At 44.0% G+C, this 143,112-nt stretch overlaps 2 protein-coding genes across 6 annotated transcripts in view; one reads left to right on the forward strand and one right to left on the reverse strand.

The window, feature by feature from the left end:
- Positions 1-16,851: 16,851 nt before the first annotated feature.
- On the forward strand, positions 16,852-73,542 carry PRKCQ (protein kinase C theta). Its single transcript, XM_083366189.1, has 18 exons — positions 16,852-16,893; positions 38,423-38,547; positions 40,885-41,084; positions 42,405-42,465; positions 46,755-46,917; positions 48,322-48,353; positions 50,594-50,679; positions 51,663-51,792; positions 53,442-53,551; positions 54,647-54,746; positions 55,870-56,024; positions 57,643-57,816; positions 59,370-59,461; positions 63,551-63,613; positions 64,989-65,127; positions 67,332-67,520; positions 68,483-68,611; positions 70,245-73,542. Exons 2-18 carry the CDS (start codon positions 38,430-38,432, stop codon positions 70,398-70,400), a joined length of 2,097 nt encoding a protein of 698 aa, XP_083222315.1. The 5' UTR covers positions 16,852-16,893; positions 38,423-38,429; the 3' UTR covers positions 70,401-73,542.
- A 30,979-nt stretch (positions 73,543-104,521) lies between these two features.
- PFKFB3 (6-phosphofructo-2-kinase/fructose-2,6-biphosphatase 3) overlaps positions 104,522-143,112 on the reverse strand; it is a 76,737-nt gene continuing 38,146 nt past the window's right edge. For 2 of the 5 annotated variants that reach the window (XM_083366120.1, XM_083366117.1), the window contains exons 2-16: positions 132,399-132,524; positions 131,566-131,662; positions 128,341-128,407; positions 126,636-126,710; positions 126,094-126,150; positions 125,202-125,326; positions 123,954-124,161; positions 123,255-123,401; positions 121,879-121,983; positions 120,780-120,909; positions 119,203-119,265; positions 117,337-117,401; positions 115,339-115,515; positions 112,394-112,416; positions 104,522-106,475 (exon numbers count right to left, since the gene is read on the reverse strand). In XM_083366120.1, coding sequence (XP_083222246.1) covers positions 106,469-106,475; positions 112,394-112,416; positions 115,339-115,515; positions 117,337-117,401; positions 119,203-119,265; positions 120,780-120,909; positions 121,879-121,983; positions 123,255-123,401; positions 123,954-124,161; positions 125,202-125,326; positions 126,094-126,150; positions 126,636-126,710; positions 128,341-128,407; positions 131,566-131,662; positions 132,399-132,524 — 1,472 coding nt within the window. In that variant the 3' untranslated portion in view covers positions 104,522-106,468. Of the gene's footprint in view, positions 106,476-112,393; positions 112,417-115,315; positions 115,516-115,829; positions 116,134-117,336; positions 117,402-119,202; positions 119,266-120,779; positions 120,910-121,878; positions 121,984-123,254; positions 123,402-123,953; positions 124,162-125,201; positions 125,327-126,093; positions 126,151-126,635; positions 126,711-128,340; positions 128,408-131,565; positions 131,663-132,398; positions 132,525-143,112 lie in introns of those variants that run through there. The other 3 variants (XM_083366118.1, XM_083366119.1, XM_083366121.1) reach the window with 3 other exon arrangements.

The raw sequence follows: 143,112 nt of genomic DNA on the forward strand, positions 1-143,112 counted from the left end.
AATATGCCTAAGTGTAGGCTAATCAGAGGGAGGCGGCAGCACAAAGTGTATTTTAGCAAAATGGCTTTTTAGGACCATTAAACAAAACTCCGCTGTAATAAACTCTTCTGCACCAAGGTAATATTCAATAAACAGGGCGGTTTATAAGCAATCAGGGACTTGGGATGGCAAAGCGGTGCCATTTCAGCAGAACGGGGACTGTGATGAATTGCACGAGGCTAGGCTAACCGCGCAAGGAAGAAAGCGGTCTTTAACAGGGCTGTTATTTTCTTTGGGGGCGGGAGGAAAAAAATACTTAAAACGTTTTGCTTTGTTTAAAATATGCTAAATATTTTCCCTCATTTATTTAAAGTGCCTCGCTTTAAATAAAAAATAAAACGGGTGTGTTTTGCAGTTCTCATCTGCCTCCCACTTCAACACAATGTGTCTTTTCCCAGCCCAAAAGAATGTGTGAAATTATTTTCTGAAAACGATAGTAACGTTTTTTGGTTGCAGGTAGTCCTCGACTTATGACTCTTGGAATATTGAATTTAGTCGCTGGAACGGTAAAGTGTACAATGGGCCAGAACACACCGCTGTAAGTGATTGGTGGAGAGGGCTGGCCTCTGCGTGAGGCAATCTATACTGTGATTGGTTGCTGTGGGTGTAAAGGGGGAGTTTCCCTTTTTCTATTTTCCCAATTTTTATTTCTGCTTGGTGGACGCATATGGTGCTAAAATCCAGAATTAATGTTCCTTATAAGCCACATGGAAGAAACCTGAACAGCCTAACTACAGTTGGTTTTCAGTCCGAGGGTAGAGATAAGTGTCATTCTTAATCCAATATTCCGTTTCCTTTTATATTCTCCTCTCCCCTTCTCTTTTCTTTCTCCTCTAGTTCTTCTCTATCCTTCCTTCCTTCCTCTTCCTCTTCCTCTTCCTCTTCCTCCTTTCCTTCCTTCCTTCCTTCCTTCCTCTTTCTTTCTTTCTTTCTTTCCTTCCTTCCTTCCTTCCTTCCTCTTTTTCTCCCTCCACTATTTTTCTCCTTCCTTCCTTCCTTCCTTCCTTCCTTCCTTCCCTCCCTCCCTTCTTTCTTTCTTTCTTTTTCTTCCTTCCTTCCTTTTCCTTCCTCCCTTCCTTTGTACCTCTCTTTCTTTTTCTTTATTTCTTCCTTCCTTCCTCCCTGTCTCTCTCTTTCTTTCTTTCTTTGTCTTCCTTCCTCCCTTCCTCTTTTCTGTCCCTCCACTATTTTTCTCCTTCCTTCCTTCCTTCCTTCCTTCCTTCCTTCCTTCCTTCCTTCCTTCCTTCTTCCTCTTCCTCCTCCTTCTCCTTCCCTTCCCTCCCTCCCTCCCTCCCTCCTTTCTTTCTTTCGTTCTTTCTTTCTTTCTTTTTCTTCCTTTCTTCCTTTTCCTTCCTCCCTTCCTTCGTACCTCTCTTTCTTTTTCTTTATTTCTTCCTTCTTTTTTTCTTTCTTTCTTTCTTTCTTTCTTTCTTCCTTTCTTTGCCTTCCTTCCTTCCTTCCTCCCTTCCTCTTCTCTGTCCCTCCACTATTTTTCTCCTTCCTTCCTTCCTTCCTTCCTTCCTTCCTTCCTTCCTTCCTTCCTTCCTCCCTCCCTCCCTTCCATCCTTCCTTCCTTCCTTCCTTCCTTCCTTCCTTCCTTCCTTCCTTCCTTATCTCCCTCCCTCCCTCCCTCCCTCCCTCTGTCCCTTTTGATAGACTATCAATGAGTGCCTCTCGGACAATTAAACCCTCCAAGCCAGACAATTTGCTTTCTCCCTGCCGGCTCTTTTGCATTTAAAAGCCACCCCACTCTCGGTCACCTAGCTTAGCCATGTGAAATTAGAAATGATTAAGTGTTTGACTGATAGGGCAGGATTTATGGACTGCTCCAATCTGAAGGGCACTCTGGATGGCTCACGGCTGCAATCCAAGCTCTGAGCACAGATTCAAAACAGCTCACCCTCAACATAGTTAGGAGAGGTAAAACCAACATATAGAGTGAAACACAAGACAATTTTGTTATTTTGGTAACCTGGTGGGCAAGAACAGACACATCTACGGCCTGTTGAGCTGTTTGGGGTTGGGAAGGGGGCTGCTTTGTACCTTCTTCCCCCCCCACACACACACACTTTCCTCTAAATCACTTGTATTCTTTGTCCTGGCTGAACTTGTCGGTGTGCGGTGAAATTAATGAGGCTTCAAATGGAGGTGCGAACAGCTCCGATCACAACATACTTCCTTTGCTCACACACCAGCTAGCTCAGGGGTCTTCAGACTTGGCCCTTTTATGACTTGCGGACTTCAACTCCCAGAATTCCTCAGCCACCCACGCATTCATCCCAGTTTTCAGTTGCAAATCTTTCCACACAAAAGAACGGCTACCTACACCACTGTTTCTCAACCTTGGCAGCTTTAAAATGGGCGGACTTCAACTCCCAGAATTCCCCAGCCAGCATGGCTGGCTGGGGAATTCTGGGAGTTGAAGTCCACCTGCCTTAAAGTTGCCAAGGTTGAAAAACAGTGATACCCTACACCAGGGGTCTCCAAACGTGGCCCTTTTATGACTTGTGAACTTCAACTCCCAGAATTCTTCAGCCAGTGTGCAAGTTATAAAAGGGCCACGTTTGAAGACCCCTGAGCTAGGTAAACAAATGATGGCATCCTTTGGACATAACAGGACCTGAAAAAAGATGTGCCCATCACTTAGTAGTGAAGGTAGCCCTTGACCTACACCATTTATTTAGCGATCGTTTTAAGTTGCAATGGCAGTCAAAAAAGTGTCATGGCTGTTTTCTCACACTGATGACCGTTGCAGCATCCCCAGGGTTACGTGATCAAAATTTGGACACTTGGCAATTGATTCGTGTTTATGGCGGTTGCAGTGTCCTGGGGCCACGTGATCCCTTTTTTGTGACCAATGGGGAAGCTGGATTTGCTTAGCGACCTCATTACTAAGTGATGCAGTTAACAGCTGTGGTAAGGTCCTAAGGGAGGTAGGAAAATGGTGCAAAACTCACTTAACAAATGTCTCACTTTGCCAGAGAAATTTTGGTCTCCATTGTGGCCTAATTGTAATTGCTTATTTTCTATTTAATGCAGTGTTTCTTTCCCTTCCAAGCTGCTGTACTACAAAGCCCAGCCTAGGAACTAAGAACACAGTCCTGGCCTTATGGTCAAAAGTGGATGGGACAAAGGGTGAGTTAGTAATTGAGTTAGTAATTAAGCTGTAGATCAACAGGTTTATTCTGATGGTTTTATGGTGGCTTTGGCATCAGCCCACCTTCTGAATGGACTGGATTTAAAAAGTGTGGTAAGGCCACACTTGGAACACTGCATCCAGTTTTGGTCATCACGATGTAAAAAAAGGTATCAAGACTCTAAAGAGGGCACAGAAGAGCAACAAAGATGATCGGGGAACTGGAGGCTAAAACATACAAAGAACGGTTGCAGGAATTGAGTATGTTTAATTTAATGAAATAGGGACGCGGTGGCTCAGTGGGTTGGGACGCTGAGCTTGTCAATCAAAAGGTCGGCAGTTTGGCGGGTCGAATCCCGAGTGCTGCGTAACAGAGTGAGCGCCTGTTACTCGTCCCAGCTTCTGCCAACCTAGCAGTTCGAAAGCACGTAAAAACGCAAGTAGAAAAATTGGGACCACTACGGTGGGAAGGTAACAGCGTTCCGTGCGCCTTTGGCGTCTAGTCACGCCGACCACATGACCACGGAGACGTCCTCGGACAAGCGCTGGCTCTTCGGCTTTGAAACGGCGATGAGCACCGGCCCCTAGAGTTGGAAACGACTAGCATGCATGTGCGGGGGAACCTTTACCTTTACCTTTAATTTAATGAAGAGAAGGACGAGGGGGGACATGACAGCTGTGTTCCAGTATCTCAGGGGCTGCCCAAAAGAAGAGGTAGTCAAGCTATTCTCCAAAGCCCCTGAAGGCAGGACAGGAAACAACGGATGGAAACTAACCAAAGAGAGAAGCAACCTAGAACTAAGGAGAAACTTCCTGACTGTTAGAACAATTAACCAGTAGAACAACCTGCCTCCAGAAGCGGTGAATGCTCCAACACTGGAAGTTTTAAAGAAGAGCCATTTGTCTGAAATGGTATCAGGTTTCCTACTTGAGTAGAGGGTTGGACTAGATGACCTCCAAGGTGCCTTCCAACATTATTATTATTGATCATCGCGCAGTCAGCCAGACTGGATTTGGCATTTTTGTCTACCTATCGAGTCCTTCGCAAGGACCTGGGATAGGCAGATGTGGATGTTTGATGGGATTACAGATCTCGTTGCAGGATGGAAGCAGTTCCTAGTAAGGCCGCCTTTTGCAATTGACTAATGGCGAATTTGTCAATGCCAATGATGGTGTTCAAGTGGTGCTCCAGTTTTTCTGGGATTGCACCCAAAGCACCTATTACTATTGGTACTACCCTTAAATGGTATCGGGTTTCCTACTTGAGTAGAGGGTTGGACTAGATGACCTCCAAGGTCCCTTCCAACATTATTGTTGTTTGTTGTTATTATATAAAAAGATTGAGAGTCTTGGCTAAAAAGAGATGTTTTTTTAAAGGGGAGAGCGGGTCAGAGCAATGCTCTGGACTTGATTAGGCATCTTTTCCCAGTTGCTAAATTAGGATAATAGCAGCTTCATTTTCCTGGCTCTGGATGGTTGCCTGGGGAGGTCGGGAGAAAGAGACATGCTGAAGTTGTCAAAGTAAATTAGGGGAAACATGGCAAAGGGCTGTTGGAAAAACCAGATTTTTTTTCCCCAGGGCACAGTTGGAACAAGAAACCTGATGATCCTCACAAAGCCGCTTTAAAAATGCGGATGTGATCAATCAATCGCTTGGTTTCTCCCATGCTTAGATACAGGTAGTCCTTGACTTTACGACCACAATTAAGCCCCAAATTTTTGTTGCTAAGTAAGACATTGCTTGTGAGTTTTGCCCCATTTTACCACCTTTTTCTTTTTTTTTGCCAAAGTTGTTAAGTGAATCACTGCAGTTGTTCAGTTAATAACATAATCTGGCTTCCCCCATTGACTTTGCTTGTCAGAAAGTCACAAAAGGGGATCACATGACACACACACACACACCCGGGACACGGCAACCGTCATAAGTAAGAGTCAGTTACCGAGCATGTGAATTTTGACCATGGGGATGCCGCAACGGTTGTAAACGTGAAATGTGGCCATATGTCACTTTTTTCAGTGCCGTTGTAACTTTCAGTGGTCGCTAAATGAACTGTCGTAAGTCGAGGACTACCTGTGTTTCCTTAAGAATGAACTGGGGTCCAGAATGAGCGGTGAAATGGACGACATCAGAGGCCACTGCCAAAAAAAAAAGTCTCACTCCCATCTCCGTTGAGGTTGCTGCTGTTTGTAAATCCAAGCAGTTCCATGTTTAATGGAAGAAGAACATGGGATATTTTTTCTGTTTAAATATGCCTTTGGAATTTGCTCTTCAGACTAAACATGCTCGCCAGCCAACACTTTTCATTTCATTTCATTTTTTCATTTATTAAATTTATATACCGCCCTTCTCCCGAAGGACTCAGGGCGGTGAACAGGGCATATATAAATAGAAAATACAAAAATTAAAAGAGAATTAAATAATTGCCCAGATAAAACAGTAACAATATAAAAACCCATTAAAAACCCTAACATCCCCCATCAGGCCAGGCCAGCTTGTTCAAATAAATGGGTCTTCAGACCGCGCTGGAAGGAGCGAAGGTCCGGTGCCGTCCGGAGCTCAACCGGCAGTTGGTTCCATAAAGCCAGAGCGCCCACAGAGAAGGATCGCCCCCTGGGGGCCACCATCCGACATTCTCTGACCGGAGGCACCCTGAGGAGGCCCTCTCTGTGGGAACGCACAGGGCGGAGGGGAGTTGATGCTGGCAGCAGGTGGTCCCCGAGGTATTCCGGACCCATGCCATGTAAGGACTTAAAGACCATAACCAAAACCTTGAATCTCACCCGGAAGACAACTGGTAACCAATGCAGCTCGTGGAGCAAAGGTGTAACATGGGAGTACCGGGAAACTCCCAAGACAACTCTCGCGGCCGCATTCTGTACCAGTTGGAGCCTCCGAGTGGTCTTCAAGGGGAGCCCCATGTAAAGAGCATTGCAGTAGTCCAGGCGAGAGGTCACGAGCGCATGAGTGACCGTACACAGGGCATCCCGGTCCAGATAGGGCCGCAACTGGCACACCAGGCGAACCTGGGCGAAAGCCCCCCTAGTCAAGGCTACAATATGGTCTTCCAGGGTAAGCCGTGAATCTAGTAGGATTTCAGGATTTCACCTCCTGAAACTTTAAGTTGGCTCACAGCATATGCACAAACGGAGGGCTATTTTTGTCCAATAGGTTAAACTGCACTGAAATGAGTTTGGCTCGTTTGCGGTTGTGGGAACCCTTCCATCATACTGTGTTGTGAGAACGAGGTCATCATCCTCATGTCCATCCTTAATAGGGTGCATTTCTTTGGGCATGTGAACCCAAGAATTGCGGTCTTTCTAAGTTTAGTAAACTGTTTTGATAGGAAGGAAGGAAGGAAGGAAGGAAGGAAGGAAGGAAGGAAGGAAGGAAGGAAGGAAGGAAGGAAGGAAGGGGACGGAGGGAGGGAGGGAGAAGGAAGGAAGGAAGGGGAAAGAAAGAAAGAAAAAGAAAGAAGAAAAGAAAAGAAAGAAAGAAAGAAAGAAAGAAAGAAAGAAAGAAAGAAAGAAAGAAAGAAAGAAAGAAAGAAAGAAAGCATTTTAGCATTTAGCATTTATTGAACAAAGCAAAACAAGAAGCAATGGATGGAAAATAATCAAGGAGAGAAGCAACTTAGAACTAAGGAGAAACTTCCTGACAGAACAATTAACCAGTGGAACAACCTGCCTCCAGAAGCTGTGAATGCTCCAACACTGGAGGTTTTTAAGAAGAGACTGGACAGCCATTTGCCTGAAATGGTCTAGGGTTTCCTGCCTGAGCAGGGGGTTGGACTAGATGACCTCCAAGGTCCCTTCCAACACTTCTGTTATTCTGCTACTCTATTAAGAACAATTTTTATTTTTCCCTCCCCAACAGGGAGAACAATTTTTACTGGACATGAAACCCACCTCTGCAGAATTAAGGGATGACCAGTTTCTGACCATATTGCTTATTTTTGCAAAATAAGCTTATTCTGACCATATTGCTTATTTTTGCAAAAACCCGCATGGCCTCTTCGTTCTATTGAGAGAGGGGAGGGGGGAAACCCAACAACAAAAAAACAAATTTCTTGTGACAGCAGAACCAGGGGTGGGTGGGGGTATTCAAAGGGTCTCCGAGCACAATCTCTTGGAAAAAGGGGTTGTGTTTTCATGGCATGCTTGAAAGGAGATGTAAAAAATAAGTCTGCTTTTGTTTCTGGATCTTGTTTCTTAATTTCTTAGCTGTCACTTGCTTCTCAGCAGGGTGGGGACCTCACACAGTAAATTGTTGCCTCGAGAATAGTGATTTAATCTCTCCACATCCTGAATGTCGAATGACTCTGGCATTGCTCAGATCCAGCTGTTCAACATCTGTCTATGTATGTGTGAGCCGAGGAAAGAATGGCCCTTTAGGGGGGGTAACATAAACCTTCCCACCCATTTGGGAACGGGTCTCACGACGTCCCACAGAAGCCCCCAAATTTCTGCAACAAGGGGATGCTTGTTGCGTCGGCAAAAACAGTGGGAGCTGATGGAGAATCCTGAGGTCTTCTCCAACACAGCATTTTCCTTCTTCATCTCAGCAGCTTCTCCATTTTGAATATAATGTAATGTAAAGAGGGACGCGGTGGCTCAGTGGGTTAGGACGCTGAGCTTGTCGATCAGAAGGTCGGCAGTTTGGCGGGTCGAATCCCGAGTGCCGCATAACAGAGTGAGCGCCTGTTACTCGTCCCAGCTTCTGCCAACCTAGCAGTTCGAAAGCACGTAAAAATGCAAGTAGAAAAATAGGGACCACTCCGGTGGGAAGGTAACAGCGTTCCGTGCGCCTTTGGTGTCTAGTCATGCCGGCCACATGACCACGGAGACGTCCTCGGACAAGCGCTGGCTCTTTGGCTTTGAAACGGAGATGAGCACCGGCCCCTAGAGTCAGAAACGACTAGCACGCATGTGCGGGGGAACCTTTACCTTTACCTTTAATGTAATGTAATGTAATGTAATGTAATGTAATGTAATGTAATGTAATGTAATGTAATGCAATGCAATGTAATAATATAATATAATGGGAAAGAGAACAGAACAGAATAGAACAGAATAGTATAACAGAGTTGGAAGGGACCTGGGAGGTCTTCTAGTCCAGCCCCCCGCTTAAGCAGAACCTACACCATCTCAGACAGGTGACTGTCCAGTCTCTTCTTAAAAATTTCCAGTGATGGAGCGCCCACTATTTCTGCTGACAAGCTGTTCCACTGGTTGATTATTCTCACTGTCAGGAAGTTTCTCCTTAATTCCAGGTTGCTTCTCTCTTTGGTCAGTTTCCAACCATTGTTTCTCGTCCTGCCCTCTGGTGCTTTGGAGAATAACGTGACCCCCCTCTTCTTTGTGGCAGCCCTTCAGATACTGGAACACTGCTATCACATCTCCTCTATTACTTCTTTTCTTTAGACTAGCCAAACCCAAGTCCTGCAGCCGTTCTTCGTACGTTTTAGTCTCCAGGCCCCTGATCATCTTAGTTGCTCTTCTCTGAATTTTTTCCAAGGTCTCAACATCTTTTCTGTAGTATGGTGACCAAAATTGGTTGCATGAAAGTATCTGCCAAATCAAGGAGGGGTACGGCTTACAAAACTGTACATAGCAACAGCTTACCTGTAAATGATTTTTTTTAACTCGTAATGTAATGAGATTTAAGGTGCTGGTACTTACCTTTAAAGCCCTACATGGCTTAGGTCCAGGATACTTGCAGGACCATCTACTGCCGGGAACGAATTCCCATCGCCCAGTACGCTCACACAGAGAAGGCCTCCTCAGGGTACCGTCAGCTAGGCAATGTCGGCTGGCGACCCCCAGGGGAAGAGCCTTCTCTGTGGGAGCGCCAGCCCTGTGGAACCAGCTCCCCCCTGAGCTTTGGATGGCCCAAGATCTCCAGTCCTTTCGCCGTGGCCTCAAAACACTCCTGTTCCACCAGGCTGACCTGGACTGACAGGCATTTTAATTAATTTATATTTAGAATTTTTAATTTATTTTTTAATTCTTTAATTTTAATTTATTGCACAGATGATTTCAATTTTATTTTTATCTTGATTTCTGTACTTATTATGTGTTTTGTTGTTAGCCGCCCTGAGTCCTTCGGGAGATAGGGCGGGATATAAATCCCATCAATCAATAAATAAATAAATAAATACAGGCAGTCCTCAACTTACCACAGTTCATTTGAGCTCTCGGGCCCAGGTTGAGGAGAAATTTTTAATTGGGGTTTTTAAGAGCACAGGGTTAATTTAATATTTTTTAATTTGGTTTTTAACTTTTGTATGTTGGATTTTTTAATTCCCTGTAAACCGCCCTGAGTCCTCAGGGAAAGGGCGGTATATAAATGTAACTAAATAAATAAATAAATAAATAAATTTAGTGACTGTTTAAAGTTGCAACGACACTGAAAAAAGTGGCTTCTGACCATTTTTCACAACTATGACCCTTGCAGCATCCCCTTGGTCCTGGGATCAAAATTCAGACCCTTGGCTACTGACTCATATTTATGACGGTCGCAGTGTTCCGGGGTCACCTGATCCCCTTTTGTGACATTCTGATAAGCAAAGTTAATGGGGAAGCCACATTCACTTAACAATCATGTTATTAACTTAAGAACTGTAATGATCCCTTTAACAACTGTGGCAAGGAAGGTTGTAATATTGAGCAAAATTCACTTAACAACTGTCTCGATTTGTGGCCGTACAGTACTTGCAAGCAACCGCTTTAAACCAGGGGTAGGCAACCTTGGCTGTTTTATGACTCGTGGACCTCAACTCCCAGAATTCCTGAGCCAGCCATGCTGAGGGGAAAGGGAAACGTTTCCATGCTTAGTCATGCCGGCTCAGGAATTCTGGGAGTTGAAGTCCACGAGTCATAAAAGAGCCAAGGTTGCCTACCCCTGCTCCAGGCCATGCAAGAGAAACAAAATCCACACAACTTAAAACCAAACCACCCTTTTCTGCCACTATTGTCGTGTACACTTACCATATTTTGTTTTGGTGTGACTGGAACAGTTTTCAGGGCAGTTTTCGGTGATCGGGAGAGGGCTGAATAAATTGGGGCAGCATTCCAGTTTCGCACAAACCTTCCGGCAAAAATCGGGAGCCAGCCATGCTGAGGGGAAAGGGAGAGGTTTCCAAGATGAGCCATGCTGGCTCAGGAATTCTGGGAGTTGAAGTCCACAAGTCATGAGGGGGCCATAGTTCCCCCATGCTGGCTCAGGAATTCTGGGAATTGAAGTCCATGAGTCATAAAGCAGCCAAGGTTGTCTACCCCTTTAAACTCAGTTGTAAAAAATTTGATTTTTGTAACAGAGTTGTCAAAATCTGGCATATCTCAGTGGTCTCAGCTAACTTTCTCAAGTTTTGATTCCAACTTAACTTATGTGGATCTCATCCCATAGTCAAGAGGTTTCTAAGGGGGTGTGTATGTAAGTGGACTAACGTGGCTATCCTCCCTGTCACATTTTAATTTTGTTCATTGTGTTCATTTGAATTTGTAATTTTTGTTTGATGAATAAATAAATAAAAATAATAATGAAGAGGGGAGCTGAACTTGAAGGATCGTCACGGGATGTAAGGTGTTTCGAGTAAAGCTGCCTTTTGTAATTGACCGATGGGGAGTTTGTCAATGCCGATGGTGCTCAAGGGATGCTCCTGTTGTTTTGGGATTGCACCCATGGCTCCTATCACTATCTTTGCTTTCTTTTGCCACAGTTGTTCTATTTCTATTTGCAAGTCTTTGCATTTTCTGATTTTTCTCCAATTCTCTTCCGTTCTATTCTGCTGTCTGCCACGTATCAAATTTATTTGCCGTCCGTCTCATGCTTCAAAGGCAACTCTGAACAACCTCTGAGAAAGTTTGTTCTTCTCTCAGTCTAATTCTAGGACCTTTTCTTTTCCCTGCAGAAAGGTGAAAGACAAAAGACCACCAGTTTCCTATCCTGGCTTGTCCAAAAAGAAGGTCATTTGCACTTGAACCGTAAAACAACTCAGGCGCCCAGCTCTGCTTGTCTACTTTCCTTGTTTCGCCCTGAAATCGAACTCCTGCTCCAGGTTTAATTTCATCAACTCTTAGAAAGTTGCAACTCAGATCATGTTGCCTGTTGACTTCCTCAAGTACGACCAGCAGAATCATATTTATGGCAGACTTGACAAGGGCGTCCAAATGAATTGAACTGCTGGAAGAAGAGGGAACTCGGAACACACAGAATCCTGAGGTCCATAAACCTTAATGGACACAAGTACGTGCTGTAAATTTTTCCCCAAAGAGAATATTTTGTTGTTGTTTGCTGCGAAGTCGTGTCTGACCCATCGCGACCTCATGGACAATGTTCCTCCAGGCCTTCCTGTCCTCCACCATCTTCTGGAGTCCATTTAAGCTCCCGCCTGCTGCTTCAGTGACTCCATCCAGCCACCTCCTTCTTGTTGTCCCCTTCTTCTCTTGCCCTCAACCTTTCCCAGCATTAGACTCTTCTCCAGTGAGTCCTTCCTTCTCATTAGGTGGCCAAAGCATTTGAGGATATTTTACAGCAGATTCAGGGAGAAAGCTTAGTTTAAGGGCTAGTGAGTTATTAAGTGGCGAAGCTCAAGCCTGAAGACACTCATTCTGCTCTTTAAAACCCATCCTAACAGAATGATGCAGAACAACACGCTGTAAACCCCAAAGCTGTTTTCAAAAGGCAACTGGACTTAGTTTTGCTTGAAAATCTTTCACTTCTCATCCAAGAAGCTTCTTCAGTTCTGGGATGAGAAGCAAAATGTTTTCAAGAAAAAAAAGTAAGAAAGTCCACTTGCCTTTTGAAAAGCACCTTTGGGACAACGATGACCCGGGTGATTGAGAATCTCCGTAAACTTGCTATGAATGTTGCCCCCATCTTGCTAGGAAAATCTCTAAGCTAAGGGCTATGAAACAAGAGTTAAGAGATTGCAAAACTGGGAAAGAAAGAAGAAAGAAAGAAAGAAAGAAAGAAAGAAAGAAAGAAAGAAAGAAAGAAAGAAAGAAAGAAAGAAAGAAAGAAAGAGCAGAGAGAGAGGGAGGTAAAAGGAGGAGGAGGAGGAAGAGGAAGAAGGAAGGAGGGAGGGAGGGAGGGAAGGAAGAAAGAAATAAGAAAGAAAGAAAGAAAGAAAGAAAGAAAGAAAGAAAGAAAGAAAGAAAGAAAGAAAGAAAGAAAAAGCAGAGAGGGAGGGAGGCAAGGGGAGGAGGAGGAGGAAGAGGAAGAAGGAAGGGAGGGAGGGAAGAAAGAAAGAAAGAAAGAAAGAAAGAAAGAAAGAAAGAAAGAAAGAAAGAAAGAGAAAGCAGAGAGAGAGGGAGGTAAGAGGAGGAGGAGGAGGAAGAGGAAGAAGGAAGGAAGGAGGGAGGGAGGGAGGAAGAAAGAAAGAAAGAAAGAAAGAGAGAGAGAGAGAAAGCAGAGAGAGGGAGGTAAAAGGAGGAGGAGGAGGAAGAGGAAGAAGGAGGGAGTGAGGAAAGAAAGAAAGAAAGAAAGAAAGAAAGAAAGAAAGAAAGAAAGAAAGAAAGAAAGAAAGAAAGAAAGAAAGAAAGAAAGAAAGAAAGAGGAGGTAGGGAAGGGAAGGAGGAGGAGAAGGAAGAAAGGAAGGAGGAGGAGGGGGCAGGAAGGAAGGAAGAAAAAGGAAGGAAGGAAGGAAGGAAGAAAAAGAAAGAAAGAAAGAAAGAAAGATAGATAGATAGATAGATAGATAGATAGATAGATAGATGAAAGAAAGAAAGAAAGAAAGAAAGAAAGAAAGAAAGAAAGAAAGAAAGAAAGAAAGAAAGAAAGAAAGAAAGGAACCAGAAGACATCTCAACCAGCAGTCAACATCCATGTAAGCAGGTATTAATACCAGACAAACAACCAAGCAGAAAACAATACCCTATTGAAGAAAACTACCAAGGTGAAAGTCAGCCCCCACTAACGCTGGCGGGGAAAGCTTCTGTATAAAGACAAGGAGCAGACCCACACGTGCTCTTAATCACATGTTACTTAATCAGGTAATGAAAGGTTCCGCAACCAAACCACCAGTTTAGAGGCGACCAAGGACTTTATTATACTTTACTGGAATCTCTTTCTCAAACGGATGCTGGAAAGCCTGTCCTACCAACAGACTACACTGCGGCGCCCTCTTGTGGCGAACGGTTGAATAGCACCTTCGTGAAGCACACACGCTTGAATAAGCCCAGAATCAATACATTATTTATTTTATTATTTTTTATTTTAATTCCATTTATATCCCGCCCTTCTCCGAAGACTCAGGGCGGCTTACAAGCTTAGCAGTAGCCTTCATTCTATGTATATGCCTGCTTATTAGGGCTTTCACACACACCCCCAAGCGGCATTATTACAAAGTCAGCTTAATTGCCCCCAACAATCTGGGTCCTCATTGACAGATAAAAGAGCGAGGAGGGTCCCATAAGATTTATTTCCCTTTTCCATAAAAGCCTCCCCCCACACTTCCTTTTAATTCCAGAGAATCAATGTGGTTGCTGTTATTGTAAATCTTCCTCCACTACCCTGGGAGGTATTTGCTGAACTGACCCACTTATTCAAATATGAAGGATTGGGGGATTAGGATTTGGCCAGTTCTCATGCATCTGATACATATTTTTTTAAAAAAAAAACACATGCAGCATGATCCACAAGGAGGAGATCCTGTTGGGCAGCAGCAAAACAGATCACGTCCAAAGAGAGGAAAATAGAGGTGAAATAGATTAAACAATAAGAGCAATGGAGAATGGAATGAAGGCTGCCGAAATCTGGGATACAGGAAGTCCTCAAATTACAAGCATTTCTTTAGTGGCTGTTCCAAATTACAATGGCTGCTGAAAAAAAATGACTTAATGACTGGTCCTCGCACTTATGACTGTTATGCCATGTCTGCGGTCACGTGATCAAAAAAAAGTGAGAAAACACAACTTTAGCTCAGGACAAGCAAGGATAGCTTTTGGTTATATTACCGTGGCTGGGGATCAAGATGAAACCATGGTTGTCTGGGGAATTCTGGGAGTTAAAATGCCCAAGTCTTAAAGTTGCCATGTTTGGAGACTCGTGGGCTAGAATAAGGGAGAAAACACGACTTGAGCCCAGGACAAGCAAAGATAGTTTGGGGCTGTATTACCATGGCTGGAGATCAAGATGGAGGCCACTTTCTGGGCCTGTGCTGGCAAAGATGGTGGCCCTTGAAAGTAAATGCCTGGGCCCCTGTGAAAACCATCTTTATCTGCTCAGCAGATCTGTAAAAACTCTATGCGCAGAGGGCAAGAGGCAGGCACTGGGTAGGCGTAGGCACCATAAGCTTCCTTTCTTTCGTAAACCTCATGTAGGAACCGAAGAAAAATCTGTTCAGGTACGTTTTTCTAACCACAGACGCCCACACAACTCTCGGCTTCCTAAGTAGGGGAGGGGAGAGCTGCGTTCTCCTGCCTCCTCGCCTGAGCTGATCTCCAGGCAGAGGACCCCATGCATGGGCTTTGTAGTCTCGCTAGCCAGGCTGACGTGGACCACCTCTTAGACCAGGGGTAGGCAAGCTTGGCTCTTTTATGACTCGTGGACTTCAACTCCCAGAATTCCTGAGCCAGCCACGCTGAGGGGAAAGGGAGAGGTCTCCAAGCTGAGCCAGGTTGGCTCAGGAATTCTGGGAGTTGAAGTCCACGAGTCATAAAAGAGCCAAGGTTGCCTACCCCTGTCTTAGACTTAGAACATAGAATCAATCATAGGGCTGGAAGAGACCACAGAGGTCATCTACACCGACCCCTTGCTCAAGGCAGGAGACCTTGTACAGGCAGCCCTAGACTTGCGTCCACAACGGAGCCCAAAATTTCTGTGGCTGAGAGATTCCTTAAGTGGCTTTTGCCCTATTTTATGACCTTTCTTACCACAGTTATTACGTGAATCACTGCGGCCGTTAAGTGAATAACACCATTGTTTCCCGTTCGATTTTGCTGGTCAGAAGGTTGGAAAAGGGGGACTGCATGACCCCGGGACACTGCAACTGTCAGAAATACAAGTCAGCTTCCAAGTGTCTCCATTTTGATTATATGGCCACGGGGATGTCGCAGTCGTCATGTGAAAAATGGTCCAAAGCGTGTGCGCGCGCTCAGCCGCCACTTGTGCACATGCGTGCTTGCCCACCGCTTCCACAGCCCAGTTCTGAGCAATTCACAGCCTGTAGTGGGCTGCAGAGCAGGAGTTGGGGACCCCTGAGCTAGATGATTTGGGGCCAGTCACCAGGAGATGGAGAGTTCTAGTCCCGCCTCAGGCATGAAAGCCGGCTGGGTGACTTTGGGCCAGTCACCAGGAGACGGTGAGTTCTAGTCCCGCCTTAGACATGAACGCTGGCTGGGTTAAAAATAAATAAGAAAGGTGGGATAAAAATTAAAGAGAAAAAGAGAGAGGGAGAGGGAGAGGGAGGGAGGGAGGGAGGGAGGAGAGAGAATATATCAAAACAGAAAGAAGGCATTTTATCTGAAGCCTGAAACACTTCTTTATAACAAACCCTGCTCCAGTGTTGTATATTTTTTTACAACTTAAGCCATCATTAAGATAAATAGGAGGTGAGCAAGGCTGGTTATTTTTATTTCAGTCTGCGATCCCAGCTGGGAATGGGCAATGGCAAATCATCTGGACACACAGACACACCAAAAATGTAGGATTTTTTTTTAAAAAAAAATCCCTGAGAATTTCAGATTTCCCTTAATTTTAATTTTAGCTTCCCAATAATTCCATGGATTGAGAGAGAAACTATGTCTTCCCAGATAATCTTCCTTCCTTCCTTCCTTCCTTCCTTCCTTCCTTCCTTCCTTCCTTGTCCTCCCTTCCTTCTTTCCTTCTTCCTTCTGCCTTCTTCCTCTCTTTCCTTTTTTCTTCCTCATTTCTTTCCTTCTACTTTCCTTCTGTCTTTTTTCTTTCCTTCTTCCTTCTTCTTTCTTCTTTCTTTTCTCCTTTTTCCTTCCTTCCTTCCTTCCTTCTCTTCTTGCCCTTCCTTCCTTCTTTCCTTCTTCCTTCTTCCTTCTTCCTCTCCTTCCTTTTTTCTTCCTCATTTCTTTCCTTCTACTTTCCTTCTGTCTTTTTTCCTTCCTTCTTTCGTTCTTCTTTCTTTTTTCTTTTCTCCTTTTTCCTTCCTTCCTTCCTTCCTCCTTCCTTCCTTCCTTCTCTTCTTGCCCTTCCTTCCTTCTTTCCTTCTTCCTTCTTCCTTCTTCCTCTCCTTCCTTTTTTCTTCCTCATTTCTTTCCTTCTACTTTCCTTCTGTCTTTTTTCCTTCCTTCTTTCGTTCTTCTTTCTTTTTTCTTTTCTCCTTTTTCCTTCCTTCCTTCCTTCCTTCCTTCCTTCCTTCCTTCCTTCCTTCCTTCCTTCTCTTCTTGCCCTTCCTTCCTTCTTTCCTTCTTCCTTCTTCCTTCTTCCTCTCCTTCCTTTTTTCTTCCTCATTTCTTTCCTTCTACTTTCCTTCTGTCTTTTTTCCTTCCTTCCTTCCTTCCTTCCTTCCTTCCTTCCTTCCTTCCTCCCTCCCTCCCTCCCTCCCTCCCTCCCTCCCTTCCTTCCTCCCTGGCCCCGGGCCAGCCGGGATCAGCCCCTCTGCAGCGCCGGCCCTGCCAGCGGAGGCGGCGACGGCAGCGCGAGGTCGCGGCGGGCGCGGGGGCGACGGGCTGGGTGGGTGACGGAGAGCAGCAGCTGCCGCCGGGGCCGCCGGACACGTTGACCGAGGAGGACGGGGCGAGGAGCAGGTAAGGGGCCCCGGGGACCCCCGCTGACCCCACCGAGCGGGGAGGCGGTTGGCGCCGACTGTGGAAACTCTCGCGGGCGCTTTCCACTTCGCCAGTCCGGCGTCCTACTCGGAGCTGCCGCTTGCAAAGGCTGCGGAGGGGAGCAGGGGTGTTTTTTTTTCCCCCGACTTTACTTTGCAGAAAGAAAGAAAGAGAGAGAGAGAGAGAGAGAGAGAGAGAGAGAAAGAGAGAGAGAGAGAGAGAGAGAGAGAGAGAGAGAGAGAGAAAGAAAGAGAAAGAGAGAAAGAAAGAAAGGCAAGAAAGAAGGAAAGAAGGAAGGAAGGGAAAGAAAGAAAAAAGAGGGAAGAAAGAAGAGAGAGAAAGAAAGAAAGAGAGGGAGGGAGGGAGGAGGGAAGGAAGAGAGAAGGAAGGAAGGAAAGAAAGGCAAAAAAGAAGGAAGGGAGGAAGGAAGGAAGGAAGAAAAAGAAAAAGAGAAGGAAGGAGGGAGGGAGGGAGGAGGGAGGGGAGGGAAGGAAGAGAGAAGAAAGGAAGGAAAGAAGGAAGGAAGGGCAAGAAAGAAAGAAGGAAAGAAAGAAGGAAGGGAAAGAAAGAGAAAAGAGAGAGAAGAAAGAAAGAAAGAAAGAAAGAAAGAAAGAAAGAAAGAAAGAAAGAAAGAAAGAAAGAAAGAAAGAAAGAAAGAGGAAAGAAAGAAAGAAAGAAAGAGGAAAAAAAGGAAAAGGAAAGAAAAACAGAGGAGCTGTGTTTGGAGCTGGGGGTTGGGAGGAGCAATCTCTCCCATCGCAAACCAGGTTAGAATCAGGCGGAATTAGCTTTGCCTTGTTTAGCAGGGCTGCCTGGATCTGATCCAGCCCTGCATGACTTGATTGATGCCCAGAGGAAGGATTGCCGGTTTTTAAATCAAGGGTCCTTGATGCTCTCTGAGCTTGGTTGCTTTCTTGCAGACGTTTCATGACCAAACTAGGTAACATCATCAGGGCTTGGGGTTTCTTTGGTTGGGCTGTTTCCTGTCGGCTTGGTTGGCAACTCCTTGATTGGGGTATGGTTTACTCCTTGACTGTTGGTCTGATGTTAATCTTGGTGTTAATCTAGGTTTATCTGGCTTCTGGTTGGTGGTGTGGAGGTGTTTGGGTCTTTCTGTTTCGTTTTTGGCTTGCTGATTGCCTCTTTCGCATAACGTATAGTAGATATTGTTTGCCTCTATGTGTCTATTGATAGCTAGTTTGTCAAAGTGCCCGGCTTCTAGAAATTCCCTGGCGTTTTTAGACTTGGCTTGGCCTAGGACGGTCCCAGTTTCCCAGTTGAAACGGTGGGGAAGTCTGTCCATCTGTTGTGAAATTAAAGATGTCTCATCCTGTCTCATCCTGACTGCTCATTAGTGCTCATGGATGCGTCCTGCCAGCTTTTGAATCAGCCTGGGCTACTGGTGCTTTTTTCACCAGAGACTTGATCACTGTGATGATTTTTTTAGCTGCCTCAAGGTATAGGTATAGGGTTTCCTGCCTGAGCAGGGGGTTGGGCTAGATGACCTTCAAGGTTCCTTCCAACTTTACTATTATTATGAAGGGTGGAAGCTGCCGTTTTCGGTGCTCCCCCCAGGTTCTGGGAAGTTGGCCACCATCCTTGCATGATGGTTCAGGCTGGGAAGTTTTGTCAGGGTCCTCGTTGTAAGAGAGACAGGAGCTTGGAGTAAGACGAAGGAAATGAGTCCTGTTCTTCATCATCTTTGGTTCTTTATAAATGTTGATTTTTCAAGAAATGGATGAAAGGGATGGCTGCTCAAGGCTTAATGGTCCCTTAATCATTTCCTTAATGATCTCCAGGGGGCTGGACTAGAAGGCCTTCAAGGCCCCTCCCAGCTCTCTTCTGATTGATTGAGAATGAAGAGATTAGCAATTGGGGACCAATGCCAAGATGCCTGATCTAGGCTGCGTTCACACGTTAAACAAGACTAGCCATGATTGAATGGCTTAGCCAGGGTATCTATGTGATGTAAGTGAACATGCTGTGGTTTTCTTTTGAAATTTGCCTGGTTCCGCACCATCACACTCATCCCTTATAGGGTGTGTTTCACCCCTTATAGCAGGGGTCCCCAACCCCCGGTCTGTGGGCCGGTACCGGGCCACAGCATGCCAGGAACTGGTCCGTAGAAACAAGCAAAGCCCCATCCGCAGGATGCAGGCAGCACACAAAACCACGCATCCTCCGGTCTGCGGAAAAACCTCTCTCCATGGAACCGGTCCCTGGTGCCCAAACGGTTGTGGACCTCTGTCTTATAGGGTGTGTTTCCTTGGGCACAGCAGCTCATGTGAATGGCCATAAGTGTCCTGTTAACCTGCATTTCAGGTTAAGCACGTGTGAACGCGGTCGCAAAATACCGTTCTGTATTTTTTTTTTTTAGATGAATTTGGATATTGAATACTGGTTACTGATGTTTGTAACACAGGACCCGGATATTTGCATTACTGCTGATCCCCTTATTCTTTCTCCTACCCAATTAAATCAAGAAAAGAGGATTTTCTCCAAGTTCCTTCTTTTAAGAGCTCTTGGGGGAGGGGTGCATGCCCCCAGTTTTTGGAACAGCAAAAAAATTCGACGTTATTGGGACATCGGAAAACAATCCGAATCAGAAGCTATTACGACAGGCTTTTGAGGAAGAAATAGATTTATTTGGGGTAAGAAGCCTAGGCAGAAGCCAGCTTTTAGAAATGCAGATATAATAATAAACCCAGTCAGGAGGGTTGGAGCCTTCCAGCTAGGAACTGAAGAGATTAGGAAGTCAAAGAGACCTAAAATCTACATAAACCCCACCACCACCACCCAAATTCTAAGGACAGGAGACATAATAGGATTAACGCACCAATACCGAAAGGGCACACTCAGACTCAGGTCAAAGTGCACGACACAGGAAGTACAAGGCCTCAAACAGGAAAAAGGAAAGAACCTCAAGAGTCCCAGAAGGTGTAAAAGCCCACCGCTGTGCTCCATGTGGTCACCTTTTTTTTTCTTTTCCAGAGCCATTTTTCTGTCTGGCTCTCCTCTTCAATAAACTACAAGCTTTTTTCTAAAAGCAGTCTCCATGTCGTTTATTCCCGGCTTGGACTGCACCATGATGAAGACTTTTCCTTCAACACAGGGAGCAGAAAAATTGGTTTTCAAAGGAAGCAGTTTAAGATCTCCCATCTCAATCCCTTTGGGAACTTGTAACTTATTTCCTAATTTTCTTTATCTGAGGCAATTGATATTCTCTCATTTTCCAAATTGCCACAAAGGACTGGCACTTTGAACGTGTCCTACTGTGGGATCCAATTAACAGGCCATCTCTGTCATTATATCTGCCCTATGGACCCCCAACCTGTCCTCAAATGGCTGTCCAGTCTCTTCTTAAAAACCTCCAGTGTTGGAGCATTCACAGCTTCTGGAGGCAGGTTGTTCCACTGGTTAGTTGTTCTAACTGTCAGGAAGTTTCTCCTTAGTTCTAGGTTGCTTCTCTCCTTGACTAGTTTCCATCCGTTGCTTCTTGTCCTGCTTTCAGGTGCTTTGGAGAATAGCTTGGCTCCCTCTTCTTTGTGGCAGCCCCTGAGATATTGGAAGACTGCTATCATGTCACCCCTCACCCTTCTCTTCGTTAAACTACACATACCCAATTCCAGCAACCGTTCCCTATATGTTTTAGCCTCCAGTCCCCTAATCATCTTTGTTCTTCTCTGTACCCTCTCTAGAGTCTCGACATCTTTTTTACATCGTGGTGACCAAAGCTGGATGCAGTATTCCAGGTGTGGCCTTACCAAAGCATTGTAAAGTGGTATTAGTACTTCACTTGATCTTGATTCTATCCCTCTGTTAATGCAGCCTAGCACTGTGTTGGCTTTTTTGGCAGCTGCAGCACACTGCTGGCTCATATTGAAGTGATTGTCTACTAGGACTCCGAGATCCCTCTCATAGTTACTAGTATTGAGCAAGGTACCACCTATACTATACCTGTGCATTTGATTTTTCCTGCCTAAATGTAGAACCTTACTTTTTTCACCATTGAATTTCATTTTGTTAGATAGTGCCCAGTGTTCCAGTCTGTCCAGATCCTTCTGTATCTTAAGCCTATCTTCTGGAGTGTTGGCTATTCCTGCCAGCTTGGTGTCATCTGCAAATTTGATGAGTTCCCCATCTATCCCCTCATCCAAATCGTTAATGAAGATATTGAAGAGCACTGGGCCCAGAACAGAGCCCTAGGGCACCCCACTACACACTGTCACCCTGTCACCCTGTGGCAAAATGGACAGTCAATAAATTTTACAAATAAATAAATAAACTGGCTATTCCTTCAGGCCTTGTCCCGGGGAAAATTTGTGATCCCGTCCAGTTTGATGCTTTCCTTTCTTGAATAGCCTTGGCAGAATTTCCGGTATAAATTTTCTATAGCTTTATTTCTGTTCCTTTTGTTCGTTCATTTGTTTGTTTTTTTAATGGTGCACCATCCCAAAGTGGTGCAATTTGGAGAGGACAGCTGCATAGATCAAATAAATATTGCGTTACATTGCATCGCATCTCATGCTACTCTTCCTACAGAATTCTGCATCCGGTTCTGCGTGCTGAATGAAGAGGGTGGTTGCAAAAATCAGAAGGGAAAAACTCGGCTTCAGGGCTTGGAAGGTGGGGGTGGGGGTGGGGTGAGCAGACAAAATCCTCCATTTCAAATAATTGAGTGGCTGAAGGGTTTCTCAAAGTAGAAAAAAGCATTTCTCCACTGTTGCAGGATTAAAATTACAAAAGAGTTGGTTTCAGCTGGTCTGGCAGAGAGGTAAAATCTGGATAAAGATGGCTTAATGCCGGAATTTGGGAAATTTTGGAGTTTAGGGCTCTCCATCCCTGGGGGAAGGGGAAATTTTCTTTGGAGTATATATTTCCCCATTGCAACTGGGAATCCACCGTTAGGGGCTGTGCATGCATGCAATTTTGCTGCAATATCAGGGCCGTGCAAACCAATTGGGTCTCTGCTAGATGTTTAACCAGCAGACATGCAACCGTATCAAATGTGGCTGAGGGAAATGTAATCAGAGAAAGTGAATATTGCTCACGAAGGCAGTTGGTGGTAGGGAAGGGATCTGACAGACGTGGAAAGTGTGTCTTTGTTGAATCTGAGAGTGTGATGAAGCAGGCAAATGGCAAATGGTCGTAAAAAATGGTATTCAGCAAACATGAGAGAGCCAGTTTGAGACAAATGGTTGTCTGATCTCTTCTTAAAAACCTCCAGTGTTGGAGCACCCACAACTTCTGGAGGCAGGTTGTTCCACTGGCTAATAGTTCTCACTGTCAGGAAATTTCTCCTCAGTTCTAGGTTGCTTCTCTCCTTGGTTAGTTACCACCCATTGCTTGTTGTCCTGCCTTCAGGTGCTTTGGAGAATACCTTGACTCCCTCTTCTTTGGGGCAGCCCCTGAGATACTGGAACCCTGCTATCATATCACCTTCTCTTCATTAAGCTAAACCAGGGGTAGGCAACCTTGGCTCTTTTATGACTCGTGGACTTCAACTCCCAGAATTCCTGAGCCAGCAAGGCTCGGCTTGGAAACTTCTCCCTTTCCCCTCAGCATGGGGAAAGGATAACTTTGGGCCAATCACCAGGAGACTGTGAGTTCTAGTTCCACCTTAGGCCTGAAAGCTGGCTGGGTGACTTTGGGCCAGTCACCAGGAGACTGTGAGTTCTAGTCCCGCCTTAGGCCTGAAAGCCGGCTGGGTGACTTTGGGCCAATCACCAGGAGACTGTGAGTTCTAGTCCTACCTTGGGTATGAAAGCCAGCTGGGTGACATTGGGCCAGTATCTGTCTGTCTTTTTGTCTGTCTGTCTTTCTCTCTCTCTCTCTCAGAGGATTGTTGTTATGGGATAAATGGGAGGAGAATAGAATACAGCTGGAAAGAGGGAAGTGTGTTGGATATGTTTACTGCCCTGAGTTATTTGTGAAAAATAATAAAGCCTGGATATAAATAAATAAATAAAGTTAATAAATTGAATTACAGATAGTCCTCAACTTGCGACAGTTCCTTTAGTGCAAGGGTCTTTAAACTTGGCAACTTTAAAGACTTGTGGACTTCAATTCCCAATTCCTGTCACGGTTCCGATAGATGAAACCGTTTAAAAGAACTTCAAGGCAAGGCTTTCTTCCTTAAAGAACATTTTATTTAGGAAACAAGAGATCGGCACGTACGAAGGCGAACCCAAGACTAATTTTCCCTCCCTCAGTCTGCAAAGTTGCAAGTTGCAATTCCCATCCCAAATTGCTGTCATCAATCACATTCACCAACTGTTTCAAATCGTGGGCTCTCCTCCCAGCACTTTTGCCCGCCAAAATGTTATCCGCGTTGACCTTGATTCTCACACACAGAAGTTGTTTTAGCTAACCGAAAACTACACCTTCCCCACACACACACACCCTTCTTCCTCTAGCTAAAAAAAATCTCTAAACTAATTAATATGTGGCGATGAAGACAAAAACGGAAAATGGCTTCGGTTCTGTTTGTCAGAGCGTTGACACCCGTGTCAATTGCAGGAGATTCACTTAAACCACTGCGGCAAGAAACATCGTACAACGAGGCCAAACTTGCTAAAACAAAAGTTTCGCTTAGCAGCAGAAATTTCCTCTTCTGCTCATTCGGTCTTGGGCAGTCTTGTGAATTGGGAGGCCTCGTTGCTGAAACGAAGACCCGACTGAGTGTGTGGAAGTGGTTGGGCCAGGAAACCCTTGTCAAAGGAAGATACGTTCCAGGAAATCGAACTGTTTAAATGAAACACGAGAAAGAAATGTTTCTGCTGCCAGCCGTTCGTTCTCTGGTTTTTGAAAAAGTATAGGCGTAACCGACGGGGTAGTAAAAAAAAAAAAACTCTCTCAAAATACCAGCCAGTTCAATCATTCTTTGCACCATTACTATTAGTAGTAGTAGTAGTAGCTCGATAAGATCTAAGATGGCGGTGCCTGGAATGGCTGCGGCTGCATTGGCTCTTGAAGGCAAATAGTTTTGGGAGGGATAGTAAGGGCTATAGGCCACATGATCAGGAAATTTTAATGTGTTTGAGCAACATGGTGGAACTAAGGTAACATACGACATACGACCGACAATCTTTGCTGGCCTGGCGAGTTTTTAGTTGTTTTGGAACTGTTGGTGAGACCATTAAAAGTCGTTGGCGCTGTTTGAATTTGTTCTACCAGCAGCAAGATCTGACTGCTGGCCCAGTGGTGGATTGTATTGCAAATCAGGGCTGTTTCTAGAGGAGGCAGAGGAGGAGAGGACCTGGAGCTTATGGAGCGAAGGAACTGGATGAGGCTGTCGGCAGGCCCAGAGGAAGAGAGAGAGGCTTTTGGAGGAGTTGGTGGCAGCGTGCTCCAGGGGTGAAAAGAAGCAAGGCCTCTTAAAGGAAAAGGTGGAAGAGTCAGCATCAGAAAAAGGAAAGAAGGCGAGGTTGTCGGAATACAAGACAATTTGAGGGCTAATCCACATGGAGCCCCATTTCCATCTGTCCTGTTTGCCATCGTTCACTCCCTAGAGACTAAAATGGACAATGTGAAATTTGAGCGGGCCACGAACAAGGAGTATATATCGGAGATGGTGACCCTTTGAGAGCTGTATGCAATGAAATTTCATTTTGATGTATGCCGATTGGTGTACATTCAAAGTGACAATAAAGTTATCATTATCAGTATGGTAAAATATCGCTATCAAAATGTAATTGACAAAGGAAAATATGTGAATATATATATATATCCCCTGCTGAGTATGGAATCCAAATTGAAGCATCTCCCAGTAGAAGAGATTATTGGCAGCTCGGTTTGAATTGTGGGGTCCTTGGTGGTCTCTGAGCTTTCATGACCCAACTAGGTAGCATCATGTGGTAGAAGGGAGTGGGGCTTGCAGAAAAGAAGAAGAAGAGGCGGAGGAGGTGGCCGTCTATGGAGTCCTTGGTGCTCTCTGAGCTTGGTGGTTTTCTTGCAGATATTTCATGACCCAACTAGGTAACATCATCGGTGCTAGGAGGGAGTGGGGCTTGCAGAGAGAAGGAGGAGGAGGAGGAGGAATGTGGGGTCCTTGGTGCTCTTTGAGCTTGATTATTTTCTTGCATTTATTTCATGACCCAACTAGGTAACATCATCAGTGCTAGAAGGGAGGCAGACTTGAGAAGGAGGAAGACTATGGGGTCCTTGGTGTTCTCTGAGCTTGGCGGTATTCTTGCAGTCGTTTCACGACCCAACTAGGTAACATCATCAGTGCTAGAAGGGTGTGGGGTTTGTCGAGAGGAGGAGGAGGACTGTGGGGTCCTTAGTGGGTAGCGTGTTGGTGATGTGTGTTTTTTAAAGGTAGTACAAAATGTTTCTGGACCCATAATTGTTAGGGCATAATGTTTGAGTAAGCTTTTCCATTTGCACCTGCCAGAATTCCCAAGGAAGGAAAGATGCTTGTTTACAATCCTCTGCCAAAACAGACCAGGATTATCCAGCCTTGCGGCTTCCAAATGTGTTGAATGCCTTCCCATAATCCCCAGCCAAACACCAGCTGTGGGTGATACCAAATTAGCAGACCCAATCATCCAGTTTCATGTCTATATGTATGATCATAATGTAGGTGGGTACTATTTCAGAATAATGCTGAACTGTTCAGAGGGAGGGAGGGAGGGAGGAAGGAAGGAAGGAGGGAGGGAGGGAGGAAGGAGGGAGGGAGGGAGGAAGGAAGGAAGGAAGGAAGGAACAGAGGGAGGGAGATAAAAAAGGACAGAAGAAAGGAATGGAGGAGAGAAAGTGGAAGAGAGAGAGAGAGAAAGAGGGACCAGAAAGAGAAGGAAGGAAGGAAGGAAGGAAGGAAGGAAGGAAGGAAGGAAGGAAGGAAGGAAGGAAGGAAGGAAGGAAGGAAGGAGAAGAGGGAACAGATGGAGGGAGGGAAAGAAGGACAGAAGAAAGGAAGAGAGGAGAGAAAGGGAGGAGACAAAAAGAAGGAGAGAGAGAGACAGAGAAAGAGGGACCAGAGAGGGAAGGAAAGAAAGAGAGAGAAATGGAGAGAGGGAGAGAGGAGAGAGGGAGGGAGGAAAGGAAGGAAGGAAGGAAGGAAGAAGCAATCAAAATCAAAGGAAGAAAGTGAGAAATAGAGAGGGAAGGAAGGAGCCAGAGGAAGAATGGAGGAAGGAAGCGATAGAAGAAGGAAACAGAGAGAAAGAAAGAAAGAAAGAAAGAAAGAAAGAAAGAAAGAAAGAAAGAAAGAAAGAAAGAAAGAAAGAAAGAAAGAAAAGATAAACTGCATGGGTCTTTACTTTCTTGAATGAAGAGGCAGAGTAGACTTTCAGTTCTGAAACTTGGAACAAGTCCAGAGCATCCCAGCAGGGCTGACCAGGCGTATGAAAACCAGAAGTCATACAAGGGGGAGGGGGGAGGGGCGTGGAGGGAACCAGGATGCTCAGTCTGGAGAAGAGAATCCGGGAAGACGGAGCGTGGGCGCCTGAAAAGTTTCCACATGAAGAAAGAGAAGGCATTTCCTGGGCTTTTGTGTGTTTTCAAAAGGGGTTGCCCACCCCCATTACAATCCACTTTCCCACGCCCCCTAAGAGAACTAGAATTCCCAAATAGAAGTCTCTACCATTCCTCTTTGCACCCACGCATTTATCCCAGTTTTCAGTTGCAAATCTTTCCACACAAAAGGACTGCCACCTACGCCGGTGTTTCCCAACCTTGTCGCCTTTAAGGTGGGTGGACTTCAACTCCCAGAATCCCCCAGCCAGCCAGCCTGGCTGGCTGGGGAATTCTGGGAGTTGAAGTCCACCCACCTTAAAGGTGCCAAGGTTGAAAAACAATGATACCCTATACCAGGGGCTCTTCAAACTTGGCCCTTTGATGACTTCTGGACTTCAACTCCCAGAATTCCTCAGCCAGGCACGTTGGCTGAGGAATTCTGGGAGCTGAAGTCCACAAGTCATCAAAGGGCCAAGTTGGAAGACCCCTGCCCTATACATTTATTGTGACATTAGGGAGCCAACAGATGCTCCCCCAGGGCTGCAGGACTCTGGGAAAAATGGTCTCGTTCACAGACTTCTACGAAACCTAGCTTGTTGGCAGAAGAAAGGTGGTTAAAACTAGCCCAGTTTCGAAAGAGAGGGCTCTTAAAGAAACGACACTGAGGGTTTTCCAGCCCTTTCAGTTGTTCCAGCAGCACCTACTCCCAAGGTGTGAAAATGAGATCCGGTGTCCGAAACCAGAGACACTGGCCTTAGTTAAAGCTGCTTTTTAATTATAGGAGGTACAGCTTATTTTTCACAGAAAGTGCTGGCACTAAGACTTCTACGCTCTCTTGTTAAAAAGAGAGAGAGAGAGAGAGAGAAACAGAGAGAGAGAAAGAGAGAAGGTGTTGAGATCTGAAAATGCTGAGTTTTTTTTTCCATTCTTGTTCTATAAGCCTTAAGTGCCAAGAGGACATGGGGGTGGGGGATATGCTTGTCATTGTACAGGTAGCCCTTGACTTAATGACCGTTTCAAATAATGAATAATAATAATAATAATAATAATAATAATAATAATAATAATAATAATAATAATAATAATAATAATAATAATAAAATAGTAGTAGTAGTAGTAGTAGTAGTAGTAGTAGTAACTGGGCATTGTGTAAAAAATACGACTTGCCTGTGTCCGAAAAGTGGTGGGAACATAGGGTGGAAAAAGTTGTCGAGAATGAGAGGGTGAAAATCTTGTGGGACTTCCGAATACAGACAGATCGCCATTTGGAACACAACAGGCCAGATATCGCAGTCGTAGAGAACCGAAGCGTACAGTTGATTGGTATCGCTGTACCAGGAGATGCCAGAGTCGAAGAAAAAGAAATGGAAAAAATTGCGAAATACCGCGACCTGGCCATCGAAACTGCGCGATTATGGATGAAACGTGTAACAGGGATACCCATTGTCATCGGGGCACTGAGAACTATGTCCCCAAATTTTGCAAAATACATGAAGAAACTGCAGCTTCCTGCAGTAACTCCAGCAATGTTACAAAAAACTGCGCTACTCGGAACATCTTACATTTTAAGGAGATACCTGGTTGATACCTAGGATGCTGGCAGCAACCCGTGTCAACCATTAGTGCCAGTCAATTTGAGTGTTCAATTGACTGAGGTTCTCTAATGAATAATAATAATAATAATAATAATAATAATAATAATAATAATAATAATAATAATATTAATATTAATACTTCACTACTCAGAACATCTTACATTTTAAGGAGATAACTGGTTGGTACCTAGGATGCTGGCAGCAACCCGTGTCAACCATCAGCGCCAGCCAATCTGAATGTTCAGTTGACTGAGGTTCATGTTTAATGAATAAAAGATAATAATAATAGAGTAGAAAGGGACCTTGGAGGCATAGAATAGAATAGAATAGAATAGAATAAAATAGAATAGAATAGAATAGAATAGAATAGAATAGAATAGAATAGAATAGAATAGAATAGAATAGAATAGAATAGAATAGAATAGAATAGAAAATAGGGAATAGAATAGAATAGAATAGGAGCTGGAAGGGACCCTGGAGGTCATCTAGTCCAACCCCCTGCTCAGGCAGGAAACCGTGTACCATTTCGGACAAATGGTTGTCCAGTCTCTTGTTAAAAACTTCCAGTGTTGGAACTTCCACAACTTCTGGAGGCAGGTTGTTCCACTGGTTAATTGTTCTAACTGTTAATCAGTGGAACAACCTGCCTCCAGAAGTTGTGATTCATGATTATTTTTCACACTTGCGACCGTTGCAGCATTCCCCATGGGGATGTGATCCAAAGCTTGGCAATTGGTTCCTATTTTTGACGGTTGTGGCTTCCTGGGGTCAGGCGATCCCCTTTTGCAATCAATCACCTGACGATGACTGGGAGACAGATGCTCAGTCGATTTTTTTCCTCTAGAGAAACAGCCTTGGGTCGCTAAATATGGCTAAGCCCCACTTATTTAATAACAAGCAGGGGGAAAAAAATCCTAGAATTAAGAAGACGTTTTCTGACAGCCGAGAACAATAAACCGGTGGAATGGCTTGCCTTCAGAAATTGTAGATTTTTAAGAAGAGACTGGACAGCCACTTGTCTGAAATGGTATAGGGTTTCCTGCTTGAGCAGGGGGTTGGACTAGATGACCTCCAAGGTCCCTTCCAGCCCTATTCTGATTAAATTGATTGAAGATGATAGATAGATAGATAGATAGATAGATAGATAGACAGACAGACAGACAGACAGACAGACACACAGACACACAGACACACAGACAGACAGACAGATATTTTAGATAGATATCTAAAGATAGATTTTTTCCAAACTCTCAACATCTTTTTTGTGATGTGGTGACCAAAATTGGCTGAAGTTTTCCAGATGTGGTCTTACTAGGGTTTTATTAAGCGCTACTAGTACTTCCTGTGATCTTGATTCTATGCCCCTGTTTATACAACCCAGGATTGTATTAGCCTTTTTGGCGGCTGCTGCACACTGCTGGCTCATGGTTAAGTGATCGTCCACTCGGACTCCAAGGTCTATCTCTTTTTAAGCCAGATAGAATATTATACTTCTCCTAAAAAAGAAGAGGAAACACAGGTTCTTAAAGGCAGAAAAGGTTCCCCGCACATGCGTGCTAGTCGTTTCCAACTCTAGGGGCCGGTGCTCATCTCCGTTTCAAAGCCAAAGATCCAGCGCTTGTCCGAGGACGTCTCCGTGGTCATGTGGCCGGCATGACTAGACGCCAAAGGCGCACGGAGCGCTGTTACCTTCCCACCGTAGTGGTCCCTATTTTTCTACTTGCATTTTTACGTGCTTTCGAACTGCTAGGTTGGCAGAAGCTGGGACAAGTAACAGGCGCTCACTCTGCTACGCGGCACTCGGGATTCGACCCGCCAAACTGCCGACCTTCTGATCGACAAGCTCAGCGTCCTAACCCACTGAGCCACCGTGTCCCTTCCTAAAGGCAGAAAGCAGCCCAATTATTCCTGCTATAGGAAAATCATCCTCAAGCAGAAGCCTGAAGTCTTTAGGAATGCAGATTTGATAATCCCATTCAGAAAGACTGGGGCCACCTTATTCATAAGCAAAACGCCTTCAGCCTCAGCTTCCACAGAAGGCTGGGATTGATGGGATTAACAAAGACTCCTAAAATATATATTTCCCCTACCCAGCTCCAAGGACAGGGCGTAAAGTGTTAATACCACTTTACAAGGCTTTGGTAAGGCCACACCTGAAATGCAGCATCCAGTTTTGGTCACCACGATGTAAAAAAGATGTCGAGACTCTAGAAAGAGTCCAGAGAAGAGCAACAAAGATGATCGGGGGACTCGAGGCTAAAACATGTAGGGAACGGTTGCTGGAATTGGGTATGTCTAGTTTAATGAAGAGAAGGACGAGGGGGGACATGATAGCAGTCTTCCAATATCTCAGGGGCTGCCCCAAAGAAGAGGCAGTCAAGCTATTTTCCAAAGCACCTGAAAGCAGGACAAGAAGCAACGGAGGGAAACTAATCAAGGAGAGAAGCAGCCTAGAACTAAGGAGAAATTTCCTGACAGTGAGCACAATTAACCAGTGGAACAGCCTGCCTCCAGAAGTTGTGAATCCTCCAACACTGGAGGTTTTTAAGAAGAGACTGGACAGCCATTTGTCCGAAATGATATAGGGTTTTCTTGCCTGAGCAGGGGGTTGGACTACATGACCTCCAAGGTCCCTTCCAACTTTATTATTATTATTATTTTGTTTGTTTGTTGTTGTTGTTGTTGTTGTTATACATTTCACAACAAGCAGGCATCCCAATCTCAAAGCCCCAAAAGATGCCTAGAAGCCCACCTACTCTCAGCTCCATTTTGTCAGCCACCCCAGATACATGCTGCGGTCACTTTAGTTTCTGGCTACCCAATAAATAAGAGATCTGCATTCCCGAAACGCAGCCTTCCTTCCGTTCATTTCTACAGCGTCTTTCTCCTGGCTTGGAACAGAACCAGATTTTTCTTGCAACACACGAATGAGCTAATATCACACGGTCTGTAAACTTCTTACTGAACCACTGACAAATTCATGTTTAAGAACAAAAGTGACTTCTGGAACGTCCCTTAAATTCAGTATATGTAACACAGGTCTTTTCTCCTTGTCCTTCAATGTTAAAATTCTGCAGGGTTTCCTAAGGATATGCTTTTTTTGTCCCTAGTTGCAACACCCAACTGTTCATTTCACGCCCTTTAAGACAAGGTTGTGCCAGCTGTCAGATATTTTCTCCTGGCTCTGGAGGGTCTTTTTCAACTGGTGCAATCCAAGCCAGAAACTCAGACTTGTCAGGGCATTTTAGAAGCAGCTGGCTGGCCAACTTTTGCTAAGTCAGCTTGTTGGGAAGCTAAAAAAGGGGAAATGCTGTGGGCATGGATAAGCGGCAACTGTGTTGTGTGTTTGTGCTGCTGGTGGCCGATAAAACTCCAGTGGTTTTTAGACCAATGTCTATGGAGATTCTCAGTCACCTGGGTCACGGTTGTCCCAAAGGTGTTTTTTTTCAAAAGGCCTTGGAAGACGTTTCGCTTCTCACCCAAGAAGCTTCTTCAGTTCTAACTGACTGGTGGGGAACGGAAGGATTTATATTCCTTGAAGTCATCTGGTCGTTAGTACTCTGAAGGTTGGCTCTTAGCTCTCGGAGAGTTGTGTAAGTCACTTCGAGGTTTACCCCTACTCTCCGTGTCACCTGAATCAGAGGGCAAATAGGCGAGGGACCTATTTGAGACTTTTGAAAGGACTCCATTGGAGATTGGAGATAGGTGATGTCATATTCCCCCCCCCCGTTGAGAGAGGGCTATTCAGTTTTGACGTGGACAGCCTCTTTGACCCCTCTTTCAAATCAGTGGCCCTCTCTGTATGTCTAGTATGTCTTTTCATTAATTAGTATGTTGAGTTTAATGAAAAGAAGGACTAGGGGTGACATGATAGCAGTCTTCCGATATCTCAGGTTGCCACAAAGAAGAGGGAATCAAGCTATTCTCCAAAGCGCCAAAAGGCAGGACACGAAGCAACGGATGAAGACTAATCAAGGACAGAAGCAAGCTAGAATTAAGGAGAAATTTCCTGACAGTTAGAACAATTAACCAGTGGAAGAGCCTGCCTCCAGATGTTGCAGATGCTCCAACTCTGGAAGTTTTTAAGAAGAGACTGGACAACCATTTGTCTAAAATGGTATAGGGCAGGGGTAGGCAACCTTGGCTCTTTTATGACTCGTGGACTTCAACTCCCAGAATTCCTGAGCCAGCCATGCTGAGGAGAAATGGAGAGGTCTCCATGCTGAGCCATGGTATAGGGTCTCCTGCCTGAGCAGGGGGTTGGACTAGAAGACCTCCAAGGTCCCTTCCAGCTCTGCTACTCTGACCAGAACGTGGACTTTGCTGTCTTCAATAGAGTGGCCTTTGTCTTTCAGATGCAGATGGGCTGCTGAATCCTATCCTTTTTTTTTTTTTTTTTATTAAATTTATTATTTAAAAACATTGGACACAGTACCAGCGAGCTGACAAACCTTTTTGTCTACAATGTTTAAATATATATATATATATACATGTATGTGGATCCTTGGTTTTTCGGGTTTTTCCCCGCGTAGAATTAAAGGTGTAGGCGCAACGTTTCGATGGAATCCCATCCATCATCATCAGGCTTCTGTTTCCTTCTTCTGGGAGAAGCATGTGGCTGTTTGTTCCTCTTTTTTAAACTGCCAGAGGGGGTGTGTTCTGTGGAGGTGTGCTCTGATTGGGTAGGGGACCAAGTGTGTTCTGATTGGGTGGGAGTGTGTTTTGAATGGTGGGGGTGTTCTGATTGGGTGGGGGTGTGTTCTGAGTGGATGGGCTGGTCTCAGCTGCCAGCTCCAGACCTGAGCTGGTGAGTTGTGCTGCTTTTGTTCGGCTTCGTGTTTGTGGTGGTGCCATGTTTTTATAGTGGGTGTCAGTTTGCTTATTGTGTGGTTTGGAGGGGTTTAAGGTGGCTGATGTTGCAGCTGTAGTTAGGTTTCTGTTTTGTGGTTGTGTGTCTTTATCGTTGTGGGTTCGGATTTGCTTTTTGAATGGTTGTGTGGTGGTGATGTCATGTGATGTTATCATGAGTTTGGGTCTGGTATCATTCTTGGTGGTTGGGCTTCGTCTGTCAATCAAGGCGGGTTTCCACTATAAAAACATGGCACCACCACAAACACGAAGCCGAACAAAAGCAGCACAACCCACCAGCTCAGGTCTGGAGCTGGCAGCTGAGACCAGCCCATCCACTCAGAACACACCCCCACCCAATCAGAACACCCCCACCATTCAAAACACACTCCCACCCAATCAGAACACACTTGGTCCCCTACCCAATCAGAGCACACCTCCACAGAACACACCCCCTCTGGCAGTTTAAAAAAGAGGAACAAACAGCCACATGCTTCTCCCAGAAGAAGGAAACAGAAGCCTGATGATGATGGATGGGATTCCATCGAAACGTTGCGCCTACACCTTTAATTCTACGCGGGGAAAAACCCGAAAAACCAAGGATCCACATACAGGCACCCGCGAAAACCTCAGAAAACAAATATACATGTATATATGTACATCAAAAATACACTTAAATACACTTAGATTACAAATCGGTGAAATACCACAATATTTAAAACAGTGAGCTAGTCTGTAAAACCTAATAGAGACCTTTCTTTTTATCCATCCAAAGATACAATTTGTTCCAAATTCTATAATAGTCTGATTGATCTTTATTCTTTAATTCCAAAGTTAATCTGTCCATTTCAGCGCAATCCCAAATTTTCCTAATAACCTCTTTTTGTCCTGGGATCTCATTCTTTTTCCATTTTTGCGCAAATGATATTCTAGCTGCTGTGATAATATGGATCGTTAAGTATAGCACATCTTTAGGATATTTCTCTTTCGTGATTCCCAACAAGAAAAGTTCTGGACTAAACTCCAGATCTTGTTTCAATATTTCTTTCAGCCAAATCCAAATCATTCTCCAAAATTTTTGTGTTTTACTGCAAGACCACCACGTGTGGAAGTATGTGCCTATCTCTTCAGAACACTTCCAACATTTGGGAGATACTGTTGTGTACATTTTTGCTAAGCGGGCTGGGGGGAGATGCCATCGGTAAAACATTTTAAATAAATTTTCTTTATACGATGAGGCCAGTGTTATCCTTTTATTCCTATCCCAAATTGTTTGCCAAGTATCTAGGTCGATGTTATGTCCTAAATTGTTAGCCCAGATCAACATGGGGTCTTTCACTTGCTCTTCAAACAGCTTATATCCCAAAAGTAATTTATAAAAATTCCTTATTTGTTTAGAGTCCGGTCCCAATAATATTTTGTCCAATGCTGTTTCAGAGGTATATATCCCCCATTCATTTTTATCCTTCCTAAATCTCGATTGGATTTGTAAGTAGGCCCACCAATCGAGTTTTATACCTTGTAATTCTAGTTCATTCCTAAGTTTCAATTCCCCCTCCTCATTCAGAATATCCTTGTATGAGATTATGTTACCCAAATCAAACAGATTTGGGTAAACTATCGCTTCAAGGGTGGATAGCCAGACCGGTATTTTGGTGTAATTGTGAGATCTAATTTTTTTCCAAGTATTGAGTAGCGCTTGCCTGATCCGGTGTCTTTGAAAATGCGAGAAAAGACCTTGTTTCTCCGTCCATAGGAAAGCATGCCAGCCATATTGCAAATCGTGACCCTCTAAAGTTAATAGTCTTCTATTTCTCAAGATTACCCATTCTCTAATCCAGCTCAGGGCCGCGGCGTGGTAATATAATTCCCAGTCTGGCAATCCAAAACCCCCATTTTCCTTCGTGTCTTGTAAATATTTCAATTTAATTCTTGGTTTTTTCCCCTGCCAAATAAAATTTAGTGATAATTTATCCAAATTTCGAAAAAATTTAGAGTCGAATTGAATTGGGATATTCTGAAACAGAAACAGGATTTTAGGCAGAATATTCATCTTAATGACAGCGATTCTTCCCAATAATGAGAGTTTTAGGTTTCCCCATCTTTCCAGGTCACCTTTTATTTGATTCACTACACTATCATAATTATCCTTTTTGAGTGAAGTGCATCTAGCCGTAATGTTAATCCCTAAATATTTTATTTTCTTGACTATTTCTATATCCGTGATTTCGGCCAGATTACCTTTTTGTTTATTGGTCATATTTTTAACAATCATCTTGGTCTTATTTCTATTTATTCGCAGTCCGGCAACCTCACCATATTTAGATAATTCTTCCAATAGCTTTGGTCCCGTCTGACATGGATCCTCCATAATAAAAACTAGATCGTCCGCGAAAGCTTGCAATTTAAAGGTTTCCTTTTTAATGGTTAATCCTTTTATCTTTGGGTCGTTTCTTATAGTTCTCGTTAATACTTCAAGAGTCAATATAAACAGCAACGGTGATAAGGGGCAGCCTTGCCGTGTTCCCTTTTGAATTTGAAACTTGCTAGATGCTTCCCCATTAATAATTATTTTTGCTTCCTGATTGTCATAAATTGCCCTAATTATATTTATAAATTTTTCACCCATATTCATAAAGCTAAGCTGTTGGCACAAAAAAGACCATTTAACATTGTCAAATGCCTTTTGGGCGTCTAAGAAAAGTAATGCCATCTGTTGTTCGCTATGTAATTCATAGTACTCCAATGTATCTAATATTATTCTAATGTTGTGCTTAGTGTGTCTCTTAGCAAGAAAACCATTTTGATCTGCGTGTATGAAATCATTCAGAAATCGTTTCAATCGTTCCGCTATAATTGATGTAAATATCTTGTAGTCCGAGTTAAGAAGTGATATGGGTCTGTAATTTTGGATTAATGTATGGTCTGTGTTATCTTTCGGAATAAGGGTTATGTTTGCCTCTAGCCAAGATTTAGGCGTCCTTGCGCCTTCTAATACTGCGTTAAATACCTCCACTAGGGGTTGAGCTAGGATATTTTGTAATTCTTTATAAATCTCTGATGGAAGACCGTCGGGTCCCGATGCTTTATTATTCTTTTGTGCATTAATAGCTTTTATCACCTCAGATAGTCGAATTTCCTCGTTTAACATATTTCTGGTATCTTCTGTGACCTTAGGTAGTTTGGCTCTTTGAAAATATTCCTCCATTTTCTCCACACTTGCCTGGCTATCTTCTTTATATAAACGTTCATAAAATTCCTGGGCTATAATTTTTTTTTTTTCCTCCTGGTGGAATATTCTCCCTTCCTCATCTCGTAGTTCGTGAATCCAGTTTTTCCCCTTTTGTTTTCCCAATTTGTATGCGAGCCACCGGCCCGGTTTATTTGCATTTTCAAAAAAATTTTGTTTCGTGTTTCTCAATTGTTGTGCCAATTTCTCTTTGTCTAGAATGTTAAGTTTGTGTTTAATCAGATCCATAGATTGCTTGATATTCTCTTTTTGTGGATCTTGTTGGAGTGTAACTTCTAAGCTCTTATATTCCTCTTCTAATCTTTCCCGTTGTTGTCTTTTCCCCTTATTTTTATATACCATATATGCCCTCGCTACCCCTCTCATCACAGCCTTAGCTGTATCCCAATTGTTTTGTACTGAGGTGTCTATAGCTTTATTTTCCTTAAAGAAAAAACTTAGTTCTCTCTCCATCTTAGATTTGAATTCGTCTTCTTTTAAAATTGCTCTTTGAAGCGTCCATCTGGATATTTTTTTGGAACCTTTCCAGATAAGTTTAATAGGATTGTGATCTGCCCAAGTACCTGTCGCTATATGTACCTCATCTATTTCTGAACTAATTTCTTTCGTCATCCACACCATGTCTATTCTAGACCATGAGTTATGTCGGTTGGAGTAATATGTATATTGTCTAGCCTTACGATTTCTTTCCCTCCAGACATCTTGGATATTTAGTTCCTCAGCCAAGTTAAGAAAAGATCTCGGTAGAGTTCTTCTCTTCTTTTTCCTAAGCGTCTTTCCCATCTAATCCAAATTTATATCTAGGATAGCATTAAAATCTCCTATTAAACAAATCTCCTCATAATCAATGCTACATATCTTATTGTGAAGTGTTTTGAAAAATTGTTCTTGGTTATGGTTTGGGGCATATATCTCTACCATCATGACCTTCCTGTGATTTATTATAACCTCGACTATCAGTATTCTACCCTCTTTATCGTTATAAATTAGTTTTGCAGTCAATTTTGGGTTTACATATAGTGCCACTCCTCTCTTTTTCTTGTGTCGGTCTAAGGAAACGAATAGGTTCCCTATTCTTGGTTGTACTAACAAATATTTTTGTTGTTCCTTTATATGGACTTCTTGTATTGCCACGATATCCAATTGTTGGTGAATAAGCCTATTAAAAAATTTCCGCCTTTTCACTGGCGAATTCAATCCATTAATATTCACAGACATAATACTACACTCACCTCCCTTCATCTTACTTATTTCTGGTTTTTGTGGATCTCGTGATTCGGGGCTCTCTCTCTTCCTTGTCTCTAGTTCCATGTTTCTCTGTTAACTCACCGGATTTGTTCCTTCTATCCTCTGTAGCTAAGATCTTCCCATCCATTGCCACACGTATTGTATCTCTTTCTCTTACCTCCCTTCCATCTTGATCTTCTAAATCTACTTCCTCTTGGCTATGGAAGTGGCGTTTGTAAAAATCTTCTGCCTTCTCTATCGTGTCCAGTCTATGCCTTCTATCCTGCCACGTAACAAGAATACCCTCTGGAGTTAGCCATCTAAAGTTTACATTTTCTCTTATTAGTTTGGATGTTAAGAATTGATAGCCGCGTCTCAGATCCCTCATCCTTTTAGGTATCTGTTTAAGGATGGTGATTGGTTGGCCCCGAAATTCTAATGGTTCCTCTCTAGATCTATGCAGAAGCTCATCCCGAATTGATTTTTTAACTAACCTTACATGTACTTCTTTTGGGAGGTTGTGCCTTCTCGCATAATTAGTTTGGACCCTGTATGTTTCATCAATTTCCGCCAGCATTTCCTCCTTCCCTACACCGAGTGCCTTTGCCATCAGTTCTGCCATCATGACCAACAGATCTTCCCCTCTTTTTTCTTGAACGTTCTGGAAGCGTAGATAATGAGCAGCCTTTTCTGCTTCCAGAAAAATGACTGTTGTTTCTAATTCCTTATTAGCCTGAAGGAGTGTTTCATTTAAATCATCTACTCTCTTTTCCTCTTTTTCCATTCTAGCTTCCATATCTTGAAGTCTTTGTTCATTTTTGACTAATTGCTGTTGAATCCCTTCAAATTTATCATCTATCGCTTGGATTTTCCCCTTTAATTCACCAGTGTCGTTTCTTATTTGGCCTATTTCTCTCTTCATCTCCTCGTGGTTTTTGGCCATTGCCTCGTGTAGGTTTTGCAAAAGGGCATGTAAATCTTTAAAGGAATTCGAGTTAGATCTTTCCCTTTGCCTTTTGCTGAATCCTATCCTGATGGGTGTGTCCTCCTCTGTTGTGCCAAGCCTTTGTGATGGGGTTGTTTAGTTTTTCGGCTGATCCGCTAACTAGAACTTTCTCACCCCCTCCAGAGTTGCCATGTCACCGTTCTTGAGGATTGGGCTGTCCAATTATGACAGCGGCCCCTACCTCCCATCGCAAGGAGACGTGATCGATCCCTATTGCGCCGTGATGGTGAAGGAGGCAGTGGAGGCCGGTAAGCAAACACCTCTTTCCACCTGGCCATCCTTTGTAGTTGGGTGTGAGACGAAGGTCTTGCAGTCCCTTGGATTTCAGTCAGAAATTAGAGAGTGTGATAGCTTAAGGTATTATTTTCTCTTGGATTTTGACCTTAACCCCAAGGGAGGCTCTGAATCCCAATGAGGAAAGAAGAGACAAAGAATGGCTATTTAATCTTTTATCATGCTGGTCCCTTTCCGGCTCAAAGTTATTCACTTCTCAAACTGTTTTAAAAAAAAACTCATCAGGTCTCCATTTACCAATAAAGGAGAATATCTGTAGTGGGTGCGATACCAGCACAGCTGCACAAATGGGGTGGAGCTTTTTATTGCTTCTCCATCCCTTTACTCCAGGGTCTTCAAACTTGGCCCTTTTATGACTCGTGGACTTCAACTTCCAGAATTCCTCAGCCAGGCACGAATTCTGGGAGTTGAAGTCCACAAGTCATAAACGGGCCAAGTCTGAAGACCTCTGGTCTGGATCCAAGCTTGCAGTTTCATCAAAATGGCTGACTGAGGAATTCTGGGAGTTGAAGTCCACCAGTCATAAAAGGGCCAAGTCTGAAGACCCCCTGCTTTACTTGTTCTGCGCATCTCCAACCAATATCTTTAATTGGAGCTCTGCAAATACAACCATACACGTCTAACGCTTCAAGTCAGGACCGCCGCCCCCAGGTATGCTCAAAATGGTGTCTGCAGTGGTGAATTCAAGGCTCCACCTACTTTTTAAAAAGTGGGTTGCAGGTTAGACACAGTTGTGATCACTCCCTCCTGGCCACCAGCTTCTTTTTTTGCACTAAGCCTGCTCAGAGTAGAGAGTAACATAAAACAGGCCCTCTTCTGTGTTAGAAATGTTTACAAGTAATCCTCGACTTACAACTGTGTATTTTAGTGACCATTCGAAGTTACAATGGCACCCAAAAAAATATATGACAGGATACTTTTCAGACTTACGACCACTGCAGCACGTGATCAAAATTCAGACACTTGGCCACTGACTCATATTTATGACAGTATCCTGGGGGGGTCACGTGATCCCCTTTTGCAACCTTCTGACAAGCAAAGTCAACGGAGCAGCCAGACTCACTTAAGAACCGTGTAACTCACTTAAGAACTGCAGGAATTTAATTAACGACCGTGGCAGGAAAAGTCGTAAAAAGTTAAGTGAACCACTCAACAGAAATTTTGGGCTGAATGCTGATCGTAAGTCGAGGACCACCTGTCAATCTTGCTGATAATAAAGTCACTGCATTTTGCTGCAGCCGGCTTGAGGAAAAAGCTCTCAAATAATGGACTTGCCAAGCTTAGTCAGTTAAATTGTAATTCAAGAGGGCCAACAGGCTAAAAATAACTCTAGTTAATGCAGAAAAACACTCGGTCGCGCAGCGAAAGGTCAGGGGACTTAATGCAATTTGCACACGCGGGTGCCTATACAGTACACATTCTCCACAACATCCTCCAGCCGATGAAAGAACTCACTAAGAAAATTTGAAAATCCTGTGGCGTTTACTAAAAGGAGTAACCACAGAACTAGGGGCAGGTGAATAATTACATCTGGCTTCTATCAAGTTCCTGGTTAGTTTTTTGTGTTTTTTTTTTGTGTGAACTTGACATGTTTCATTCATCAGATTTGAGATGATTTACACATTTTGGTTACATTTTTCCCCCCCCAAACATAAACATTTTCTGTGTTTGGTTTCAGAAAAGGCTACGAATTTGCACTGAGTTATCGCTAGTCCAGCTTGTTGTAAGTTCAAAGCGAACTGGGGGGAAAAAATAACTTACGACCGTTTTTCACACTCACCGTTGCAGCATCTCCTGTGGTCAAAATTCTGATACTTGGCAACTGACTCATATTTATGACGCTTGCAGTGTCCTGGGGTCACGTGATCACGTTTTGTGACCTTCTGACAAGCAAAGTCAATGGGGAAGCTGGGTTCGTTTTACAACCGTGTTACTCACTGAACAGCTGCAATGATTTGCTTAGCAACCAAGGCAAGAAAATAGGGGAAAATAGGGGGAAAACTGAACTTAACAGCTGTTTTGCTTAGCACTGGAATTCTAGTCGTAAATCGAGGACTATCTGTATTGGAAGTTTTCTCCAGTTGATGAGGAACTGGAAAAGTTTGGGAACAACTGAGAAAAATTGAGGGTGGAGAATATTGCCCACCCCTGAGACAAAGAAAGAGAGAGGGGTGGTGGTGGTAGGCATGTGGAGACCCAGAGTTACGCATTGGACTGTTGTTTTGCGATGTTCTGTATGTTTTGATGGCGTCGTGCGTATTAAAAAAATGGAATTACTGATTCGATTCTAGAGAAAGGTCAAGTGTTTGTCCAGAAGAAGCCGACAATGTATCCACCTTGGAACAGCACTTTCGATGCCCACATCCGCAAGGGCCGGGTTATGTACGTTGTGGTGAAGGACAAGAGTGCGGAGATGGTCTCGGAGACCACCGTGGAACTTAACCTTGTTGCTGAAAAGTGCAAGAAAAATAATGGGAAAGTTGAAATTTGGGTAAGTTTCAACCCCGTGGACCAGCATTAACTTTTAAAAACTTTCATATATTGGGCTTCCGTCATCCTCCCTCCCTCTTTTTCCTTCCTTCCTTCCTTCCTTCCTTCCTTCCTTCCTTCCTTCCCCCCTCCCTCCATCCATCCATCCCTTTCTTCTTTCATTTGATTTCTTTCCTTCTATCCTCCCTCCCTGACTCTTCCCTCTTTCTTTCTTTCTTTCTTTCTTTCTTTCTTCCTTCCTTCCTTGCTTTTTCTTCCTTCCTTCCTTCCTTCCTTCCTTCCTTCCTTCCTTCCTTCCTTCCTTCCTTCCTTCCTTCCTTCCTCCCTCCCTCCCTCCCTCCATCCATCCATCCTTTTCATCTTTCATTTGATTTCTTTCCTTCTATCCTCCCTCCCTGACTCTTCTTTCTTTCTTTCTTTCTTTCTTTCTTTCTTTCTTTCTTTCTTTCTTTCTTTCTTTCTTTCTTTCTTCCTTCCTTCCTTGCTTTTTCTTCCTTCCTTCCTTCCTTCCTTCCTTCCTCCCTCCCTCCCTCCATCCATCCATCCTTTTCTTCTTTCATTTGATTTCTTTCCTTCTATCCTCCCTCCCTGACTCTTCCCTCTTTCTTTCTTTCTTTCTTTCTTTCTTTCTTTCTTTCTTTCTTTCTTTCTTTCTTTCTTTTTTCTTTCTTTCTTCCTTCCTTCCTTGCTTTTTCTTCCTTCCTTCCTTCCTTCCTTCCTTCCTCCCTCCCTCCATCCATCCATCCTTTTCTTCTTTCATTTGATTTCTTTCCTTCTATCCTCCCTCCCTGACTCTTCCCTCCCTCCCTCCCTCTTTCTTTCTTTCTTTCTTTTTTCTTTCTTTCTTTCTTTCTTTTCTTTTCTTTTCTTTTCTTTTTTTCTTTCTTTCTTTATTCCTTTCTTGCTTGCTTTTTCTTCCTTCCTTCCTTCCTTGCTTCTTTCTTTCTTTCTTTCTTTCTTTCTTTCTTTCTTTCTTTCTTTCTTTCTTTTTCTTCTTTCTTTCTTTCTCCACTCCTCCCCTCTCTCTTCCTTACTCCCTTTCTCTCTTCTTTCTCTTTCTTCATCCTTCCCTTCCTCCTTCTACCCATCCCTTCCTCCCTTCCTTTCTTTCTTTCTTTCTTTCTTTCTTTCTTTCTTTCTTTCTTTCTTTCTTTTCCTTTCCTCCCTCCTTTCCTTTGTCAATTTGTAAAAAAACCCACTTCCATAGTAAGCCTGGACTGGGTGTACTATTAAAAAGAAACCTCTGATTTAAAAGAAAAAAAAAACTCTGATTGCATTCCAATTTCCACTTAAAATTCTATTTTACTGTCTTCTTTTTCAGCTTGAACTCAAACCCCAAGGAAGGATGTTAATGAACGCAAGATACTTTTTGGAAAGTACAGGCAAGTATCAATATTGCTCATGTTCGTTTCAGTGCTTTTTAGCATTTCACCCACATCCCCGCCCAACTTTAAAGCAAGAATATTTTGAAATAAAAATTAAAAAATTGATCAGAGCTGCAGAAAATTTTTCAGCACCCCATTTTTCCACGTCTGGGTAGTCCTCGACTTACCACCACAATGGAGCCCAAAATTTCCATTGAAAAGCAAGATAGTTGCTAAGTGAGTTTTTCCCCCATTTACAACTTTCTTGCCACAGTCGTTAAGTGAATCACTTAAGTTTTGCCCCATTTACAACTTTCTTGCCACAGTTGTTAAGTGAATCACTTAAATTTTGCCCCATTTACAACTTTCTTGCCACAGTCGTTAAGTGAATCACTTAAGTCTTGCCCCATTTACAACTTTCTTGCCACAGTCCTGAAGTGAATCACTTAACAATGGTTAAGGAGTTAAATTGTTAAGTTAGTAAAACGGGTGTTAATTGAATCTGGCTTCCCCTCATTGACTTTGCTTGTCAGAAGGTCGCAAAAGGGGGTCACGTGACCCCGTCATAAATATGCGCCTGTTGCCAAGTATCCGAATTTTGATCACGTGACCGTAGGGATGGTGCAACGGTCGTAAGTGTGAAAAACGGCCATAAGTCACTTTTTTCAGTGGTATTGTAACTTCGGTTACTAAATGAACTGTTTTAAGTCGAGGACTACCTGTTTTTTATTCATTTCAGTACTCCCTCTATATTTGCTGGATATTTCCTGCCTCAAGACGTACTTTTATCCAGACTGGGTCATGGTTTCTAGGAAAGGCTGAATCCCTTTCACACGACCGTCCCTTTTTCTATAAAACTCCGATGCGGTGTTGTTTTTTGTTTTTCACATGACCTCTGCTTAAGAAACCAAATTTCTTTTTTTTTATTGAAAAGTTTTACAATACATTTTATCCTTAACAATCCCTCCCCCCTCCCTCCACCCAACCCTTCCTAGCCCTCCCTATCCCTCCCCCCGCCCCTTCCCCCCTCCCCCCTCCCCGACTTCCCAGAGCTAAATACAAGGTATAAAGGTAAAAACAATCATAAACAACCATATGTTAACAACAATAAACTATTAAGTCTATCGCACTCTAGCTCATATAAAATGACTACAAGCAATACTAATATCATATCAAAACTTATACAAATGCTAAATGAAACTTTTTAGTCCCATATTTGTTCTGGATGTAATCAATCCACTTTTTCCACTCCACAATATATCTCTGTTGCGACTGGTCTTTCAAATACGCTGAGATCTTTGCCATTTCCGCCAGGTCAGAAACTTTTAGAGTCCATTCTTCAATAGTCGGCAGTTCCTCCTTCTTCCAATATTGACCTACTAAAAGTCTTGCTGCCGTAATTAAGTTCAACATCAACTTAGTGTCCACAACAGTAGTATCCGTAATTATGCCCAATAAAAACAATTGCGGACAAAACTGTATCCTTTGCTTAAATATCTTCTGCATATTCCACCAGATTTTAAACCAAATTTCTTAATGGGACGAGGGCCTCTGTTTTGATACCTCAATGCATTCCTGGGAACGGCTTTAAATCAGAGTAGAATTCCTTTTTCTTTTCTTTTTTTTAATCATAGGGCTTTTATTGTTTTATCTCTCTATATAAAATACAAAGAGAAACAGGCATGGGAAGTTAGGGGAAGGAAAAAGAAAGAGGGAAAGAAAATGTAAAGTACGAGAAAAATTTTTTTTTTAAAAAAAGGCACGGACTTCTGACTTTTTTTTGGCATAAAAAAGATAAAAACTGTCTATGAATATCACAGGAAGGCCTGGAGGGACGTTGTCCATGGGGTCGCGATGGGTCAGGCACGACTTCGCAATTAACAACAACAACAATGGATGTCACTTCTGGATTTTGTGCTTGGGATGAAAAAAAATATGAAACTTTGACCTTGGTTTTGTCGATTGCATAGATTTGTCGTTAAAGAGATGGCTAGTTATATACCAATGTGTAAAAGTAAAAAGTTGAGGTTGGAATGTTTCTATCTTGTACTGTGCTAAAGAATAAATCAGGGTAGAATTTCTGTAGCATGTTGGGTTAGACCAGGGGTAGGCAACCTTGGCTCTTTTATGACTCGTGGACTTCAACTCCCAGAATTCCTGAGCCAGCATGGGGGAACTATGGCCCCTTCATGACTCGTGGACTTCAACTCCCAGAATTCCTGAGCCAGCCGTGCTGAGGGGAAAGGGAGAGGTTTCCAAGCTGAGCGATGCTGGCTCAGGAATTCTGGGAATTGAAGTCCATGAGTCATAAAAGAGCCAAGGCTTCCTGCCCCTGGCTTAGACTAAAATGAGGTGTGGGAATTTGTGGGAACACAGCCAGAATAGTTTGCTTGAGCTGGACCATCAAATTAAGCTATTTAGGGAGGGGTCTTTGCAGGATGTGGTCAAAATATCAAGATGGCAACATTTGGGGTGGGAGGGAACACAGTGAATCATACAGACGTGGTTTTCTTAACCAGAGTTTAGGATTAATTTTTTAAGTTGTCTAGAGTCACTCAAAGTGGCAAACGGACTGAGTCCTTCGGGAGAAGGGCGGTATAAAAATTTAATAAAACCTAACACCTAAAGTGAGTGAGTGGCCATAGAAATCAATAAAACAAAATAATAAAATGAAATGAAATGAAATAAAATAAAATGTTGTCTACATACAGTGTCATCCTAGCTCAGGGGTAGGCAACCTCGGTTCTTTTATGACTCATGGACTTCAACTCCCAGAATTCCTGAGTCAGCATAGCTGACTCAGGAATTCTGGAAGTTGAAGTCCATGAGTCATAAAAGAGCCGAGGTTGCCTACCCCTGTCCTAGCTCATCTTTTGGTGCTAAAGACCCAATGAGAAAACAGAAACAAACCATAGTTTAGTGCAGACATGTCAAACGCGTGATGTCACGTGACATCACGTGATGTATCGGGGCTTTCCCCCCATTGCTGGCAATGGGGTGGGCACGGTCTGTTCATGTTGCGTCTGGCCCGTGGGCCGGCAATTTGACACCCCTGGTTTAGTGTTTCCCAAATCTTGGCAGCTTTAAGATGGGTGGACTTCAACTCCCAGAATTCCCCAAGTTGGCCGGAGAATTCTTTGAGCGGAAGTCCACCCATCTTAAAGCTGCCAGGATTTGGGAAACACTGTCCTAGTTTACAACTCAGTTTGGGAATTGCTGACTTCAACCATAATAGAATAACAGAGTTGGAAGGGACCTTGGAGGTCTTCTAGTCCAATCCCCATCAGCCTCAAAAAAATCAGTTAGGGGAATTGTGATCTGGCAACATCTAGAAAGGGTTTTGTGTTTTTTTTTGGGGGGGTGGTTTCAAGAAGCCAGCATTTTAGACAATGGAGATTTTGTTTAGTGCACCCGTCGTGAAAATATCCAGTTCATGAAGCCCCAGTCTAAACAACCCTTCTTCTCAAGATGCTAGTTTTTTCACAAGCAAGAAAATTAATCATCTCTTCGCCCCCATCAAACACATTGCTGGTTGTTGTTGTTGTTGTTAGTTGCGAAGTCGTGTCCAACCCATCGCGACCCTATGGACAACGTTCCTCCAGGCTTTCCTGTCCTCTACCATCTTCTGGAGTCCATTTAAGCTCACGCCTACTGCTTCAGTGACTCCATCCAGCCACCTCATTCTCTGTCGTCCCTTCTTCTCTTGCCCTCCACCTTTCCCAGCATTAGGCTCTTCTCCAGTGAGTCCTTCCTTCTCATTAGGTGGCCAAAGGATTTTAGCTTCAGGATCTGGCCTTCTAAAGAGCAGTCAGGGTTGATCTCCTCTAGGACTGACCGGTTTGATCACCTTGCAGTCCAAGGGACTCGCAGGAGTCTTCTCCAGCACCATAGTTCAAAGGCCTCCATTCTTTGGCGCTCAGCCTTTCTTATGGTCCAACTTTCACTACCATACATTGCAACTGGGAAGACCATGGCCTTGACTATACGCACTTTTGTTGGCAGGGTGATGTCTCTGCTTTTTAGTGTGCTGTCTAGATTTGCCATGGCTTTCCTCTACCTCCATTTCTTCCCCATCTATTTGCCACATTGCTGGTAAAGTCCAGAAATAACATAAGCACCGCTAAATTCTTCTGATGGTGACAGTGGCTCTAAAGATTTTAGGAAGCGTGCCTGGTCATTTTTATCAGTTGGGGCGTTTCTTCGCAGTTTTTCGAACTGTTTTAAAATATGTGTTATTTAAATTCATGGCCTGACCAGCAAATTTCTTCCTTCAGTGCTGTCCGTTTCTTGTCCTGCCTCTTACTCAGATGATCCAGAGTTTATCGACTGTGAAAAGGAGGGTTATTTCTCGCTACATCAACGGAGGGGAGCCATTAAGCAAGCGAAGATTCATAACGTCAAGTGCCACGAGTTTACAGCCACTTTCTTTCCCCAACCCACGTTCTGTTCCGTTTGCCACGAATTTGTCTGGTACGACCAAGGGGTTTCTTTGGGGTGGGGGTCTGTGAAGGACAGGATGCAGCTTTCTTTCCTGATGGGAAGATGCTTCCTGTGGAGAGCTGTTATGATCCATCGGTCAGAAGAACTGTTACGATCCATTGGTTAAAAGAGCTGCTATGGTCCATTGGTCAAAAGAATTGTTACGATCCATTGGTCAAAAGAGCTGCAATGATCTGTTGGTGAAAAGAACTGTTATGATCCGTTGATTAAAAGAGCTGCTAGGATCCATTGGTCAAAAGAGCTGTTATGATCCATTGGTCAAAAGAGCTGCTATCATCCATTGGTCAAAAGAATTGTTATGATCCATTGGTCAAAAGAGCTGCTACGATCCATTGGTCAAAAGAATTGTTATGATCCATTGGTCAAAAGAGCTGTTATGATCCGTTGGTGAAAAGAACTGTTACGATCCATTGGTCAAAAGAGCTGTTACGATCCATTGGTCAAAAGAGTTGCTATGATCCATTGGTCAAAAGAGCTGCTATGATCCATTGGTCAAAAGAGCTGTTACGATCCATTGGTCAAAAGAGTTGCTATGATCCATTGGTCAAAAGAGCTGCTATAATCCATTGCTAAGATTCATTAACGCTAACCATACATCCATAGCTACTTAGTCTTATTTGGGTTGAGTCGAAGCATCCTAACCCAGCCCCAAAGAGCTTTAGATAAGACCTCAGCAGCACCACTTTAGACCTGATTAATGGGTTATGGATCCATGGGCAGCTTCCTGCTGAGAGCTGTTAAAGATCCATTGGTCAAACGCGTCTACTGTTGTAGGAGGAAAAACCATCAGGAGCAGGTGGAGAATCTCCAGCCCTGAAAGAACCATGTATCCATAGATATTTGGTCCTATCTGGGTTGAGTTGAAGCATCTTCATCCCCACCAGGAACCAAAGAGCTTTAGATGAGGCCTCAAAAGCATCACTTGGTTGATCAGCGTTTGAGTTCTGCAGCTTCCTATTGCAAGCTGTTTACGTTCCAGTGGCATCAATTTTGAGTTCAAAAAATCAGACTAATTCCCCTCGAGGGTCAAAAACACGTCAGTTGGGAATCCTTCTTGATCCAGATCTGACCCATTCCAATTTGGTTTCCTAATCTGAACCAATCTTAGGGGTCACCTGGATTTAGAAAGTTGAACTGAATCATTAAAATTGGGTTTGCTTCACTTCATTTTTCCGACTGGATAAATCTGCCTCTTTCAGGACTTTTGATCCTCTGAATCAAATTATTTTTTTTTTAATTTGACAAGTTAAACTCAATAAGCTTGAACATGAATCACTGCACTTACTGATTTTTTTAAAAGTCATTTTTTCTCAAATGCAGACATGATTTGAAATCTTTTTTATATTAATACTATTTTTCCCCTTTTTATTCCAGGGGGCTTAACAAGCAAGGCTATCAGTGCAGACGTAAGATCTTTCAGTATATTTATATTTATATGTTGATGGTTATCATAACAGTGCAATGGTTCTTAATACTCTGCTGAAAAGCTTGAGAATGAATTAAGCATAATTAAGTAATTATAGAAATCCCTGCATGGAAACAAAGCAATTATTTTTTTTAAGTGTTCCTATCCTGTTCATATTTTCACTGTTTTCACAACCCAGGATGTTTCCAGATCATTGTCAATCCCTGAGAAAGAAAACAGACATTATGGGGTCTGTTTTTGTTAGGGTCTTCAGGAAGAAAAATTAGTTCAAAGAATAACAAGCCAGAATCAAGGGACAAATGGTTTCCTGATTTAATTGAAACCTTCAGCTTTCCATCTCAGTCAAAACACAGAGTTACTCGATATCATTTTCTGCCCTCTAAACTGCAATCATCTGAAACTGTAGAATAACTCAACCCTTTTTTCAGATTGACAGTCATAATTTGAGAACATGCTGGGAGCTGCACTCTCAGAGAGAATGAAAAGAAAACCTTGCCTAAAATTAGATTTAACCGACACTATTAATTAATTTAATATCAGGACTACATCTTAGCTGTAAAGATGTAATTGTGCTCTCCTTCCATCGTATCAAAATGACAATTGTGGGTGGAACTGAGCAGAACCCCACTGATTGCTCCTGAGACTGGAGAGGCTGGGAATCCTACACACACACACACACACACACACACACACACACACACACACACACACACACACACACCACAGACACACAAACACACTTCAAATTCCTTATCTATTTTTTTTAGCTGCCTAGCTTTGGTCTCTGAACTTCAGGAATTCTAGAGACAAATTTTATGCAAGGCTGAACTTGAAGGAAAAAAAAAACAGAATAACAAAGTCGGAAGGGACCTTGGAGGTCTTCTAGCCCAACCCCCTGCTCAAACAGGAAACCCTATGCCATTTCACACAAATGGCTTTCAAGGGGGATTTGAATGAATATCTCCCAGAAGAAGGGAAAAGGAACTATTCTTATGGTTTCTTCTCTGAGTGTGTCCTTGTGGCCCAGGGAATAGAATAGAATAGAATAGAATAGAATAGAATAGAATAGAATAGAATAGAATAGAATAGAATAGAATAGAATAGAATAGAATAGAATAGAATAGAATAGAATAGAATAGAATAGAATAGAAAATATGGAATGGAATAGAATAGAATAGAATAGAAAATATGGAATAGAATAGAATAGAATAGAATAGAATAGAATAGAATAGAATAGAATAGAATAGAATAGAATAGAATAGAATAGAAAATATGGAATGGAATAGAATAGAATAGAATAGAATAGAATAGAAAATATGGAATGGAATAGAATAGAATAGAATAGAAAATATGGAATGGAATAGAATAGAATAGAATAGAATAGAATAGAATAGAATAGAATAGAATAGAATAGAAAATATGGAATGGAATAGAATAGAATAGAATAGAAAATATGGAATGGAATAGAATAGAATAGAATAGAATAGAATAGAATAGAATAGAATAGAATAGAATAGAACAGGGGTGTCAAACTCAATTTCATTGAGGGCCGCATCAGCACTGCGGTTGCCCTCAAGGGGCCGGGTGGGTGTGGCCTGGGTGGGCGTGGCCTACTGGGTGGGCGTGGCCAGCTCTACATCGTTCGCATCAAGGGTGCCTACGGGGACCTGGGCAGGAGTGGGACAGATCTGAGGGTCTCTGGCAGAAGGAGGGTTTCTGGGCCAGGGCCATGGCAGTGGGGGCCGTTCCCTCACTGTTTCCAGCATGGCTTTGCGGGCTGCATGAAACCAGTTCACGGGCCAGATCTGGCCCCCAGGCCTTGTGTTTGACATGTCTGGAATAGAATAACAGAGTTGGAAGGGACCTTGCAGGACATCTAGTCCAACCCCCTGCTCAGGCAGGAAACCCTATACCATTTCAGACAAATGGTTGTTCAGTCTCTTCTTAAAAACTGCTGGGGATTTTGCTGGGCGTGGTCAGAAAAGTCAAGATGGAGGCGATGTCGGCACCCTCAAAAGCTCTGCCTCTTTTTTTTAGGTGGTATTTTTTGACCAAACTCAAAGTCCACCCCTGACTGGGACCACACAGAATTGTTTCCTTTGCCCCATCGTACTGTATTTCTGTCCAATAGTGTGTAAAAGAGTACACACTATTTCTGTTGTGGTCCTTCTGTGTCACCTGTAAAACGTGTTAGCGAAGTGGGCCTCTTTTTCCCCCCAGAATGCAATGCTGCCATTCACAAGAAATGTATTGACAAAGTCATCGCAAAGTGTACCGGATCGGCTATCAACAGTAGAGAAACCATGGTAGGTTTTGGCTTGTGTTATTTTTGTGACTTGTTGATTAGCTAGACTGAGTCACCCGACATACAAGGCACTAAACTTGGCTATAATAACCTTGATTTGAGTGACAGAACAGTCACTAAAGCAGGGGTCCTCAAATTTGGCCACTTTAAGACTTGTGGACTTCAACTCCCAGAATTCCTCAGGGCTGGCTGAGGAATTCTGGGAGTTGAAGTCCACAAGTCTTAAAGTGGCCAAGTTTGAAGACTCCTGTCATAGCAGGCTGCGTGAAGCCAGTTCTTTTAATAAGTTACTAGCTCGGGATACAATGAGACTACCCCACTAAAAGTAATTGTAACCTGGTTCCTGAAGTAATTCCCAATGCAATACCAGATAGTCCTCGACTTATGACCACAATCAAGCCCAAACTTTATGTTGCTAAGTGAGACATTTGCTAAGTGAATTTTGCCCCGTTTTATGAACTTTCCCACAGTCATTAAGTGACTCAACTGAAGTTGTTAAGTTAGTAACACAGTTGTTCAGTGAATCTGGCTTCCCCATGGACTTTTTGACTTTCAAATGGTCGCAAAAGGTGATCACATGACCTCCGGGACACTGTAAACATCACAAATGTGAGTCAGTTGCCAAATGACTGTCATAAGTGTGAAAAACAACTTTTTCCAGTGCTGTTGTAACATGAACAGTCCCTAAACCAATGGGTATAAGTCAAGGACTATCTATAAATCTTACAAATCCAACACTAACTAAGATTCAGCATATTGTGTGAACGCACCCTGCTGGAACTTTTATGTTGGATTGATTATGTTGTAATTTCTTTGATTGTTGCGAGTCTCCCAGAATCATTGAGAGTTGGGCAGTACACAAACATAGATTGTTCCATCTACAACAAAAATGGTTTTAATCATACGACAATGTGAAATCACAGCCACCTGTTCAAAGCTACAGGGATGTGTTTTCAAACTTATATCCCTCCATTTTTCTTCCAGTTCCACAAGGAAAGGTTTAAGATTGACATGCCCCATCGCTTCAAGGTATACAATTATAAAAGCCCCACCTTCTGTGACCATTGTGGAACGCTGCTCTGGGGCCTGGCACGGCAGGGCTTAAAATGCGACGGTGAGTTGGGACCGCTGGTGCTTTGGAGATAAATGTGGGTGAGGGGGTGTCTCCAGCATGACTTTTGAGCCACACGACAGGTAGTCCTTGACTTACGACCACAATTGAGCTCAAAAATCCTGTTGCTAAGTGAGACAGTTGTTAAGTGAGTTTTGCCCCATTTTACGACCTTGTGTCTAGTAGTCTTGGCATATAATGCCCTATAGCACCATAATGAAATGTGATGAAAAGTCTGCAAGAAAACAACCAAGCTCAGAGAGCACCAAGGACCACAGTCCTCCTCTTCCTCCACTTCCTCTTCCTCCTTCTCCTCGTCTTCTACTTTTTCTTCTTTTTTCTTCTTGTTCTTCTCCTCTTCCTCCTCCTCTTCTTGTTCTTGTTCTCCTGCTCCCCATTTCATTCTCCTCCTATTTGCAAACCCCACTCCCTTCTAGCACTGATGAGGTTACTTAGTTGGGTCATGAAACATCTGCAAGGAAGCCACCAAGCTCAGAGAGCACCAAGGAAACTCCTCCTCCTCCTCCTCCTCCTCCTTCTCCTCCTTCTCCTCCTCCTCCTCTTCCTTCTCCTCCTCTTCCTGTTCTTGTTCTCCTCCTCCTCCTCCTCCTCCTCCTCCTCCTCTCCACAAACCCCCCTCCCTTCTAGCACTGATGAGGTTACTTAGTTGGGTCATGAAACATCTGCAAGAAAGCCACCAAGCTCAGAGAGCACCAAGGACCTCCTTCTCCTCCTCCTCCTCCTCCTCCTTCTCCTCCTTCTCCTCCTTCTTCTCCTCCTTCTCCTTCTTCTCCTCCTCCTCTTCCTTCTCCTCTTCCTGTTCTCCTCCTCCTCCTCCTTCTCCTCCTCCTCCTCTCCACAACCCCCCCTCCCTTCTAGCACTGATGAGATTACTTAGTTGGGTCATGAATATCTGCAAGAAAGCTACCAAGCTCAGAGAGCACCAAGGACCACCTCCTCCTTCTTCTTCTCCTCCTCTTCTTCCTCCTCCTCCTCTTCCTGTCCTTGTTCTTGTTCTCCTCCTCCTTCTCCTCTCCACAAACCCCCCTCCCTTCTAGCACTGATGAGGTTACTTAGTTGGGTCATGAAACATCTGCAAGAAAGCCACCAAGCTCAGAGAGCCCCAAGGACCTCCTCCTCCTCCTCTTCCTCCTCCTCCTCCTCTTCTTCTTGTTCTTCTTCTCCTCCACTCTGCAAACCCCACTCCCTTCTAGCACTGATGATGTTACCAAGCTGGGTAATAAAACTTCTGTAATAAAACCACCAAGGACAGAGAGTATCAAAGACTCTACAGATTAACCATGAGCTACAGATGCTCTCTCCTGTGAGATTTTGTGCTCTTCAGGCAAATCTGAGCCCACTTTTTCAAGCATACTGTTCCCCCAAAATGTGCCTGTTATTGATTTTAGGGGGGCAGCTGGATGTTTCAGTCATCCTCTGCTGCAACCTTCTAAACTCAACATCCCACTTAAGGGCCACTGTAGCGGATGTCCTGTCAAGGCAGTGAACGATTTAGCAGTAAAAAGTTAGAAAATTAAAAGCAAAAAAAGCAAGGCTCGGCGTGGGGCAGGAGAAGAACAACCTCTCCCCATTTTAAAAAGCTGTTTTGAAGCCAGAAATCTGATCGCTGATTTTTGGTCTCTGCCTTGCAGCCTGCGCGATGAACGTCCACCACAAATGCCAAACCAAGGTGGCAAATCTTTGCGGTGTGAACCAGAAGCTCATGGCGGAAGCGTTGGCACTGATTGAGAGCAGGCAACAGGTGAGTAAGCAGGATGTTTTGACAAAGAATGACTGGATGCAATTTGGCAAATCGGTGTCTTTTTTCGATCTTACATCTCTTGGACACGGGGTCAAGAGCTGCATCAAAAGGCAGAAGCGTTCTCTTCTATCCCGAGGGTGCTTTTTTCAGGAGGCAACTGGACTTCCTTGTTTTTCTTTGAAGACCTTTCGCTTCTCATCCCAGAAGCTTCTTCAGCTCTGATGGGATGGTGGGGGAATGGAAAGATTTATACTCCTTGCAGAGAGCTGGTCATTTGCCTTCTTTTAGAGAGTCGTTGAGGCCACTTGGAGGTTTGTCTGTCTCCTCAGGGTCACCTGAGTAGTGCAAATGGGTATAGAGCCTTCATGGAACAGAAAAACCCCCCAAGTGGCCTCAACAATTCTCTAAAAGAATGCAAATGACCAGCTCTCTGCAAGGAGTATAAATCCTTCCATTCCCCACCATCCCATCAGAGCTGAAGAAGCTTCTTGAATGAGAAGCAAAATGTCCTCAAAGAAAAACATGAAAGTCCAGTTGCCTCCTGAAAAAGCACCTTTGGCATAACCATGACCTGGATGGCTGGGAATCTCCATAGACCAGGGGTGTCAAACTCAATTTCATTGAGGGCCGCATCAGCATTGCGGTTGCCCTCAGGGGGCCGGGTGGGTGTGGCCAGGGTGGGTGTGGCCTACTGGGTGGGCATGGCTAGAGTGCGTATGGCCTACTGGGTGGGCGTGGCCAGCTCTACATTGTTCGCATCAAGGGTGCCTATGGGGGCCTGGGCAGGAGTGGGACAGATCTGAGGGTCTCTGGCAGAAGGAGGGTCTCTGGGCCAGGGCCAAGGCAGTGGGGGCCGTTCCCTCACTGTTTCCAGGATGGCTTCGCGGGCCACATGAAACCACTTCGCGGGCCGGATCTGGCCCCCGGGCCTTGTGTTTGACATGTCTGCCATAGACGTTCTCTTCTATCCTTTGGTTGCCGATCGGTAGGGCCTTTGGATCGGCCCCTGATCCACCTCCGTGTGAGGTCAGCCAGCATGTCGCACCGATGTGTTATTATTATTTTTTCCACCCTGCTTGTTCTCTGTTGACTCAGGCTCGAAGTCTACGTGATTCAGAGCAGATTTTACGAGAAGGACCGGTGGACATCTCCTGCGTGAAAGAGGAGCAGCCAGAACCCCCAACAGGCAAAAAAGGTCTTGCCTTTTATTAATACCTTTTGCCAGTAGAATTTTCCTTACCTATACAGGTAATCCTCAACGTACGCCGCAAATGAGCCCAACGTTGCTCTGGCTAAGCGAGAAATTTGTTAAGTGAGTTTTGCCCCATTTTACGACCTTTCTGGCTACGTTTGTTAAGTGAATCGCTGCAATTGACTTTGCTTGTCAGAAGGTCGTAAAAGGGGATCACATGACCCTGAGACACTGCAACCGTCACAAATACGAGTCAGTGGCCAAGCATCTGAATCTTGATCACATGACTATGGAGATGCTGCAATGGTCGTAAGTGTGAAAAATGGTCATAAGTCACTTTTTCATGGACGCTGTAATTTTGAACGGTCACTAAATGAATGATTGTAAGTTGAAGGACTACCTGTATAACTGGTGTTTTAATTAAATCACACACACACACACAAACACACATGCCCAGCCAACCAGCATGACGTACTGAAGAATTCTGTGAACTGAAGTCCAGAAGTCTTAAAGTTACCAAGTTTGGAGACTGTTCTGTACCAGCCTGCTACCGGCCCTGCAGAAAAGGCAGGGCCAACCCCTTTTACAAGAAGGCAAGAGGCTGGAATTAAGCCTGCCAAATTTATTGCTACAAAAACAAACAAGACACGAACCAAGAAACAGGAGCTTTTCAAGTGGTTGCCTTCAGCAAACCAGCCCTCCCACGCATTCCCCTTTTATACAGTTTAGGGCGTGGCTTCTCTCTGCCTCCTTCCGAGGTGCCCCATTGCCTTCCTCTGTTTACTCCTGATTGACTGCCTCCTGCGTCGGGCGTCCTTGAACAGGGCCAGCTGTGGGACATCTTCATCCACGCTGTCAGGCTCACACAGCTGGGTCTCCGTCGTGACCAGGTGGGAGGGGCCTGGCTGAGGGGTCTCATCAGCAAGCTCTTCAACACCCCCTCCTCCTCCTCTGAGTCATCCGACCCAACTGCTGAACCCACAGGCTGACCCTGAATCACAACAGAGACCCCTGCTATAGTGTCATGTTGTAGGACTCTGCCTTAAGCTTAAGGGATGGAATGAAGATTTTTTTAAAATAAATTAATAAATATTTCAACATGAATGCTCTGGAATCTTTTTTATAGAGCCACAGGGAATTTCCTGGGAATCCCCAGCAGATGACATCCCAGTTTCGGATTCTCTAGTGGAACCGAGGAAAGACATCCAAGCAGAATTGCCAAAGTTAACCATAGATGACTTTTACCTGCACAGAACACTGGGGAAGGGAAGTTTTGGCAAGGTAAGGTGGTGGGGGCGGGAGGGGAGGAGAGTGCAAACTTGATTTTTAAAGTCTGCGGGAAAATGCGTGGCCCTTTTTGCACTTCTGCCCTCTCCTCTCTCCAATGCTCAAATCCTTCTCTCTTGAAAGGCTAGTATGAAGGGAGAGCTGAGGAACTGCTAAGCCACCATTCCTCTGTCATATTGAAAAGACCTTCTGAAATTAGAGCCAGGAAAGGAAGGTGAAACTTCCTGCCAATGGGAAACCAGCTCTCAGACAAACTCAGAGTTGAGGTGAAATAGACAAAAAAGTCAGTGGTGGGATTCAGCCGGTTCGCGCCGGTCCGTTAGAACCGGTAGCGAAATTTTGTTGAGTTCGGAGAACCGGCTGAACTCATACTGCTTCTGGAAGTCCGTTCTAGGCCTTGGAGGCCTGGAGGAGGTCTCCCAGACCTAGAACAGCCCACCGGAAGTGTGTGGATGTCACCTCTGGAAGTCCGTTCTAGGGCTGCTGAAGGCCTCCCAGGCCTAGAACGGCCCGCCGGAAGTGCGTGGATGCCACTTCCAGAAGTTCGTTCTAGGACTCAGAGGCCCAGGCCTGCATCCACGCAGGGAACCGGATGTTCAGGTATTTGAATCCCACCACTGAAAAAGTCCCGTTTTGTCACGATTTCAAATGCACCGTTCTCTGGCCCAGAAATAATTTGGCTCATCTGCTAAATATAGTTAGTCGACAATTGGGCCCAAATTTTCTATTGCAAAGCGAGATGTTGTTAATGTGAGTTTTGCCCCACTTTACAACCTTTCTTGCCACAGTTGTTAATTGAATCCCTGCAGTTGTTAAGTTAGTAAGTGAATCGGGCTTCCCCGCTGACTTTGCTTGACAGAAGGTCGCAAAAGGGGATCAGGTGACCCTGGGACAAGGCAACCGTCGTAAATACGAATCCGCGGCCAAGGGCCTGACTTTTGATCACGTGAGCGTGGGGAATGCTGCAAGGGTTGTAAGTGTGGAAAAAACCGGTCATAAGTCAACTTTTTAAAGTTTGAATGGCCACTAAACGAACCGTTGTAAATCGAGGACTACCTATACTCCCAACCTGGTGCTCCATACAGATCCACAACTGATTGCAAATTGATGCAAAGCCCTCAGGTTCAAATGCGTGAATTATCTTTCCCCTTTTATCCCAAAGGTGCTTTTTTCTGGAGGCAACTGGACTTTCTTGTTTTTCTTTTGAAGACGTTTCGCTTCCCATCCAAGAAGCTTCTTCAGGATCTGGGGGAATGGAAAGATTTATACTCCTTGCAGAGGGCTGGTCAATTTGTATTCTTTTTAGAGAGTCGTTGAGGCCACCTGGAGGTTTCCTCAAGGTCTTTTCAGCAGTTCTAAGAAGGCTCCACACCCATTTGCACTACTCAGGTGACCTTGAGGAACACAGATCCCCACCATCCAGTCAGAGCTGAAGAAGCTTCTTGGATGAGAAGAGAAACGTCTTCAAAGAAAAACAAGAAAGTCCCGTTGCCTCCTGAAAAAGCACCTTTGGGACAAGAAAGATCCGGATGACTGAGAATCTCCACAGACACTTCCACTTTTATGACTTTGCTCATCTAACCTGCTGGTCGGTGATATTTTTTTGCACCAGGTTTTCCTTGTGGAACTGAAAAACACAAACCAGTTTTTCGCCATGAAAGCCCTGAAGAAGGAGGTGGTCCTGATGGACGACGACGTGGAATGTACCATGGTGGAGAAGCGAGTCCTCTCGCTGGCTTGGGAACACCCATTTCTCACCCACGTCTTCTGTACTTTCCAAACGAAGGTAAAAAATATGCATCGGTCGGTCAACCAGTCGGTGCCAAATCATATGGCTGGTTTAGAGAAATAACGCTTGCTTTGCAGTTTGGGCATTCTGTGTTTGCGTTAAGATGGCGTTGTTTGTTTGTTTTTTGTCTTCTGTTCGGTCGCGTCCAATTTTCCAAGACTGCCTGGGATAAGTCCCTGCAGTTTTCTTGCTAAAGTTTTTTTAAAAAGTGGTTTGCCGTTGCTTCCTTCCTAGGGCTCGGAAAGAATGGCTGGCCCAAGGTCCCCCAGCTGGCTTTGTGAAAGACTAGAATTCACAATCACCCAGTTTCTAACCTTTTGTCAACGCTGCTAACATCGGATGTTCTTGCTTTGACAACCTATGGAGATGCAGCCATTTTCCTTTTTATGTTTTACTCTTAGAATTAGAGGATGCTGGGTGGGGGGGGGAGGAGGAATGTGCATGGGAGTTTAGCTAGACATAACAATACTGAACCTAGTGTGAGAACCAAGGTTATTGAAATAAGACATGATAAGAACTGGCGGGTTGGAGAACTTGGAGGAAAAGCCTGTATTTCAAACTAATTGGAGAGTGTGATTTATGACTGTTAATTAGAGGAAGGAATGGTGCTTTGATACTTATGTGCTCAGGGGAGGGGAATTCAAATTTTGGCGTTGACTATGTACGTGCCGATGCTATGCTCCTCGAATAAAGATTCTTTAAGATAAACAATGCCTCAAAGTTCTTTTGAAGAGTTTCATCTGTCGGAACCACGACACCTGATATCTTATCCACTGCACCAAACTGGCTTCTCGTAAACATGCTTAACTTAAGTTAAATTGCTGGATTCACTCATTGTCTGTGTTTGCACAATTCACAGTTCACTAAACAGGCTGAGCTCATGCAATAGGCTGAATGCCAAGAAAAACTAACCAGGCTTAGCACCAATTAAGCATAGCATGTTTCCAAATGCAGCCGTAGGCTAGGCAGATTTTGGCTTTAATTTCAGATGGGGGTTTCGGCACAAAGAGCGGCCACAAGGGTAGTCCATGGCTGCCACCCTTGAAAGCGGCTGCATCTTTTTCCTGGTGAAGGTACTGAGCAGGAAGAGCCAAATTTGAGTCCTCGTCACCCATGGAAGTTTCTTGGGTGACTTTGGGCCAGTCCTTCCCTCTCACCCCAAAGGTCACTTGGAGCAGTAGAGAATATGCTGGTCTCAGAGGGTGAGACCTAGTTTCTTGCCCATCTTCAGCCACAGGAGCTCCCTGGAGCACCTTCGACCTTCTCAACCCAACATGGTGTTGAAGTCAAGAAGGCCCAGTTTCAAATTCGCCCTTCGCCATAGAAGAGATGAGGCAGCGACTTGTTCTCAGTCTAATCTGCTTAGAATTGTTTTTCTACGCATTAGAGTTGTGTACTGAAAGTTTTACCAAATGAACATGGTCTCACAATTGCCTTCTCTGACGTCATCTGTTCCAGATATGTTGGGATGGCAGGTAAGGTAGTAGCTTCAAGTCTATCTCTAGGGCTTTTGCCCAAGTTCTAAAGGTCATCCTTCTCTCCCTTGCTAGGAGAACCTCTTTTTTGTGATGGAGTACCTCAATGGCGGAGACCTGATGTTCCATATTCAGAACTGCCACAAATTTGAAATGGACCGAGCAAGGTGAGGTGGGCCTGCCTTTATCAGACGCTTCCATCAATAGAGGACAATATTTGTAGCTCAGGTTTAAACGGTGGGGTCCTTGGTGCTGTCTGAGCTGGGTGATTTTCTTGCAGATGTTTCCTTGCCCAATTAGCTAACATCATCGGTGCTAGTAAGGAGCACAGCTGGCTCAGGAATTCTGGGAGTTGAAGTCCATGGGTCATAAAAGAGCCAAAGTTGCCTACGCCTGTATCTAGCAGCTTGCTGCATCAGTGTTGGTGGGGGATCATCTTAAGAGGTTTTACGTCGGGCTGTTTACTGCTGATTTGTTTGGCAGTTCCTTGATTGGGGTATGGTTTATTTCTTGACTGTTGGTCTGATGTTAATCTTGGAGTTAATCTCTGCTAATCTGGGTGCTGATTGCTGGTGGGGAAGTGTTTGGGTCTTTCTGTTCCTTTCTTGGCTTGTCGACTGCCCCTTTTGCATAATCTATCAACAATGTTTATATCTACGTGTCTGTCGATGGCCAGTTGGTCAGAGTCCCAGGCTTCCAATGATTCTCTAGCATTTTTGGACTTGGCTTGGTCCAGGACAGAGGTCACCAACCTTTGTCGGTTTTTCTGTTCCCTTCTTGGCTTGTCGACTGCCCCTTTTGCATAATCTATTGACAATGTTTATATCTATGTGTCTGTCGATGGCCAATTGGTCAGAGTCCCAGGCTTCCAATGATTCTCTAGCATTTTTGGACTTGGCTTGGTCCAGGACAGAGGTCACCAACCTTTGTCGTTTTTTCTGTTCCCTTCTTGGCTTGTCGACTGCCCCTTTTGCATAATCTATCGACAATGTTTATATCTATGTGTCTATCGATGGCCAATTGGTCAGAGTCCCAGGCTTCCAATGATTCTCTAGCATTTTTGGACTTGGCTTGGTCCAGGACAGAGGTCACCAACCTGTTGTGATTCAGGGTCAGCCTGTGGGTTTGGCAGTTGGGTCGGACGACTCAGAGGAGGAGGGGGGTGTTGAAGAGCTTGCTGAGGGGGTTGAAGATCTTGCTGATGAGAACCCTCAGCCAGGCCCCTCCCACCTGGTCACGACGGAGACCCAGCTGTGTGAGCCTGACAGCCTGGATGAAGATGACCCACAACTGGCCCTGTTCAAGGACGCCCGATGCAGGAGGCAGTCAATCAGGAGTAAACAGAGGAAGGCAATGGGGCACCTCGGAAGGAGGCAGAGAGAAGCCACGCCCTGAACTGTATAAAAGGGGAATGCGTGGGAGGGCTGGTTTGCTGAAGGCAACCGCTTGATTAGTTCCTGTTTCATAGCTCCTATTTCATGGTTGGTGTCTTGTTTTGCTCTGTTTTATGTTAATAAATTTGGCAGGCTTAATTCCAGCCTCTTGCTGTTTGTAAAGGGGTTGTCCCTGCCTTTTCTGCAGGGCCGGTAGCAGGCTGGTACAGAACACAACCTTTGTCGGTTGGTGGACTGGAGGAAAACGGAGGGGGAAGCATTTTACACGCGTGCATGTGTGTGCATGTGCGCACGGGGCCATGAGCACATGCGCACTGCAAACGAGCCAGGGCCAGCACCTGCGTGATAATAGCCCTGACCCATTCTTGCATGGCACAGTATGGCATTGCCCGTTTTTGCGCCCCGTGATATGGCGGTGGCCCATTTCCATGCCTTGCAACACGGTGGCATCTGTTTTTGCACCTTGCAGCGTGGTGGCGACCCGTTTTTGTGCCCCGCAGCTGCGGTGCTAGCACAATTGAGGGGGTGTGCGCTCATATATGTGTGCAGTGGCCAGCATGTCCTGCGGCCCAGTGGCAAGCAGGCGACGGCCTGCTACCGGGCCGCCGCCCACAAGTTGGGGACCCTTAGTTTAGGACGGTCACAGTTTTCCAGTTGAAACTATGGTTAAGTCTGCCACACGTTGTGAAATGAACGAATTTTCATCAGGTCTTCTGACGGCTAGTCGGTGTTCATGGATACGTTCTGCCAGTCTTCTGTCTGTTTGGAGAAAGTCTACTTGTGTGTATCAACGCTGCTAATATCGAATGGAGATACAACCTTTTTCTTTAACTTGTGTGTTACTCTTAGAGTTAGAAGTAGATGATAGTCGGGGGGGGGAGGAGGAAGAATGTGTATGGGAGTTAGACATGACAATATCGTAGTACTGCATGATTCAAGGCTGTTTGAAATAAGAGATGATAAGAAATGGTGGGTTTTATCCATCTCTTAATTTCAAACAGCCTTGAATCATACAGTACTACAATATTGTCATGTCTAACTAATTCCCATACACATTCTTCCTCCTCCCCCCACCCCAGTATCATCTACTTCTAACTCTAAGAGTAACACACAAGTTAAAGAAAAAGGTTGTTGTCAAAGCAAGAACATTGGATGTTAGCAGCGTTGACAGTGGCTGCTATGAGTCCACGATGACTTGATGGAACATCATCAATCAGTCAGCATCCCTTGCACAATAAACTCTGAACAGACGGACCACGCACCAAGCTGGGTGTCTGTAACAATAACCTCCATCTTGACTTTTTGACGTACGCACCAGAGACAACCCTTTGCTAGAGTCTCATTTCCATTCTGTGCTTTTAGTGAGTAGACGAATAGAAATGATAACAGATATTAATAATAATTGTAATTAAATATCATTAATAAGGAGGATATCTTTAGCTCAGGGTTGACGTGAGGGGTCCTTGGAACTTTCTGAGACAGCTTGTTTTCTTGCAGACATTTCATGACCCAAACTAGGTAACATCATCTGTGTTGGAAAGGAGTGTGGTTTGGGAAGGAGGAGGAAGAGGAGGAGGAGGAGGAGGAGGAGGAAGAGGAGGATGGGGAGGAGAAGGAGGAGGAGGAGTGTGGGATCCTTGGTGCTCTCTGAGCTTGGTTGCTTTCTTGCAGACATTTCATGACCCAACTAGGTAACATCATCAGTGTTAGAAGGGAGTGTGGTTTGGGGAAGAGGAGGAGGAGGAGGAGGAGGAGGGTGTGATCCTTGGTGCTCTCTGAGCTTGGTTGCTTTCTTGCAGACGTCTCATGACCCTAACTAGGTAACATCATCAATGTTAGAAGGGAGTGTGGTTTGGGGAAGAGGAGGAGGAGGAGGAGGAGGAGGAGGAGGAGGAGGAGGAGGAGGAGGAGGAGGGTGTGATTCTTGCTGCTCTCTGAGCTTGGTTGCTTTCTTGCAGACATTTCATGACCCAACTAGGTAACATCATCAGTGTTAGAAGGGAGTGTGGTTTGGGGAAGAGGAAGGAGGAGGAGGAGGAGGAGTGTGGGATCCTTGGTGCTCTCTGAGCTTGGTGATTTTCTTGCAGACGTTTCATGACCCAACTAGGTAACATCATCAATGTTAGAAGGGAGTGTGGTTTGGGGAAGAGGAGGAGGAGGAGGAGGAGGAGGAGGAGGAGGAGGAGGAGGAGGAGAAGGAGGAGGAAGAGGAGGAGGAGGAGGAGGAGGAGGAGGGTGTGATTCTTGGTGCTCTCTGAGCTTGGTTGCTTTCTTGCAGACATTTCATGACCCAACTAGGTAACATCATCAATGTTAGAAGGGAGTGTGGTTTGGGGAAGAGGAGGAGGAGGAGGAGGAGGAGGAGGAGGGTGTGATCCTTGGTGCTCTCTGAGCTTGGTTGCTTTCTTGCAGACGTCTCATGACCCTAACTAGGTAACATCATCAGTGTTAGAAGGGAGTGTGGTTTGGGGAGGAGGAGGAGGAGGAGGAGGAGTGTGGGATCCTTGGTGCTCTCTGAGCTTGGTGATTTTCTTGCAGACGTCTCATGACCCTAACTAGGTAACATCATCAATGTTAGAAGGGAGTGTGGTTTGGGGAGGAGGAGGAGGAGGAGTGTGGGATCCTTGGTGCTCTCTGAGCTTGGTTGCTTTCTTGCGGACGTTTCATGACCCGAACTAGGTAACATCTTCAGCATAGTATGCTAGCATTGATGATGTTACCTAGTTTGGGTAACGAAGCGTCTGCAAGAAAACAAGCTCAGAGAGCACCAAGGACCCCTTTAAATATAATTCTTCATATCATCTCATCCAGCCAGCATGGTTATACTTGTTATGATAAAAGAAATATCTCTACATTTTATAGGTTCTATGCTGCTGAAATCATTTGTGGATTGCAATTCCTTCATTCCAAAGGCATCATATACAGGTTTGGATTTTATTTTATTTTATTTTTTTAATCCTGAAACCTTCCCTGAAACCAAATAAAAGATTAGAGTGCAGAGAGCTGTAAACCTTGAGGGTTCCATGCAGATTCTGATTGCTGTTCTTGTTGTTGTTGTTGTTGTTGCCCAAATTTTGATCACCTGACCAGGGGGATGCTTCAACAGTTGTAAATGTGAAAAATGGTCATAAGTCACTTTTTTTCAGTGACATTGCAGCTTTGAATAGCCACTAAATGAGTGGTTGTTAAGTTGAGGGCTATCTCAATTATGTAGGTCCACAGCCAGGCGTTACGGTGGTACCATGGTACTCAACTGCTTTGAAAATCATTGAATTTGGTATTCAGCGCATTTTGGTTGGAAAAAACGTGCCCCGCTACTCATCGTTTTGTCTGATACTCAACGGACAATCTAGCACTTGTCGCTGTCCGCTGCCTTGTGACTCACTACATTGTTCCTTATGGGAAAGACTGGTTTGGTACTCAATGTTTATGGTACTCATTGCACCTCCCAAGCCAGTTAACGATGTGTACCGAATTACCACTGTGCTTACAAAAGAATTAATGAAGGTGGGATATAAATCAAATAAATAAATAGATTGTAGGCACAGGGAGTGGCAGCTGCAGTGGATTGGGAAATAGCAATAGCACCTAGAATACCGTTTCACGGTACTTTACAGCCCTCTCTAAGCTGTTTACAAAGTCACCATATTGCCCCCAACAATCTGGGTCCTCATTTGACCGAACTCGGAACGATGGAAGTCTGAGTCACCTTGAGCTGGTCAGGATCAAACTGGTGGCAGTCGGCAGAATTAGCCTGCAGTACTGCATTTTAACCACTGTGCAACCGCAGCCCTTCCTTCCTTCCTTCCTTCCTTCCTTCCTTCCTTCCTTCCTTCCTTCCTTCCTTCCTTCCTTCCTTCCCAATTACCAATAGCACTTAGACTTATATACCACTTCATACTGCTTTACAGCCCTCTCTGAGAAGTTTACAGACTCAGCATATTGCCCCCAACCATTGGGGTCCTCATTTTACCGACCTCGGAAGAATGGACGGCTGAGTCAAACGTGAGTCGGTCAGGATCGAACTACTGGCACTGGGCAGAGTCTGCTTGCAGTACTGCAGTACCCTTGTGCCACCATGGCCCATCCTTCCTTTTACTGACCTCGGAAGGATGGATGGCTGAGTCAAACTTGAGCCGGTCAGGATCGAACTGCTGGAAGTCGGCAGAATTATCCTGCAGTACTGCATTCTAACCACTGCGCCACCAAGCCTCTTAAATGGAAATGGAGACGATTATCTTAAGTTACCCCCCAAAAGGGACTTTTGAAGGAAAAGATCTAACTTTTCCTCCTCTTTCAGAGACCTCAAGCTTGATAATGTTCTCCTTGACAAAGAAGGCCACATCAAGATTGCTGATTTTGGAATGTGCAAAGAGAACATGTTAGGGGATGCTAAAACCAGCACCTTCTGCGGGACCCCCGATTATATTGCCCCCGAGGTAGGTGGGCCTTTTTCATCCAAAATAAAAGAACGTATAAAGGACAGTTGCTGGAATCAGGTCTAGTTTAGTTTAATGAAGAGAAGGACCAGGGGGTGACATGTTAACAGTCTTCCAATATCTCAGGGGCTGCCCCAAAGAAGAGGGAGTCAAGCTATTCTCCAAAGCGCCTGAAGGAAGGACAAGAAGCAACGGATGGAAAATAATCAAGGAGAGAAGCAACCTAGAACTAAGGAGAAACTTCCTGACAGTGGGAACAATTAACCAGTGGAAGGACTTACCTCCAGAAGTTCTGAATGCTCCAACACTGGAGGCTTTTAAGAAGAGATTGGACAACAATTTGTCCAGAATAGTATAGGGTCTCCTGCTCAAGCAGGGAACACCTCCAACATCCCTTCCAACTCAATTATTCTATGTTCTAAAACATGTCCCATCATTCTTGGGAACAATGCAAAATTATTAAGGGCTGTGTGCTTAGTACACACTGTACAACAATGGTATATCTTGCCTTCAGACGAGTTGATTCCAGAAGTTGTAGGTGCTCCATCACTGGAGGTTTTTAAGAAGAGATTGGACAACAATTTGTGCAGAGTGGCATAAGGCTTCCTGGTCAAGCAGGGGGTTGGACTAGAAGACCTCCAAGGTCCCTTCCAACTCTGTTATTCTGTTAAATTTATTCTGGTCATAAATGAGATTCAGAAAGAATCAGAAGGAGAAAGAAGGAGGTTGAGAATCCTACAAGATTCGGGCCATTTGTCTTGAATGATGTTGCTGAAATCTCAGGAGATTTTTTTTTTTATTAACCTCTTGCTGGATTCAGGATTTTTCCCCCCCATGATTTAATTGCAAGGTTTAACTGTTCTCGCGTGAAAAAACTTGCAAGATTTGGACGAATTGGAGAGGGGGGGGTGCAGTTTGGGAGTTGGGCAGATGTTCTATCATCGCCATTGATTAAGCCCCAACTTTCTGTTCCTAAGCATGACAGTTTTTAAGTGAGTCTCGCCCCATTTTGCGACCTTTCTTGCCACAGTTATTGAGTGAATCACAGCACTTCACTTCAAATTCACTTAACAGCCACGCTACTAACTGAAGAACTGCACTGGTTCCCTTGACATCTGTGTCAAGGAAGGTCGTAAAATTTATTTTTATTTATTTATTTATTTTATTTAATTTGTATACCGCCTTTCTCCCGAAGGACTCAGGGCGGTGTACAGGGCAATAAATACCAAAAATACAAAATACAAAAGTTACAAACAAATTAAACAATTATGCCCGAATACAATAAATTAATTAAAAACAGTAATTCAAACCCCAAACCCATCAGGCCAGGCTGGCTTGTTCAAATAAATAAGTTTTTAAATCACGTCGGAAGGAGCGAAGGTCGGGAGCCATCCGGAGCTCAACCGGTTCCATAGCTCCGGGGCACCCACAGAGAACGCCCTCCCCCTGGGGGCCATCAGCCGGCATTCTTTGACCGGTGGCACCCTGAGGAGGCCCTCTCTGTGGGAGCCCACTGGGCGGAGGGAAGTTGATGCCGGCCGCAGGTGCTCCCTAAGGTACTCCGGACCCATGCCTTGTAGGGCTTTATAGGTCATTACCAGCACCTTGAATCTCACCCGGAGGGCGACTGGAAGCCAATGCAGCTCACGGAGCAAAGGTGTAACATGGGAGTATCGGGAGACCCCCAACACAACAGGGCGGCTGCATTCTGCACCAGTTGGAGCCTCCCAGTGGTCCTTAAGGGCAGCCCCATGTAGAGAGCGTTGCAGTAGTCTAACCGAGAGGCCACGAGCGCATGAGTGACTGTACGCAAGGCATCCCGGTCTAGATAGGGCCACAACTGGCGCACCAAGCGAACCTGGGCAAAGGCCCCCCTAGTCACAGTTACTATATGATCTTCTAAGGAAAGCTGTGAATCTAGGAGGACTCCCAAGTTGCGAGCCCTATCTACGGGGGGGTAATAACTCACCCCCCATAGTAAGAGATGGAATGATCTGAATTTCCCGAGATGCCGGCACGCACAGCCACTCAGTCTTGTCAGGGGCAAAATGGGGCAAAATCCACTTAACAACTGTCTTGCTTAGCAAAAGATATTTTAAGCTCAGTTATGGTCATATGTCAAGGACTACCCTATATTAAAGTGTGCACCGTCCTTCTTTAAGCCGACTTTTTTTTTTAAACCCTCCCTTCTCTTTCCACGGCAGATTCTTCTCGGGCAGAAATACAACCTGGCCGCTGACTGGTGGTCCTTCGGGGTCCTTCTGTACGAGATGCTGATTGGCCAGTCCCCCTTCCACGGCCAGGATGAAGAACAGCTCTTCCAGTCCATCCGCATGGACAACCCATTCTACCCCCGCTGGCTTGACAAGATTGCAAGGGACCTCTTAGTAAAGGTGAGCTTGGGAGATTCCATTGCCCCAGAACAGGGGTGATTCCAGTTGAAAACTTTCAGTACAGTCCTAGGGATGGAAGCAAAATCACGTGACCTGTTAATCCCGCCTTATCATGCCACACGTGGAATTCTGCATCCAGTTTGGGTCACACAATACAAAAAAAAAAAGATGTTGAGATCCTGGAAAGAGTGCAGAGAAGAGCAACAAAGATGGTTAGGGGACTGGAGGCTAAAACATATAAAGAATTGGGTATGGAATTGGGTATATTGGGTACTGAAAAGAACTAGAGGTGACATGATAGCAGTCTTCCAGTATCTCAGGGGCTGCCCCAAAGAAGAGGGAGTCAAGCTATTCTCCAAAGCACCTGAAGGCAGGACAAGAAGCAACGGATGGAAAATAATCAAGGAGAGAAGCAACCTGGAACTAAGGAGAAATTTCCTGACAGTGTTAGAACAATTAACCAGTGGAACGACTTGCCTCCAGAAGTTGTGATTGCTCCATCACTGGTGGGTTTTAAATAGAACTTGGACAGCCCTTAGTCCAGAATAGTATAAGATCTCCTGCCTAAGCAGGGGGTTGGACTAGAAGACCTCCAAGGTCCCTTCCAATTCCGTTTTTCTGTTATTCTGAATGAAATTAAAAGAATGTCCAAAAGTGATAGGTTCAGATGAGGGATCTTCTTGGAAATGCAATTCCTGTAGATCAGGGTTCTTCAAACTTGACCCTTTTATGACTTGTGGATTTCAACTCCCAAGAATTCCTCAGCCAGGCAGTGCCCGGCTGAGGGATTCTGGGAATTGAAGTCCACAAGTCATAAAAGGGCCAAGTTTGAAGACCCCCCTGATCTAAAGTGATTGTTTTCTCGCTCTTTAAAGCCATTTTGCTCGGAGGGGACACACATTTCACATACCCTTAATATCAAATTTATCCATTTCCTTAAGGTTCGTTCTTTCGATTTCTAGCTTTTCGTTAGAGAGCCTGAGAGACGGTTGGGAGCGAGAGGGAACATCCGCCAACACGACTTCTTTCAAGAGATCCGTTGGGAAGCTTTGGAAAGGAAAGAGATTGAGCCCCCTTTCAGGCCTATCGTGGTGAGAATTGTTTCTTCGACTGCCTTTGTTTCCCGAAATAGCTTCTTGAAGCCCCAGTTACTTTCATTTAATTTATTCATTTGTTCATTCTGGGGGGTCTTCAAACTTGGCCCTTTTATGACTTGTGGACTTCAACTCCCAGAATTCCTCAGCCAGGCACGCCTGGCTGAGGAATTCTGGGAGTTGAAGTCCACAAGTCATAAAAGGGCCAGGTTTGAAGACCCCCTGATCCAGGTCATAGTTGTCCCAAAGCTGCTTTTTCAAGAGGCAACTGGGCTTTCTTTGTTTTTCCTTGAAGACGTTTCCCTTCGCTTCCAAGAAGCTTCTTCAGTTCTAAGCTGAACTGAACTGAATTGAGCCGAACTGAAGAACCTTCTTGGGTGTGAAGTGAAACCTCTTCAAGCAAAAACGAAGAACGTCCAGTTGCCTCCTGAAAAAGTACTTTTGGAAGATTCCCAGCCCACCCACCCCCCCACAAAAAAAATTAAGCTTGGGGTGTGAACCCTTCCAGGGACTGCATGCATACAATTGGCTTAACCATACCAGATCAGGTCCTGGCAGATGGCTTCACACAATACGCTAACTTTGGTTAACCTTAACCTTGGTAAATTTTCCTCTAACTGCAAATCCAGCTCAGGTGTGTTGTTTTTTTAATGCGAACCCACAAAACGAGAATTTAATAACCAGGGTAAGTATCTGCAGATGCGGGCAGCGTATGGGTGTGTGAGAGTGGCTTACGCGTGCATGCCACTTGATTGTGCAAATGCAGTGATGGTGAACCTTTTGGGCTCGGCGTGTCAACAATTTGGGAAATGCCTAACTTGACAATCCTGGCATGTCACTCCTCTGCAAAAAAAGAGAAACAATTCTTTACCTATTTATTTGTTTAAAAGCAATATATAAAATAAAATTAATTAGGGTGAATTCAGACAACAGTATAGTGATGGCACGTGTGTCATCACTGATCTTGGAAATGCTATCTAATCCAAGAGGAAGCATTGACCGAGGATACTTCTATTCTATTCTATTCAATTCTATTCTATTCTGTTCTATTCTATTCTATTCTATTCTATTCTATTCTATTCTATTCTATTCTATTCTATTCTATTCTATTCTATTCCATATTCTATTCTATTCTATTCAAAAATCCAACTCTATTCTCAATAAAGATTCTACTATTCTATTCTATTCTATTCTATTCTATTCTATTCTATTCTATTCTATTCTATTCTATATTCTATTCTATTCTGTTTAAAAATCCAACTCTATTCTCAATAAAGAATCTTCTATTCTATTCTATTCTATTCTATTCTATTCTATTCTATTCTATTCTATTCTATTCTATTCTATTCTATTCTATTCTATTCTATATTCTATTCTATTCCATTCCATTCTTTGCTTTCCTAGAGCGGCTGCATCTTCTTTCTGAAGTCTTCATTGTGGAAGACTTTCCACATTTCTCCTCGGAAATTATGCGGGAAAGGCAGGGGTAATCCCCATTTTTTTTCCTGGTTGTTTTTTTTTTAAAAAAAATCTCAGAGACTTCGTCTTCAGATGAGTGTCCCTCTTTACTGGCTGCTCGAGAGGGATTTTCCTCTTTTTTCTAACTCCCCTTTCTCTCTCTCCTTGAAAGAAATCGCCGGGAGACTGCAGCAACTTCGACAAGGAATTCCTCAACGAAAAACCCCGACTCTCCGTGGGAGACCGGACCCTCATCAACAGCATGGACCAAAACACGTTTAGGACTTTTTCGTTTACCAACCCCATGATGGAGAAATTGCTATCCTGAAGAACGACCTACGAACGAAGCACCCTTAAGCACCTGTGGAAGTCAACGCAGCAAAGGGGAACTTGACTTCCCGGGCTGGCTTGCACCTCTGTCGACATATTACCTTCCCTGAACACGCAAGTTTTGAGAGGGCGAAAATTTGTGAGATCCTTATACACGCCGTGTCTCCTTGTTCCCTGAGCAAGCAAGAGGACAGAAGGATCTGAAGACTCGAAGGGACTCCCAAGCCTGGAATTTACAACTGCACAAATATTTTCCAAGACAACTACTTCTGGGGTTTTTGACCTGCTGCATCTTATAATAATGTGCTTCTCATGCCCTACGTATGGTCACTCATGCACTCGTGACCTCTCGTTTAGACTACTGCAATGCTCTTTACATGGGGCTGCCCTTGAGGACCACTCGGAGGCTCCAACTGGTACAGAATGCAGCCGCGAGAGTCGTGTTGGGAGTTTCCCGATACTCCCATGTTACACCTCTACTCCGTGAACTGCATTGGCTCCCAGTTGTCCTCCGGGTAAAATTCAAGGTGCTGGTAATGGTTTTCAAAGACCTACATGGCATGGGTCCGGAGTACCTTAGGAATCACCTGCTGCCAGCGTCAACGTCCCTCCGTCCAGTACGCTCCCACAGAGAGGGCCTCCTAAGGGTGCCACCGTTCGGAGAATGCCGTCTGGTAGCTCCCAGAGGGAGGGCGTTCTCTGTGAGCGCGCCTGACCTATGGAACCGTTTACCGGTTGAGCTCCGGATGGCTCCCGAGCTTTGCTCCTTCCGACGCGACCTAAAAACACATCTGTTTAAGCAATCTGGTCTGGTCTGACGGGTTCTGTTTTAATAATTGTTTTAAGATAACTATTGTGCATTCTGTTATTTATGTTCACTGTTCACCGCCCTGAGTCCTTAGGGAGAAAGGTGGTATACAAATCAAATAAATAAATAAATAAATAAATAAATAAATAAATAAATAAATAAATAAATAAATAAATAAATAAATAAATAATTCCAAGATCAGGTGCCGGGAAACCCTTTGGCTAACTCTTCTCCAAGAGTTTGCAAAGCAAGCACGCTGCGGAGGGCCCTTGACTTGCAACAACTTGCTTAGTGATCGTTCAAAGTTACGACGGCAGCGGGGGGGGGGCAAAAAAATGACCAGTTTTCACACAACTACTATTGCAGCATCCCCATGATCAAAACCTGGGTGCTTGGCAGCTGGCCTCTATTTATGACGGTTGCGGTCTCCAAGAGCCATGCGATCATCTTTTGCAATGCCAACAGGGAATCCAGACTCATTTAACGACCGTGTTACTAATTTAATTTACTAATTTAAGGACCGCAATTGATTCACTTAAAAAACTCTGGCAAAAAAAGGCCACAAGATGGGATAAAACTCACTCAACAGCTCTATAAAGCACAATTGTGGTTATAAGTTGAGAACTATCTACGGTCTGTTTTCTTCTGCTGCATGAGAAGATTCAGAATTTCAACATTTAGGAAATATGGTCCTCCAGCAGACACTCAATAGCATATAGGCAGTGCTCAACTTACAACAGTTTCTTTAGTGACTGTAGAAAGTTACATCACTGGAAAAAGTGACTTATGACCGTTTTTCACACTTGCAACCTTTGCAGCATCCCCAGAGTGACATGATCAAAATTCAGGTGCTGGGCAACTTGCTCATATTTATGACGGCTGCAGCGTCCTGAGGAAGGAGGGATCACATTATCCCCTTTTGCGATCTTCTGACAAGCCATGTCAAGGGGGAAGCCAGGTTCACTTAACAACTGTGGCAAGGAAGGTCGTAAAATGGGACAAAACTTACTTTACAGCTGCCTCGCTTAGCAACAGAAATGTGGGGATCCATTGTGGTCGTAAGCCGAGGACTACTTGAAAATGGCTGGTGGCCAACATTTTATATTTTATTTTATTAAAATCCAACGACTATATTTTTCTAGACTCGGTGCACAGTTAAAACACCATCGTTATTGGAGCTGTGGTGGCGCAGTGGTTAGAACGCAGTATTGCAGTCTGACTCTGCCCACTGCCAGCAGTTCGATCCTGACAGGACTCGAGGTTGACTTAGCCTTCCTTCTGAGGTCAGTAAAATGAGGACCCAGATTGTTGGGAGCAATAAGCTGACTCTGTAAACCGGTTAGAGAGGGCTGTAAAGGCACTATGAAACAGTATATAAGTCTTAAGTGCTATTGCTAAGTTGAAGGAAGGAAGGAAGGAAGGAAGGAAGGAAGGAAGGAAGGAAGGAAGGAAGGAAGGAAGGATGGGCCATGGTGGCACAAGGTTACTGCAGTACTGCAAGCAAACTCTGCCCAGTGCCAGGAGTTCGATCCTGACCGGCTCAAGTTTGACTCAGCCGTCCATCCTTCCAAGGTGGGTAAAATGAGGACCCAGATTGTTAGGGGCGCAACAGGCTGATTCTGTAAACCACTTAGAGAGGGCTGTAAAGCAGTGAGAAGCGGTATATAAGTCTAAGTGATATTGCAAGGAAGGAAGGAAAGAAGGAAGGAAGGGAGACCATGGCGGCACAGTGGTTAGAATACATTATTGCAGGTTAATTCTGCCCACTGCCAGCAGTTCAATCCTGACCAGTTGAAAGTTGACTCAGCCTTCCATCCTTCCGAGGTCGGTCAAATGAGGACCCAGATTGTTTGGGGGGCAACAGGCTGACTCTGTAAACCACTTAGAGAGGGCTGTAAAGCACTGTGAAGCGGTATATAAGTCTAAGAGCTATTGCTATCTCCACCCTACTTCAAAGTTCAGCGAATATGTCAAAGGGGTCTCTTAGTTTCTGTCTGCTACTCGTTCTTCTGAAAACATTCATGCAGACTTTTCTCACTAGAAAATTCTCAGCACCCACATTTCGTTTCCCAAAAGTTTGTTTTTTTCTCTTCCCCGATTTTGTAAATCTCTAGACCTACTCCTTGCTTTCCCCACTGGAAAAAAAGGACAGGACTTCTTCTAATCTGTAGATGGGATTCCGTTGAATAACTGAAATTTCACGTACCTCGTTTCCGCTGTTTTTCCTTCAGTTGCTAGAAAAACTGGATTGTGGAGTTGGAGTTGTGACTATGGATTGTTGTTGTTGTTTTTTCATTAATAATGATTATTTGTGATGCCTGTACAGTGTAATAAAAAATCATCCATTAACACATCTGTCGAGTCACAATAATTCATAACCACTATGGTGGAATATTTTATGTCCACTTTGACATCCAAATGCTTTCAAGGAGAGAAGCAACCTGGAACTAAGGATAAACTTCCTGACAGTCAGAACAATTAACCAGTGGAACCACCTGCCTCCAGAAGCTGTGAATGCTCCAACACTGGAAGTTTTTAAGAAGAGACTGGACAGCCGTTTGTCTGAAATGGTATAGGGGTTTCCTGCCTGAGCATGGGGTTGGACTAGATGACCTCCAAGGTCCCTTCCAACATTATTATTATTATTATAAAACTTTTATTCATAAAACATGAAACTCAGTCAACTGAACACTCAAGTTGACTGGCACCAATGGTTGACACAGGTTGCTGCCAGCATCCTAGGTATCAACCAGGTATCTCCTTAAAATGTAAGATGTTCCAAGTAGCGCAGTTTTTTGTAGCTTTGCTGGAGTTATTGCAGGAAGCTGCAACTTCTTGATGTATTTTGCAAAGTTTTTGGACATAGTTCCCAGTGCCCTGATGACAATTATTGTTGTTGTTGTTGTTGTTACTGTTAATTATTCTGCTCCAATGGAAGATTTGGGGATCACTGCAAATCAGCTTGATTGAACATGGCATATCCCATTGTCATCCTCAACTTACAACAATTCATTTAGTGACTGTTTGAAATTACAAAAGCATTGAAAAAAAGGGCCTTAGGTCCCTTTTTCACACAGCCCTTGTGGCATCTCCGTGATCATGTAATCAAAATGGGCAACTGGGTCATATCTAAGATGGTCGCAGCTCCCCGGGGGCGTCACGTGATCCCCTTTTGCAAACTTCTGACAAGCCAAGTCAATGGGGAAGCCAGTTTTCACTTAACAACCGTGCTACTGACTTAACAACTGCGTTGAAATGCAGTAAAATTTGGGCAAAATTCGCTTCACAGGGGTCTTGCTTAGCAACAGAAACACTGGGGTCAGTTGTAACGGGTAAGTCAAGGGCTATCTGTAGTTTAGTAAAGAGAACTAAACCTTCACCCATGTGGGGACTTTGCCGAGACAGGATACTCTCAACTCAGCTACTTCTTATGAGGTGACTGCTGAGTAGCAGACGTTTGCGGCTTCCGTCATGCGACTTCCGGCTGACTCATTGCTTATTAAAACCACAGAAGCCCTTGTAACACACTGCACTTCTATTAAATGCAGCTGCTTGCCCTACATTTGGCATCGGAGATGGTAGAGGTGTTAGGAAAATGAATCTCGCATTGCTGTCCCTGGACTCCGCTGCCAGGGTCAGATCTGCAAGAAACCGGTGCTTTGTAAATCTCCATAAACGGCTTTATCATGCAGTGGGGTAAGAGAGAGCCAGGTTGGTCTCTAGAGGTTAAGACAGCAGGCTATAAACTGGGAAACTGTTGAGTTCTAGTCCTGCTCTAAGCAGGAAAGCCAGCTGGGTGACTTTGGGCCAATCACCAGGAGACTGTGAGTTCTAGTCCCGCCTTAGGCATGAAAGGTGGCTGGGTGACTTTGGGCCAATCACCAGGAGACTGAGAGTTCTAGTCCCGCCTTAGGCATGAAAGCCAGCTGGGTGACTTTGGGCCAATCACCAGGAGACTGAGAGTTCTAGTCCTGCCTTAGGCATGAAAGCCAGCTGGGTGACTTTGGGCCAATCACCAGGAGACTGAGAGTTCTAGTCCCGCCTTAGGCATGAAAGCTGGCTGGGTGACTTTGGGCCAATCTCCAGGAGACGGTGAGTTCTAGTTCCGCTTTAGGCATAAAAGCCAACTGGGTGACTTTGGGCCGGTCACCAGGAGACGGTGAGTTCTAGTTCCACCTTTCGCATGAAAGCCAGCTGCAATGGTCGTAAGTGTGAAAAACGGTCACCAGTCCTTTTTTTCAGTGTCGTAATTTCAAATGGTCACTAAATGAACTGTCGTAAGTTGAGGATTACCTGTAGAGTTGCAAATACACAACCATTGCAGTGTAGAGACACCAGCAAACTCCAGCAAATTTGGCTTACAAGAATTCCTACTCAAAGTAGACTACAGGGAGTCCTTGACAACACAACTGAGGCCAAAATTGGCCTTGCTAACCAAGGTGGTTGTTAAGTGAGTTTTGCCCCATTGCACAACCTTTTTTGCCACTGTTGTCAAGCGGATCACTGCAGTTGGTAAGTGAATCATGGCTGTTGTGTCAACCTGGCTTCCGCCGTTAACTTTGCTTGTCAGAGGCCAGCTGGGAAGGTTACAAAAGGCGATCACATGTACCCGGACGGTGCAACCGTCTTAAGTACATGCCAGTTGCCAAGTGCCCCAAGTTTGATCATGTGACCTTAGGCATGCTGAACTTCCCAAACCTGATGAAACTTTGGTGTGCTAAGACTACAACTCCCAAGAGTATGCCAAAGGACATTAGAGTACATACTAAGTACTTCTGCTAGCATGATTCGAATGGCCCGTGTTCGTATTCACAGTGACAAATTTTATTCTGTGGGGTCCTTGGTGCTCTCTGAGTTTGGTTGTTTGCTCGCAGACATTTCATGACCCAACTAGGTAACATCATCAGTGCTAGAAGGGAGTGGGGTTTGTGGGGAGGAGGAGGAGGAGGAGGAGGAGGAGGAGGAGGAGGAGGAGGAGGAGGAGGAGGAGGAGAAGAAGAAGAAGAAGAAGAAGAAGAAGAAGAAGAAGAAGAAGAAGAAGAAGAAGAAGAAGAAGAAGAAGAAGAAGAAGAAGAAGAAGAAGAACAACAACAACAACAACAACAACAACAACAACTACTACTACTACTACTACTACTACTGTGGGGTCCTTGGTGCTCTCTGAGTTTGGTTGTTTGCTCACACACATTTCATGACCCAACTAGGTAATATCATCAGTGCTAGAAGGGAGTTAGATTTGCAGGGAGAAGGAGGAGGAGGAGGAGCAAAGGGTGAGGTCTTTGCTGCTTGCTTGTTCTCATGAAGATATTTCATAACCCAAGTAGGCAACATCATCAATGCTTAAAGAAAGTGGGGTCTTAAGGGAGGTGGAGGACAACTGTGGGGTCTTTGATGACAACTAGGAAACATCATCAGTGCTTGTAGAGTGTGGGGTTTGCTTTCTCTTTCTATACAACTGGCTTGTGCGGTCAGTGTTGATGGGAATGTTCTTTTCTTGACTAGGATGTTATTTACTATTTCATTGTTTGTCTGACTTAGTTCCTGATATGACTGATATGACTGAGATATTGTTTGCTGCTTGATCGTTGGTCTAGGACAGGGGTAGGCAACCTTGGCTCTTTTATGACTCGTGGACTTCAGCTCCCAGAATTCCTGAGCCAGCATAGCTCAGCATGGAAACCTCTCCCTTTCCGCTCAGCATGGCTGGCTCAGGAATTCTGGGAGTTGAAGTCCACGAGTCCTAAAAGAGCCAAGGTTGCCTACCCCTGGTCTAGTATTAATCCTGATGTTATAATCTCTACTTGTTTTTTATTCAGCTGGAACTTGTTAGGCATAAGTAACCCTTCGACAGTTCCAACAGAGAGAAAACAGTCCCACACTGCCTCCTAGTGGACAATAGTGAATAAACCCATAGTAGTACAAAAGAATAGAATAGAATAGAATAGAATAGAATAGAATAGAATAGAATAGAATAGAATAGAATAGAATAGAATAGAATAGAATAGAATAGAATAGAATCTGGAAGGGACATTGGAGGTCTTCTAGTCCAGCCCCCTGCTCAAGCAGGGGAACCTGTACTGTCTCAGACAGGTGAATGTCAAGTCTCTTCTTGAAAATCTCCAGTGATGGAGCACCCGTGATTTCTGGTGGCAAGCTGTTCCACTGGCTGATTGTCCTCACTGTCAGGAAGTTTCTCCTTAATTCCAGGTAGCTTCTCTCTTTGATCAGTTTCCAACCATTATTTCTCATCCTTCCCTCTGCTGCTCTGGTGAACAACCTGGCCCCCTCTGCCTTGTGGCAGCCCCTCAGATACTGGAATACTGCTACCATGTCTCCCCTATTTCTTCTTTTCTTTAGACTAGCCAAACCCAAGTCCCTCAGCCTTTCTTTGTATGTTTTGGTCTCCAGGCCTTTAATCATCCTAGTTACTCTTTTTTGAATTTTTTCTAAACTCTCAACATCTTTTTTGTGATATGGTGACCAAAATTGGCTGCTGTGGCCTTACTTTTATAAAGCAGTACTAATACTTCACGTGATCTTGATTCTATGCCTCTGTTTATACAACCCAGGATTGTATTAGCTTTTTTGGCTGCTGCTGCACACTGCTGGCTCATGGTTAAGTGATCGTCCACTAGGACTCCACGGTCCCTCTCACAGTTACTGTTTTTAACCTAAGTATTTCGGGGAATATTAAAAGAGGTTATAACTGTCACCTCACCACCTGTAGAGAGAAGTTGATGATGTTTTGATTATGTAAAAGGTAAAGGTAAAGGTTCCCCCGCACATGCGTGCTAGTTGTTTCCGACTCTAGGGGCCAGTGCTCATCTCCGTTTCAAAGCCGAAGAGCCAGCGCTTGTCCGAGGACGTCTCCGTGGTCATGTGGCCGGCATGACTAGACGCCAAAGACGCACGGAACGCTGTTACCTTCCCACCGTAGTGGTCCCTATTTTTCTACTTGCATTTTGACGTGCTTTCGAACTGCTAGGTTGGCAGAAGCTGAGACGAGTAACAGTTGCTCACTCTGTTATGCGGCACTCGGGATTTGACCCGCCAAACTGCGGACCTTCTGATCGACAAGCTCAGCGTCCTAACCCACTGAGCAATTTAACATCTGAAGCTCTCTAGCTTGAGAGGGCAAGCAGATAAGGAAAGCAGATGTCTCATTCATAACTGCTACCCATCTAACTAGTTAGTTAGCTGTTCAACTATACAGAGTGTCCTTGGCTTAGTAACTATTTGTTTAGGGACCATCCAAAATTACAACGGCACTGAAAAAAGTGACATATGACCGCTTTTCACACTCACAACTATTGCAGCATCCTCATGGTCACATGATCAAAATTCAGATGCTCATCAAGGAGCTCATATGAAGAGGTATGAAAGTCTTAAGTGCTATTTTTATTGCTGGTATAGCCAGAAAAAGGAAATGGTTCATAAAATGTAGTTGTAGGATCAAAACACTAGGTGGCGGAGTTGTCTATCCAACGTCTTACTAGCCTTTGCCGACATTTAAGTGGATAAGGAGCAGCTTCATGTAAGAATGGATAGTTTACACCACAGTGACGGTTCAAAGTTGCAACAGCACTAAAAAAAAGTGACTTACTACTTACACTTAAGGCCACTGCAGCATCCCCATGGTCACGTGATCAAAATTCAGATGCTTGGCAGCAGGCATGTAGTAGAATAGAATAGAATAGAATAGAATAGAATAGAATAGAATAGAATAGAATAGAATAGAATAGAATAGAATAGAATAGAATAGAATAGAATAGAATAGAATAGAATAGAATAGAATAGAATAGAGTAGAGTAGAGTAGAGTAGAGTAGAGTAGGGTAGGGTAGGGTAGGGTAGGGTAGGGTAGGGTAGGGTAGGGTGGGGTGGGGTGGGGTGGGGTGGGGTGGGGTGGGGTGGAGTGGAATGGAATGGAATGGAATGGAACGGAACAGAACAGAACAGAACAGAATAGAAAATATGGAGTGGAGTGGAGTGGAGTGGAGTGGAGTGGAATGGAATGGAATAGAATAGAATAGAATAGAATAGAATAGAATAGAATAGAATAGAATAGAATAGAATAGAATAGAATAGAATAGAATAGAATAGAATAGAATAGAATAGAAAATATGGAGTGGAGTGGAGTGGAGTGGAGTGGAATGGAATGGAATAGAATGGAATGGAATAGAAAATATGAAATAATAGAATAGAATAGAATAGAATAGAATAGAATAGAATAGAATAGAATAGAATAGAATAGAATAGAATAGAATAGAATAGAATAGAATAGAATAGAATAGAATAGAATAGAATAGAATCTGGGAGGGACCTTGGAGGTCTTCTAGTCCAGCCCCCTGGTCAAGCATGAGAACCTATACCATTTGAGATAAGTGACTGTCTAGCCCAGGGGTCTTCAAACCTGGCCCTTTTATGACTTGTAGACTTCAACTCCCAGAATTCCTCAGTTGGCCATTTTGATGAAACTGCAGGCTTGGATCCCGACTAGGGGTCTTCAAACCTGGCCCTTTTATGACTTGTGGACTTCAACTCCCAGAATTCCTCAGCCACCCTGGCTGAGGAATTCTGGGAGTTGAAGTCCACAAGTCATAAAAGGGCCAAGTTTGAAGATCCCTGGGCTATCCTCTTCTTAAAAACCTCCAGGGATGGAGCGCCCACGATTTCTGAACTTATGACAGCTGCAGTGTCCCGGAATCATATGATCCCCCTTTTGTGACTTTCTGACAAGCAAAGTCAATGGGGGAGCCAGATTCACTTAACAACTGCAGCAAGAAAGGTGGTGAAATGGGACAAAACTCACTTAAGAACTGTCTCGCTTAGCAACAGAAATTTTGTGATTGTCTGTGGTTGTTAAGTTGGGGACGACTCGCATAAAGAATGCTGGGCTGGGGTCCTTTTTCGTCTTGTGAGAAAGGGGGAAACTTGGAACCTTTTCCCCAATGAAAGGTACTTGCTTCTCTCATCTTTATGCTATACATACCGGTAGCTAGTCCTCAAGGAACATAATGGTCATAAGTCATGACAATCTCTGCTCTCTTTCCTAGGATCAGTTTCACGCCTGTGTGTTTCCTATTTGTGTGTGTGCATATTTGTATAATGAAAGGGTTGCGGTGGCTCAGTGGGTTAGGATGCTGAGCTTGTCGATCAGAAGGTTGGCAGTTTGGCGGGTCGAATCCTGAGTGCCGCGTAGCAGAGTGAGTGCCTGTTATTCGTCCCAGCTTCTGCCAACCTAGCAGTTCGAAAGCACGTAAAAATGCAAGTAGAAAAATAGGGACCACTACGGTGGGAAGGTAACAGCGTTCCATGCGCCTTTGGCGTCTAGTCATGCCAGCCACATAACCACAGAGACGTCCTCGGACAAACGCTGGCTCTTCGGCTTTGAAACAGAGATGAGCACCAGCCCGTAGAGTTGGAAACAACTAGCACTCATGTGCGGGGAAAACTTTACCTTTACCTTTATATTTGTATAATAACAGAATTGCAGAGTTGGAGGAGATCTCAGAGGTCTTCTAGTCCAACCCCCTGCTTAAGCAGGAGGCCCCATACTATTTCAGACAAATGGCTGTCCAGTCTCTTCTTAAAAACCTTCAGTGATGGAGCACCCACAACTTCTAGAGGCAAGTTGTTCCACTGATTAGTTGTCCTCACTGACAGGAAATTTCTCCTTTCTGGCACAGGTTTGCCATATCTCAGCCACTTTCCTGAGGATAAACATAAAATAAATCCAAAACACCCATATCCCTTAGTGTAGAAATCTAGCAGTATCTTTCCCTCAGAAAGGCTACTTTTCTAACTGCAAGGAATTATGCAAGCAGGCTGAAGTCCTGGTTATATAAGGCTCTTGTTATCGAGCTGGTTTCAGACAGAGCTGCTTTTTATGGATGCGAGCCTAGAATGTTTTTTTTTCTTTCTTAGCTTGCTTTATCCTCAAATGACCTACTTTTGATCCGGGATTCCAGCATCCAATTACATTATTAAAATAATTCACATAACATTTCCCCTCCCCCTCCTCCCGCTTCCCATGGGAACCCTCCCTAATGCCCTGGTAGCAAAAACCATGTGGGGTTTTAGAGATTTGCAAAGGCCAGATCAGCGGAGTGGGTTCGCTGCAGCAAAACGGGTGGTTTGCTTGCTAAGAAAATAGGCAAAGCAACTGACCAGATCTAGAACTGTTTTGCCTGGCTGCAAGTAAATCTGATACACAATTGGCAGGGGGAGGGAGGGTGTTGGATATAATAGATTCAACAGTTAATGCAGCAGAATCAACAAAACATTTGCAGCTCGGTAACTTTTTACTGCCCAGCATTTTCGTTGCAAAGATTAAAGCAAGAAAAAGAAGGTATTGGATGTTGCAGCAAAAGAGCTTGAATGTTATTATTTTATTTTATTTGATTATTTTATTTTATATTTTATATTATTATTTCACTTCATTTTATTTTATTTTATTATTTTTTATTTGATTATTTCATTATTTTATTTTATTATTTCATATTTTATTTGATTTCATTATTTTATATTTGATTATTTGATTATTTCATTTCATTTCATTTTATTATTCTGTTTTATTATTTTATATTTTATTATTTCTTTATTTTATTTTATTATTTCATATTTTATTATTTGATTTCATTATTTTATTTTTATTTTATTTTATTATTTTATAATATTTTATTTTATATTTTATTTTATTTTATAATTTAAAATTTTATTATTTTATTTTATTTTATTATTTGCTTTCATTTCATTTATTACTTTACAGGTAGTCCTTGACTTATGACCACAATTGAGCCCAAAATTTCCCTTGCTAAGCGAGACAGTTGTTAAGTGCATTTTGCCCCATTGTACGACCTTTCTTGCCACAGTTGTTAAGTGAATGGCTACAGTTGTTAAGTTAGCAACAGGGTTGTTTAGTGAATCTGGCTTCCCCCACTGAGTTTTCTTGTCAGAAGGTCGCAAAAGGGGATCACGTGACCCTGGGACACTGCAACCGTCATAAATGTGAACCAGTTGCCAAGTGTCTGAATTTTGACCACCTGACCCTGGGGATGTTGCAACGGTCGTGTGAAAAACGGTCACAAGTCCCTTTTTTTCCAGGGCTGTTGTAACTTTGAATGGTCGCCACATGAAAATTTTAAGTGGAGAATACCTGTACCTTATTTTATTTTATTTTATTTTACTTTACTTTACTTTTTATTTTATTAGTTTATTTTGATGGCTTCTTAAGAAAACTTCCAAAGGCAGACAATAACTCGAGAGCTTGTATAATAACTGGGAAAGCAAGGCACTTAGTTGAAAATACCAAGTGAAGGATTTATTTGTCTTGCACGCTTAGTCACGATCTTACATTGCAAGAAAGGAAAGTTACTGATTCTTGCATCATCTAACATGTAGCTGACCTTGAAGGACTTAATAACCTAAGCAGGGTTATTACTGAAATTAGAACGGCACGGCCAGGCTGAAACCCCGCTGAAAAAAAGCATCCTTAAAAGTGACAATAGCAAAATCATCAGTGGAACAGCCTGCCTCCAGAAGCTGTGAATGCTCCAACACTGGAAGTTTTTAAGAAGAGACTGGACAGCCATCTGTCTGAAATGGTATAGGGTTTCCAGCCTGAGCAGGGCGTTGGACTAGATGATCTACAAGGTCCCTTCCAACTTTATTATTATTATTATTATTATTATTATTATTATTATTATTATTATTATTATTGTTGTTGTTGTTGTTGTTGTTGTTGTTGTTGTTGTTGTTGTTGTTGTTAACAAACCTCTGGTTCCAGTTACCAAACTCAGACTGGATCCTGCAACGTTATCCTGGGATATGTTTATTTGCCTTCATTCACTGAAAACACTCATTTGTTTATTAGTTCTGGGACTCCCATTATCTTTTTCTTCCTTGTATATTAAAATCTAGACCCCCTTGAACTTTGTACAAAGACCAAGGCTAAAACGGATGGTTTTCTGGAGAGGGATATTCTTGGCAATTTCAATCCAAATTGCATTATTATTATTGTTGTTGCTGCTGTTATTAAAATGCATCCATGGTCTTGCCAAAAAACAATCCTCATGTCCACGTTGACCTTGGCTTGAGGGAGACTATGCTTTTATCCATCAGGATGACAGCATCTTCCCAATTTTGGTTGATCACAGTCCTCCCACCCAGTCCATGTTTGGTCCTATTAATGATCAGGCCAAGTTTGAAAATGCCAGACAATTCCTGGAAGCCTGGCACTCAGAGAAATTGGCCATCAACAGGCACATGGAGATAAATGACATCTACATATCACTCAAAAGAGACCATCAAAAAGCCAAAAAGGAAACAGGAAGACCAAAACACTTCTTCACCAGCAATCAACACCCAGATAAGCAAAGATCAACACAAAGATTAACACTAGGGGATTAATGTTAGAAGATTAACACTAGAATCAAGGAGTAAAGAATACTTCAATCAAGGACACAAACAAGTTAACAGTTGACAGCAACATAATCAAGGAAAGACCAAGAACATTCCCACCAACATTGACAGGGCAAACCAGAATAATAGAATAACAGAGTTGGCAGGGACCTTGGAGGTCATCTAGTCCAACCCCCTGCTCAAGCAGGAAACCCTATACCGTTTCAGACAAATGGCTAGCCAGTCTCTTCTTAAAAACCTCCAGTGTTGGAGCATGCACAACTTCTGGAAGCAAGTTGTTCCACTGGTTAATTGTTCTGTCAGGAAATTTCTCCTTAGCTCTAGGTTGCTTCTCTCCTTGATTAATTTCCACCCATTGCTATTTGTCCTGCCTTCGAGTGACTAGTTTATAAAAGTAAGAGCAAGCTCCACTCTCTTCTAGCACTGCTGATGTTACCTAGTTTAGTAATGAAATGTCTGCAAGAAAACCACCAGGCTCAGAGAGCATCAAGGATCCAACATATTAACGACTTGAATGAAAGTCCATCAACACAACCCAGAGGGATTAGATGGACAAAGAAATTAAGATAATATCCCAGAAAGACACAATGTCAATCTAATTTCATACTATAGCCAGGGACAACAACCAACAGAAGTTTGGAGACTGTATTCTATAATATATTGCATTATATTGAATTACATTGCAGGTCTCTATTTTACATGACTGGACGTGGAATATCGGATCTTATTGATATTATTCTTGCATTTTACAGGGAGCCCTTGACTTTTGACTAGATCTGAGCCCATAATTTCACTTTTAAGTCATGATAATCGTAAAGCGTGTTCAACTTTACAACTGCTTTTGCAGCCGTCAATTAAACAAAAGCAGCGTGGTAAACTGGTAAAATAAGCTTATCGTTCGCTATGGGGCACTTTTTGCCCCAAACTGGAAGTAGGGCAAAAACATTATAGATCTTTGACAAAAATGTTGTCAGTTGTGGAGCGACCACAATAGGATCACATGACTAGGAGAGCAGACATTGGCACTTCAAACCCAGGCCCTAAGTTCCATTTTTGGGGTCCAGCATAACTTTGAATGGTTGCTAAGCAACTGGCTGTGAATTGAGGCCTAGCTGTATTTTATTTGAGTTTGTTTAGTTTAGGGACTGTTTGAAGTTACAAAGGCACTGAAAAAGTGATTTAAGACTATGGCAGCATCTCTGACTCCCTTAACAACTTGCAGTGGTTTGCTTAACCCCCCCATGGCAAGGAAGGTAGCAAAATGGGGCAAAACTCTCTTAGCAACTGCCTCGCTTAGCAACAGAAATTTGGGGCTCAATTGTGGCCGTAAGACGATGACCACCTAACTTAAGAACAAGACTAGAAAAAAAAATAGGAATAAAAAGGGGGGGAAAGGATGAAGAAGGGGATTCACAATCTGTGAAAATTAGGTAAGGTTTGGCAAAATATTTTAAAAAACCTCTTATTCTACTGATAACCATTTAACAATACGGAGGGCCAGCTGCATAATAAGCCTTCAAGACTAGCACAATAAACAAATTTGTCTTGTGATGAAAAATCCACAAATCTCATAGTGTGGGATTAACAGCCGAAATAAATACTTGAACACTTATTGTAACTGGACGAGTTATTATTTTTAAGGTTGTATGTATGCCATCAGTGGCTGCTGGATTTGCCAGGCTATTGAGAGCCACAGTTTTTATGCCGTTAAAAGCAGCTGATATTCACAGAAAAATGATGTCTGGAGCTTTGAAGAGGTGAAATGAGGACTGAGGATGTCAATGGAGATTGACAGTCATCCAGGTCACGGTTGCCGCAAAGGTGCTTTTTTCAGGAGGCAACTGGACTTCCTTGTTTTTCTTTGAAGACATTTCACTTCTCATCCAAGGAGCTTCTTCAGCTCTGACTGGATGGTGGGAATGGAAGGATTTATACTCCTTGCAGACAGCTGGTCATTTGCATTCTTTTAGAGCATGGGTGTCAAACTTGCCGTGACATGTCATGCGTCACGTGACGTGTTGCAACATAGCATGACTTTTTTTCACATTGCTGGAGCTGGGGTGGGTGCGGCTCCCGCATGATACAACCGGCCCGGGACGGCAGTTTTGACATCCCTTTTTTTAGAGAGTCGTTGAGACCACTTGGAGGTTTGTCTGCATCCTCAGGGTTACCTGTGTGGTGCAAATGGATGTGGAGCCTTCTTGGAACTGCTGAAGGAACTGTGTTGTAGACTGGAGAGAGATGGTGTCGTATCCCTCCCCCTCTGTTGAGAGAGGGGTGTTCAGTTTTGACATAGATGGCCTCCAAGTGGCCTCAATGACTCTCTAAAAGAAGGCAAAGGACCAGCTGTTTGCAAGGAGTATAAATCTTTCCATTCCCCACCATCCAGTCGGAGCCGAAGAAGCTTCTTGGATGAGAGGCGAAATGCCTTCAAAGAAAAACAAGAAAGTCCAGTTGGCTCCTGAAAAAAGCACCTTTAGAGCACTGATGATGTTACCTAGTTTAGGTAATAAATGGTCTGCAAGAAAACAAGCTCGGAGAGCATCAAGGACCCCTCAGGTGAAATAAGGATACCGCACAGTTTGTGAAGTTGCAGGGTTTCCATTCAACAAATTGCCTCATTTCCAAAGAAACAGAGTACAGGCAGTCCTCTTACGACCACAACGGAGCCCCAAAATTTCTGTTGCTGAGCAAAACCGTCATTAAGTGAGTTTTGCCCCATTTTACAACCTTTCTCACCACAGTTGTTAAACGAATCACTGTGGTTGTTAAGTTAGTAACACGGTGGTTAACGGAATCTGGCTTCCCCCCCCCCCCATGGACTTTGCTTATCAGAAGATTGCAAAGGAGGATCCCGTGACCCTGGGACACTGCGACAGTCATAAAGGCGAGTCGGTTGCCAAGCGTTGAAATTTTGATCACGCGACAAGGGGGGAATCCTGCAACGGTCGTAAGTGTGAAAAACGCTGCTAAGTCACTTTTTCCAGTGCCATTATAATTTCAGACAGTCAGTAAAAGATGGTTGTAAGTCAAGCGCTATCTGTGCCACAAAAGTGTACCAGACACAGGTGTGGTAAGGAGCCAGTCGCAACATTTCTGCCTCAAAGAAAGCTTGGTTAATGTTCACCTTAGTTAGGATGTGTGTGTTGTGCAATATCAGGCCCAAGGAGGAGACTGTGACTCAGGGTCTTGTGCTAACCCAGTAACCAGGTTAAAGAGCAGAATTCAGGTGACACACTTGACACTAATATTTGTTAAATAGGGGACTAAAGCACACAATGATTATGTTTGTACAGTAGGCTGTGTCCAAACAGGAAAATTATAGTGTAGTTTAATGTGACAGGCTGGTTCACATAACTTAAGACAACGACTGGGTTTTTCTAACCTAGAGACCACAGATTAACAGCTTCATGCTAGCCTAACCTACATACGTTGTATGAAGCCTGCTAATTTATTATATTTAATACATCAAAAGTAAATAAATAATGGTTTATCTCAAACTTGCTTTCTGGACAGGCAACTGCTTCTCCGGGGCATTCATTTCCCCCTAGGAGATGAAGCTACAACTTCCACTGTAAGTTCCTGCTGGCCATTCTTGCTGGGACTTATGGTCTTTGTAATCCAACACATCTGGATGCATCAGATTGCCCCCCCCCCTTTTGAGCAGTACAGAGAGGAATAGCTTTTGGGGTCAAAACATTGTAATACACGTACGTCTAGTGGTTTAAGCATCAGGGTAGAAAGCAAGAGATCCTGCGTTCAAGTTCCGCCTTAGCCGTGAAAGCCGGCTGAGTGATCTTGAGCCAATCACCAGGAAACTCTTGAGTTCTAGTCCCGCCTTATCCATGAATGTCAATTGGGGGACTTTGGGCCAATCACCAGGAGACGGTGAGTTCTAGTCCTGCCTTAGGCATAAAAGCCAACTTCATCACCTTGGGCCAATTCCTCACATTCAACCCAATCCACCTCACAAGGTTGTTGTGGGGAAAATAGGAAGAGGAAGGTGTGCTGGCTATGTTTGTCACTTTATTTAAAAAATAACAAAGATGGGATATAAATAAATAATAAGAAAGTAACAGCTCTGGGTTGATTTTTTCTTGGCTATCCGAAGAATGGATGTGCTGGATATGCTGCTCTGAATTATTTATAAAACTAATAAAGGCAGGAAAGGAAAGGAAAGGAAAGGAAAGGAAAGGAAAGGAAAGGAAAGGAAAGGAAAGGAAAGGAAAGGAAAGGAAAGGAAAGGAAAGGAAAGGAAAGGAGAGGCGAGGAAAGGAAAGGAAAGGAAAGGAAAGGAAAGGAAAGGAAAGGAAAGGAAAGGAAAGGAAGGGAAAGGAAAGGAAAGGAAAGGAAAGGAAAGGAAAGGAAAGGAAAGGAAAGGAAAGGAAAGGAAAGGAAAGGAAAGGAAAAAAGAAAGAAAAAGAAAGAAAGGAAGGAAGGAAGAGAAAAAGGAAGGAAAAGAACAATGGAATGAAGGAAGAAGGAAGGAAGGAAGGAAGGAAGGAAGGAAGGAAGGAAGGAAGGAAGGAAGGAAGGAAGGAAGGAGGAAAGGAAAGAAGAAAGAAAAGAAGGAAGGAAAAAAGAGAGAAAGAAGGAAGGAAGGAAGAAAGGGAAGAAGAAAGAAAGGAAGAAAGAAGGGAAGGGAAGAAGAAAGGAAGGAAGGAATGAGGAAAGGGAAGAAGAAAGAAAGGAAAAAAGAAAGAGAAAGGAAGGAAGGAAGGGAAGAAGAAAGGAAGGTGAAGGAAGAAAAAAAGGAAGGAAGAAAGGAAGAAGGAAAGGGAATAAGAAAGAAAGAAGGAAAAAAGAAAGAGAAAGAAGAAAGGGAAGGGAAGAAGAAAGAAAGAACAGAAGGGAAGAAGGAAGGAAGAAAGAAAGAAAAAGAAAGAAGGAAGGAAGGAAGGAGAAAGAGAGAGAGAAAGTTTCTTTTGTGTGATCATGGCTGCCATCTGATTATTGTCATTATTTATTAAATTTTGCAGCCCATCTCCGCTATAAGGCGACTCTGTTGACTTTTCTGTCCCCTCCTGCAAATGTCCCCACCTGTCCTGCAGGAATCAGACTTCTAGGTAAGCATGATCAGATCCAAATGTGATAACTGGAGCAAAACAGGAAGGAGAGCAATCATGTCAGAAGACCAGCTTTGGGTAGATCTACAGCCTATTCTCCTGGGTGTGTGTGCAAGGCGGGTGAACTCTGCTCACTGTTCAGGATACACATTTGCCTCTCGCAGGAGCGTTTCCTGATTTTATGGCATGTGACTGCAAGGATTTCAGCTGGAAACCCAGAAACCAGATGCTCTCACCTGTATTGTGAAGTCAGCTGATCCTCTGCTCATAGCTCAGAGGATATTAATTATCTAAGTTCCTCATATAGACTATTAACACCAGTGAAACCTCCATGGTCCAAGACAGTCTATCCTTCAGGAAAAAACAAAACCTTTTTTTTAAAAAAAACATAATGTCAAGAGCCTTGGTGGAGCAGTGGGCTAATGCCTCCTTAGGTAACACCAGCTGCCTGCAATTAGTGCAGGTTCGAGTCCCACCAGGCTCAAGGTGGACTCAGCCCTCCATCCTTCCGAGGTAGGTAAAATGAGGACCCAGATTGTTGGGGGCAATAAGCTGACTTTGTAATAATGCCGCTTGGGGTGTGTGTGTGTGAAAGCCCTAATAAGCAGGCATATACATAGAATGAAGGCTACTGCTAAGCTTGTAAGCCGCCCTGAGTCTTCGGAGAAGGGCGGGATATAAATGGAATTTTTAAAAAAAATATGGGTTTAATATTGAGAAGTCCTGGGTGCTCTCTGAGCTTGGTTGTTTTCTTGCAGACCTTTCATTTACCCAAACTAGTTATATCATCCAGTAAGGAGTAGGGTTTAATGTTGTCTTTACACGCTTCGAGAAATGTTCTAGAAATGTACATATCTAATAGGGTAAATATCAATCAATATAATCCTTAGAAGGAAAATTAACAATTGACCAGTGGAAAGGTTTTCTCCATCACTGGATGTTTTTAAAAAGAGATTGGACGGCCATTTTTCTGAAATGGTATAGGGTCTCCTGCTTGAGCAGGGGGCTGGACTAGAAGACCTCCAAGATCCCTTCCAACTCTGTTTTTATGTTAAAAACGTGTGGGTTTTTTGGGGGGGGTTCATACTTTTTAAAAACGGGAAAGGGTCCTGAGAGCTACAGTTTTAAGAAACTGAGGTTTTGGGGTAATTTGGATCGCAGCATTCCACAAAACCAATAGGTGGCAGCAAAATGCCAGTTTTTTCTGCCTCTCTTTGCTGCCATCTTGTGGTCATTTGAAATTCTCACAGCCCAGATATGGGAGCATCAGGAGAAGAAGCATCTTTGGAGGAAAGGCTTATAAAGAAACCCTAGATTTCCAACCTGTTGTTTTCAGCTGAGGGGCAACTAGGATTTCCAAAAACGCCAGCCAGCCCCATAGATTGCCAATTACTTGCGGGTTTTTCCTTTGTTTTGTTTTCTTTTTTTTTTTTGCAACAAAATGTTCGCATTGGGTCTTCTTGTTCCTTTGGCTTCAAAGTTAATGTCACGAGAAAGGATGAATCAGCCTCTGTTAGAAATCACATGAGGAGAAATATTTCCTGCTTGAGTCAAGTGGGAAATGTTGCCGTCATCCTGCTGAAACCTGCTGGGTGGAAGACCATGTTTGTCTGGGATGACTCAGGCAGGTAAAGAATGCAACGGATTCCAAGGGGGGGAAGGAGGAAATAAATGCATGCTGGAGAAAAAAGGCCGGGTGGCTGAAAGTGGCGCTCAAGTAATTCTGTCTAAATTATGTTGACTTAGAGCAGGGGTCAGCAACCTGAAACAGTGAAAGAGCCACTCGGAACCGGTTCCCTAACAAAAGGAAAAACTGGGAGCCGCAAAAAAATGTGTGCGCATGCACGTACATGCACACATGCGCAGAACAGGGTTTGATTGAAGAGTGGAGCCAAGGCGAAATATGCACCTACCCTGCATATTTGAATTGATTGGTTGAAATTTTTTAGTCCCGCCTTTTCTTTTCTTTTCTTTTTTCTTGGACTGCACATGGCAGAGGACTTGGAGCCGCAGGAGATGGCTGAAAGAGCCGCATGCGGCTCCGGAGCTGCGGGTTGCAGACCTGTGACTTAGAGCAAGCTCACACCCTGAAAGACAAGGCAACAGGAGGGCTGCGTGCCGCTTTCTAAAGCCTTAATAAGGCCATGCCTGGAATACTGCATCCAGTTTGGGTCACCACGGTACAAAAAAGAGGTTGAGACTTTGGAAAAAGTGCAAAGAAGAGCAACTAAGATGATTTAAAGGCCTGGAGACTAAAATGTGTGAAGAACGGTTGCAAGGTTTGGGTATGGCTAGTCTAGAGAAAAGAAGGGTCACGTGAGAGAAGCAACCTAGAACCAAGGAGAAATTTCCTGACAGTTAGAACAATTAATCAGTGGAATAACCTGCCTCCAGAAGTGGTGAATGCTCCAACACTGGAAGTTTTTAAGAACAGACTGGACAGCCATTTGTCTGAAATGGTATAGGGTTTCCTGCCTTAGCAGGGGGTTGGACTAGATGACCTCCAAGGTCCCTTCCAACATTATTATTATTATTATCCCCCTTTTGTGACCTTCAGACAAGCAAAGTCAATGGGGGAAGCCGGATTCACTTAACAGCCATGTTGCTAACTTAACAAGTGATTCGTTGAATGACTGTGGCAAGAAAGGTCGCAAAATGGGGGGGGGGGGAAACGCACTTAACACCCTTGACAACTTTAAGACTTGTGGATTCCAACTCCCAGAAGTGACAAACTTCCCAAACTTTCCAACAAGAAGAGAAAAACGCAGAATTCCACTTGCTGAGGACAGAGGAGGAGGAAAGCGATCTTCCAAACATCTGCATTATTTGTAAATAAGGAGATGGGGGAAGAGGGATTTGGGGTGGAAATAGCGCATCAAAGCAGCCCTGGAGGCAAGATTTACTACAGATAGTCTGTGGTTTATTTACTTAGTCCTGGGAATGCAGTCAAAAGCACCCAGTCCCACTGAAAGATTGTGGAATGCAAAGAGTCTCTGAATTGTGTTTGCCAAGCTGAGGCCTGGGGCTGCAGGTAAGGTAATCCCTATTCATCATTAGCGATAAAAACGAAGTCTTCCGCCATTGCCCGGCTGGTTTAACACTTCTTGTTTGTAAGAAAGGCAGGCCTCCCTGAGAGAAATCAGCTCTGCTACTGGTAATTCAGAATAAGAAAACAAAGTCTTAAAAGTTGCCAGAGTTGAAAAAGACTGTTTTAGCTCTCCACAAATTTGTCAAGCCTCTTAGTCGAACCGTCTAAGGCGGGGTCTCCAACCTTAGCAACTTTACGACTTGTGGACTTCAACTCCCAGAATTCCTCAGCCAGCAGAGCACGGGGACAGGCATCGCATAGCTGGCTAGGGAATTCTGGGAGTTGAAGTCCACACATCTTCAAAGGTTTAGAAACACTGGCCTAAGGGACAGTTTAGCTGGGACTACAAATTCTGTAAATTAATTCTTCCTAATGTATTGATTGTTTATTGCTCTATAAAAACCTACTTGGGGTGTATCCCTCACTTTTAACATATTAACAGAGTTGGAAGGGGACCTTGGAGGTCCTCTAGTCCAACCCCCTGCGAATGCAGGGCACCCTATACCATTTCAGACAAATGGCTGTCCAATGTCTTCTTAAAAACCTCCACCATTGTAGCAGCCACAACTTCTGGAGGGAAACTCTTCCACTGGTTGATTATTCTGTCAGGAAATTTCTCCTTATTTTCAGCCTTATTCTCTCCTTGATTAGTTGCCCATTCAAACCAACCACTCATAAGCTCATAAGGTGGGACATTAAGGGCAAGTATGTCACCCTCTGGTTATTTGTGGGACACACACATAGCAATGTTTTTTGCTCAACCCGTGTAATTTCGGAGTGTCCAGGGCACAAAACTCTCAGCCACAGAGATAGGCCTTGCCTTACAACCGTTTGTTTAGCGGCTCCTCAAAGTTATAACAGCACTGAAAGGTGACTTAGGACTGGTCCTCGCAGTTACCACCGTTACAAGGTTTCCACAGTGACACGGTCAAAGTACAAGGGCTTGGTCACTGGCAGGTATTTATCACAGCTGCCGCATCCTGAGGTCATTCCACTTACTGCTGGAATGTCTTTGTGCTCACTAGAATGTGAATTTGGGGACATTAGTGATAATTGATGAAGAGACTTTTTTACACATGAGGCAATATTTTCTTTAGAGGTGGTTCTTCACTTACAACCTTCTGTTTAGTGACAGTTCGGAGTTATAACAGCACTGAAAATAGTGACTTATTCCTCCAACTTATGACCATGGTAACATCCCTAAGGTCAAAATTCAAGCACTTGGCAACTGACATGGACTCATGACAGTTGCAACATCCCGAGGGGGGGGGACAGGTCACATGATCTTTTTCAATCTTCCCTGCCAGCCTCCATCCAACAAGCCAAATCAGTGGGGGGAAGCCAGAATTTGCTTAATGACCCCATGATCTGCTTAAGAACTGTGGTGATTTGCTTGACAAAACATGACAAAAGAGATCACAAAATCAGGTGAGATTCACTTTAAGAACTGCCTTGCTTAGCAATAAAAGTTCTGATCCCAAATGGCATCATTGGTCATTTATGTCACCAAGCATTTAATCAGGGGTATAGGTCAATAAATAATAATCATATGGCTTATGCAATAATTATTTAGCTGGATCTAAGCTCAGATCCTGTTACGAACCCTCTGAGTGTGTTACCAGCTTACATAACCGGATAGGACAGTACATGCTTGCAACACAACAAACTCATGTATTGCATCCACCACTTCAGAAATGATCAGATTTTGCAGCATGAGACGGTGTGCACCTGGAAAAACCTGCTGCCTCTTAATTAAGGCATCCTTAGTCATGTTTTCCATTTCAGCATTATATTTAATATCTTGTCTTCCCTCTGAATACAGGGGTTTCATTGCACAGCATTCTTAATGTGCTTAGCGTTCCCTAAATGAATGCAAACGTCAGTAATTTTCTCTGTCCCAAATATCTGCAGGTGACTTCTGTCTTTGCAAAACTTTAGGGAGGTTTATCCCTCCAGATAAGCCATCTCAATCATAGTAAACTTAGGTTGTTGTTAAAATAATAATTTTAAATAATAATAATAATAATAATAATAATAATAATAATAATAATAATAATAATAATAATAAGAAGAAGAAGAAGAAGAAGAAGAAGAAGAAGAAGAAGAAGAAGAAGAAGAAGAAGAAGAAGAAGAAGAAGAAGAAGAAGAAGAAGAAGAAGTTGGAAGGGACCTTGGAGCTCATCTAGCCCAGCCCACTGCTAAGGCAGGAAACCCTAGACCATTTCAGACAAACGGCTGTCCAGTCTCTTCTTAAAAACTTCCAGTGTTGGAGCATTCACCACTTCTGGAGGCAGGTTGTTCCACTGGTTAGTTGTTCTAACTGTCAGGAAATTTCTCCTTAGTTCTGATGAAGCCATATTAGATCGGATTTCACAAACAGAAATTATTACTGTAATGGCTACGGAGATTCTCAGTCATCCAGGTCACAGTTATCCCAAAGGTCCTTTTTTTCAGGAGGCAACTGGACTTCATGTTTTTCTTTGAAGACATTTCGCTTCTCATCCAAGAAGCTTCTTCAGCTCTTACTGGATGGTGGGGAGTGGAAGGACTTATACCGCTTGCAGACAGCTGGTCATTTGCGTGAGCAACATGCAGTGGTGGGATTCAGCCGGTTCGCACCACTTCGGCAGGACCGGTAGCTAATGTTTTGTTGCCCAGGCCCAGAATGGACTTCCGGAAGCGGCATCCACACAGAGAACCGGTTGCTCACATATTTGAATCCCATCACTGGCAACATGGTATATGCAGTACTGTTGGAAGAAAAGTCTTCATCGTGGTTCAGTCCAAGTTGGGAAAAAAACATGGCGACTGCTTTAGGAAGAAGGTTGTAGTTTATTGAAGAGGTGAACCAGACAGGAAGATGGCTGGCGGAAAAGAGAGTGAACACATGTAGGGAGTGGGTTTTTATACCCTCCGGAGCCTTTTGTTTGGAGCTGCTTCCTGTTCCTGTTTGAGGCTATTTCCTGTGTTATGAATTCTGAGCTGAGTCTGCGTTTGCCCTTTGGCATCTGTGGGTTAATCCTATTATGTCCCGTCTTAGAGTTTGGGTGGGGTATGTAGATTTTAGGTGTCTTTGTCTTCCTAAGCTTCTAGCTGGGGGCCTCCAACCTTCCTGAATGGATTATCACATCTGCATTTCTACAGAGCTGGTTTCTGCTTGGGGGAGGGAGAGCTGGGGCTATTAAGAAAAACTGGGCACGCTTTCCTGCCTCTTCAAGATCCTTTGAGGAAATATATTTTCCTGCCCTTTTAATATTTCCTTCTCTGGGGGGGCTGACTTCCCACAGTACAATGCAGTGAGCCGTGTGCAGATCTGTACATTGGGGAAACAAAACAACCACTTCACAAACGCGTGGCACAACATAGGAGAACAAACCCATCAGGACCAGATTCATCTGTCAATCTGCATTCCAAAGACGAAGGCCACTCTTTCGAAGACAGCAAAGTCCACAGTTTGGACAGAGAGGACCGCTGGTTTGAAAGAGGGGTCAAAGAGGCCGTCTAGGTCAAAATTGAACAGCCCTCTCTCAACAGAGGGCAAGGAACACAACATCACCTATCTCCAGTCTACAACACAGTCCTTTCCACAGTTCCAAGAAGGCTCCACACCCATTTGCACCACTTAAGTGATCCTGAAGACACCGATAAACCTCCAAGTGGCCTCAAAGACTCTCTAAAGGAATGCAAATGACCAGCTGTCTGCAAAGAGTATAAATCCTTCCATTTCCCCACCATCCAGTCAGAGCTGAAGAAGCTTCTTGGATGAGAAGCGAAATGTCTTCAAAGGAAAAAAACACACGAGAAAGTCCAGTTGCCTCCTGAAAAAGCATCTTTGGGATTATTCCTGTAATGTTCATTTTAATGTAGTTTGGTATCATTTGTTTTAATGTTAAAAATGGAATAACAGGGTTGGAAGGGGCCTTGGAGGTCTTCTAGTCCAACCCCTTGCCCAAATGGCTGTCCAATATGTTGAAAACCTTCAACGCAGTCCTAGGCTGCATTAACCGAGGGATAGAATCAACTTCACGCAAAGTGTTAATACCACTTTACAAGGCCTTCGCAAGGCCACACTTGGAATACGGCATCCAGTTTTGGTCACCGTGATGTAAAAAAGACGTTGAGACTCTAGAAAGAGTGCAGAGAAGAGCAACCAAGATGATCAGGGGACTGGAGGCTAAAACAAATAAGGAACGGTTGCTGGAATTGGGCATGTCTAGTTTGATGAAGAGAAGGACCAGGGGAGAGATGATAGCAGTGTTCCAATATCTCAGGGGCTGCCCCAAAGAAGAGGGAGCCAAGCTATTCTCCAAAGCCCCTGAAGGCAAGACCAGAAGCAACGGAGGGAAACTGACCAAGGAGAGAAGCAACCTGGAACTAAGGAGAAAGTTCCTGACAGTTAGAACAATTAACCAGTGGAACAACCTGCCTGTAGAAGCTGTGAATTGCTCCAACACTGGAAGTTTTCAAGAAGAGACTGGACAGCCATTTGTCTGAAATGGTATAGGGTCTCCTGCCTGAGCAGGGAGATGGACTAGAAGATCTCCAAGGCCCCTTCTAACTCTGTTATTCAAATAAATGAATCAACCAGCAAGCCACCAGACAGGCTGATTCATTAGGTTCCAAGTTAGTATTGCATATGGGGGTGTGGGGGGGGGGGGAAATTGAATTAATCCAACAGAGAAGCCTTGGAAAGACCTAACAAGCCCACTTTCCTTTTTCGGTGCCCAACTTCCTGGAATTCACTGGATTTCTGTCTGCCTTATGGGGAAGTTGTGTTGCCTGATGAGAACGTTGCCTATGTGACCCAAATCAGGTTTTGCACGAAGCTCTGCGGTTCCCCTGCAGATGGAGAAATGAGTCACGAGGACGAGCAGATGTGACTAGACGCACCTTAAAAGTTTTTGGCAGGCAGAGGGAGAAACCGAGGCCCTTTTGCTTTCGAGTTCTTCGCCTGTCTGTAAAACAGAATTGGAAGGGCGGAACAAGAACCACAATAATATCCATTGGCCCTGCTTGGCATTAAGTAACCCTTAAACTAGTATTTTCCCAAACTTGGCCTCTTGAAGATCGGTGGACCTCAAAGTGCTTTTCACACTTATGACGATTGCAGCCTCCCCCACAGTCACATGATCAAAATTCAGAGGCTTGGCAACTGACATGTGCCTAGGATGGTTGCAGCGTCCCGGAGTCACCTGGTCTCCTTTTGGTGACCTTCTGACAAGCAAAGTTAACGGGGGAAGCCAGATTCATTTAACAACCAGGTCACTAACCGAACAACTGCAGGGATTCACTTAACCCCCCCATGGCAAGAAAGGTTATAAAATGGGGAAAAACTCACGTAGTAGCTGTCTTGCTTAGCAACGGAGGTTTGGGGCTCAACTGTGGCCGTGAGTTGAGGATTACCTGTATGCCCAGCTGTTTGTAATACTGGTTTCCATCACCTTCCAGGGAAAACTCCAAACTTTCTAGATTTTCTTTCATAATAATAATAATAATAATAATAATAATAATAATAATAATAATAATAATAATAATAATAAGAAGAAGAAGAAGAAGAAGAAGAAGAAGAAGAAGAAGAAGAAGAAGAAGAAGAAGAAGAAGAAGAAGAAGAAGAAGAAGAAGAAGTTGGAAGGGACCTTGGAGGTCATCTAGTCCAACCCCCTGCTCAGGCAGGAAACCCTATACCATTTCAGACAACTGGCTCTCCAGACTCTCCTTAAAAACTTCCATTGTTGGAGAATTCACAGCTTCTGGAGGCAGACTGGTCCACTGGTTAATTGTTCTCACTGTCAGGAAGTTTCTCCTTAGTTCTAGGTTGCTTCTCTCCTTGACGAGTTTCCATCCGTTGCTTCTTGTCCTGCCTTCAGGTGCTTTGGAGAATAGCTTGACTGCCTCTTCTTTGGGGCAGCCCCTGAGATATTGGAACACTGCTATTTCAGTATTGTCCCCTCTCTACTTATCCAAGTTCTGGAGCAAAAGGCAACTTGGGCTGAGGGTAAATGCAAAGGAGACCAAGGCCAGGGCATTCGAAGATTAAATATCAGGCACAACTTTATGATAAAGGATGAAATACGTTCCATCGGCTGCAGATCCAAAACGCCTCGCCTTGAAACCCATTTGTTGTGTCTAATATTGAGAGAAAATAAAGAAATGAAACTGAGGGCTTTAGAGACATTTAGACATTGTTCTGATTTTTATTTTACTTTTTTGCCAAGGCTTACTTTTTACATGAATAGTAAAACCCTAACGGCATTAGGGATGTTCCATCCTATTTCTCAGACATATTTTTTAAAAAATTAGAATTATTCAAACTGCCCTGGATAAAATCCAGGGGGGAAAAAAGCATGCATTTTCTCCTGGTTGATCCTACCCATCGTATTTTATTCCTAATGGAAAACCAAAGGATCGGGGTAGGTTAATCTGCTTTTTATAGCTGCATCGACTAATATGTCTACCTATCTCAAAGGTCTGCCTAATGGAACAGAAATTGAATTTCTGTTTTTAAGCTGTAATAATTTCACTGAATTTCGTTAAAGTGCGTTACTTCGTTATTCTGCATAGATCCATAAAAAGATGCTGAATTGGGATTTCTCAATGCTATTTGGTGAGAGGATACAGACAACCCTTGATAATTGAACCCAGAATTATGGTTGTAAGTTGTTGCAGCCATTAAGCAAGGTGTCCACATAATCCTGACTCTCCCTGTTGTGGCCATGGGTGTGTGTGTGTGTGTGTGGGTGTGTGTGTGTGTGTGTGTGTGTGTAGGCCTGGGGTTGTTGAACAAATGGTTATAAGTCAAGGACTACTTAAAATTTATACCTCCTATTACAAAGCACGCTTGACTCCTTCTTCGCCTTAAACCAAATTGTGGCCGCTTTGATATCCAGATAACTTCCTGTCTTAAACTAAGTTTGACACGGAATTTAACAGAAAATTGAAAAAACACTTGGAGGTTACAATTTAATCTGTGGATTTCTACCGCAAGCTAAATGAGGATTTCTCTTTAGACATAATCTGAATATTTCGGTTATATAAGTCTTCTTAAATTAGAACAGGCTTTTAGCACCAAGCATAAAAATTGCCATTGTTTATAATTTCAGGGTATGATTCATATTAGTGTTCATCGTGATTCCCGTGATTCAGAATGTAACAGTGATCTTCAACATTTTTAAAAGGCCATTATATACTTAGCGATTTACCATCAATGAATGATGCATTGGAAAATTAATAATTTCTGTGATGTGCTTGTAAATGCCTTAGGTTTTTTTCGCTATAGCAAGAGCAATATCCCTTAGAATGACATACCGCTTCACAGTTCTTTATAGCCCTCACTAAGCGATTTACAGAGTCAGCCTATTGACCCCCAACCATCTGGGTCCTCATTTTACCGACCTTGGAAGGATGGAAGGCTGAGTCAACCTTGAGCCAGTCAGGATCGAACTCCAGGCTGTGGGCAGAATTTCCCTAACTACATCCTAACCACTGCACCACCACAGCCCGCCCTCCCTCCCTCCCTTCCTTTCCTCCCTCCCTCCCTCCCTCCTTCCATTTCCATTATTTTCTCCTCCCTCCCTCCCCTCCTTCTATTCCTTCCTTCTATTGCTTCCTTCCTTCTATTCTTCCCTCCCTCCCTCCCTTCCTTCCTTCTTCTCCCTTCCTTCCTTAGCAATAGCCCTTACACTTATATACCACTTCACGTGATTTAGAGCCTCTGTAAGCGATTTACAGAGTCAGCCTGTTGGTCCCCCCCAACAATCTGGGTCCTCATTTGACCGACCTTGGAAGGATGGAAGTCTGAGTCAACCTTGAGCCAGTCAGGATCGACCTGCTGGCAATGGGCAGAGTTAGCCTGCAATACCGCATTCTAACCACTATGCCACCATGGCCCTTCCTTCCTTCCTTCCTTCCTTCCTTCCTTCCTTCCTTCCTCCCTCCCTCCCTCCCTCCCTTCCTTCCAACTTAACAATAGCACTTAAGACTTATATACCTTTTCACAGTGCCTTTACAGCCCTCTCTAAGCGGTTTACAGGGTCAGCCTGTTGCTCCCCCGAACAATCTGGGTCCTCATTTTACCTACTTTGGAAGGGTGAAAGGCTGAGTCAACCTTGAGCCAGTCATAGTTTTGCCCCATTTTACGAGCGTTCCTGCCACAGTTGTTAAGTGAATCACTGCAGATGTCATGTGAGTAACAGGGTGGCTAAGTGAATCTGGCTCCCCCATTGTCATTGCTTGGCAGAAGGTCACAAAAGGGGATCACGTGACCTCGGGACACTGCAGCCGTCGTAAGTACATGCCAGTTGCCAAGCGTCGGGATTTTGATCATGTGACCACGGGGATGCCGCAACGGTCGTAAGTGTGAAAAATGGTCTTAAGTCACTTTCTTCGGTGTTGTAACCTGGAACGGTCACGAAACGACTGGTTTGTAAGTCGAGGACCACCTGTAGCTATGAGGAGGGAGTAAACACCTGGACTGCAGTTGCAGGAAAAGCTGCGAGAACTCAGCCGCCAGCAATGAAGTCTCTTCTAACTGCCTCTATTCTGATTATTCCTCACTGCAGAGGTCTGGCTGGAAAGACTCCCAGAGCGGTTGGGGACTATGGGAACGGTATGCCAGCCTCTCCAGGGGCTACCAAATTGGGCACAACGTCTCCCAGCCGTCCAGCTTTTTTTTTTTTCTCCTTTGGCGTGACTTATTTTGAAAGCCGTGGGAAAGCTGCTTTCTGAAGAAGAAAAATTTCAGTCCGACAAGCAATTCAGCTCCCCAAAGAAGGCGATGAAAGGGGTGCATGAAAACATTCTTCAGCTAAAGGGGGAAAAGGGCACACATACAAACACACACACACACACACACACACACACGAGAGAGAGAGAGAGAGAGAGAGAGAGAGAGAGAGAGAGAGAGAGAGAGAGAGAGAGAGAGAGAGAGAGAGAGAGACTCCAAGGATTTTCATGGACTTTTATTGGCATGTTATTAATCCAATGCATTTTTTCCCTTTTTCTTCCTTGCCTAATAATAATAATAATAACAACAGAAGAACACAGTTGGAAGGGACCTTGGAGGTCATCTAGTCCAGCCCCCTGCTCAAGCAGGAAACCCTGTCCCATTGCAGACAAATGGCTGTGCAATCTCTTCTTGGAAACCTCCAGTGTTGGAGCATTCACCACTTCTGGAAGCAGGTTGTTCCACTGGCTAATAGTTCTCACTGTCAGGAAATTTCTCCTCAGTTCCAGGTTGCTTCTCTCCTTGATTAGTTTCCATCCGTTGCTTCTGGTCCTGCCTTTGGATGCTTTGCAGAATAGCTTGACTCCCTCTTCTTTGGGGCAGCCCCTGAGAGATTGGAAGCCTGCTATCATGTCACCCCTCGTCCTTCTCTTCATTAAGCTAGACCAGGGGTAGGCAACCTTGGCTCTTTTATGACTCATGGACTTCAACTCCCAGAATCCCTGAGCCAGCATGGCTCAGCTTGGAAACTTCCCCCTTTCCCCTCAGCATGGGGAAAGTGTGACTTTGGGCCAATCATTAGGAGACAGTGAGTTCTAGTTCCACCTTAGGCATGAAACCTGATTCGATGACTTTGGACCAATCATCAGGAGACTGTGAGTTCTAGTTCCACCTTAGGCATGAAAGCTGGCTGGATGACTTTGGACCAATCACCAGGAGACTGTGAGTTCTAATCCTGCCTTAAGCCTGAAAGCTGGCTGGGTGATTTTGGACCAATCGCCAGGAGACGGTGTGCTAGTCGTTTCCAACACTAGGGGGCGGTGTTCATCTCTGTTTCAAAGCCGAAGAGCCAGCGCTTGTCCGAGGACGTCTCCATGGTCATGTGGCTGGCATGACTAGACGCCAAAGGCGCACGGAACGCTGTTAACTTCCCACCGTAGTGGTCCCTATTTTTCTACTTGCATTTTTACGTGCTTTCAAACTGCTAGGTTGGCAGAAGCTGGGATGAGTAACAGGCGCTCACTCTGTTACGCAGCACTCGGGATTCGACCCGCCAAACTGCCGACCTTCTGATCGACAATCTCAGCGTCCTAACCCGAGCCACCGCGTCCCGAGTAGGAAAGGACCTTTTGTCGATTAGATAAGCTTATTGTTATAGATTATTAGTGCATATTAAATATGTAAAAGTACAAAGTTGAGGCTGTAATGTTACCACGGTCTTATTCTACTGCACTAAAGAGACGTCTATGGAGATTCTCACTCACCCAGCTCATGGTTGTCCCAAAAGGAGCTTTTTCACGAGGCAACTGGACTTCCTTGTTTTTCTCTGAAGACGTTTCGCTTCTCATCCAAGAAGCTTCTTCAGCTTCTCCAGCTCAGAGCTGAAGAAGCTTCTTGGATGAGACACAAAACGTCTTCAAAGAGGAAAGAAGAAAAAAAAGTCCTGTTGCCTCTTGAAAAAGCACCTATGGGATGCACTAAAGAGAGATGGATGAAGCAGGAGGCGTGAGCTTAAATGGACTCCAGAAGATGGAAGAGGACAGGAAGGCCTGGAGGAACGTTGTCCATGGGGTCGCGATGGGTCGGACACGACTTCGCAGCTAACAACAAGATAACAAATTGATGAGGATGTTTTATCCATTCAGTCAAGTCTGAGTCTTTGTGATTCTATGGGCCGGGGTTCCTCATGTCGAGTTTTTCTATGTTGTCTGCTTTAATGGTGTCCAGATGTGTTCTTTGGCAACCTGGTTTCCTTTTACTACTAACTCTTCCAAGCATAGTTGTTTTCTCTAGTGCAGGAGTAGGCAACCTTGGCTCTTTGATGGACTTCAACTCCCAGAATTCCTGAGCCAGCATGGGGGAACTATGGCCCCTTCATGACTCCTAGACTTCAACTCCCAGAATTCCTGAGCCAGACATGCTGAGGGGAAAGGGAGATGTTTCCAAGCTGAACCATGCTGGCTCAGGAATTCTGGGAGTTGAAGTCTACGAGTCATAAAAGAGCCAAGGTTGCCTACTCCTGGTCTAGGCCTAGGCCGCTTTACGACTCGTGGACTTCAACTCCCAGAATTCCTGAGCCAGCCATGCTGAGGGGAAAGGGAGAGGTTTCCATGCTGAGCCATGCTGGCTCAGGAATTCCGGGAGTTGAAGTCCACCAGTCACGAAAGAGCCAAGGTTGCCTACCCCTGCTCTAGTGAATTCCCCTGCAAGAATAACAGAATAACAGACTTAGAAGGGACCTTGGAGGTCTTCTAGTCCAACCCCCTGCTCAAGGAAAAAACCCTCTATCATTTCAGACAAATGGTTGTCCAATCTCTTCTTAGAAACCTCCAGTGTTGGAGCACCCACAACTTACGTAGGCAAGTTCTTCCACCGGTTAATTGTTCCATCAGGAAATTTCTCCTTAGTTCTAGGTTGCTTCTCTCCTTAACTTCCATCCGTTGCTTCTTGTCCCGTCTTCAGGAGCTTTGGAAAATAGGTTGACCCCTCTTCTTTGTGGCAGCCCCTCAAATTTTGGAATGCTATCATGTCACCCCTTGTCCCATTTTTTTGTATTAAACTAGACATTCCTCATTCCAGCCAAAATTTGACATGGCCAAAATTAAATTATATGTAAATACGTAGAAAGACCGATCGATCCCACCAAACTCACACCCATCACCTAATATCCTCCCACACAGGAGATGTCTGATCAACAAAACAAAAAACCCCACAATTCCGATCGTTCTAGTTAAAAGATGGTATTTTAATTGTTCCGGCAACTGCAAAATATACAAATTTCCAAAAAAGGCAGACCTGTTTTATAAGCTCCACTGCTTTTCACCTCCAGGGATGAGGGGGGGCAGGGACCAGGTACATAACGCACACAACTTAAAATTTCATACAAAATTTATGAGGAGGGGGATTCTGTGGTTCAGCGAGATCAATTAAATAAATAAATAGCCTCTTGCTGTTAAAAAATGATTTTTTAAAAAAATCTAACTTCAAGTATCAAAGGGGGGAAAAAAAAACCAAGCCGAAAAGGAACTATTGGTGCGATTTTTAAATGGCATGTCCAATTCTTGTTCCCCACACCCTGCAAGCACAAACACCCCACACAATCGCACAATACGGTAAATTACAGCCTTTTGAGCTTTTTCCCTGCTTTTCAAACAGGAAGAATCCATTTTGTTCTGAGATTTCTGTTTTCCAGACGGGTGGGAGAACCCCTTATCATTCTCTTATTTCCTTACTTCCATCTCTTTCAAAGTATTTGTAAGAAAACAAGTTGCCCTAAAACGTTGATCACAAAATGCAATTTATCAGCCCGGACCTTTTTGGGGAGATAATGGGAAAGGTTAATTTTTATCTGCACCCATTTGCTCTATTTTGCCGCAGAATTTCAAAAGGAAATATTTGCCGGATTGGAGATGAGGCCATTCACACTTAGGTATGGGGGTTTGTTTGTTTTTTTTTTAAAAAAAGGAAAAGATCAATCTTGCCTGCTCAGGCATATACAAGCTCTGAAAAACATCCAATATATATAAAAACTGTCTTTAAAAAGCAAAACAAGGATAAAACAAGCTAATTTTAACAAGCAGAAAAAGCTTTTCATTTACACCACGGGTAGGGGAATGATGGCCCTTTGATGACTTGTGGACTTCAGCTCCCAGAATTCCACACTGGCTGCCTCAGGAATTCTGGGAGTTGGAGTACACAAGTCATAAAAAGGCCATCGTTCCCCACCTCTGATCTACACAGGAGCGTTATTACACACATATAAACCATCTCGGATTACCAAGTCAACACTTTGAGTCTGAGTCAAACAATCCTTTATTTGGAAAATTAACATCACCTGCGAGATTCGCACACAAGGCAACTAACTACCTGCCTTGGGACCTCAACTCTGCCCACCATTTGCTCATCCTGGACATCTTTTCCAGTAACCCTTTGGGCAGGAGAGTTCAGTCTTAAAAGAGGGCCTGCGTTCGAAACCAGCCTATTGTTGCTTTCGTCACCCAGACATGAGGCCTACGAACTTGAGTGGCACCTTGGAAACAGGAGAACGGCTGAGAAGTCACCAGGGGGAAATTCTGGTGCAAAGGAAAGCTTACGCTTACTCAGATGTCCTTCAAAACTAGCAAAAAACAATTAATTTAAAACAGCCCTCTACTGCTTCTAAGAAGGATAATTATTTCAACATGTAAAAAAAGGGAAGGGGGTCTCTGGAAGCCCATAATAATCAACTCACCTGAATGAAACTAATCTTAACTTTGCTCCTAACATGCTATTCTAATGCCTTGGGGTATACCAGCCATTCTTCACTTTTTTAAAAAAATTTATTGGCCACGCTGAGGACAAAACTGTAGCCCTGGAATCCTCTCCTCAATAGGAAGACTTGCCAAGACAGATTTAATACGCTGGATCAAACAGCGGCGTCTAAAACGTGAGGATCAGAAACCGTTTCCGGTGGCTGACTCGAGAGTGGAAAGCTGGGGGAAAAAAACAGCCTTGCCAACTCCAGATTTGCAGATCTCTGCGAACGTCCCAGTTGCCGGAAGCTCATTCGTCGGTCGATAGGAACATACCCTGTTTGCACCATGAGATGCTTCTAACATAAAAGAGGCATCTTAAGCCCTCGGCGGTCTCTGAACAGACCTTCCTATAAGCCACACACAAACACAAAAAGGGAGAAGGCGGTGGCGGCGAAACCACACCTCCAGGTCTGAAAATTTAGACCAGCGCATCTCTTGGAACACTGGACTTAAAAACGGGCTGGAGTCCTGCCTGAGTGGGGAGTCCCGTCCCCCCACCCACCCACTTGAGAAGCCAGGGTCCACAAAAGGTTGTGTCCCATCACCCAAAAACTATCCCAAAGCAGGGCCAGGACACAGTCCCGGTGGAGACGGCGGATGTTTATGGGCCCCTAGAAGAGACGAGAGGCTCTCGCTTAGGAAGTGTGGTTTGTGTAGTACGCTCTGGGGAAACAAAACAACATTTCACAATTGTTTTCCCCAAGCTTTTGGCCTCTACCCCTCTCCTCTCCAGGTCTGGGAGCAACTGATCGCCTCTCTCTTGGACCAGTTCACGAGGACAGGTAAAATTCATGGAGGATCCTTCCCCTCAATGAACATCTAAGGTAGAAACGAATAGATGGAACAGACTCACGGATGTAACCCAGAATACTTTTCATCTCCCCTTCGCCTCTCTTTTAGCTGCAGCCCACCTAGGCTGACCCTAACTAACCCTTTGTCTTAAGAGATGGTGGGATCAGCACAGTGATCGTCTGCAAGGCAAGCTCGTTGCTTAAGGAAAAAAAAAACAGAATAACAAGAGACCTAGGACGTATGGTACGTACAGATGCACCCTGGTGCCTGCTGGAGTCTAGCAAAGTGGAGATGAAAAAAATAAAATAAACCAGCTTTAAAATCAGGTTCAGATTCACAGTTTATATGCTGATGAAATAAGTCTCTTTCTTTTCCTTTATTTTTTTTTCTTCCTCCATCCATCAATCCATCCATCTCTTTCTCTTTCTTTCTTTCTCTCTGGGAGGTTCACCCTTCCACAACTCCATTTTCTTAAGTCCAAGAAGGCAAGCTATAATAAACCAGCGATGGAGATCACCGACAAATCAACTGGAGCTGAACAGAGACGTGGAGCAGACTGCAGGTTTCGGAGATGAATGATGATAGGGCGCATGGCTTCCACCCGCGGTTCCCGATGTAGCGCCAAAAGAGAGTCAAGGTTGCGTGTGCGGAGAGTTCACGTTCTGGCGACAAAGGAAGGGGAAAAAAAGAGAGAGAGACGATCAACATGAGCCGGTGAGCTTTGTGTCTGGAGAAAGGGGAGGAGAAGTAGCACAACTAGAACTACATGCAGAAGACACAAGGACAGTCGCGGGAAGAATTCTAGAGAGGGGGTTAAAAACTGGAGGTGACACAAAAGTGAGGAGAAAAAAATGGTTAGATGTGCATGCAAGGTGCCTGTTCTCTTTACGAGGGTTAGGTCTTTGGTTATCTCCTGGACTGATTTCTAAAAAACTGTCAAGGCATCTTCAGACAATTGGTTGTATTCTGACGTTTCCTGGCTACTAACGTAAAAATGATGATGTTACCTAGCTTGGTAATGAAACGTCTGCAAGAAAACCACCCGGCGGTTAGAGAGCACCAAGGATCCCACAGTTCAACCCTGAGTTACAAAATATTCTCTTCTATAGGTAGTAACACAAAAATCTGCTAGCTTAAAGGAGCTTCGGAGAGGCTCTGGTGCTCGCTGGGAGAACTACATGTTACTTTTAAAGATGGGATTTGCGGGCTGTGTTGATGGGCCCCGCCTTGCGTTTTACATTCAATGTCAAAGGTATATCCCTAAGGCAGGGGTAGGCAACCTTGGCTCTTTTATGACTCGTGGACTTCAACTCCCAGAATTCCTGAGCCAGCCACGCTGAGGGGAAAGGGAGAGGTTTCCAAGCTGAGCCATGCTGGCTCAGGAATTCTGGGAGTTGAAGTCCATGAGTCATGAGGGGCCCATAGTTCCCCCATGCTGGCTCAGGAATTCTGGGAGCTGAAGTCCACGAGTCATGAGGGGGCCATAGTTCTCTCATGCTGGCTCAGGAATTCTGGGTGTTGAAGTCCACGAGTCATAAAAGAGCCAAGGTTGCCTACCCCTACCCTAAGTTTTTTTGTAGGACATCTCAAATGTCTAAAAAAAAAGTGAATGAAGCAATACAGATAAAGTTTATTCTCTTAAAGGAAGTCCTGTAGCACAGGGGTCTCCAACCCCACCCCCCAAGTTAGTGGGCCAGTACCAGTCTGTGGCATGCCAGCAACTGGTCCGCACAAACAAGCAAAGCCCCATCCGTGGGATGCAGGCAGCACACAAAACCACGCAGTCTCCAGTCCGTGGAAAAACTTTTCTCCACGGAACCGGTCCCTGGTGGCCGAAAGGTTGGGAACTTCTGCTGTAACACTTCACATTGCAAATGAAATGATTTTGACTGCTCATTTCAGCAAACCCATCTGCACAAAAAGCTTTGATCCCAGCAGTGGTAACATGACACAAACAAACAAACAAACACACACACACACACACACCGTTTTCCAGAACGGAACTGAAATTCAAAGCAACTATCTGCTCTACTATCTTAGGAGCCGTGGTGGTGCAGTGGGTTAGAATGCAGTAATGCAGGCAAACTCTGCCCACAGCCAGGAGTTCGATCCTGACGGGCTCAAGGTTGTTGACTCGGCCTTCCATCCTCCCGAGGTCTGTAAAATGAGGACCCAGATGGTTGTGTGGACAACAGGCTGACTTTGTAAACTGCTCAGAGAGAGGGCTGTGAAACACTGTGGAGCGGTATATAAGTCTAAGTGCTATTGCTATTATTTTGCTACATCAACAGATTAGGGGCCTGTAATTTGTAATTTGGTCGTCTCAGGAGGCAATATCTCTCGACTCAACTTTTTGGAAGTAGGAGACTAAGCAGAATTGGACCTGGTTAGGATTGGCTGGGGGGGGGGACCACTAAAATATTCTACGGGTGTAGCTAGACTGAGAAATCGGCGGGGTGGGGGGGAGAGAAATCCTCAGGAAAAGGCAGAGATATAGAAATTGTTTGCCGTTGTTTAAGCGTGTAATCATCAGGAACTGAGCTTGACTCAAAAAGTATCTTTGCAGAATACCTGAGAATAGGCAAACAGGTAGCTTCAAACCAACGTCCACACTACACTGGAGGTGAGCGATTAATGATCCATGCAGTTGTAGAGAGGACACACAAAGTAGTAGGGCCCAGGCTGCTTGAGAACCCTTGCACCATACCCTTAAGATGATCTCCTTTACCTTGATAATCATCAATTGAACCCCCTTGGGGGTGGGTGGGGGGTGGGGGGGTAGGGAAGGAGCAAAAAAAATGAAAGAGAAGCATGCCAAACATTTGGCAGCTGAAATATTTATTTATTTATTTATTTATTTCAATTCCATTTATATCCCACCCTTCTCCGAAGACTCAGGGAGGCTTACAAGCTTAGCAGTCCTAACAAGCTTCTTGCTCCAAAAAAGGACGTTTTGAGATTAGGAGATTTCAACTTTCATACGTTCTGCATATAGTCTTGGCTTGTCCTCAACGAAGCAAATGCTGAAGCCTAAAGGAATTTAGAGAGCCAGTTTGGTCTAGTACTGGCCTAGAAACCAGGAGACGGTGAGTTCTAGTTTGGCTGTCGGCGTGAAAGCTGCCTGGGTGACTTTAGGCCAAGCACCAGGAGATGGTGAGTTCTAGTCCTGCCTTAAGCCATGAAACTCAGCTGGGTGACTTTGATCCAATCACTAGGATACTGTGAGTTCTAGTTCTGCCCGGGCATGCAAGCCAGCTGGGTGACTTTGGGGCAGTCATCAGGAGATGGTGAGTTCTAGTCCTGCCATAGCCATGAAACTCAGCTAGGTGACTTTGGTCCAATCACTAGGATACCGTGAGTTCTAGTTCTGCCTGGGCATGCAAGCCAGCTGGGTGACTTTGGGCCAATCATCAGGAGATGGTGAGTTCTAGTCCCACTTTAGGCATGAAAGCTGGCTGGATGACTTTGGGCCAATCCGTCCCAGCCCAATGCACCTCACAGGGTTGTTGTTATGGGGAAAATAAGAGGAAGGAAGGATATTAGGCATGCTCACTGCCTCGCGTTATCTATAAAAAAATAATAAAGGCAGGATATAAATAAATAAAAATAAAAATGCTGGAAACCCATAAGCCTTCTGCATAGAGTACCTGATTAAAAAAATACCAATATATTTCTAAAATATCCAAATACTTTGAATAGCTCCAAAACAACAAGAAGAAAGAAATTGCAGGAAAAAGGAGCCAAGGCCTTTCAGAAGGCATGTCGCTTTTACAAAAGCAACTTAAACCCAAAGGAAAATTTATTGCTACCTCTCTTTCCCATAAGAGGAGAGGAGGAGGGGAAAGGAGAGGAAGGGAAGGGAGAGGGAAGGGGAGAAGAGAGGAGATGAGGGGGAGGAGAGAGGAGGGAAGAGAAGAGGGAAGGACAGGAGGTCAGAGAGAGGAGAGGAAGGGAAGGGAGAGGGAAGGAGGAGGGGAGGGGAGAGAGGAGGGGAGGGGGAGGAGAGAGGAGGAAAGGGAAGGAGAGGAGGAGGAGAAGAGGGAAGGACAGGAGGGGAGAGGAAAGGGGAGAGAGGAGGGAAGGGGAGAGAGGAGAGGAAGGGAAGGGAGAGGGAAGGAGAGAAGAGAGGATACGAGGGGGAGAAGAGGAGAGAGGAGGGAAGGACAGGTCAGAGAGAGGAGGGAAAGGAGGGGAAAGGAGAAGAAGGAGAAGAGGGAAGGACAGGAGGTCAGGGAGAGGAGAGGAAGGGAAGGGAGAGGGAAGGAGGAGGGGAGGGGAGAGGAGAGGGGGAAAGGGGAGGAGGAGGAGAAGAGGGAAGGACAGGAGGGAAGGGAGAGGAGAGGAAGGAAGAAAGGGAGAGGAAAGGGGAGAGAGGAGGGAAGGGGAGAGAGGAGAGGAAGGGAAGGGAGAGGGGAGAGGAGAGAGGAGGAAAGCAAAGGAGAGAAGGAGGAGAAGAGGGAAGGACAGGAGGGGAGGGAAGGGAGAGGAGAGGAGAGGAAGGAAGAAAGGGAGAGGGGAGAGAGGAGAGGAAGGGAAGGGAGAGGGAAGGAGGAGGGGAGGGGAGAAGAGAGGAAAGGAGGGGGAGAAGAGGAGAGGAGGGAAGAGGAGAAGAAGAGGGAAGGACAGAAGGTCAGGGAGAGGAGAGGAAGGAAGAAAGGGAGAGGGAAGGAGAGAGAGGAGGGAAGGGGAGAGAGGAGAGGAAGGGAAGGGAGAGGGAAGGAGGAGGGGAGGGGAGAAGAGAGGAGAGGGAGGAGAGAGGAGGGAAGAGAAGAGGGAAGGACAGGAGGTCAGGGAGAGGAGAGGAAGGGAAGGGAGGAGGAAGGAGAGAGGGGAGGGGAGGAGGAGGAAAGGGAAGGACAGGAGGGAAGGGAGAGGAGAGGAAGAGAGGGAGGGAAAGGGAAGGAGAGAGAGGAGGGGAGAGGAGAGAGAAGAGGAAGGGAAGGGAGAGGGAAGGAGGAGGGGAGGGGAGAAGAGAGGGAAGGAGGGGGAGAAGAGGAGAGAGGAGGGAAGAGGGAAGAGAAGAGGGAAGGACAGGAAGTCAGAGAGAGAAAGGAGGGGAGAGGAGAAGAAGGAGATAAGGAGAAGAGGGAAGGACAGGAGGTCAGGGAGAAGAGAGGAAGGGAAGGGAGAGGGGAGGAGGAGAGGAGAGAAAGGACAGAATCCCAAAATGTTTGCAACACCTGTTATTCCAATGCAAAGAAGTGAGGCTAGTCCAAATGCCACACACAACACAGCAAACACCCTTTGGGGAAAAACGAGTGAAGCTGAAAGAACCACATCCATACTTCAGTAAAAGAAGAATAAAGACGGTGGGGGTGGGGAATGAACAAGACGGCCATCTGTCATGGGTGAGAGGGAAAGGCTTGCCCCAGCACTGGCTCAAAATAGGGATGTGGCTGCTTCATCAGCACCCCAAAATTAATTTGGCTTCCATTTCTACCTTGAAGCCAAGTCTTCTCTGTTGCCCTTCTGCCCTCACTTTGCTATCCCAGGAAAAGATGCTGGCAGAATTTATTCCTAAGAAAATTCACTTTCTTAACTTCCCATGCTCCCGTATAGGAATATAGGCAGTCCTCCAGTTAATGGCCACAGTTGAGCCCAATATTTCTGTTGCTAAGCGAGACAGCTAAGTGAGTGAATCAATCAATCAATCAATCAATCAATCAATCAATCAAACCAACCTATCTATATCAATCTATATCTATCTACCTACCTATCTATATCAATCAATCTATCTCTATCTTTTCCTATCTATTTTTTCTATCTATCTATCTATCTATCTATCTATCTATCTATCTATCTATCTATCTATCTATCTATCTATCTATCTATCTATGGATGCGGTGGCTTAGTGGGTTAGGACGCTGAGCTTGTCGATCAGAAGGTCGGCAGTTTGGCAGGTCAAATCCCGAGTGCCGCGTAACAGAGTGAGCGCCTGTTACTCGTCCCAGCTTCTGCCAACCTAGCAGTTCGAAAGCACATAAAAATGCAAGTAGAAAAATAGGGACCACTATGGTGGGAAGGTAACGGCGTTCGGTGCACCTTTGGCGTCTAGTCATGCTGGCCACATGACCACGGAGACGTCCTCGGACAAGCGCTGGCTCTTCGGCTTTGAAACAGAGATGAGCACCGGCCCCTAGAGTCGGAAACGACTAGCACACATGTGCGGGGGAACCTTTACCTTTATCTATCTATCTATCTATCTATCTATCTATCTATCTATCTATCTATCTATCTATCTCAATCTTTATCAATCTGCGTCTGTCTGTCTGTCTGTCTATCTATCTATCTATCTATCTATCTATCTATCTATCTATCTATCTATCTATCTATCATCAGCTATCCTAGTGTTATTCTCTGTCTATGAAAATTCCCAATGATTAATGACAGAAGGGCAACAGCCAGATGGAAAATCAAAAGCTCAGCACAGCGTCTTAGCAGCAAAATCAAAAGTCACCTTATCGGCCAGATGGACGGCATATAAATTTAATAAATAAATAAGAAACAAAGACACAGTCAGCCAGGCAGCAAAGAAAAAGATTAAACCAACATCTTCAACACTAAAAAAAAAAATACTTACAGGCAAGCTTTCCCCAGTAATGCCTGTAAAGAGACAAAAAGAAAAAGAGAAAAAGGAAAGAAAGTAAAGTGAAAGAAATCAGTGACAGCGCATGAAAGCTTAGCAATCAGAAAATGGCAGCCGGGAAATGGAAAGCAATGGGGCAGAAGGAGACAAATCCAGTGACATGAAGCAGCTGCTTCAGCATCAACCTCCGTGCATGGAAAAGAAGTATCAGAATAACAGAAAAACCAGTAACTGGACGTCTTTTCAAACAAGGGTTGCTAACCGAGAGCACAACATTTCTCAACTTCGGCCATTTTAAGAGCGTCGGACTTCAAGTCCACTCCTCTTAAAATGGCCGAATTTCAAAACACTGCAGTTTAGAATAAGCGCTTGTGCTGATCTGTATCTGGCAGAAACAGAGAAATTCTTCTAACAAGAAAGAAAGAAAGAAAGAAAGAAAGAAAGAAAGAAAGAAAGAAAGAAAGAAAGAAAGAAAGAAAGAAAGAAAGAAAGAAAGAAAGAAAGAAAGAAAGAAAGAAAGAAAGAAAGAAAGAGGAAGAAGGAAGGAAGGAAGGAAGGAAGGAAGGAAGGAAGGAAGAAGAAGAAAGAAAGAAAGAAAGAAAGAAAGAAAGAAAGAAAGAAAGAAAGGAAGAAAGGAAGGAAGGAAAAAGAAAGAAAGAAAGAAAGAGGGAGGGAGGAAATAGGAAGGAAGAAAGAAAGAAAGAAAGAAAGAAAGAGAGAGAGAGAGAGAGAGAGGAAGGAAGGAGAAAGAAAGAAAGAAAGAAAGAAAGAAAGAAAGAAAGAAAGAAAGAGGAAATAGAAAGAAAGAAAGAAAGAAAAAGAAAGAAAGAAAGAGGGAGGAAATAGGAAGGAAGGAAGGAAGGAAGGAAGGAAGGAAGGAAGAAAGAGAAGAAAGAAAGAAAGAAAGAGAGAGAGAGAGGAAGGAAGGAAGGAAGGAAGGAAGGAAGGAAATAGGAAGGAAGAAAGAAAGAAAGAAAGAAAGAGAGAGAGAGAGAGAGGAAGGAAGGAAGGAGAAAGAAAGAAAGAAAGAAAGAAAGAAAGAAAGAAAGAAAGAAAGAAAGAGGAAATAGAAAGAAAGAAAGAAAGAAAGAAAGAAAGAAAGAAAGAAAGAAAGAAAGAAAGAAAGAAAGAAAGAAAATAGGTCAAGTCAGGGCAATCTCGTTCCTTTGGCCCTCCCAAACCGGCCTTGAGATTACAAGCCAGCAGACAAAACATTTCTAGACTTTCTCCAGGTTGAGGGTCACGGAGCCCGCAAGTAAGGTAAATGCAAAAGTGCTCGGGGGTTTTGGATTTTTTTCATTGTACGAAACACAGAATGTCATGTTTTCGATGGAGGAGCCATCGCTGGTCTGGGTCTCTAAAGAGTCAAACCCGCCCCCCCCCCAAATAAACAGGACAAGCAACTGATCTCAGGAGGGTTCCTTGGTGCTCCCAGGGCTTGGTTATTTTATGCAGACATTTCATTACCCAACTAGATAACCTCATTGGCGCTAGAAGTAAGCCTCCCTCCCTACTAACACTGATGATGTTACCTAGCTGGGTCATGAAACGCCTGCAAGAAAAGCACCAAGCTCAGAAAGCGCCAAGGACCCCTCATTTCAACCCTGAGCTACAAATATTCTCTTTTTATTGGGAGTGGCTTTCCCTGTATACTTCTAGGTAAACATAAGTCAAACCTCACTCCCTTCTAACACTGATGATGTTACCTAGCTGGGTCATGAAACGTCTGCAAGAAAAGCACCAAGCTCAGACAGCACTGTCCCCTCTCCTCCTCTTCCTTCCTTTCCTCATTCCCTCCTTCCCTGTCCTCCTCTTCACTCCCTTCTAACACGTCTGCAAGAAAATCACCAAGCTCAGAGTGCGCTAAGGATTCCTCATTTCAACCCTGAGCTACAAATATTTACCTCAGTCGGCAACTGATCTGATGCCACTGAAATCCTTAGCTCCTCATCAGAGCCCTATTAAGTATCTTTTAAGAATAGCTAGTGGAGATCGCAATCAACTTAAAAGTGTGGGCTGACAAAAAGGCAAGATTACAAACCAAACCAACATTCTTCAATCTATGTTCAACAAAGCCTTCAAGGACCGTTCGAAATTACCACAGCGCTAAAAAAAAACCAAAAAACTTACGGCCGGTCCTTGCACTTACTGCAACAACTGTAGTAGCATTCCCCAGCATCGTGTGATCAAAATTTAGGTGCTTAATAACTAGCACATAATGATGACAAACGCAGCATCCCAGTGATCCTTATTTAGGACTTTCCTGGCTGCTTTCTGAAAGCAAAGCCAAATTTGCGTAATGATCACACGATTCGTTTTAACAATTGCAGCGGTCCGCTTAACGACTGGGGCAAAGAGTTGCAAAGCTGGGCACAATTCCCGCGGCCAACCATCTTGCTTGGCAATAGAAATTTGGGTCACCACTAGTCCTGATTTGCGTGGCGACTCAAGGGCTTGTCCAGCCAAGATTAAGCTACTCGCACTCTCACAGGCTTGTTGTGCAAGTTAGTTAGGTTAGCCAGCCAAAAACATTTCCAATGATAAGATATCAAGAGAAGGTCAGCGAGGGTCAGGGAGAAGAAGAGTCCCGGGCGGTGGAGTCCATTCAAACAAAATTAAGCAAGATCAAGCACAGCCTCCTAAGACAGGGGTCCCCAAACCCCCCCCCCCCCCGGTCCACAGACCAGCACCAGGCCACAACATCCTAGAAAGCGGTCTGTGCAAACAAGCAAAGCCCCATCCGCAGGATGCAGACAGCACATGAAACCACGTCCCCCTCCAGTCCGCGGGAAAACCTCTCTCCACGGAACCGGTCCCTGATGCCCAAAAAGTTGGGGACCACTGTCCTAAGAGGTCAAACCACAGGACGGTTAAGCATGCTGCAAGTTATGACACACCATCACCACAAAAACACACCAACAAAAAGAAAGAGAACCAACTTGTCCGGGAAGCTGGACCGGGCCGTCAGGAGATAGACAGGTATGGATTGGCAAGGCGGCCGAAGCAGCGGCATGATCCTCAAACCTGTTCATGCGTGGTTTTTTGACGGGCTCTGGACTGGCCAGAGGGACGAAGCTATTGCGTCTCATGAGCGCATTAGGTCCCTTCTTTGCATCCTAGATTGGAGCGAGAGAAAGATAAGAAAAATAACAATAAAGTAAAAGAAGGCGAAAGCTATGAAGAAAACAAAAAAGAGCATTTTTTTTAAAAAAAAATATGGGGTCGTCGGTTCGCCGTAACACAAAAGCGAAAGCAAGGAGAGCGGATTCCCCCCCCCCCGCCCTCCGAGGGTTGGGATGGATGACCTTTGAGGTGCTTTCCAAGCCTGACATTCTACAGTTCTAGGAAACAGGATTTTAGAAGGCGAAGAAGAACCGGTTTTTTCTAGTTTGGAGCAGGCAGAGGAAGAGAATGGAAAGATTTGGGGAACTGGAAACTCAGCAATGAGGCCTTTGTTAGATCCAGAGAGGGGTCCCGTCGCCCCCAAAAAAGGAGGTGGAGTCAGACCAAAGAGGTAGGCGGAGCCAGACTGAAATCAACCTTCAATTAAACTTGACCCATCTTTTCCCTATAAAATGTGGGATGGAAGCCAGCAGTTGTGAAACACTTAGTGCTTAGCTTCAACAGTGAGAGAAGCTGTATACAAATTTAAAAAAATAAATTATAAAATACAAAATAAATAGCTGATGACGTTGACCGTTGTGAATCGTCTGCGTTCACTGAAGACAAGGTACCTAGACAGCAAGTGAAGCCACAGAAGATCGAATCGGACCCTTGTCTTATCTTGACCAACACTTTTCAAGTATTGCATAATATATCCAGCTCCTTTTCAGCAAAACCCAGTTTAAAGCTTGCCTTTCAGCTCAAAATTCCTACATGGGAAGTCGTTGACTACAGATCCTTTTAAAGGTGCACAGCCCGCCTTTTAAGTACAGAAAGAAGCCTTTTGATTAAAAATCAATTCTTATTCCTTATTTACTGGCCACAGTGACGAGCAACAGGGTTGTAAAATAAGATTTCCAGCCCCGCAGTTGGAAAGGCCAACAACGTACACATAAAACCCACAAGCAAGAAACAAATTGGATCTGGACTATGGTTTGCTGAGGAATTTTGGAAGTTGAAGTCCACAGCTCTTAAAATTGTCACCTTTTTTAAAGTACACAATGCCTAATTTACGACAATCCCCAGGGCTTTCCTAGTTAATGGGGGGGGGGAGAGAAATATTGATGGCAGGAGAATCTTAAATCACAATAGGTGTCAAGGAGGTAGAAAACCTGGGTTGGTGGTTACACAATGAAAGCTAAGCTGTCAAGATGGAATGCAGTCTGGATTCCCAGAAGTGAGGGGCTGCATGCCAAAGGAGCAGCAGACAACTTGGTCCAGATAGCTCGTGTGTGAGAAAGAGGGCGAAGACAGCTCCTCCTCAATAGTTCCCAGAGGATATGCTATTTGACGGTGTTAGCATGCTTTAGTTGGACTCCGTCTATGGGTGAGGAACAATAAAGAAATTGCCTGGGGGGGAAAAAATCACAATGTCTCTCTTTTGATTTTAGGAGCCTGACACCTGTCAAGCTACTTTTCTATGGGGCGGGTTCTTCCCTGCCAAAGGGGGAGCATTCAGTCATGCGGGCCCCACATAGGCCATTGGACTCGCCAGTCTAGAAGACTGACCTCCTTACTGAGCACTAGGGCCTTATAGATGGGAATTACTTTGAACAGTCAGCAATGCAGGGAAATTTGATGTTTACCCCTTATTTATTTTTTTTAGTATCGGAGTAATTGCTATCCCACTGTCCCAAGCCAGGGGTTAGAATTGGGCAAGAAAATGGATACGATGCTGAACGTTTTCGTTGAATAGGCACTTGTGCTATGAGCGCATAAGGTGTGTGTGTGTGTTTGTGTGTGTGAAGAGAATGACCCCTTACAAGCCAGCTCACCTCTGGTCTGTCCCGGTGAGTGTTCACAGCTTCAACGTTCAGACAGATGGACTCCACTCGACAACCTTAAGAGAGAGGAAAGAAAGACATGGCAGGATGAGGAATGCGTTAGCTCTTCAGCTGCACTGTTTAACCAGATTATGAGATCAAAACAGACTTCAGGACTCGGAGGAGGAGGAGGAGGAGATGTTAAATGTAACTCAAATCAAATCAGCTGGGAGATTTAATTTTTAAAAGCAGCGGTGAACCAGCAAGGGGGTCAAACAGTGCCTAGGAAAAGCCTTTTTGTCCTTTGGGAACGCTGGAGACAAAAACAAGGCTATTCAAATCAAGTCAAAAGTATAATAAGAGCAGCCGTCAATTTCTTTCACTAGGGAACAGCCCCGAGAATTTCATTTATGCACTACTCTGGGATAACACGGGTGGTGATTTTGCCCAAAACAAAATGGATAAACAAACAGGGAGTGAGACAAAGGGCAATTTTCCTGGGCTAAACCATCTCTTCTGATGGCAAATAAAGTTAAGATAGGGCTATGGGGTACTGATTGGGGGTTTATACAATCAGTGCTAACTAAATTGATCCCTCTGCACTCTGTGGACTATCTTAACAACTGAGCTGAACTGACTTCCATCTTATCTTAACTCCCAGATAAAGAGTCAAAGATGGGGAAGGAAAGGCAGTGACAAGTCTTCATTTTCTTGCTAAAAAAAGATAAGTTGTTAGATTCTTCCTTTGTAGCTTGGGAGGTTTCCCCCGTCAAGTCACACAAACCCGCTAGTCTTCAATTTACGACCACAAGGGAGCCCAACATTTCTGTTGCTAAGCGGGACAGTTGTTAAGTGAATTTTGCTCCATTTTACAAGCTATCTTGCCACAGTTACTCAATGAATCGTCAGAGGTGCTAAGTTAGTAACACGGTGGTTGGACTTTGCTTGTTAGAAGGTTGCAAAAGGGGATTACACGACCCCGGCATCCTGCAACCGTCATAAATATGCATCAGTTGCCAAGCGTCTGAATTTTAATCACATGACCATGGGGAAGCTGCAGCAACTGGAAGCATAAAAAACAGCAATAGCACTTAGATTTATATACAGCTTCACAGGATTTTACTGTTGTGATTCAGGGTCAGCCTGTGGGTTCGGCAGTTGGGTCGGATGACTCAGAGGAGGAGGGGGGTGTTGAAGAGCCTGCTGATGAGAGCCCTCAGCCAGGCCCCTCCCACCTGGTCACGACGGAGACCCAGCTGTGTGAGCCTGACAGTGTGGATGTAGATGACCCACAGCTGGCCCTGTTCAAGGACGCCCGACGCAGGAGGCAGTCAATCAGGAGTAAACAGAGGAAGGCAATGGGGCGCCTCGGAAGGAGGCAGAGAGAAGCCACGCCCTAAAATGTATAAAAGGGGAATGCGTGGGAGGGCTGGTTTGCTGAAGGCAACCGCTTGAAAAGCTCCTGTTTCTTGGTTCGTGTCTTGTTTTGTTTTTGTATCAATAAATTTGGCAGGCTTAATTCCAGCCTCTTGCCTTCTTGTAAAAGGGGTTGTCCCTGCCTTTTCTGCAGGGCCGGTAGCAGGCTGGTACAGAACATTTACAGCCCTCTCTAAGCAGTTTACAGAGTCAGCCTATTGACCCCCCCAAAATTTGGGTCCTCATTTTTACCAACCTCGGAAGAATGGATGGAAGGCTGAGTCCACCTTGGTCATAAGTCACTTTCTTCAGTGCCTTTGTAACTTGAAATGGACACTAATTACTAATCCTGTAATTCGAGGATTACCTGTCAGCACACCAACTGTCTCGCTTGCCTGATTTTACCCAAGCCGAGCGTGTTGTGTGAACATACCTGGTCTCTTATGAAATATATTTACTCACCGTAAGCTACAGGACTCAGTTTCAGGACTGTGTGGAGAGGACATTTCAGATAAGGCATTTCTTCTGAAAGGGAAGGAAAAAAAAGATTAAAAATGATTGACTGGATTAATGTTATTCAGCGCCACAAATGGTACCCAGCCTGTCTTTACTCTCCCCTTTAATCCAGTACAGGGGTCTTCAAACTTGGCCCTTTTATGACTTGTGGACTTCAACTCCCAGAATTCCTCAGCCAGGTACGCTGGCTGAGGAATTCTGGGAGTTGAAGTCCACAAGTCATAAAAGGGCCAAGTTTGAAGACCCCTGCTTGTGGACTTCAACTCCCAGAATTCCTCAGCCAGGTACGCTGGCTGAGGAATTCTGGGAGTTGAAGTCCACAAGTCATAAAAGGGCCAAGTTTGAAGACCCCTGATCTGGTACTTTTCAAATTTCAACTCCCAGAATTCAGAATGGTGGCTGGGGAATTCTGGGAGTTGAAATTGCCCTGTATGGAAAAAAAACAAAAAACCCTGCTTGAAATCCCAAAGGTGCTTTTTCCAAAAGTCAAATAGGACTTTCTTGGGTTTGTTTTTCCTTTGAAAACATTTCACTTCTCGTGCAACAAGCTTCTTCAGTTCCAGACACTGCTTGAAAAGTTCTCCCCTGCTTGGGGATGGTGGTGTCAGTTGCCACCCACTTCGCAAGCACCCATTTTTGCCCACCATGCTATAAAAAAAAAAGATCTTGAGACTCTAGAAAAAGTGCAGAGAAGAGCAACTAAGATGATTAAGGGACTGGAGGTTAAAACCTACGAAGAACGGTTGCAGGAACTGGGCATGGCTAGTCTAGTGAAAGAGAAGGACCAGGGGAGACATGATAGCAGTCTTCCAATATTTGAGAGAGGAGGGGATCAATCTATTTTCCAAAGCACCTGAAGGCCAGACAAGGAATAACAGGTGGAAACTGATCAAGGAGAGATTCAACCTAGAAATAAGGAGAAATTCTCCGACAGTGAGAACAATCAACCAATGGAACAGATCAGTGGTGGGATTCAAATTCCCAAACAACCGGTTCTCTACGTGGATGCCAGCCTGGGCTTCCGAGGCCTAGAACTGACTTGTAGATGACATCCACGCACTTCCGGTGGGCCGTTCTAGGCCTGGGAGGCCTTCTCCAGGCCTCTGAGACCTAGAACTGAGTTCCGGAAGTGACATCCACGCACTTCCGGTGGGCTGTTCTAGGCCTGGGAGACCTCCTCCATGCCTCCGAGGCCTAGAACGGACTTCCAGAAGCAGCAGGGGTTCAGCCGGTTCTCTGCACTCAATAAAATTTAGCTACCGGTCCTACCGAACCGGTGCGAACCGGCTGAATCCCGCCATTGGAACAGATAGCTTTCAAAAGTTGTGGGAGCTTCATCACTGGAAGCTTTCCAAGAAGAGACTGGAGTGCCATCTGTCAGAAATGGTGTAGGGTCTCCTGCTTGGGCGGGTGAGTGGGCTGGACTAGATGACCTACAAGGTCCCTTCCAACTCTGTTATTCTCGTGCTAATCCTAAACTCTTTTCTTCCATTCCTGCGTCAAGAGACGTTGCGGAGACTCACCGGCGCTTTTGTCGAGGAAGTAAGCCAACAGACATCTCATGACGGCTTGATGACAAATCACAAGGACATTTTCCTGTCTTTCAAGCTCCATGATCACCGGTTCCAGCCTTTGCACCAGATCTTGATAGGACTGAGGGGGGCGGGGGGGGGGGGGAAGGACAAAGAAAAGGAGATGAAAAAACAGGTTTTGTCTTTCAGCAGAAATAAGAGGAGCCGCAGAGCCAGACGTGAGCGGGGGGATCACCAAACGTGGCAACTTTTTAAGACTTGTGGACTTCAACTCCCAGAATTCCTCCACCAGCATCAACACCCAGAATTCTAAACAGATGCCCTGGTTATTCAGATTAATTGGATGGATGGCTGAGGAATTCTGGGAGTTGAAGTCCAAAGTCTTAAAGTCGCCGCGTTTGGAGATCCCTTATTAAAGAAAACAAAAACTATGCAGATTTCAGGAAAGTACCTTCAGAGCCAAAAAAACGACAATCTTGGATCCTGTACGAGGAATTTCTTGGCCTCCTTTAGTACAGGTTGTCCTCGATTGTTTTTCACCCTTACGACCGTCACATGATCGAAACTTAGATGCTTGGCAACTGGCATGTACTTATGACGGTTGCGGCGTCCTGGGGTGATGCAATCCCCTTTTAAGACCTTCTGACAAGCAAAGTCAATGGGGGAAGACAGATTCGCTTAACAATGGCGTTACTAATTTAACATCTGCAGTGATTTGCTTAACAACTGGGGCAAGAAAGGTGGTAAAATGGGGCAAATGCCTCACTTAACAACAGAATTTTTGGGGTCCCTTGTGGTCGTAAGTCAAGGACTATCTGTACGAGAGGATCAGTTCTAAGTCACTTGTTTTTAGTGCAGGTGTAACTTAGAACTGCTGTTTAATGAACGGTTGTAAGTGAAGGATTACTTGTACACAGCTACGCGCAAATATTTTAATAATTCCAATATTGGCCAAAGAGCCACCCACATGGGATGGGGGGGGGGGAAACATAAGACCCCCAATTTCAGGCTCTAGGAGGTTAGCACAAGCACATTGCTTGGCCATCCCACCCGATGGTTAAAAACACACTTGGTGTACCAAAACACAAACCTCTCCAGATGGATAGCGGTAATAATATTTGTCCTGATCGCGTAGAGCAAATTCTTCGGGATAATTTTCCTTGATTTCATCATAAGTCATGTCTTCGCACACACCCTACAAGAATGAGGAGGAGAAATTCACTTTATAGCCCATTCTCCAACTTCTGTCAATCTGTGCACCAGACTGCACTCAGCCCGCCATAACTCAAAGACTTTCAACATCTACTGCGTTTTCTATATAGAAGGTTCCCCCAAACTTGGCAATTTTTAAGACTTGTAGACTTCAACATGGCTGACCAGAGAATCCTGGGACTTGTAGTCTACAAGTCTTATAGTTGCCAAGGTTGAACACCTCTACCCTAGAGCAGGGGTAGGCAACCTTGGCTCTTTTTATGACTCGTGGACTTCAACTCCCAGAATTCCTGAGCCAGCATGGCTAAGCATGGAAACCTCTCCCTTTCCCCTCAACGTGGCTGGCTCAGGAATTCTGGGAGTTGAAGTCCACGAGCCAAGGTTGCCTACCCCTGCCCTAGAGTGTCTCTGCGAGTTTGTACAAAACCTGTTTCCCTATCTGGACAACTTCCAGATCTGTGGCCTTCAACTCCTAGAATTCTACATAAACAGCCTTATTATTCAGATTCCCTGGCTGGCTGGCTGAGGAATTCTGGGAGTTGAAGTCCACAAGTCTTAAAAGTTGCCAGGCTTGGAGACCTCTGCTATACAGAAACAAGTTCCTAACTCTCTTGCTTTCTTTTTTTTTTCCTTCCAACTTTAGGTAAGAACTTCTTGTCCTCTCTCGCCAACAGGCTGGCCTCGTGCCCTCATGTTTCTCCACCTGCCCGTCTTGTGCTTACAGACTGTGTGGGAACTAATTCTCACACTCACAACTGACAGGAAAACAAAGGGCCCTTTCTTCCAAAATAAGGGTGATCATCCAATTCTTCTCAATCCTTCCTAGCAGAGCCAGGAGGATCTCTTTGCAGAATCAGAGAGATTGAGTGTGTGTGTGTGTGTGTGTGTGTGTGTGTGTGTGTGTGTGTGTGAGAGAGAGAGAGAGAGAGAGAGAGAGAGAGAGAGAGTGAGAGTGTGTGTGAGAGAGTGTGTGTGTGTGTGAGAGTGTGTGTGTGTATGTGAGTGTGTGTATGTGTGTGAGTGTGTGTGTGAGAGAGAGTGTGTGTGAGAGAGTGTGTGTGTGTGTGTGTGTGTGTCAGAGAGTGTGTGTGAGAGAGTGTGTCAGAGAGTGTGTGTGTTTGTGTGTGTGTGAGAGTGTGTGTATGTGTGTGTGTGTGTGAGAGAGAGAGAGAGAGAGAGAAGATGACAGCTTTTCCCACCAAAACCCTCTGGTTTATTCTGCAATCGAAGAAAATAAAAAAGGGGGGTTCTTACAGCATCAATTTCATTCAAAGCTTTCCACTGCTCGTAGGGCAGATCAAGAGCTTCTGCTGTCTGGATTGTCCTCTTTAGATAGCTGGTCCAGACTTTGAGATCTTTTAGGTTTTGCTCCTTGACAAAATTATTCAGCTCGCTGGCAAACTGGAAAAGAAAGGAAACATGGAAAGTTATGATTCAGCTCCTGTGGTTTGGGTTAACGGTTTGTCAGGACCAAAGAAAAAATGTATTTGGTCTGGCCCAGACAGGAAAATTTGGAAAAAGAAAAAAAGAAAAGTGCCAAGAGGAGTCCTGAAAGTCAACAGAAAAGTCTGAGCTTTTCGATCTTCCTTCACCAGATTGAGAAAGATGTAGCTCCTTTAAAGAACGTCTTCTAGAATCTAGACAACCACAAAGTTCTCCAGAAGCTTCCGGACTCCACCACAGGTTCTGAAGACTTCCTCTGTCTTCCAAAAGGTTTTTATGAAGGAACAAACTAAAGTGAAGTTTTGTCTTTTTTGCATTCGGGGGAATTTCTCAAGAAATGCTTTAGAAATTGGTTAGCCTTGGTGACCACCACAAGCACTGCGAGATGTTTTCAGAGGACGTTCATTGGCTTTTGTGAGGGTCACCCCTTCTTTGTGAAGGCAATTCTGGTTTATGTTCCTAGTAGCCCACTCCCATCCCCATTTACTCAGAAGTAAATCCCACCCGTACCTTCTTGCCTCTGGTGGAGAGCCCCGAGTCACCCCCAATCTTCCCTTTGAGGTTGAATTCGCTCTCGCCGTGCCGGCACAAGTAGATGGTCCGGGGCTGGACGTGGATGTTCATCAAGTAGTAGACAATTCGACTTTGGATGTGGTCCTGGACTCTGTTCACCAGGTATCTTCGACCAACGTCAATCACTTTGATGAGCGACAACTCTCTAGGGACAATAATAGCACAGGATGACCAACAGTGGAATGTTTCAACACTGGAGCTTTTAAAGAAGAGGGGGTTGGACTAGATGACGCCCAAGGTCCCTTCCAGCTGTTTATTCTATTCTATTCTATTCTATTCTATTCTATTCCATTTCGTTCTAGTCCAGTCCATATATTCTATTCTATTCTATTCTATTTTCTGTTCTGTTCTATGTTCTATTCGATTTGATTCGAATTCTATTCTATTCATTATTCGATTCGATTTCCTATTCCATTCCCTATTCCATTCATTAGTCTATTCTATTTCCTATTCCATTCCATATATTGTATTCTATTCCATATTCTTATTCTATTATTCTATTCTTTCTGCACTCCATTCCATACCATATTCTATTCTATTCTAATTCTAATTTATTCTTTCTGCATTCCATATATTCTATTCCATTCCATATTTTCTTATTCTATTCCAGGGGTGTCAAACTCAATTTCATTGAGGGCCGCATCAGCACTGCGGTTGCCCTCAGGGGGCCGGGCGGGTATGGCCAGGGTGGGCGTGGCCTACTGGGTGGGCGTGGCTAGAGTGCATATGGCCTACTGGGTGGGCATGCGCAAGCTCTACATCGTTCGCATCAAGGGTGCCTATGGGGGCCTGGGCAGGAGTGGGACAGATCTGAGGGTCTCTGGGAGGAGGAGGGTCTCTGGGCCAGGGCCAAGGTAGCGGGGGCCATTCCCTCACTGTTTCCAGGATGGCTTTGTGGGCCACATGAAACCACTTCGCGGGCCGAATCTGGCCCCCGGGCCTTGTGTTTGACATGTCTGTTCTATTCTATTCTATTCTATTCTATTCTATTCTATTCTATTCTATTCTATTCTATTCTATTCTATTCTATTCTTCTATTCTATTCTATTCTATTCTACATTCCTCGAACATCTTGCAGTGAGGAACACATTCATGCTAGCATCCAGCTAGTTTTAGTTGCCTGAAGGCAAATCTAGACCCAGCTGAACTAGGAGTAGTTATCTCAGTGGGTTGTTTTTTTTTCACCTGTCGTATCCATCTGGATCAAGAGGCTGGTAACTGGATTGATAGCAGCTGATTCTCTTCATGAAATCTTCCATGGCGTCTGTTGAGTTGCAGTCCTTATAATCTGGGCTGGAGAGCTTGACTTCCTAAAGTAGGAAATGTTAGAAGGGCAAAGATAATAATAACAAGCCCATCCTCAAACCTATTCTAGCAATGTTAACAAGCGGTGTTTCTCAACCTTGGCAATGCTTAAGATGTGTGGACTTCAACTCCCAGAATTCCCCAGCCAGATTCTGGGACTTGAGTTGACAAGGTTGACAAATGCTGTTGACAGAATGTCCACAGTGTTCAAAATCTGCCTTGTGGCTTCAGTCCTACAGGTAGTCCTCAATTTATGAGCACAATTGAGCCCAAAATATCTGTGGCTAACCGAGACAGTTAAGTGAGTTTCCTCCCATTTTACAACCTTGCTTAACCCAGTTCTTAAGTGAATCACTTCAGCTGTTAAGTGGGTCACATGGCTGTTAAGTGAACTTGGCTTCCCCATTGACTCGGTTTGTCAGAAAGTCGCAAAAGGGGATCACGTGATCCTGGGACACTGTAACCGTCATAGAGATGAGTCGGTTGCCAAAAGTCTCAATTTTGATCATGTGACCACGGGGACGGTCGACGGTCACGTGAAAAATGATCATAAGTCACTGTTTTTCACTGCCGTTACTAAATGAACTGCAGTAGGTTTAGGACTACATGCGTAGTTGGTGAGAATGGAGACGTTTCAGAACATACAAGATGGACGTTCTCTCCCTCAACTATGACCCCTTCCCAGGAGTTGTAATTCTCCAGCCCATATTTAAAAGAATTTTCTGAAAGAGAAGAGAGGACTTGAGAGATAGGAAACCATCTTCATATTTACCATGATGTTGCTAGCAACCACAGTGGGGTCATTGCAGATGGATTCAATGAAGAACACCTGAAGGAAGCAGAAGATATTAGAATTAAGGGATCTCAGGAGTCCTAGTGGTCAATCACTTAAATAGAAGCTAGCCGTGTGCTTCAGCTGCCAAAAAAGCCAACACAGTGCTAGGCCACATTAACAGAGGGATCGAGTCGAGATCATGTGAAGTGTCAGTACCACTTTACAAGGCCTTGGTAAGGCCACACTTGGAATACTGCATCCAGTTTTTGGTCACCACGACGTAAAAAAGATGTTGAGACTCTAGAACGGGGTCATCAAACTTGGCCCTTTTATGACTTGTAGACTTCGACTCCCAGAATTCCTCAGCATGGCACGTGTGCCTGGCTGAGGAATTCTGGGAGTCGAAGTCCATAAGTCATAAAAGGGCCAGGTTTGAAGACCCCCTGCTCTAAAAAGAGTCCTGAAGGAGGGAAGCTGTGCAAACAGCAGTAGGCCAAGTCTTAAATCCCTTCACCTTGTGGTTCAAGAATGTCACTCACTTTGTATCCATTTTCTTTGGCAAAATGCAGGATCATGGATCTTCGCTCGCGAGTTGTGTTGGTGGCGTCAAAAACCTGGGGAGGGAAGAAAAATAATAATAATAATAATAAAAAAGAGACGCTAGACGGCTTGTTTTTGTAGGTTGGCTTTCAGCAAAAGGAGATCCACTTTTCCAGGATCACAACCATCTTCAAATTAAGAGGAGCAGAACCAACCCACAACTGTCCAACAGGATGGGCCCAATCCCTTGGCAGTCGCCTTCCATAACTAAAAACAATTCCTCCATCATGGATATGGGATGAATAATTAGGGTTTTTTTTTTTTTAAAAAAAGAAAAACCTGGGATACATCTTTAGGGTCCCAGTGCAAGGTTTACTTTCTCCCCTCTTCAAAAAAAAAAAAAAAAAGCCAGACTACCATCCCACATATTTTTGGCCACCAAGACCAGCGAAAATTCAAAGAATCCCAAATTTGAGGGATCCTTGACACTCTCTGAACTTGCTAGTCTCCTAGCAGACTTTTCATTATCCAAACAAGCTAACATCGTCATGAGCACTGATGACGTTTACCTAGGTTGGTAAAGTAACGTCCGCAAGAAAACCACCAAGCTCAGAGAGAGTGCCGAGAACCCCTCGTTTCAGTGCTGAGTTACAAATATTCCCCTTTATTGGAACCACAAGGTTCAACCTACTGTGGGCTCGGAGATCTCTAGGGATTCCTGCAAATTTAAAACCACAAGGTAGGCCTGGAGGAGTTCCGTTAAAACAATTGAAATCAGACCAGGCTGGGCTGTCTCAAACAAGGACACCTTCATAAGACGTCTTCCAGGAACATCACTTAGTAGCTGTGACTAGGGGGGCCTTCGCCCAGGTTCGCCTGGTGCACCAGTTGCGGCCCTATCTAGACCAGGATGCTTTATGTACGGTCACTCACGCGCTCGTGACCTCTCGTCTGGACTACTGCAACGCTCTCTACATGGGGCTACCCTTGAGGACCACTCGGAGGCTCCAACTGGTGCAGAATGCAGCCGCGGGAGTTGTGTTGGGAGTCTCCCGATACTCCCATGTTACACCTTTGCTCCGTGAGCTGCATTGGCTTCCAGTTGTCTTCCGGGTGAGATTCAAGGTGCTGGTAATGACCTTTAAAGCCCTACATGGCATGGGTCCGGAGTACCTTAGGGAGCACCTGCTGCCGGCATCAACTTCCCTCCGCCCTGTGCGCTCCCACAGAGAGGGACTCCTCAGGGTGCCACCGATCAGAGAATGTTGATTGGTGGCCCCCAGGGGAAGGTGCTTCTCTGTGGGCGCCCCAGAGCTATGGAATCGGCTGCCGGTTGAGCTCCGGATGGCACCCGACCTTCGCTCCTTCCGTCGCGATCTGAAGCTTGTTCTTATTTGAACAAGCCGGCCTGGCCTGATGGGGGATGGGTTGGGTTTTATGGTCATTTTTAATATCTGTATTTACTGTTTTTAGTCGGGCATATGTTTAATTTTCTTTTAACTTTTGTATTTTTGTATTTTTTATATATTTGCCCTGTTCACCGCCCTGAGTCCTTCGGGAGAAGGGCGGTATATAAATAAAATTATTATTATTATGATTATGATTATGATTATGATTATTATTATTATTAGTATTATTAGTATTATTAGTATTATTATTAGTATTAGTATTAGTATTAGTATTATTAGTATTATCATCACTTACTGCAATCTGACCACCTTCGTCAGACAGGTAGAGTTTGACATCTCTCAAGGCACTTAAGGCACACTGTCTGCAAGGAAAGCACAAAACGCCGATTAAGGCCTGTTTCGATCATCACACAACAGTTTAAAAGCAACCCTCGGGCTATTTCAGTAAGGCTGTCCGGTTTGCAAGATAGCAGCATGGAGACCAGGTCCTTGAGTTCTTTTGGCCTGTCATCTAGGCGTAAGCCCTGATTGAGGTAGTTTTGTAAAAATTTCTACCGATAATAATCCCCTCAGTATCGTTGCTTCTTTTCTGTCTGGCCATCTTGGTTGCCTCATCATAACTCTGGGAAAATGTTAACCAGTAAGAATGTTTTTGAACATTGCGAGGGAAAATAAATTTAAATAAGAATTGAAGTAAGATCTGATGAGGTAATTTGGGATGCAGACCAGCCCACCTCGCCAAAGATATATTGCTCGTTCACCGGGTCCCCTCAAGATAAACGTTATCCCTTTCGGTCAGAAATGTGCTTAGCGCAGAAAAATGAGATACTCTGCAACCAGCTCCAGGAAGAACAAAACTATAGTAACATTTTAAAAATCTCCACCATGGGAGTAAAAATTAGATGTATTCAAATATCCCAAGGGTGCTTTTTCAAAAGGCAACTGAACTTTCTTTGTTTTTCCTTGAAGAAGACACCTGCTTGGGAAGGGTTGGACTAGATGACCTACAAGGTCCCTTCCAAGTTGGTTATTTTAATTCTATTCTATTCTATTCTATTCTATTCTATTCTATTCTATTCTATTCTATTCTATTCTATTCTATTCTATTCTATTCTATTCTATTCTATTCTATTTTCTATTCTATCCCTTCCATTCCATTCTATTCTATTGCTAAGTACATTGATTTGTGCTTAGAGTGTAAGCCGCCCTGAGTCTTCGGAGAAGGGTGGGATATAAATGGGTTTAAAATAAAATAAAATAAAATTCTATATTTTCTTATTCTGTTCTATTCTATTCTATGAGCCTTGGTGGAGCAGTGGGCTAATGCCTCCTTAAGTAACCCCAGCTGCCTGCAATTAGTGCAGGTTCGAGTCCCACCAGGCTCAAGGTTGACTCAGCCTTCCATCCTTCCGAGGTAGGTAAAATGAGGACCCAGATTGTTGGGGGCAATTAAGCTGACTTTGTAATAATGCCGCTTGGGGTGTGTGATAAGCAGGCATATACATAGAATGAAGGCTACTGCTAAGCTTGTAAGCCGCCCTGAGTCTTCGGAGAAGGGCGGGATATAAATGGAATAAAAATAAAAATAAATAAATAAAATAAATTTTCTGTTCTATTCCTTCCATTCCATTCCATTCTATTCTATATTTTCTTATTCTGTTCTATTTCTATTTCTATTCTAATTCTATTCTATTCTAATCCAGGAAGCTTCAAAGCATCCGGCTGCTTTTTGAAAAAGCAACTTTGGGACAACCCTGACCTGGATGTCTGAGAGTCTCCAATAGACACACATATTCATGTATTTTCTAGAACTGCTGCTTAAATAAAGCGGATCCTTAACTTACAACCACAACTGAGCCGAAAACTTCTGTTGCTAAGTTGTTAAGTGACTGTCACTGCAGTTGTTAATTTAGTAACACGGTTGTTAAGTGAATCCGGCTTCCCCATTGACTTTGTTCATCAGAAGGTCGCAAAAGGGGATCACGTGACCCCGGGACACGGCAGCCGTCATAAATGCGAGCCAGTTGCCAAGCATCTGAATTTGGAACAGAGACGCTGCAACGGTCGTTACGACTGTTCATAAGTCACTTTTTTTCCAGGGTTGTGGTAACTTCGAGCGGTCGCTAAAGGAACTGTTTTAAGTTGAGGACCCGCTGTGGAGGTTTGCGTAGCTTCATCCATAACCCTGAGGACTAGCACCTTAACTGACGCATAGGTGGAAGCTCCCTCTCTCACACACAAAGCAATTGCAGTCTGGATTTTAGAAATGTCTGCTAGCAACGAAATTCCTTTATCGTGCAGCTGAGGTTGCTTGCGGAGTGTCTGACTCCTGCGAAGCAGTTGGCTTCTCTTTCCCCAGCTAGGGCAAAGACCTTCGGCCACGGGGTGAATGGAATCTGTTGTGGGCTTGTATTCCACAAAACCGGCATTTGGACGCCACCCCAGCTCCTTAGCAGAAGGAGGCAATTGTGTCTTGTTCAAACAGTCAGCTGGAAGGGTCAACAAAGGACAATGTCTCCCTTTACACATTGAAGAATAGGGCTGCGTCTCTGAAGTGCCGAAAGCGGGAAGGTTAAATAAGACTTTCCTGTAACAATCTATTCACCTTGCTGGAAAAGGACTACTTTGATACAGGGAGTCCTCGCTTAGCGTCCGTTCAAAGTTATGACAAAGAGAGGGAAAGAGAGGAAAAGAAAGAAAAGGGAGGGAAAGAAGGAAAGATGTAAAGAAAGAAGGGAAGGAAAAGAAGGGAAGAAAGAAAGAAAAGAAGGGAGGGAAAGAAAGGGGAAGAGGGAAGGAAGGAAGGAAGGAAGGAAAAGAGGGAAAGATGAAAAGAAAGAAAAAGGGAGAAACGAAGGAAGGAAGAAGGGAAAGAAAGAGAGGGAAAGAGAAAAGGGAGGAAAAGGGGAAGATGGAAAGAAAGAAAAATGGAAGGAAGGAAGGAAGGAAAAGAGGGAAAGACAGGGAAAGAAAGGGAAAGATGGAAAGAAAGAAAAAAGGAAGAAAGAGAGAGAAAGAAAGAAAGAAAGAGAAGAAAGAAAGAAAGAAAGAAAGAAAGGAAAGAAAGAAAGAAAGAAAGAAAGAAAGAAAGAAAGAAAGAAAGAAAGAAAGAAAAAGAAAAAGAAAGAAAGAAAAAAAAGAAGGAAAGAAAGAAAGAAAGAAAGAAAGAGAAGAAAGAAAGAAAGAAAGAAAGGAAAGAAAGAAAGAAAGAAAGAAAGAAAGAGAAAGAAAAAGAAAGAAAGAAAGAAAGAAAGAGAAAGAAAAAGAAAGAAAGAAAAAAAAGAAGGAAAGAAAGAAAGAGAAGAAAGAAAGAAAGAAAGAAAGAAAGAGAAAGAAAAAGAAAGAAAGAAAAAAAAGAAGGAAAGAAAGAAAGAGAAGAAAGAAAGAAAGAAAGAAAGGAAAGAAAGAAAGAAAGAAAGAAAGAAAGAAAGAAAGAAAGAAAGAGAAAGAAAGAAAAAGAAAGAAAAAAAAGAAGGAAAGAAAGCCAACTCAATGAAATTTGGAAACCCATCAGGCTTACTTGCGGACTTTCATAGCCTCCTCATTGTCGGGACGGAAGAAGTTGTAAGAACTGTAACGTTTCACAGCCTCACGGCGATACTCGCCAACATTGAACACTGCAAAGAAGATGAAGACGTCAATCAAGCTTCCTGTACAATGCATTTTTTTTAAAAAAAAAAAAAAACTTTTTGTGCCCTCTTGAGATTTCCTAGTGGTTTCCCTCCCTTCCAAGCTTGATCTCCTGCTTGGTCCTCCAAAGTTCAGCCAAGCTCTGCTAGATGCCGCAGCCCACGCTGTGTTTGTGGTTTATACAGCCACAGGATCCACTCTTGGACGTGAAGAACAGCCCACTTCAATACCGTTGCCACACCAATGCCATACAGGTAGTCCTCAACTGATAACAGTTCATGTAGTGACCGAAGTTACAACGGCACTGGAAAAAGTGACTTATGACCATTTTCCACACTTACGACCGTTGCAGCATCCCCACACGGTCGTGTGACCAAAATTCAGACGCTTGGCCCCTGACCCGTATTTACGACAGTTGTGGTGTCCCCGGGATCGTGGGATTCTCATTTGTGACCTTCCAACAAGCAAAGTCAAGGGGGAAACCAGATCCATTTTACAAACGTGTCGGTTAATAACCCCAATGACTTGCTTAACATCTGTGGCGAGAAAGACGGCAAAATGGGACCAAACCCACTTAAACCACTGTCTCGCTTAGCAACGACGGCTCAAGAGTGGTCATAAGTTGGGGACTGCCGGTACCCATCAAGTTGAAGGCCTCAAGCTTGACCCTCCCTAAGGCTTTGATTTCACACCCGTTGAAAACTGATTCGCCTCAGAGCTCACCTTTTGTCGGCACACCAATCCAGTTGAGGTAGCGGGTGAGTTTTTTTGAAATGTAGGTTTTCCCGCGAGCTGGCAGACCCACCATCACGATGACCGTGGGGGAATTGGTGAGTTGTGGACCACATACTTCACAGACCCAGGGAGGAAGACAGAAAGAAAGAAAAAAAAATAGTTAAAAAAATATTTTAGGGCGAAATGGCTTTTATATTGTACTTTTATTTCCAATACAGGCATACCCAAACATACATAAGTAGCAACAACAATAAAACAGAGAGAGAGACGACCCAGGAACGTTGTTTAGTCAAAAGCTAAAAAAAAAAAAACGCTCACTTGCAAATGGAAAAGGCTACTGATAAAAATCCAATTTCTTCTTCCCTTGTGTGAGGAAAAAAAAAAGGCTTAAGTGTAACGAATTCTGAGAAAAACTTAGCCAGTAAGAATGTTTGGAATATTGTAGGGAAAACAAATTTAAATAAGAATTTTGTAAACAGGATCTATGAGGAGGCAATCAAGATGATCAAGCTTTAGACTGATGTGGTTATTATTTGCAGAAACGTGAGAAAAATGTCTATATTTGTCATTTATTCAAATAACAAGAACTGTATTAATTTAAGGTTGGCAAAAAAAAGGGAATATTATTGGAAGAAGAGAAAATCAAGCAAAGCCATTACGTGGACTATAGAATTAGAGAAATTAATTGTTATTGTTTTTTTAAATATACTGCTCAAAAAATAAAGGGAACAGAAAATAAGACATCCTACTATTAAATACAGTACAGTGTGCTGTTTAAGTGTTCCATTTATTTTTTTGAGCAGTATATAAACCCAGACAACACGCTGCTTACCAAATGTTAAGGTAACTATGTTAAAAATAATTTTTTTTAAAAAAAAAAATCCAAGTTCTTCCACGATCTTGGTGAGTGGCTATAAACATAGCGTTTCTCAGCCTCAGTCTTCCTTATCTGCAGAACGGGGCTAATATCACAAATAACACAGATCAGGTTGAAAAAGAGTTGCCTTCTGGCGAGATGGACGGCAAACGTATTTAATAAATAAAAAGGCACATGGTGGGTGAGTGCCATTAGTTAAGGACCTACATTCAATTGCGCAAAAACATAGGAAACCCCCCCCCCCCAATTTTACCCTTCTCCTCTCTCCCAATCAAATTTGCTCCACTTAGTCAAATCAGGCTTTTATGCAAAATAAAGCCTTCCTTTGAGCAAGGAAGTTGGTCAAACCACATCCCTTGCTCACCTCTTTGAAACGCATCACTCACAAACAACTTGGGTGATAAAACATACATCAGAAATGAAAACTGCCTGGGTATCTTACTATTCTTTTCCACTAAGTTTTTCTCTTGTCCTAAAAATGATCTTTCCTGGCGTGACGCTTTCAACTACAACTCCCATCTGGCTCAGCCAGGATGGCTGTTGCAATATGCCAGCAATTAGAGAGGCTTCAATCAGGGGGTCTCCAAACTTGGCAACTTTAAGACTTGTGGACTTCAACTCCCAGAATTCAACTGGGAGTCGAGTTCAACTCCCACAGCTGGCTGGGGAATTCTGGGAGTTGAAGTCCGCAAGTCTTAAAAGTTGCCAAGTTTGGAGACCCCTGGCTGAGACTTGCCTTAAAACAGGGGTTTTCAAACCTGGCCCTTTTATGACTTGTGGACTTCAACTCCCAGAATTCCTCAGCCAGACACGTGGCTGAGGAATTCTGGGAGTTGAAGTCCACAAGTCATAAAAGGGCCAGGTTGTCTTAAAATATTCTTGGGATCTCTAAAGCACCTCCCAACACACCTACATGGCATTTAAAGGCCCACCCCATCATTATCTACACCACTGGATTGAAAAACTGATTATTTTAGAAAAGCTAGATTTTAAAAAATCTTTTAGGTTAAGGAAAAAAGAGCAACTTGCAATTAAATCTTACCTCGACTACGTTAAGGCTATACTTGCTGTCTCATAAATCTAGATTAATGGCTTTGCTAAACCCATAACGGCCTTCCAATCAAATGTGGGCTTGTGGTTTAAGTTCCCACTGTATCCAAATGCTTGTTTCCAGCCCAGCCATCAATTCTAAAACAATCTGGTATTTTGGCTCCTGTCTCTCAAATGACATGGCAATGGCAAAGCTGAACCAATGCCGCTGGGGGGGGGGGCGAAAGCCCTAATAAGCAGGCATATACATAGAATGAAGGCTATTGCTAAGCACATTGATTTGTGCTTAGATTGTAAGCCGCCCTGAGTCTTCGGAGAAGGGCGGGATATAAATGGGATTAAAAAGAAAAAGAACTACATAAGGCATGTGTGACTGCACAATCTGCTTCCATGCATCACACTAAGCCACAATGTTCTTTATAAACCATGATTCATGGCTTGTAGTCAATTCTGTTGCAGACCTAACAAACCTGGCCTGTAGGGAGGGCGGGGAAGAGACAGTGTAAAAAAAGAGCGATGTGAACGAGCATTCTTCACGTGGCTGCATCTAAAGCTCTAAAAGATTAGGAATGGGATCTACTATTCTTGAATTAACACTATGAATATTGTTTGATTAGTATAATAAAGAACATAAAAAGTGCATGGAAAGGAACCCTGTTTTTCCCCCCACATGGTAACCAAAGGCTACACCGCTGAGAATTAGTGAAAGAATTATCAGTGGCAAAACAACTGCGAATAAACTAAGAGTGGATATTTATATCAAGATTTTCTCCTTGGCACTTTAAATAATTTCAAGACAAGTTATACGCACATGGAGAGCTCAAGAAAAGAAGAACACAGCTCACTTCCATTTAGCAAGGAACCTGTGCTGTTGCCGGCAGGAAATTTGGCCGGGATTATAAATAAAGCCTGAATATGTGTATGCTTTTAAAACTGTCTGGAATTTTGTTCCTTCCAAAAATGGAGCTATTCTACAAATTGGGCTAAGCAAGCAAGCAACTTGATTTGGGAGGAAATCCCTTAATAACAAGGCTGGGAAGAAAAATCGGAGAGAATCCAATCCACCCGTTTCAAAAGAAAGCGGGTGTGTGTGTGTGTGTGTGTCTTTGCATCAAATGTCATTTTTAAGAACTTCTAGAGGTGAAATGTATTTTGCCTTCCTATATATACATATACACATACATATACACATAGATATACACATAGATAGATAGATAGATAGATAGATAGATAGATAGATAGATAGATAGATAGATAGATAGATAGATTGCAATGGCTCAACTCAAGACTTAAAAAGGTAGGGAGCTGTCTCTATGCATTAGGACTCGCGCAAAAGCCTTCGCCCAGACCTGCTTGTAAGAATTCGTGCGAAGAATCACGTTGCCACATTTCTCTAACTCTATCCTCAGCCAGCCCTAATGCAGCTCCAGAGGTTTTACGTGGTGGACGTGCCATCTGGCAGAAAAAGAATGGATCGCCCTTTAGGAGTGCTAGCTGAAGCATCACTTTGCAGTTGGTCCCCACCTCTTCCCTGGAGGAGGAGTCAGGGTGTTAGGAGGTGGCGTGCAAATACACTCACAAATACACTCATTCTTGCAACTCCAAAGGCATCCAGCCACGCACCGCCCCATTGTGGGATTCCCCCCCCCCGCTATTTGCATTAGAGATGCACAAATGCACAAGGCTCAGCCTGCATCCAAGCCAGCTATTTGCATCCCAGTCAGCTATTTGCAGCCTTTTTTAAAAAAAATTTAAAACAGGAGATATGTGTTCCTCACAAAGCTGAGCAGAATTCGCTTAGTTGGCTAGCAGTGCAGGAGAATCAAACCCAGAGAACTGAAATACACAAAGCAGCACTAAGGAAAATCCTGAAAGGGTGATTTTAAACACAAAAGGAAAGCATTTCCTTTGCGATTAAGCCGCAGGGCTAGATAAGTGTCTGAAACAGCCCCAGTTTGCAAAAATATTGATGGAATTGGCTCCGGAGTTGGGGCTATATAGATTAACAAAACCCTGCAGAGAAAAAGTAGTTTTTGCATTCAGACAAAGAATATTGTTGCACTTCTACAAGAGATCTGATTTTTTTTAAACAACTATCTTTCCTGGTGGTTCTGAATGCCTATTAATCTAATGGAAGACCCTAGTTAGGAAACACATTATTTTAAAATAAAGTCTCTGTAATCTTCATCTCTTTCCTTCTGTTCTCAGATTTTTTCTTTTTGTTCTGCACCCAAAGCCCACTTATAAAGAGAATAGCTGAGTAAGTGAAGGCAATTTTCATCAAAAAGTTCATCTCAAAGGGCAATTCTAAACACAGTTAATAGGACTTTCTTCTGAGTAAGAGAGAAGCAGATGCAAAGGGCAGAAACAAACTAGCTTCCCAAAATGAGGAGGAAGGAGGAAGGAGAAGGAGGAAGGAGAAGTAGTAGTAGTAGTAGTAGTAGTAGTAGTAGTAGTAGTAGTCCATGTTAGGCTGAGATTTAAATAAACACAGTTGTTCTCTAGTGCTTTGCAAAGGCATGGCTCTGGCTGTGTTCACACAACATACTAAGCAAATATGCATTTATTTTATCAGAATGACCATCGCCTGTGAAACAAAAGACATCAAGTCCTTTTTCTAAAATAAAAAAGCAACAACTTTGGAGAATTTTAAGAGGAAGCTAGATTTATCAAAAAGATGATTTCATTGGTTCTTCTGCACAACTCCACAATTCTATGATTTGGCCGCTCCTGTCAATGAGCCAGGATTGACACTTCCACTGAGGGAAGAGAATTGAATTCACACCCTTTAGAAGACACAACACAATGCATGAGGCTCCTTGGCATGTCCAGCTGCAATCTCTTAATTCTATTGCCTCTGCAGAAAATAGGCACGAAACATTATGCGGTATTCACCAAAAAGCAGAGATTTTTTTTTAATGGAAGATGTTAGAGAGGAGTACAGTATGAGGATTACACAGATCCCACAAGATATTTTGGTGTACTTTCGTCAGGAGGAAAGAAGAGATTTTTTTGCAGTAAAGTAAAAGATTGAAGATCAATAAAATCAACCCAGGTACTTCTAAAGCAGGGCTCCCGATACAATGAGCTTCATACCTAACCCTAACCCTAACCCTTGTTTCCTTAATGAATACAACTGTAGCACCAATTATTTACAAATTAGCAATCCATAGATGAAGCCCATTATAGCTAGATGGGCCCAGATTTCTGGAATTTATCTGTCTTTTAAAGTCTTTGATGAATGACTAAAGGCTGCGGAAACTCAAAATTTCTTCCAAGGAGAAAAAAGTCCATAGGGATTTCCCCAGGGGAAAAGTTTCTTTTAGCACATCTTTTCACAAATAATTCAGAGGAGGAGAACAAAGGAGAATTTACAACCCATTATTTTCCTCCCCAAGAGTCACTGCAGAAATATTTTCAAGAGACTGGTGGTGCCCAGGAAGGATTTGAAAAGGCGTTTTTTAACCTTCCTCATCTAAGGCTATCCAAAGTTAAATCAAAATCTACCCAGAAGTTGCCACCAATCAAGGGGTTTGCATCAATCCAACAAGTGATTGCCCCCCCCCCCCGCCACCAACCACAATTGTGAGCCCTTCCATGATGATAAGACACAACTGCTGGTGACATCTGCCTCTCCCTTGAGAGGAGAAGGAAATTGAGAAATAAAAGGATTAACACAGCGTTAAGTACCCTCCCGCCCAGATATATGTTACAGTAGGACAGGAAACCAAAGGGGAAATCCTCCAGATGCAATTAAGACAGCTTTTGTATTAGAGCCCGTTGCATGTTTGCATCTCATCCCTGGCTCTTTTTTTTTTTTTTAAAGTTGAAAGTGTACTAATAGAAGAAAATTTATCTATAGCTCAGGGTTGAAGTGTAGGGTCCTTTGTGCTTTGGTTGTTTTCTTGCAGATGTTTCATTACTCAAACTAGGTAACATCAACAGTTCTAGACTGAGAACTAACTTGATGTTGAACATGATAACAGCAGCACGGTTACTGGTGGGACAATATTGGAAGAAGGATAGTTTGCCCACTATAGAAGAATGGGTGTTTAAAGTTTCGAATCTTGCAGAAATGTCTAAGATTTCTGCTTATTTGAAAGATCATTCACAGGAAAGATATATTTCAGTTTGGAGGAGATGGATAAATTATACCCAGAACAAATATGGGACTAAAAAGTTCCATTTAGCTTATGAGTAGATTTTAGTGGGATATTGTTATTGGCACGTTGTTTGTAGTTATATCAAAGGGGAGTTAAAGCACATTATGAATTTGGTTAATTGTATATTATGCATAATTTTTATTTAGAATATGTTTATTGTAACTATAATCCTGTATTTAGCTCTGGGAAGTGGGGGGGGAAGTGGGTGGGTTTGGGGTGGGAGGGATTTGGGGATATATTGTAAAATTTTGTTTTTGTAAAACTCTTTAATAAAAAAAACAGTTCTAGACTGATGACGCATGGATGATGTTACCCAGTTTGGTAATGAAACATCTGAAAGAAAACAACCAAGTTCAGAGAGCATCAAGGACCCCTACAGTCCTCCTCCTCCTCCTCCTCCTCTTCCTTCACTCCAGAAACCTATTCCCTTCTATCACTGATGATGTTGCCTAGTTTGGTAATGAAATGTCTGCAGGAGAACAACCAAGCTCAGAGAGCACCAAGGACATTTACACTTGCTGTCAAGTCTTAGTGGCCACACACATATTTTTTCCACGGTTATCCATCCCTAACCTGTTTTTGTTTTGTTCCCCCCCCCCAACAATAGGGCCAGATTAAACTAGGCAAAAAAAATTTCTGGGGTGGCATCAGGTTTGGGCCAATCCAACCCACTTCGTCTGGTTATGATGACTCAAGCCACTGGGTGCAAACAGGAGACAAGTTCACCATTGTTTGGAGAGAGCTGATATTGGGCTGCTCGGTTGGAGACAAATAAGACTTTCACACCGAAGCTCTTTGGCTTCACTTTGCAGTCCTGAGTCATCTGACAGGACCTGATTTGACAGGTGGCTTTCGAGGACTGCAGCTGCAACCCAGCTTTTCATCAGCAGTAATTTGCAACTATACACATTCATACAGCTTTGTGGTTCATCCAAAAATGTACTTACATAGTTAATGACTCACATGTAAGGGTATAGGGGTGTGTGGGTGGGTGTATGTGTGTATACACACACACACACATATATATAAACCGGTCTGGTTTGATGGGTTAGGGTTGGGGTTTAAACATGGTTTTTAATTACTGTTTATATCAGGCATAATATTTAATTGTTTTTTAACTTTTGTACTTCGTTTTTAATATTTATTGCCCTGTACACCGCCCTGAGTCCTTTGGGAAAAGGGCGGTATAAAAATTTAATAATAAATATAAATATATATACCTATCACTCTCTATTTATCTACAGTACCTATCCATCCCTATCCACCCATCATCTTTCTATCCATCCATCCCTATCTATCCATCCATCCATCCCTATCTATCTTTTTCTATCTATCCATCCATCCATCCCTATCTATCTATCCCTATCTATCCATCACCTGTCTATCCCTATCTATCCATCCATTCATATCTATCTATACATCAATCCATCACCTAACTACCTACCTATCCATACATCGAATCCAAGAATATACTTGTTTCTGCATAAGAGTACACTAAGTCCTTGACTTACATTTGCTAAGTGACCGCTCAAAGTCACAACAGCACTGAAAAAAGTGACTTACGACCATTTTCCACGCTTACGACCACGGCAACATCTCCATGATCATGTGATAAAATTTGGATGCTTGACAACTGGCGTGTATTTATGACAGCTGCAGGGTCCCAGGGGGTCATGGGTGATCCCCTTTTGTGACCTTCTGAGAAGCAAAGCAGAGGAGGAACCCAGATTCACTTTACAACCGTATTACTGCAGAGATTCACTTAACGACTGTGGCCAGAGAGTAAAATGGGGCAAAACTCAAGAACTGTCTTCTTGCAATAGAAATATGTTGGCTGTAAGCTGAGAACTACCGTATACGGCAATTTTCTGGAATACAAAATACTGTAAAAATTTCATCATTTCTCCTCATAGCAGCCTTGCCAGGAAGGTGATCCGCTGAGTCTTCTAACCTGGGAGATGTCACCTTTCAGCATCTTTCTCTCTCTCCCTCCCTCCCTCACCCAGACTGTTTATGTCTCAGTCAGTCTTTATTACGGTCATTAACTTTTGGCTGGAACAGGCCCGGCATGTACAAGATATATATATATATATATATATATATATATATATATATATATATATATATATATATATATATATATATATATATATATATATATATATATATATATATATATATATATATATATACACGGTATATATATATACGGTATATATATATGTATATGTATATGTATATGTATATGTATGTATGTGTATATATATATATATATATGTATATATATATATGTATATATATAAATCTGTACAATAAATGTTCTGTACCTTATAAAGACACAGATTTATTGCTTGCCAGAAGGCCACAAAAGAGGATCACATGACCTCAAGACTCTGCAACTGTCATAAATACGAGTCAGTTGCCAAGCGTCTTGAATTTTGATCTCGTGGCCAGAGGGATTTTGCAACGGTCGTAAGTGCGGAACACGGTCAGAAGTCCCTTTTTTTCCAGTGCCGCTGTAACTTCGAGTGCTCACTAAACGAATGCGCAATAACTGTAACCAACATCTATCACTCAAAAGCAACCATAAATTCTAAGCCTTTAGGTTCAAATATTTCAGATGATGCTTACCTGGAGAATGCTACAGTGTTTATTAATGTTTTGTTTTGTTTTTTTAAATTGAAAGGCTCCGTTTCTCTTCTACAAGTATGCAAACAAAATCAGTCCTTCAAAGCTGCTTGGCGAATCTATCTATCTATCTATCTATCTATCTATCTATCTATCTATCTATCTATCTATCTCAGGAATTCTGGGAGTTGAAGTCCACGAGTCGTAAAAGAGCCAAGGTTGCCTGGCCCTGTATTAGTGAAAAAAGCTTCCCTGTAGATAAAAGTCTGGGCAAAGGTAGGATAAATTAAGCCATGTCAGCTGAGAATCCACGCCCTTTAATCTGGCATCCACTGGGAGTTATCTTCTAATCCTGCCAGGAAGTTTCCACAGCTGGATCCAAGAAAATAAATAGGTGGGCCATATGGGCTGACAGCCAAGCTTCCACCTGGCTCACCTTCCTGGCAGCCAATCAAGGCACAGGGGCTGGCCACACGGCAGAAAAAGTGTGGCACCCCAAATCACAAAGCAAGTCACTTAACCGCTGTGCTGTTTTGCGTAACGACCATGGCCAAAAGGTCATCCAAGCGGGGAAAACTGGAGTGCCGCCTCGCTTTAGCAGCCAAAAATTGGCAGCTCAGTTGGGGTCACAAGCGAAGGACTAAAAGGCTCAGAATCAAGCCAGAGGGGGAGGGCAGAAAGTGGGAGGGGCCACACGGCAAGGCAACCCACCCTCTTCGCCTGGGGATATAGCTTTTGTAGGCTGCAGGGCATCTTCCCAAAACTTGGACCACCCAGGAGACGGGAGCGCGCTTTTCCCCCCCCTCCAAAAGAAACCACCAGACAACAGGAGGACCCGAGAGGAGTGGGTGCTCCACAGCTGCAAGTGGTTTGCTCCGTCTGAAAGCAGTGACCCAAAGGGGCGATCTCCACAACCCCGTCCAGGGACTAGAAGCACTTTCTTTGGTACTCTCCGAACTTGGTGGTTTCCTCGCAGACGTTTCGATACCCAAACTAGTCCCATCTCTAGCGCCGATGATGTTACCTAGTTATGATACTTTTGCAAGGAAACCACCCAGCTGAGACAGCACCAAGGACCTCACCGTTCTTCTTCTCCTCCCTCTCTTCCTCCTTCTTCTTCTCCTCCCTTCCTCCTCTCTTCCTTAAACCCTCTTCTCTTCTAGCACTGGTGATGTTACTTAGCTGGGTCATGAAAACCACCCAGCTCAGAGAGCACCAAGGACCCCACAGCTGTTCTCTTCCTTCCTCCTTCTCCCTCTTCATTTCTTCTTTCTTCTTTTTCTCCTTCTCTTCCCCCTTACTCCTTAAACCTTCCTAGCACTGACCACGTTACCTAGTTGGGTCCTTCCTGAAACATCTGCAAGGAAACCACCCAGCTGAGCCAGTGCCAAGGATGCCACACTTCTCCTTCTCCTCCTTTCAAATAAATAAATAAACCTTTATTGTCAAAGTACAACATGTGTACATTGAGATTAGCTGAGCCTCCGCCCCCCCCGTGCTCTCTCCCCCCCAACACACAGTGATAACAAACCCTCCATCCCACCACACTTATGTGAACCAGCTACACCACACACCGGCCTCCCAAGTCAATTTCTGCATAAGATTATGTCCCATTTCAAAGCCTAACAGCCCACGGATAAAAGCTATTTTTCAGCCTGTTGGTACGGCTGGCTATGTTCCTATATCTCCTCCCTTTCTCTTCCTTAAACCCTATTCCCTTCTCACACTGATGATGTTACCCAGCCTAGTTGCATCACAAAAGCGTCTGCGAGGAAATCACCAAGAAACCCCCCCCCACACACGCCACTTCTCCTTCTCCATCCCCCCTTCATTCCTCCTTCGCCTTCTCCCCTCCTCAAACCACGCTCCCCTTCTAGTGCACTGACCGTGTCACCTGCTTGGCTCACGAAACGTCTGCCAGGAAAGGACCACCAAGCTGGGAGAGCGCCAGGGACGACCCCTTTATCTCCCCCCCCCCAGCATT

This window comes from Vipera ursinii (assembly GCF_947247035.1).
Source record: "Vipera ursinii genome assembly, chromosome: 6".
NCBI lineage: Eukaryota > Metazoa > Chordata > Lepidosauria > Squamata > Viperidae > Vipera > Vipera ursinii.

Excerpts from the sequence above, each read along its gene's own strand:
- PRKCQ (XM_083366189.1), top strand. The coding sequence starts at position 38,430 with ATGTCACCGTTCTTGAGGATTGGGCTGTCCAATTATGACAGCGGCCCC. Across the intron at positions 65,128-67,331 it reads CCGATTATATTGCCCCCGAG|ATTCTTCTCGGGCAGAAATA; the intron begins GTAGGTGGGCCT and ends TTTCCACGGCAG. Across the intron at positions 67,521-68,482 it reads CAAGGGACCTCTTAGTAAAG|CTTTTCGTTAGAGAGCCTGA; the intron begins GTGAGCTTGGGA and ends TTCGATTTCTAG.